Source organism: Microcaecilia unicolor, chromosome 8 (assembly GCF_901765095.1).
Source record: "Microcaecilia unicolor chromosome 8, aMicUni1.1, whole genome shotgun sequence".
NCBI classification, from domain to species: domain Eukaryota; kingdom Metazoa; phylum Chordata; class Amphibia; order Gymnophiona; family Siphonopidae; genus Microcaecilia; species Microcaecilia unicolor.
The window spans coordinates 179,315,928-179,460,106 of NC_044038.1; the positions used below are offsets into that span (position 1 = coordinate 179,315,928).

The window sequence follows — 144,179 nt, forward strand, 5'->3', positions numbered from 1 at the left end:
GAGGGGAAAAGACCTTTCTTCCACCGACTGCATTTTTGAACTGAAAAATGCCAAAACACAAACTGCAGGCTTTAACCACTAGAACAGGTCTCTGTTTGTTACATCTCTGTTAAGACACAAGGCTACCACATTCTCCTTTCAGGGAGGGGGCCGTCACCCCACTAAAACCTCTCACACCCAAAAAAGGGCAGAATGTGAAGAATGCCTCGCTGGCCCGAGATAATGGGCACACTTTAGCTTGGGTCAGTACCAGCATGAAGTCATTTCCTGAAAGAGGATTGTCTTAATACATATCTCACTAAATTGAAACAATCTTAGTCCCTTCCCTCTCCCAGCTCAGAGCCTGCATAACTCCCATTCTTGGCCAATACACACACTGCAAAAATTGGCACTGTAGATGGAATTTCTCTTCAATACATACCTTAGTTACTTTCAAAATATATTAAAAAATGGATTGTTTAAGCATGCCATTCCTTTTCTATGAATGATCCAACAAAGAATGCATCAGACTGGATGCTGCTGTGACTCAATTTAAGACCCCAGTATCTCCTTTTTAGAACACTGTAGGACTCCCACTTATTAAAAAGTTAAAGAACAGAGTTAGTGATTATAAAATAAACAATCTAGGATCTACTCCTAAAATGATTTCAGCCACTTATTGAAAAAATAGCAAGGATCACATTTGGAAGAAACCTAAAAATACCCTGAAAAGTCCTTTGTCAAAAAAATGGATCCAGCAACGATGAGGGGGTCTTTTCCATATAAAGATGTAGTCCAACAGAGCTGTATATAAAACCAGCATGTTCACTACATCCGTAATCTCAACAAAGGGCTTTTAGGAATGAAACATCTGTGGTTCAAATATAAGGAGCACAAGATGTTCATCTAATCAGCTTTTCTAAGGAATGGAAAACAAAAATGAGGTCATTATAATGCCTTTGTATCGCTCCATGCTGTGACCGCACCTTGAATACGGTGTGCAATTCTGGTCACCGCATCTCAAAAAAGATATAGTAGAATTAGAAAAGGTACAGAGAAGGGCGACGAAAATTATAAAGGAGATGGGACGACTTCCCTATGAGGAAAGGCTAAAGCGGCTGGGGCTCTTCAGCTTGGAGAAGAGATGGCTGAGGGGTGATACAATAGAGGTCTATAACATACTGAGTGGAGTGGGTTGACATGAATTGCTTGTTTACTCTTTCCAAAAATACTAGGACTGGGGGCATGCGATGAAGCTACAAAGTAGTAAATTTTGAAAACAAGTCGGAGAAAATATTTCTTCACTCAATGTGTATTTAAACTCTGGAATTTGTTGCCAGAGAATGTGGTAAAAGCAATTCGCTTACCAGGTTTTAAAAAATGGTTTTGGATAACTTCCTAAAATAAGAGTCCATAAGCTAAGATGGACTTGGGGGAAATCCACTGCTTATTTAAGCAGCATAAAATGTACTGTTTTGCAGTCTTTACAGGTACTTGTAACTTGGATTGGCCACTGTTGGAAACAGGATGATGGGCTGGACCCTCGGTCTGTCCCAGTTTGACAACGCTTATGTGCTTACACTCCATTTTCAGGTGTACACAATTTATTAGTGACCAAAAGGAATTCTGTTCACAAGCATGTGTAGGCTAACCAATCAAGAAACCATCTTTAAGTAGTATTGAACAAATACATCTACTGACAGACAGCAGCAGTCATGAGTGATTTCTGTGCACTCCTCCTCCCCTGCCCCACCCCTAAACCAAGTGTTCTTCTAAAACATCTAGGGGATAGGAAAAGTGATACATCTGTGTGAACACAGGGATTTATTTTTGCTGTTAAGCTTCCCACAATACAAAAACAGCTCAGCAGAAAACCAAGACCAAACAGGAGGTAGGACTAATGCAAGAAAGACACCCTAGGCAAATCTTTAATCAGGCTCCCTGTCACACCCCAAACTTTCACCCCTGCAATCCAGCATCTCACTGCGCCCTCTCTTCCCCCCAATAATCTAGCATCTTCCTAGCCCCAGCCCCCTCCAATAGATCAACTCTCTCTCTCTCCTTTTCCCTCCCCCTACCATGTTCCCCTCCCCAGTGGTTCAGTATCTCCCCTTTCCCCTGTTCCTTGTTGCTGTGCCAGCGCTGCTGAAAGGGGAACAAGCAAGCAAGCTGGCAGTTAAACAAGCAGGGGGCTTCAGCACATGCGCTGTGGTGCCCCTGCCTGCTCGCAGGAAGTCTTCTTCAGAGTGGGTGGGAATACAGCTGGCTTTCCTTGCACATGTGCCGAGGACCCATACTTCCTTCTTTGGCTGTGACCTTGACTGCTCATTCTCGCTGTTCTTCCAGTTGCTAATTAGGAGGTGGAATACTTGGCCAGGCTGCATGTTTTCTTCCTACCCCCCCTCCCCCCCCCTACACACACACAATTTCAGTGCTCTAGTTGACCAGCTCGTTTGCCTAATGGGAAAGGGAAATGGGACTTGATATACCGCCTTTCTGTGGTATTTTGCAACTACATTCAAAGCGGTTTACATGTATACATGTACTTATTTTGTACCTGGGGCAATGGGGGGTTAAGGAGCTGCAGTGGGAATTGATCCCAGTTCCCCAGGATCAAAGTCCACTGCATTAACCACTAGGCTACTCCTCCACTGGCCCTAGTAGGAGGCAGATCATGTTAACGTGACAAAACGGCTTTACCCCCACAACCCACCCATCTATACCTCCAAGTAGACATAGGCCGAGGAAGGCTATCAGAACATAAGGGCCATAGAAGATACACATACTTAGGTTCTTATATTTCAAGAGGAGAAAAGAGGGGATGGGGAGATATGCAAAAGACATTAAATACGTGAAAAGGTACAAATAATGCACACACACACACAAAAAAAAAAAAAAAAAAACTTCCAATGAATAGTTAAAAATAAGGCACAAAAATCAAACCTTCCGTTGAAAAGGAAATTCTAGGACAAGAAGTCACAATATGAGACCCCAAAAGGGCCAGACTCAAGGATAAGATCAGAAAATATTTATTCACAAAGTTTGAGGGAGACAAAAGACAGTAACAAAATTCAAGAAATCACAAAGAATTTATAATTGTAAAGAATGAAGGAGAAAAGTAAAAATTAACTCGAGTCTATGGCGTTGCACCAGTAAGTACGGAAATAAATCATGGACCATTTTTAACCAGGTAGACTTGGGGAAAGCCAGTGCTTATCCCTGGAATAAGCAGCGTGAAATCTTTCTGCTCAGTGGGATTCTGCCACATACCTGTGATTTGGCCACTGTCAGAAACAGGATACTGGCCTTGGTAGCCTTTTGAAATACTGGGTCAGAGCAGTTCTTGTGACCTTTTTCTGCCAACACAACCTATGTTCTCTACTTCGTTTCATGAAGAACAGCACCTCCACTAGTGCACAGATGTGATAGGGCACAAGGAGAACAGCTCAACTTGTAACATTTTACATATCCAGAAACACAATTAGGTACTGGCCGATTTCTCAAAATGCCATTTTACCTGCTTTGCCCCCACCCCGCATAATTAAAAATGTTAAAACGCAGGTAGAATTTTAAAAGTGCACTGCCAAACCCCAATCTCCCATGCAAGGGACATGTGGTATGCTGTGACATTATCTGTGTCTGAAAACCCAGGCAAGATTCTGTCAGTGTGGCACACCAGCTTAAATCAGAAGACACAGAGCACCCAAACTGCTGGAAAGGTGTGAACAGCTGCCCTTTATTAGGGTGTTTTTCAGCAGGCATGGGGAATGGCCAAAGAGCCTATCCTTGGAAGTGCAAGATGAATTCTGCCTTTCATCATGGAGCCAGAGAGTCTCAGAAAAGCTTCAGCCTGCTCACTACAGCTGGCACATCCTGTTCCCATGGTTTCTTCCTAAACTCAGTGCTACCATCTCAGGCTGCATTACAACATACATGCAGTTAACTCTCTGTTGGGGGTAGACAGCTGAGGGAATCTATGCCATACTCTACAGGGAACATTTCAGTAACATCTTAAAACCACACCCATCTTTGCCTAATAAAATGTAGATACAATGTACACGCTCACCTGCAGAAATAATTTGGCTGAAAAATCCCAAGTTACTTCAGTCAGCTGCCCTAAGAATAAAACTCTTTGAAGGAGTCTGGCATTCGAGGGTTATTCAGACACAAGAATACCTACTTTATGTTTTTTGTTTTTGTATTTGTTAAACAAACATTTATTCCCTATATAAAATCAAAGACAAAATGGGTCTGCATTTGTTTCCAGTTCTTTTGGGAGTTACACTGTATCTCCCGCTACTGCATTTTGCCCAGCTGGATCTTCTTCCAGGCTTCTGATGCTGTGAAGATACAGGAGTCTAGAATCCCGGCCACAGTGAACGTCCCACCAATGATGGCACAGATCTGGAATCACAAAAGCAAGACACATCAGTGCATGAAGAGGGGCTCGGCTGGAAACATTATGAGAAAGTGAACTGCTGCACAATGTTGTGAAATTAAGATGATCGCATACTTTGGGCTCTCTAACCCATGACAACATTGACTTTTGAACTTCAGATTAAATGAGCTTGTAAAGTTCTTTTTTCCCCATTTACATTGCTTAAGAAATGTAAGACTATCTTTAAGTCCTGCAAATTTTAGAACTATAGCTCAAGCCATCTGACCCTTCACTTGAACTACTGCAATTCTTTGTACTGTTTTATCACATCAAAATTAAGTAGGAAACTGCAATTGCTGTGAAACACTTCTGCAAGGTTGATTTTCATGATAGGAAAGTTTCATAAAGCAACTCCACTTCTGAACAAATTACACTGGCTCAAAGAGGAATCATGACTTCATTTTAAAATAGCCTAATTTATAAAATATAGTGCAACTTTTTGAATTTCCTATTAATAGGTTGAACCTGAGAAGCATTCAGAGATTGAACTTGAAAAAGATAAATAAAAAGTCAATTTGGAAAGGATCTTTTGTATATCAAAGTGCCAAAATTTGAAATAATATTCCTTACCAGGTTTATCAAATTTCATCTTATTTATTTCAAAAGGCACGTAAACGTCTGTATTTCTAAATCAGCAATTGTAAGTTTTATGTTTTTGATAAGGAAGACTAGTTCCTTCATAGGTGAAGCTTTTTTGTCTTGTAATCCATCTTGCATCCTTAAAGTTAAAGGCGAAATATAAACCGCACAATACAATGAACAGACATAGGTTCTTTCAAACTGCCTCTGTCACCCACCCCCCTGACATACACACTTTCCTCTACTGAGCTGTAAGACACAGGTAGCCGCAGACCCAGCTCACTGTGTAATGTGCTCTTTCCTCACTGGCCTATAACTTCGTTGTTGACTTATTTCTCTTTTTATTGTATGTGAACTACTGTAATGTCTTTTTATTCTCAGTAACCTATTTGGGTTTAGAACCCTTCTAATTTTTTTTTTTACTAAGACGCTGTGAGTCTCGGAACTTCCGATCTTACAATGCCTAAGTGCCGAGGAAAGCTAGTGACCAGAGCCTCGCCACTAACTCCCTCATTACCTGGATCCATTGAGAGATTTCTGAGACCACAGAGAGACATGCAGGATAGCAGAATGCTGCCAGTAGGGAGAGTCGGCGTTCTGGGAGAATCGACCTCCCCTGGCCTTGAGACCACGCTGAGCCCCGCTATGCGCACCCCGCCTCCCCAGCCGGTTGGAGCGAGTTCCTTTCTTGATGACTTGACAGGGTCTCCCCGCGAGGGTAACGTAGACCCCGAAGAGCGTCGAGTTGAAGGTTCGATTGCATCAGAGAGAGGAATGGAGGGCTTTGAGCCTGTGAAACCGCCACAGATTGAGGGGAGAGGGACGTCAGGACGAGGTACCGGTGAAGATTTCTGAAAAGTTTGAAATTCCAACGGGGTTAGTAGTCAGACCAAAGGAGGTAACACTTGAAGCTTTATGGGACTTGGTATCTAACCTGGGACAGACTTTTTTGAAACAAGTTCATGAGACTATAACTAAAGTAAATGCCTTAGAAAATACCTTACAAGGGACAGAGGAAAAGATTAAAACTATCGAAGATAAATGGGAAAAAATGGATCAAAGAGTTATGAAATTGGACTCGCAACAAATTTTGATGACAAATGATTTGACAAATCTTAGGAGAAAAATGGAAATGTTTGACAATCATACCAAAAACCACAATCTAAGATTTGTCAATTTTCCTAGGATTAGGACCGTTGCTCCTCTGGATATGTTAAAACGATACATGCAGGAAATTTTGAATGTACCAGAGAACAACTTGCCTCCGTTTACCTTAGCATATTATACCCCAGGAAAGGAACCAAATCAAATGTTGGAAAGTTCATTAGATGTGTCTCGTTTGCTTGAGACCTCTGACACCGAATTAGCAACAGCCGCGACTCTGGTTGCGACTGTTGCACTATTACCCGATAAAAATTGGATCTTTCGTCTCTTTTTCCGTAATAAAGATAAACCCTTTTTGGGTCTTAAAGTATTATTATTTCCTGATGTCTCTAAGGAGAAACAGAGACGAAGGAAACAATTCTTGCTCCTTAAGTCTGAAGTGTTACACTTGGGGGGTACCTTTTTCTTAAGATACCCCTGCAAGTGCATAATAAGACTTGCGGAGAGGAAATATGTCTTTACAGAACCAACACATGTATCCACTCTGATAGCATCGGTGAATAGGGATAAGTGTCGAAGTACAATTGACTCAGCTTAGTAAGAATGCGATATCCTTGTGTTACTATTTTTGGTAATTTACCTTATTTACTCCCGTAATGCTTAAATTTTGGATCCCAATTTATGAACTTGAGTATCAATAATTACCTGAATGAAAGTTTTTTTTTAATGATTTTGTAATAATCTTATTTTGGTGTACTATTCTAATCAAGATGTTTCTTGTAAAATTGATTAAACTGAATAAAGAATTTAAAAAAAAAAAAAAGAACCCTTCTAGTTTTTCTTTATTAGAAGATCACCGTTCACTACTTCAACAATGAAATGCTGCTGCCGTCTCTCATGCTCTCCTGCATGTGGGCAACGAGAAGCAAAGCTGGGTTTTTAATTCATATAGTACACAGGACCTCAGTCAGCCACTACACACAGCTCATTACCATCCCACTACACTGCTCTTCAGACTGCTTCGAAGTGATGTGAGCTTAGGCTTACCTTATCAAAGGGTCTAAAAGAAAGCAAGCCAAGCACAATGGAAATAAATGCTCTTTCACCTCTACGCTGCTCCCTCTTCCCACATAGCAAATATAGAGTGATTAAGAAGACTAGCTTGAAAGGCCATCTGCTGTTAACTTGGGCAGTGCAGTCAATAGGATGAGGCTAGAAAGGAGCAAAAAAAGCAAAGGAAAGCAGGCAAGTGAACAGGGTGAGGAATCCAGCCAGCAGCTGCTCTCAAAGAGGACAACACATCTTGGGGGATTGTTTGAGTTGCGACTAACACAGAGGGAGTCTCAGAGTAACACGGATTTATTAAAAGAGTTTCAAGTTTATTTCTCGATATACTGCCTAAGAGCGCACTATCTAGGCGGTCGACAATAATAATAAAATGTAGAAGGAACTACAAATTTAGGGGCCCTTTTACTAAGCCGCGTAAGCGTCTACGCATGCCCAATGCATGCCAAAATGGAGTTATCGTGTGGCTCTTGTGGTAATTTCATTTTTGGCGCGCATCCGATACGCATGTCCGAAAAATAATTTTTATTTTCCGACACGTGCCTTGGGCGTGCACCAAGTGGCATTTCACAAACGTAGGTCATTACGTGCTTGTAAGGGGGGGGGGGGGGGGGGTAAACAATGCACCTTTCATGGAAGAATGCGTTTATGAACTAGAAAAAACGAAAGTTGACAAAATCATGGGATACATCCAAGAATATCAAGGTAACTTGGAGAAATCCTGGTAGTATCTTTTAAGGATTTATTTAATAGATCCTTGCAGATGGGAAAAGTTCTGCAAGACTGAAGACAGGAGATATGGTCCCTCATAACAAAACTGGAGACCAGGAACAAGTGGGAAACGTTGCTAAATGAAAGGATAATGAACTTCCAAGAATCCAACAGGTTGCAAGATCTGAGGCAACATGGTTTTACCAAAGGAAAATCCTGCCAAATAAAACTAAATAAGCTGAGCAAGCTAAAATTAGGACCCAAAGTGGTAAACTGGATTGGAAACTGATTGGCTGACGAACAACAAAGGGTGGTGCTGAATGGAATTGATCTGGAGGAAAGATAAGCGAGTAGTGCAGTGCCTCAGGAATCAGTACTGGGACTGATTCTATTTAATATATTTGTGAGTAACATTGCTGAAGGTTTAGATGGAATAGTTTGCCTTTTTGCAGATGACAAATATTTCCAAAAGGGCAGACACCACAGAGGAAGTGCAAAATATGAGAAGAGATCTACAAAACTTAGAAGAATGGTCTAAGGTCTGGAAGTTAAAATTTAATGCAAAGACATACAGAGTGATGCGCTTGGGGTGTAGAAATCCAAAGGAGATGATGAGATAGGGAGCAAGAGGCTGATAAGCATAGTTCAGAAGACAGACAATGTGACAGGGCAGTGGCAAATGCCAGAAGGATGCTGGGCTGAAGAAAGAAGTATTAATGCCCCTGTACAACTCATTGGGGAGGTCCCACTTGAAGTATTGTGTTCAATTTTGGAGGCCGTATCTTGCTAAGCATAAAAAAAAAGACAAAGGTTTATTTGACATTTGTATCCCACGTTTTCCCAACGTGACTGGTTTCAGTGTGGCTTAGAAGAGAAAATTCTGGCAATTAAAGTTGAAAGCTTAGGACATAAAGGCTACACCTATTGATCGAGGCAGTAATTAGAAAAGTGCAAGGTGAGAGTTGCAGTGAAGATAATGGAATGCATAGTAACTAACAGATGTGATTCATTGGTTTGAGTCTAGTTAGAATGAATGAAGGTGGGTTTTATTTGCTATCAATGTGAAAGGATTTCCTGAAAAAGAAGGCTTTCAGATGTTTGCAGAATAGACTATAATTACTCATAGATCTTAATTCAGAAAAAAAGCAACAAAAATGGCATATGGTTTGCAGCACAAGATGTATGAAAAAAGACGACTCTGAATATGTATACCCTAGACGAAAGGATGGATCTTTAAATATTTCAAAGGTACAAATCTTTTCCACGGACAGGGAAGCAGTAAAACTAGAGGACATGAGTTGAGGTTACAGGATTCCTCTATGGAAAAAAAAAAAAAAAGACAGAATACGAGGGAGGGGGGGGGGGGGGGGGGGGGGGTGGCAAAGGCAAGCTTCTTCCTGCCTGTTTCCGGGTTATCACATTACTGCAATCGTCCAGGTCCCAGCACACAGGAGCAGGAGATGACAGACCAAGGGAGGAGCAGTCAGACACAGGAAGGTAAAGGGGCAGGTGGGAGTGACAGGCTGAATGTGGGGGGTGGCCCGGCGCAGCAGCCCAGGTGGGGGGGAAGGGCGGTCATTCGGCAGTCCTGTCCTAGGCCCAGCTGTGTCTCTCGGTGGCCCTGAAGGACAGTGTGAGGCAGACTTCTAGTGTCTCAAAAATGGCAAAGGCAGATCAAGTATGCAAATTTTAAACTCATAGCGTGATATACCTCACGTTAATAGTGCGTAAAATGTCAGTTTGCAACATTGTTGAGCTGTTGTTTTAATTACTGACAATGAACATGACTACCCTGAAACCCAAAATTATAAAATCAGTCTTCTAAGATTGTATGAAATGTGTGGTTGGCTCAGTGGCAAATGACTATTCTATTTGTGATGCCAATGTTTGGCTGTGAAGGAGTGTGGCCTGAATGGAGTGGTGAGTGCAGTTCTGGCCAACTGGCTGGGCAGACTGGATGGACCATGTGGGTTTTTATCTGCTGTCATTTGTAAATGTATGTAATATTGTCTGGTTAACTTTGGCAATTAACCAGACAAATCAAACTTTTGAAACTTTGGAGCCTCTGACTAGTTAAAATTTTATTCAGTCAACTTATTTATGTTGGGGGTATGGGGTGCTGGATGCCCAGACAGATGTGTCTCGGTTAGTTTTCAGTTCTTTACAGTGCTTTTTTTTGTAGGGAAAAAGGTACTGGTACTCATTATGGGCGGGGTCACCATCTATGGCTCTGCCCTTATGGTAGACACACCCACAGTAGCTACACCCCTTATACCAGCCGTGGCGCATATAAGCAGTATCATTGAAAATACTATACCAGTGTAGGAGAAAAAAATAACGTGATTTTTTTCATGATAAATAATTTCTGTAAGCTGTTACAGCTCCAGTATACCCAGTGCAAAATAGCAGATATAAATTCTCAATTTGGACATCTTCCAAACACTAAAATGAAAATAAAATGATTTTTTTCTACCTTTGTTGTCTAGCAACTTTGTTTTTCTGATCATGTTGGTCCCAGTCTCTGATTCTGCTGCTCTCTATCTGTTCCCTTAACTCCGTTTCCAGGGATTCCTTTCCATTTATTTCTTTACTTTCCTCCTTTCTTCTTCATCTTCATTTCTTGCCCTACATCCATAGGTAAAAGCTGGGTCCTCCGTGGACTTGACTGGAGGAGGTACAGAGTGGATCCAGTTTTTTTCCTATTTTACCCATCCATGTACAGTTTTTCTCCTCTTTTCCTTTCCCTCATCTCGTCAGTATGCATCTCCTTCCTCTTTCCATCCACGTCCAGCATTTCTCCTCTCTCCTCCCCTCCATCCTTGTTCATCTCACTTCCTCTCTTCCCTCCCCTCCATCCATGTCCAGCATTTCAACTCTCTCCCCCTCAACCCCATCTATGTGCATCTACTTCCTCTGTTTTTCCCTCACCTCCATCTTTGTCCAGTATTTCTCCTCTCTCCCTTCCTCTCCTACCATGTGCATCTTCTTCCTCTGTCTTTCCTTCCCTCCAACATTTCTCCTCTCTTCCCTGCCCTCTTCTCCATCAATGTCCAGCATTTCTCCTGCCCTTCCCTCCATCCATCCATCCATGTCCAGCAATTCTGCTCTCTCCCCGGCCCTCCCCTCCCATCCATGTCCAGCGATTCTCCTCTGCCCCATCCTCCCCTCCCAACCATGTCCAGCGATTCTCCCCTGTCCTCCTCTCCATGTCCAGCGAGTCTCCTCTGCCCTCCCCTCCCATCTATGTCTAGCAATTTCTCCTCTTTCCCTGCCTTCACCTCCATGTCCAGCGATTCTCCTTTGCCCCCTATCCTCCCCTCCCATCCATGTCCAGAAACTCGCCCCAGCCTCCACCTGCCCCCTTTACAGCTCCCATCGAGTTCCAGTCCCACCTGTCCGCCCTTAGCTCCCTGACAGCCCTGCTTTCTGTTCCGGCCGCCCCGCGTTTAAAATCTTATTTTTTTTACCTGAAGTCGCAGCACCGGCGCTAGTGAAAGCAGCAGGCTTGCCTCCTCCAGCCTTCCCTTCCCTCTCAGTGTCCCGCCCTCGTGGAAACAGGAAGCTATGTCAGAGGAAGGCAGGACACTGAGAGGGAAGGCTGGAGGAGGCGAGCCTGCTGCTTTCACTAACGCCACCGCCAGCGCTGCGACTTCAGGTACAAAAAAATAAAAGATTTAAACGTGGGGCGGCCGGAACAGAAAGCAAGGCTGTCAGGGAGCTAAGGGCAGGCAGGTGAGCTGGCCCTGGGAAAAAAAGTGCCGGTACACCGTACCAGCGTGTACCGGCCAGGGGCGTATCTGCGTGGGGCCACGGGGGCCTGGGCCCCCGCCGATTTCGCCCTGGACCCCCCTGCCACCGTCACCTACCTTTGCTGGCAGGGGACCCCAACCCCCGCCAGCCGAGGTCCGCTTCCACCTGCCGCTGCCTTTAAAAATATTCCTTCTGCTGGCGGGGGATCCCAACCCCCCAACCCCCACCAGCCGAGGTCTTTTAAAGTTCTTTTTGGAGTCCGTGCTGTTCAAAGCTGCTCCTTTCAGAGTCTGACGTCGTTGCACGTTGTACGTGCAGGAGACGTCCTGCACGTACAACGTGCAGCGATGTCAGACTCCGAAAGGATCAGCTTTGAACAGCATGGACTCCAGAGGACGAAAAAGAACTTTAAAAGACCTCGGCTTGGCTGGCGGGGGTTGGGGTCCCCCGCCAGCCGAAGGAATATTTTTAAAGGCAGCGGCAGGAGGAAGCGGACCTCGGCTGGCGGGGGTTGGGGTCCTCCGCCAGCAAAGGTAGGTGACGGCGGCGATGACGGTAGTGTTGGCCGGGGGGTGGGGACGGCGGCCGGGGGGAGGGGCTATAATGTGCCCCCTCACTATGGCCTTGGCCCCCCCTACCGCCGCATTTCAGATACGCCTCTGGTACCGGCACAAAAAAAGCACTGGTTCTCTATCTCCACCTGCTGGTTGATGGACAGCCAACTCACTGGTTCTGGAATAGTGGGAAGATAAGAACTGTTTACCAGGGACGATTTCTATTTAAAGCATGAAGCCAGCAGGCTACAGATTTCCGTTAACGCGATTAAACAGTGTGCATGCTCTACAATGCAGATGGAAGGAAGCTTTCTGGAACTCAAGTGCAGGGTGATAAGGATTAAGTTCTGTATAAGGCACAGGAAAAGAGATGATTAAAGGGTGTGCAAGAAAAGACCCTGCTTACAGGATTGCTAAACTGCAGAAATCAAAGGGAGAAAACAGTGCTCCAATACTGGTCACAGCTAGGGCCTTTCTAGGTGCTTCTCTTGTGTATTACGACACAGAATAAGAGTGACTTCCTGGGTGCAAGTTCAGATAGGTCAGAAGGGCGAGTACCACCGTGTTTGCCAAGAAGACAGAGCTACTGTCTATACCACCAAGGCCTCACATGTCACTGATTGCTACCTCTTTGTATCACCCAGTAAAGAGTTGGCATGCATAACTACCAGCTCTGGACAAGTGAATATCCATCACCTGCCTGCTCCTGACTCATCGCCATGATGATAAACAAACTGCCGGCTTCATTGTTGAACTATTACTATAATTTGGGTAGAAAAGTGAATTGTACCAGCAGCAGCAAGTCTAAGGTCAAGATGCACTAAAACAATCGTTAATGCCCGTTGCTTACCCATTCCTTAGCGAATTGGTAAGCAATGGGAATGCATCAAGGAAAGGGAATGCAAATGAGCTGCTCGTTGTAGCTCACATGCATTCTCTATTCCATCACTAAACAGTCGGCCAGTCGAGCATGCGCAGAGCAGCCAAGCGTTATGCTGGCTGCTCTGCACATGCCAAGGACGTCCTTTATGGACGTCCTTCACCATATATAAAAAAAAGATGAGCTGTGCCTATGGACGTCCGTGGCCCCCCCCCCCCCCCACACACATTGAAATGACACTTCCCGCAACCCCGCCATCCTCCGCCCCCCCCCCCCCCCGATGTCGTCGTCGCCGCTCCCCCTCCACTCGCCCCCTCCGTCTGCCACCGGGCCGGGCCCTCACAGCACCTCTCACCTCCGTGTGAAGGCACTGCAGCAAGCAACAGCTGATCGCTTCCCTTCGGACTTCCCTCCTTTCCTCCCTGGCCCGCCCTCGTCTGACGTAAGTAACTTACGTCAGACGAGGGCGGGCCAGGGAGGAAACGAGGGAAGTCCGAAGGGACAGCGCCTTCACACGGAGGTGAAAGGCGCTGTGAGGGCCCAGCTTGGTGGCAGACGGAGGGGGGACGGGTGGAGGGGGGAGCGGTGGCGGCGACAACGACCTCAGGGGGGGCGGCGGGGGTGGGGCCACGGGGGTGTGGAGGATAGCGGGAAGGCTGGGGCTGCGGGAAGCTGCCATTTCAATGCAGGGGGAGGGGGGAGCAACAGCAGCAACCTCGGGGGGTGGGGGGTGGCGGGGTTAAACGCGCTGTTAGAGACTTCCAGGTCTCTCAGCTGAGTGAAGCACGTCCATAAAGGACGTCCCTGACGAGCACTTTTTTCCCCAATTTTTTTTTGTAACATTTATAGACGTTTTTCAATCCCGCGCAGCCCCAATGACAGGTACAGACCCCTCGTTAGATTTTCCAGCGTTATGGCAATCGGAAAAGGTTAGTGCATCTCATTACAATAGGGTTTCTACACAATTTGCTCATCTGCATTCCATTTTCATTAGCTGCTACCGTCGTCGGAAAATGGCTCGGAGAAGTCTTTAGTGCATACCAGGGTTTACTACTTGCATCTGGCCCTAAGAAAGGATGGGATGGAAAAGAGAAACAGGAAAGAGGATGCATTTATTTCGAGCAGAACATTAACAGAACGAGGTAGCTGAAAAAAAAATAGCTGTACCATTCTCTCTGTCCCTTCTAGAATCGAACCCAATCTCAATCACATACCCAGAAAGCTAACAGGCCCCAGAGAAAGGTTTTATATTTTTGGTGCTTACAGCAAACTCTTCATCACATGCCCTGTTGCTGCTTTTCCAGGGAAATGACAGGAGACTAATAGTCATTCAATGTATAAAAAACACAGTGCTCTGAGTATCCATTGGAGCCGGGGGGGGGGGGTGGGGGGGGGGGTGGGGGGTGGGAATGCAACTTTTAGAGAGGAAAAAGCTGGAAGTCGGTATCCACACACAACTGGCATCATGAAAGGCAGGATGAGTCAGAGGTACCTGATGATCTCTGCCACAGGCATGACTCCTCCAAGTAAACATAATCCATTATGGATGCACACAAACACTAGAAAGGACACGTGTGGAGATCAGTGGAGGAGTACAGGGAATACAGACCCTTTGGGAACAGACAGCTCGGGGGGGGGGGGGGGGGGGGGGGGGGAGACAGGAATAATAGTATCATTTGCAAGAGAACAGCATGAACATAACTTTCAGCCTCAATGATTTCTTCCCTGTTTCAGGTCATAAATGTATTCTTTGGTAGTAGAGATGGAGGGCAAAAAATGAGTTAATGAACTGTAGAAAACAGTCTTCTCATGACTGAGTAGCTTTCTGCCCTCTGGCAAGGGTTTTTAGTTGTATAAAGCTTGCACTTCACACTACCCAATGTGCCTTTCCTGGGTAGAAAGCAGTTAATCCCTGCTGATTAAATATTTGCTAATGTGCTACCAGTGGGAGGATACAAGTTACATGCCTGCCACCTTCTCCCTGTCCTCTTCCCACACTGCTGCTCAGCTCCCAGATTTTCCACTCCAAACCAGTAACTCACCGTGGTAATAAATCGGTACAAGGGCTGCCGCCTCTCTGTGTACTTGACTGTGATGGGACTCAGGTCATAGCGAAACCAGATGGCGGGAATAATACGTCCCGTGTGGCTGTAGGCTACATATTCCTTCAGCGGGAAGAAAGGAACAAAGGCAGAAAGTTTAGAAATCGAGAAACATCAGCTTCTGTAAACCACAGTGCTCAGCACTTTTTCTACTGAGGGTAGGCAGTTACCAATGAATCACAAATGACAAAAGGAGACTAAGAAAGAGGCTTATGGAAGAAGAGATTTTAAAGACAGAGCTCTGAATATGGCTGTGCCCCAGCCTCCTACCTGCTCTGATTGTAGCTCTTTTCTTAGAGGTATATTCTAAATAGGCACAAACACATGTACAGACTTCATTTAACTGGGATGGATACAGTAAATCAAGGGACAGAAGTGAAAACCAGACAGCTGGAGAGAGGGCAGCATGGTCCCCCAATGTCCCCTGTAGCTCTGTTCTCACATATTAGGTGGCACATGTCATACAAGAAAGATCCCACCACTGATGTGGGCCACGGCAGGTGATGAAAAAAATATAAGTATATATTTTATAAACCACCTTCCCGAAACAGATGATGATCACCCAACACAGAGAACAATAAAACTACAAATTCAAAATACAATACGTAAGGGGAAAGTTCTGAAAATGACACTCAAGAAATGGGCAGCGAAAAAGACTGGCACTAAGCATGGTGCTATAAAGGGCTCACACCCAAGAACACTGCTCAGCTTCGCTTACCACAACTATCTGCAGGCGCCAGACTTGTAATTGCTGAAACCTGATGCAAATGCTGGTGCCCAAGTTAAGCACACTGAGGCTGTATTATATAACTATGTGCAAAATTTTTCGGAACAACCCTCCACCCACACGCCCCCTTTTGAGTTGTACACTGGCATAGTACCGTGCCTTATAGAATAGTGCTCAGCCAGATATACACACAAATCCTCAGTGGTGCCAATCAACACAACTATTGGTCGTTGAAGGCTTGTTATTTGATTTGCGCACGCACCCAAAATTTGGGCAATGCAAACCTGGTGAATAAATACCCAATGCATTCAATACAATTGTATCACTGGTCTGGTGGCAACAAAGCAGGTGAATCTTGAAACAAGGAGAAGTATTGAGAGGAATAAAGAAACTGTGATTTCCCTCCTCCCCCACCATCTCCCACACACAGAATGAAGGTACAGCAAAATCCATCATTTCAGATACAAAGACTACACAGCCAGCACTGGGTTACTTGTGAACAGAAGCTCAGATTAACAGGCAACTGAGAAGGTAATCTTGGAAAAAAATTTAGGAAAAAAAAAAAAGGTCTGAGGCATAGTCATCACCCATATAAGAAAGCCTCCCTACTCCACCCCCCCCCCCCCCCCCCCCCCCCCCCCCCCCCAGTTTTCTACAGAGCATGGAAACAGCAGCCAGAATGTTAAATTATGTAAGGCTTATCTGTATGCAAAACAGGCTTAGACACTGCCACTTAGAGAAGTCGGCCCACACACAAGGAAAATCTATTTTTCACAAACTGGGATTTCAAAAATTCTTGCAGCTGAACTATTTCTAAGTAGCAATGTCAAATGTTCCTGAATCTCCTTTCAATAATATACAGGTACAGTCAATAAGGTCCTGGGGAAGGACAGCTTTAAAGTAGCACAGGTCTTAATCTAACCACATACATTTACTGCTAATCCATACTATAGAACACTAAAATCCTATTACTTGCTTCCTTTAAGGTACTGATATCCACTGATATCAAATCCTAATTTCAAAGGATATTTGCACCTCACAATGACCAGAGTCCGTGGACTGCCTGTCTAGAGTTTCACAGCTAAATCTGCTGAAGGAAGTGGCAGTACATGTTTCTCTAGACCAGTGGTTCTCAAACTTTCTTCTGTTGTGACACACCTGACAATGCTCATGTATGTGAGCACTAAAATTCACAGCTAAAGAAAGCATGCTAAATATTTCATTGTTTAATTTTAAGTTTAGAATTAAATTTGCCTATCCCATATGAGAAAGCTGTATGCAACACATCAATCCCAGATTTCTCACTGGTCATACAACAAAACAAATATATTCAAATTCTGGTGTCACCTCAGTAACAGCAACACAAAATCCCTCCACTGCCAGATACTGTGAAACAGCACAAAGGAGAAATTAGACCTTACCTGCTAATTTGCTTTCCTTTAATCCCTCCGGACCAGCCCAGAATCTTAAGTCTCCACCTGCTGGAAGCGTGAACAATCTGGGCTGGTCCAGAGGGACGCTAAGGAAAACTTCTGAATATGCTACTCAGAAATTATATAGTAAACAGCAGATCCATAACATGTTCAGTTGGGGCTGGAGGCAGCAGTTATTATTGGGGGTAGTGGGGAAGCAGAAACAGGTACCTGTTACAGGTATGTCAAGAACCTGACTCTCAAGACTGCAGGTAGAGATGGTTGTAAAGGAAACGTAAGCTTGTTGTCTACACCAAATTTTTCGTGACACACCTCCCATCTCTTGAGGACACACTGGTTGAGAACCACTGATCTAGAACCAGCTTATTCATTTTGAACAACATTTTTCAGTTAATTTCGCTTGATTAACTATTAGCAGCAATTTTTAATGTGGACATTGTTAAAATGTAAGAAATTGCACTGTGAAGTACATTCTGTGGCAAATTTCAAAACCACAAAGCTACAGAAAACTAGTAGCTTCTGTTATAAATTAGATATATGTTTTATATCCTATTGACAGCTACAGTTATAGACTTCACTCTTCTCAAAGCTCATAAGTGTTGGACTTTGTTATGGATGGTTTCCCTGAGGCAGTTTTCTGAAACACAGTCCACATTAGGGACTTGACACTTCATTTTTGAATATTTAAGATTTTGCATTCAGACCACTGGTCCAGATAAATGTTGCTTTGTGAAACATCTTCTCGTGTTTTGCAATGTTTTATTACCGTATGTTTGGTTTCATTGAAAAATGTAGTGCACGTCAGATGTCTTCAATCTAACTTTTCTTTTTTGAAGTTTTGCAATTTAAAAATCATTTTGATCGATCTGTAATGGTTCAGAGCAATGACTAAAATCTATGAGAGGTGGAGAGTGGAGGAGTGGCCTAGTGTTTAGGGTGGTGGACTTTGGTCCTGGGAAGCTGAGGAACTGAGTTCGATTCCCACTTCAGACACAGGCAGCTGCCGGTGGTGGGAGGAGGGGCTGGTGGTTGGGAGGCGGGGATAGTGCTGGGCAGACTTACACGGTCTGTGCCCTGAAAAGGACAGGTACAAATCAAGGTAAGGTATACACAAAAAGTAGCACATATGAGTTTTATCTTGTTGGGCAGACTGGATGGACCATGCAGGTCTTTTTCTGCCGTCATCTACTATGTTACCTTGAGGCTCATTTTCAAAGCACTTAGCCTCCCAAAGTTCCATAGAAACCTATGGAACTTAGCCTCCCAAACTGCTTTGAAAATATGCCTCTATGTTTCTTCTGATACCTTTGGTGCTGTTTTTCCTCTCATTAATGTTAAGCACTTAAAAACCTTTTTTCATATTATATTTACTTTAATATCTGTGTGTGGGATTTTCTTTGATAACAGTTTTGCGATTTTTCCCTTTAATTATAATTTCTTATCCACAATTTTTTTTGTGGTTTCACATAAATCAGTTAACAGCAACTCAGCTGGTGAACAAAATGCATGAAATCTGCGGATACTGGGCCTCTAAAATTTATTAGACAGTCCACTGCTCCTAACCAAAAAAAGCCACCTAGTTGAGTGTCTCTCTTCTGTCTGCTGTGCTCCTGAAGCCCTACAGCCTTCTGTATGTCCTTTCCATAGGGGCAGGGGAATATAATTGTGGCTTAGAAGTAAAGATAATATTAGGAAACATATTGCATATCTCGCAGTTTGTTTGGGTTGAAATGCTGCTCCAAACAGATTTTTGTCCTCTGTATTTTTTTTTTATAATTATATATATTATAATTAATTGTCACTGAACAGTTTTAGCAGGCACTGTAACTTGAAAGAGAATACCTTCACTCATTCCTTTCCTCTCCCACAGGATCTGGACAGAATGGTGGAGTGCTGAGTGGCTTCATCGAGCTCCCGGTGCAACCCAGAGATTTAACTTGGCAAAATGCCCCCCACCCTATCCCCAACTGCTGATGTCTGACCCACAGCAGCCCAGAGGTTTTAGAAGACAAAAATGAAGGAATGAAAATACATGTAAAAAAAATGTTACTTTTGGTGATGAAAGATGGTAAGGCAAATAGTCACAGCTTTCGGGAAAAGACCAAGCACTAAAAAAATGTTTCACCAAGATACAAAGTACCTATACTGTCTTGGGCCTCATAAGGGTAAAATGACTGCGTGCATACCCAATGTGAGTCTGGATTGGAAGGACTTTCAAAATTGTATCTTTATTACATTCTTTTTCTGTCTCCCACATTGAGGTCTGTTTTGGTCCCTTCCCACCTCACTCACCTTATTAGCTACTGTGTACTGGTATGAATACTGGTGCTTTCCCTTCATGTTTTCAAATACTGTTGGTACAATCTTTAATATATAGTCATGGGAAGCCAAGGCTGTGGAAACAGAAAGAACATAAAGGGTTTTACTAGTGATGCTAACTAGCTTCCTCTGTCTCCCCTACCACAAAATCCACACAGATAATCCAGTGTTTAGTTTAAACCAGTGGTTCCCAAACCAATCCTACACGATCCATAGCCAGTCCAGTTTTCTGGATATCCACAATGAATATGTATGATAGAGATTGGCCTCCACTGCCTCCACTGCATGCAAATTTCTCTCATGAGCTTTTCAGGGGCTTCAACGTTAACTTAAGAAATTTTTGTGTTTTTTTTTTAAATTACAGTGCTGGCCGGACTTCTACTGTCTATGCCCTGAAAATGGCAAGGATAAATCAGGAGCAGATATACATACGAAGTATCACATACCATATGCAATGAGTCTATCTTGTTGGGCAGACTGGATGGACCGTGCAGGTCTTTATCTGCCGTCATCTACTACGTTACTATGCATATTCAGTGTGGATATCCTGAAAAACTGACTGCCTGGAAGCCCTCCAGGATGAGGTTGGAAGCCACTGCTTTAAACTAAGTGCCACCCACTTGATCACAGGTACTCTAGAATATGGGTTTTAAACTGGTCCATGCTATTTGTTTAAAAAGAGTATTCTGTACCTACAGAGATAGAGAAACTATGGGTCTCATTCACCAAGGCTATTCTCCCATTCTGTCTATACTGGAGGCTAATACACCCCATAATGAACAAGATCCTAATTCCCAGAATGCCTTGGGGTTAGGCATGAAACAGACAGGCTTAGGCAGCTACCTCAGACTGCAAACCATCACTTCTCTCATTCTGGTCTGCATTTTACAAGTGGCATGTATACTTTGAATGCAGCTGATGCAATAACCAATTCCAATATTCCTGGAAACTTATATCATCTTATCTTGCCTGTAAAGTTTGTGAACACTTATTCTCATTAATTCACTATAAATTCTGCAACAGGCTTATAGCGTGACAGAAAACCATTATATTCTTCCCTGCAGATAACCTAGTTTTGCTCTCGACTCATTTGAACATGGTAATAGACACGGTATGCTTAGTCCAAAGGAAAAACAGCATGCCAGATACAACTCACTGCACCACCACCTGGAACTGGTCAAGCTCCAGCAAAGGTCATTCAACAGTCAATCCACTTGAGTTACTGAGGAACACGGAGATCTTACATACCATGCTCTGTGCTCCTACATTCTCTCTTGACTAGTTAGGTCACCCTCTGCAGGGCTACCTAAAGGACAGTTAAGAAAAGATGCATACGGTTTGACGCTAGTCGCTCTGCTCCTCCCAAGGCGTTGAATGCTCCATGAACGTTGTGTGCCTAGAACCAAAAGAGAGGTCAGGAAGAAGACATGGAACTTGCAGGATATTTTTTTTGTCTGCCAGAGCAATTAAGAATGTGCAATCAGCAGGGAATGCTCTATTTACTTTAATTTGTGTCCTACACATGAGGGGAAAGAGTCCACACATATTACAGGAGGCCCATGCCTTTTTTCAGTTTACATGAATTATGACTCCTCTGTCTGCATTTATAATTTACACCTGAAGGCTCCCTCAGCAACATGTACAGAAGCAGCTTAATGGTTACAGCAGCCGGCCGAGAATCAGGAAAACCCAGGGCTCAAGAATCAGGAAAGACCAGAAAGACACTGCTTGTGACCTTGGGGAAATCACATAACCCTCCACTACCTCAAGTATGAACTTAGTTTGTGAGCCCTCCAGGAACAGGGAATATATGTCTGCATAACTTGTGTTGAGCGTCTACTGAAATAGTGTAACCTAAATCAAAAATCTCTTCTTAGCTCCACTATTCATCAATACAACCAATCCCTCTACTGTGCCCAGAACTCTGCTCAACTGAAACACACTGGAAAGAAATCAGACTTAGCAACTTGCATCAGGAATTTCACAGTAATAGTTTACTAGATGGAGGCTCCTACAGCATTAAATATCTCTCTGGTGGTTAGAGGCTACATTCTGATGGGTTATATGGGAACTATAACTGGTTCTATAGTTGAAAACCCAGCTTACAGACAAGCCATAGTTTTAGATGGGAGGATAGATATTACCTGGGCCCTGAATTCAGCTAACCTGTGCCTTCTTCATTGCAAGTAAATGCTGCTTGCAGTTCTGAAGCCTAACACCAATGACTCACAAGACTCACTAGCCGCACCTCAGACATTACTCAGTGTATAATTAAGCTCTGGAATTCATCGCCAAAGGATGTGGTAAATGCATTAGCACAGATGGGTTTAAAATGAAGGGTTGGACAAGATCCTGGAGGAAAAGTCCATAAGCTTAAGGTAGTAGTTTATGGAATCTTAATACTTTTGGCGATCCTCTCAGGAACTTGTGACCTGGATTGGCCACTACTGGAAAACAGGAAACTGAGCCAGATGGACCTCTGGTCTCACCCAGCATGGCAAGTCTTATCTTCACAAGGGGAACTAAAAAATAATAGCTGAGAGGACCTCAATGACTCCATCTCTACTACAATAATTCAGGTTCTACAAATCCAAATGAGAACATGCAACAGAAATCAGTTTGCCGCTTGCTCTGTGAACATAAGGATACTGGGCAGATCAATGGTCCATCTAGTCCAGTACCCTGCTTCCAACAGTGACCCAATCCAGGTCACACATACCTGGCAGAAACCCAGATTAGTAGCAACACTCCATGCTACCAATCTTGGGGCAAGCAGTGACTTCCACCATGTCCATCTCAATAACAGACTATGGACTTTTCCTCCAGGAACCTGTCCAAACCTTTCTTAAACTCTTCACACATGGAATTTCTATCTACATCCACGCTGCTATTTCATATAGAATATTTGTTTTGTTTGACTCAATTCCCTCTTTAACATATAGTGTAACCACCCTCCAATTTGATCTATCATTGCAATATAATTTGTACCCTGATAACACAGAGGCATATTTTCAAAGCACTTAGCCTTCCAAAGTTCCATAGGTTTCTATGGAACTTTGGAAGGCTAAGTGCTTTGAAAATATGCCAAACAGTGTCCCATTGACCGTCTTCCTTCCACCAGGTCTCGGAGATGCCTATTATATCTACCTCTGTTTAGTGCTATAAACTCCAATTCTCCCATCTTATTTTTCAGGCTTCTAGCATTTATATATAGACACTTCAAAGCAGCTTGTAGATGCAAGGAAAAAAAAACACAATCCTTTACTCTGTTGTCCCTTTAAAAACACCTGGCTTTCTTTCATTGTTATTGAAATGTCTCTACTGGGATTCCCTAAAGATCCTGTTTCAATACTATCCTTCAAGGATACTCCATGGTGAACTATGTGCTCCTGGGCGACTGCTTGCTCCCCCCTCCCCCCATTTTAGTTTAAAAGCTGCTCTTTCTTCTTTTTAAATGTTAGCGCCAGCAACCTGGTTCCAATCCCAGTTAAGGCAGAGCCCATCCTTTCGGAACAAGCTCCCCCTTTCCTAGTCACAGGTTCAAAGAACTCCTGGCAGGATTGATTTAATCCTGAAATTCCAATAAAGAGCCCCTCTAAAGACAAAAAAAACATCTAGCAAACTGTTACACATCTGCATCTGCTCTCTCACAGCTACAGTCTATGTTTACTCATCCTGGTATATAAAAATCACATCCTAAGAACGTAAGAAAAGCAATGGTGAATCAGACCAAGGGCCATCGAGTCCAGCATCCTGTCTCTGACAGCGGTCAGTTTGGGTCACAAATACCCAGCAGATCCCAAAAAGTTAATCTATGTCTCATGGCTTATTTACAGGGATGAACAATGGCTCTTCCAAGAGTACCTGGCTTATAAAACTTTTTAAGGACTTTTCTTCCAGGAACTTGCCAAGCCTGTTTAAAAAGGTATTGCCTTCGAAAGCTAATCAAAAATGTATTAAGTTAGTCCAATATATCATTTTATTTTCTTGGTTTTATTTCTATTTATTAGCTTTAACAGTTGGCTAACACGGCCACCACACCACTGGATCCCACTATGAAGCTTCAGTGTATTTATATTTGATGTACTGCCAATGGTTGTGCTTTCATGGCGGTTTACAATGACATTACAAATCAGGAAACAAAAAGAAAGAGTGTTTTCTTACTCCAGACTGAAACTGTCACACTGGTCCCCCTGTTTCTGTAGTTAATTAATTTTCAAATGTATTCTTGCATAAAAATGTTTTGAGGCCTTTCTAAAATGCTTAAAAAAAAAGAAAAAAAAAAGAGGTCTTTAATTGCAGATGAGGTGGTAGTGAATTCCAAGGCACAAGTCCAGTTATGCCGAAACCTGAATTGTGAATGGTGTCTAAGCAAATATGACAGAATGAGGGTGTAATCGGTGGATTTTACTAGAAGGAACTCACTTCAGGGGCGGAGTGAGGTATGAGAAAATCTGATAAGAATGCTGGCAGACCTGAACAATTAGTCATATGGACCAGCGTCAGGATCTTGAAAGTGATTCTGTGGGTAACGGGGAGCCAATTCTGTTTTAATCCCATTTTCCCCCCAAACAGTAGCATTTTGAATGAGTTGTATTCTCCATCAATGGTTTACTATTTAGTTCTTATTTGTGCTGCTCTACTCTTATTTGCCATGTTTAACTAAGCTGCACTAGCAGCTACCATGCGCTAATGCAGACACAGCCTATTCACTCTGGCTTAGTAAACAGGGAGGTTGATATTTTGTTTATGGTACTGTAAACCTTGCCTATGATTTTTATTTATTGTAAGCCACATTGAACGCAAGTATATTTGGGATAATGTGGGGTATAAATAAATGTCAAAATAACTAAAATAAAAATCCTTCTTGTGCTGTATAGGAGAAAGATACTTAACTTTCTAAATTACCCTGGTCCCATCATTAACCGTGGGACAACAGACCAGTGATGATGGTCTGTGTGAGAATCTGACTGGTGGGTAAACTGGTTCCCATATTATTCTGTGGGACAGTCACTGTTTTGCCCTCATGGTCAGGGAAAGGTCACAGCAATACAACCTGATCGGAGGTTTAAATAAATAAATAAGTGGAGTACCTATAAGGAGAGCTAGATGACAAGACAAAGGGGGGGGGGGGGGGGTGGAGAAACTCATTCACTACTTTTTCTTCCCAGCATTTCCAGAGATCAGTAAAAGTTGGGGTTAGACTTTATACTTCATCAAAGTCCTAATTTCACATCCCATGCATTACTCACAATGAGAAAGATACTGGCATTATTCCCAAATGTGGGTCATTTCTATATCTGTGTCTAACTTCCCTGGGAACATCCCACACTCATTCCAACAACCCCGGAAATGGCTTATTCCACTGATTTACAGCTCTTGTTTTTCTAGATGTGAATATTTCCGCTACCCCCAGAAAAAAAAACACAGTACCAGCTACCTTGCCAAGCAGAGGTCTCAGCTAATGCCACCTCTGGATTACAGACTCTTGGTTTTGTCTTCCCAATCAACAGTCCATCCAGCCCAGTATCCTACTTCCAATGATGGCCAATCCAGGTCATAAGTACCTGGCAGAATCCCAAACAGTAGCAACATTCCATGCTACAAATCTCAGAGCAAGTAGTGGATTCCCCCATGTCCATCTCAAAAACAGACTATGGACTTTTCCTCCAGGAACTTGTCCAAGCCTTTTTTAAACCCAGATAAGCTAACTGCTGTTACCACATCCTCCGGCAGCAAGTTTCAGAGCTTAACTATTCTTTTAGTGAAAAAATATGTCCCCCCCCTATTTGTTTTAAAAGTATTTCCATGTAAATTCGAGTGTCCCCTAGTCTTTGTACTTAACCAGTTAGAACAGAATATCGACTTAACCGGTTAAGCTCCGGCGGCCAAAAACAAAACTGGATATTCAATGTTGGTCACTGGATACAGCCCGGCACTGAATACCAGGGTCAGCGTTAACCGCGACACTTATGCGGGCTGCCTCCCACTGGCTGAATATCGGTCCCAATATGTTTATGTTTATTCTCAAATTTGATTTATCGCACAATTTGGAAATACCAAGTCTAGGCAACTTACAATAAAACAGAAGAAAAGAATAACACAAATGCAATCAGAAAAAAATGACCTGCATAATCGAACAGGATAAAGGGACTCGCACAAAATTTAAAATAAATAAATAACAAATAATTAATAAAGGTATTCTCTTGTCTCCAGAAGTCTTACAATCTCTAGAGCTACAAAAGAGCTTTCTAAAAATCTTTTCTTATCTTGAAGAACCTCTTAATGTGCACAGCAGACCTGCAGAGTAAAAGCTTAAATCCAGATCCTGCAGCCCCTCTAGCTGCCAGCAGCCTGTCATTAATGCTAAGGTGCTGCAGCCCTTCTAGTCATCGGCAGCCTGTCATTAAGTCCACCGAATGGTGTAGAACAGGTAAATGGAAACTGATATTTTACTCTTTCTAAAGGAGTACAAAGACTAAGGGACACTCAAGGAAGTTACAAGGAAACATTTCAAAACAAATAGGAGGAAACATTTTTTCACTCAATGATGTTTATTTTTAGAAGTTCCCATTACTGCATTCCTCTTCCATCTCTGGCCCCACAAAGCAAACCTGTGCCATGTGTTTACGGAGGCAAGTAATGGTTTCCGATCCAGGAACCCACCTGTAGTGTATCACCGAATGTCAATTTGTGGATTACGTGCGTCATATCGGGGTTCTCAGGCTGCGCAGTCGCACTGTGTGTAGACACGTGGAAGTTACCAGGCACCTAATGAGCAACAAAGTAATAAACAAAAACAGCAAAAGATGAGATGAGCGGAAAATACTGTTCACGAATGTTGAAAGCCTACAGCAAATGACTAAAAGAAATTCACCACCCTGGCCTCAGACGTCCATCAACTTAAAACAGTGAGTCAGACTTCCTTGTGAGGGCCTGCACAGAATTTTTGTTCCTTGTGCCACCTTCATTGTGGATTTTGCCTGGTTCTACCTTCTCAGCTGCTTTCAGACCTTTTTCGACTTGGGGTTTCTCAATAGAACAGAACAGCCGACTAGTGCACATCCTCAAGGAGAACGGCCTTGCTCTGTGCCACCCTGAAAATTAGGCCGCAATTGGTCGGCTTTTAAAATTGGTGCTCACCAATCTTTCTGTGGCTACAACCCAAAATTGCATAACTAAGGAAAACACATGATCCTTGGATGGTGCAGGGCAATTGTGTCCTATGAGGCGTCTGTTCAGGTTGTGACCCTATATGCATTTGGGGTCCTGACTCATAGTTTAGACATTCTTTTTTGTTTGGAGACACATATGGCCCAATTCTATAAACTCGAGGGGGAAGGATTTCCACAGAGTTGCTTTTGGGTGCTTTAAAGCAGCCCCTAATGATACAGATCTATATATTTTTTTTCTAAATTAAGAACACAAAAAAAAGTTAAAGGATAAGCAATAAAGAAATTTAAAAAGTATGGATTCACATTTCTGAGGCTCCTGTCATTTCTCTAGAAATTCAGATTGGATTCTTCTCTCCTGTATGCAGCTACTAGGTCAGGGTTTCATAGTTGTTTGGGGGGGGGGGGGGGGGTTGTTGTTTGTTTGTTGTTGTTTTTTTAAAGGAAGTCCCAACTATTATTTTTTTTTACACACAAACTGGGTAAGAAAGCTTGGAAGGTGACATCACCAACTAATAAAAGAGACCTTGTGAAATGAGAGCCATCACTGCAGGAAACCACCTCGGCTTCACATTCTTCTGCTGTTACGACATATCACTTTGAGACTATGGAAAGCAGCTCTACCTCCCACTCGTGAGAAAACAAGTCCATGGTACCAGAAGGACAAGGCAGCAGAACTATTAAAAGCCATCTTTGAAAAACCTAAGAATGAAATAACTTGGAGCTCAGAAAAATGCTCAAGCCACCTGTCCCTCCTCCTCCCATGCCCCTGATGAATAGAAGCATCTGAAGAGTGGCCCAGCTGGAGAAAATGAGACGAAAAAAGTGGGTTGTACAGCAGATGAGTAGCACTGTGGTTCTGTTCTTAGGTTAGTCTTTTTGAAAGCAGCTTCCTTCCCCCCATAACTCGTAAAGCTGAGCATGTAATTAAACTCTGGAATTCGTTGCCAGAGAATGTAGTAAAAGCAGTTAGCTTAGTGGGGTTTAAAAAAGGTTTGGCTTACTTCCTAAGAAAAAGTTCATAGACCATTATTAAAATGGACTTGGGGAAAATCCACTGCTTATTTCTAGAATAAGCAGCATAAAATGTATTGTACTTTTTTAGGATCTTGCCAGGTACTTGTGACCTGGATTGGCCACTGTTGGAAACAGGATTCTGGGCTTGACGGACCTTCAGTCTGTCCCAGTATGGCAATACTTATGTACTCATGTACTTATGACTTGCCCAGTTTCAATCTCACAGGGTTCTACTGCATCTAAAGGAAGGAAAAATTTAATATGGTCAGGTGCAAAGTGATTGACATGAGACAAAAGCATCTCAATTCTAGCTGCTCAATACTGTGTTGCACATTGAAAGTCACAAAAAAAAAAAAAAAAAGCAGCAGGAGAAGAACCCCTACGGGAAATCCAATAAGCAAAAGGGAAAGTAGGGGCTGAAAAGTAGGCAGATAGATGAAGATGAAAATGCAAACTTTACTGGACAAAAACCGTAAGAGGACCTGACACAGATGGGGCCTCCTGCTTCACTGAAAGTCACCACTCAAAAGGAACTTGGAGGTTTTTTTTGCACACTTAGGGGCATTTTCGAAAAAAACGTCTATGTTTGGATTTGGACGTCTTTGTAAAACGTCCAAATCCGGGGGCGGGGAAAACAGTATTTTTGAAAAAAAGATGGTCGTCCATCTTTCGTTTCGAAAATACCAAGGACATCCTTGAATTTGGACGTCTGACTTTCGGCGATTTTCTAAACCAAAGATGTCCAAGTCAAAAATGTCCAAATGCAAGTCATTTGGACTTGGGAGGAGCCAGCATTTCTAGTGCACTGGTCCTCTTGAAATGCCAGGACACCAACTGGGCACCCTAGGAGGCACTGCAGTGGACTTCATAAAATGCTCCCAGGTACATAGCTCCCTTACCTTCTGTGCTGAGCCCCCCCAAAACCCACTACCCACAACTGTACACCACTACTATAGCCCTTATGGGTGAAGTGGGGCACCTAGATGTCGGTACAGTGGGTTTGTGGTGGGTTTTGGAGGGCTCGCTGTTTCCTCCACAAATTAACAGGTAGGGGGGGTATGGGCCTGGGTCCGCCTGTCTGAAGTGCACTGCAGTACCCACTAAAACTGCTCCAGGGACCTGCATACTGCTGTCATGGACCTGAGTATGACATCTGAGGCTGGCACAAAATATTTTTAAAGATGTTTTTTGAGGGTAGGAGGGGGTTAGTGACCACTGGGGGAGTAAGGGGAGGTCGTCCCCGATTCCCTCTGGTGGTCATCTGGTCATTTTGGGCACCTTTTTGTGCCTTACTCGTAAATAAAATCAGGTCCGGGCGAAAACGTCCAAGTTTTACTTTAGGACGGCCTTGCTTTTTTCGATTATGGCTCAAAGACATCCAAGTCTTAGGCACACCCAAGTCCCACCTTCACCATGCCGCCTTGAAATTTGGACGTCCTTACGACAGACTGCAGTTGGAGACGCCCAAAATCGAGTTTCCCTGGGAGATGGACGTCCATGTTCCGATTTATGTCGAAAGATGGACGTCCATCTCTTTCGAAAATGAGCCTGTTAGTCAAACAAAAGCAAAAGAATGCTAGGAATTATCCAAAAAGGAAGAAAATAAACCGAGATCATTATAATGCCTCTGTACAAACATAGGATGCCCTCACATCTCAAAAACTATGCACAGTTCTGGTCACCCCATCTCAAAAAGGATATAGAACCAGAAAAGGTTCAAAGACTGGCCAACAAAATAATACAGGGGTGGAACAGGTTTTACTATGAAGAAAAGGCTGAACAGATTAGGGCTCTTCAGCTTGGAGAAGAAACATTGGTGAAATAACCAGAAGTTTATAAAACCACAAGTTAGAGCAGAGGTTCTCTACCCAATCCTCAGGACACATACGATAGTGTGGTTTATGGTCTTAATGAGGTCACTGAGAAAAAAACAACAGACTTTACTCTATATCCTTCATCAAAATACCATAAAGGGTTTTTAGAGGTGCTCTACTGCCTGGGTGTATGGTATTAAGATCCACACAATAATAGGTTTTCAGGATACCCACTATGAATATGCACGAGATAAATCTGCATGTACTACTCTATTGTAGCAAATCTCATATACATTCACTGTGGGTATCCTGAACCAGAGTTAGATAATAATTTGTCTCTGAAAGACACACCCCTGAAACTAAGCGGTAGCAGATTTAAACCAAAAGTTTAAGGATGTATTCTTTCAGTCAATGTACAAGTGAGTTCCTGATTTTGTTGTCGGATAAGTAGCTTTTTTTTTTCCTTTGAATGATGATTGTCTATCCTATGGAATACTGTAATTCTTTTTCTTCTTTTAAACTTGTTATTGTAAGCTGCTTTGGTCTGCGAGTCAGTGAAGGGTGGTATATTAAATCAAGATAACCTGACCTAAAGGTATAGCAGCATTTATAAAAAGGAGGAGATTTGAACAGACCCATTACCTATTATTGAAGATCAGATCCAATACCAATTAACATTACCCAGGCAGACGTGCAGACCGCCATTTTTACTTCTAGGACTAAATGGGAAATGGACAGTAACATAGTAGGTGACAGCACATAAAGACATGAACAGTCCACTCACTCTACCCAATAGTCAAGCTCATTATCAATTCATAATTAAACCAACAATGAATGTGGTAGAAAAATACTTGATCCTGATCTTTCTGTGCCATTTCGGTACACATTTTGGGATGTGACCCATTAGGACCTCCTTGGTTCTTCCAAGTGACCTGGACTAGCCACTGGACTAAATGGACCAAGACTATAGTTCCGCTCTCTCTCTCTCTGAGCGGAGGTTTTACTGTTGCCGATTAAGTGAAGCAAACCTCGTTTGTTTAATATTTAACTGAAGCATGGATTACTATTAGAAGTCATACACTGGTTGTAAAATGACAATCAAAGAGCCGTGGACTTTGCTTTGACAATGTTCCTCTGAATGGGCACGTTTTTCCAAAGTCCATGGGTAAGAGGATGTGCTTCACAGGAAGGACAGTTGTCACCATTTGGAGGGGGAGGAGGGGGCAGGTTTTCAGTAGGGGAGAAAAAAAACAAACAGATTGCATTTTCAAGTCTATGCACATTTTCCATTAACATCTACCTGCAAAATAGACAGGTATACATTTTCTGGATACCAAAGTCTGCACCTAAGCAGGATGTTAGAAAAGTTGAACCCTACCTCCTATTAATGCCAACCCTCAGGAGGTACTGTGTGAATAAATTGGGGGTATAAAAGTATGTAAAATGTCCTTCACTGACAAGCTTTGGTATAAAAATCAGAAAACCCTACATTAATCAAAATAATATGTCAATCTGCTGAAATGTATGGGCAAAGTAACACTGGCCTAGTGAAAGCCTGTGCCAGCCCTAAGAAAGCTGCAGTGTGTATACATGCAGAGCAGCACATTGAGGTAGCACTCCAATGCCCGATTTACTGCAAGAATAAACATAATGGGGCCGATATTCAGACCACGGCAGACAGCACGGCTAACTCCCACGGTCGTCGTGAGCCAGGATGTTCAATGCCGGGCCATTCCCAGTAACTGGCATTGATATTCCGGTTTATTTTTGGCTGGTTTAAACTTAACCGGCCAAACCAACGTTCAGTTTATAGTGGCAAAAGATAATCCTGCAATTTGGCCGCCAAACGTAGCCTGCAATATACTGAACATTCATGGATAGCCAGTTACATTGTGCGATACAACCAGGTAGCTGATGACCGAGAATACTGAGCAGGAGATACTTCTAGGATAAGCAGCATAAAATGTATTCTACTGTTTTGGGATCTTGCCAGGTACTTGTGACCTGGGTTGGCCACTGTTGGAAACAGGATACTGGATTTGATGGACCTTCGGTCTGTTCCAGTATGGCAAACGCTTATGTTCTTACATTGTCAATGAGGAAAGGGATAGTGATAATGCATGAGTAGTCTTCTTTCCTTTCTGATAATTTGTCAACTGATTTCAGTACCGGCTTTGTTTTATTTGTACGGGGTTTCTGCCCATTTTGTGTGTACCGTCACTTTGTGCATGGGATTGACCTAGGCATTATTCCTACCTGTATTAGTAGAGACAGATACTGTTCATATTGCTTATATCCCTTTAATCCATTAAACCCAGACAAAGGCTTCTATTATGGGAATAATGGCTCCTATCAGGTCATGTGACCCTAACCTTCTGTCTCACCGTGACCTTTCACCTCATGCATCAGATTTCATTTTATGTTATGGAATCTGCACTCTGTATTTCCTACATGATCTCTTACTAGACCCAAAAGCAGACACTTCATGGCAAACTTGGCTCTGAAAAAAACAGACTTACTTGTTTCAGCTTACGTGGCACTACTCCACCAACCCCCAGCTGGTCAGCAAAGTGATGGGAGATGAGTCGCTGCTTTAAGGATATCTTAATTGCTTCTCAAATCCCCTTACACAGACTGTGGACCAACTGCTTTTTGCTTAAAATTGATAGCTATGAGACCTCCAGGTATCCTACTAGCTACAGGTGCAACCCTAATCTTTTTTTCCATGCCGGATATCCAACATGTCTTAAACGTTTAGGAAATTATTGATTATGGGTGATTTTAGCATCTGTTTACTCTTCATTATTCAAATTAGCCTTCAGTTTCCTTGAATCTATGTGGCATCTGGGGATTGCTCAGCTAATTAACGTCCCTACACATTCTGGAGGTCATACTCTCAATGTTTTCTGTTCCGAAGCTGCAGTGAAAGTTGGATTTGCTTTTAATTGATGCCCTGCAAGAACCATTACATCATCATATCTGGACAGAACATCTTACTTCTACCGAGGCTACCATGATTAAACCATGTACTTCTGTCTCTTTAATCAAGACCTTCTTCAGGCTACAGAAAATTTAGATGATAGCAAATAGAAGTGTAGATATGAAAGGGAAAGGGTATGGGATTTGATATACCGCCTTTCTATGGTAAGAGGGGAAGGGAGAGAAGAAATGGAAGACATGATGGTGCAGAAAAGATCTAATAGGAACTGCAAAAACAAAATGCTCAACTCAATAACATGGTGCCACTTCATACGATTCTTTTTGCAATAAAAATATTTTGCTGGCACAGGAAGCCAGTGAGTTTTAATGTAAAACAACTTTTTCAATGAATAAATCCAAACATAAAGCTGTATTCTGAATTGTTTGAAGTTGTTTTCATCAAATGAAGTGGGCAACTCAAATATTTAATATTACAATAGTCCAAGAGACATAGCAGCCAAGTAGTCTGCACATTTCCTCAAAATATTTAGGTTACACAAATGCTGTTCGAAGTACCATAGTGACTTGTGGTTATAATGAAAGAATAAAGTTATAAAGTAGAAGAAAACTAGTACTCTTTTTGATTTATTATAATACTAGACTCATTGATAGCAGGGGAGTTGTTAAATAAAAATTTTGTCTTTTCCATGTTTAATTTGAATTTATGCATTCTGTAGTACTAATAACTTTATGAATTGTACCACTTTCTAAAAAGACAAGAGGATGGAACAAGGATAAAGACTATTATATCATCAGAATAGCTATAAAGCAAACCCCTTGCTTCTTCAGTTCACAGCCTAAGGAGTACATTTATACATTAAATAAGAGCAGGGATAAGGGGAACCCTGTAGAACCCCACAGGGATTGCTCCATCTGTCCAACAGACAGGTTTTCTTTTTAAACCTGTATGAACGCAGTTTCGAAAAAAAAAAAAAAAACCACAAACCAATTGTATAAATGACCTGATAGCCCAATATTGTCCAAAATTTGCAAAAGAATGTTATGGTCCACTAAGTGAAAGGCACAAGATAGATCAAATTGTAAAATCAGCGCTTTTTTTACTCTCACTAAGCAATAAGTGAATATTATCCATCTAAGAGCCCACTTCAGTTTCTATGCTGAAATATGATTTAAAACCTGACTGAGAAATGCACAACACATTATGAACACACTATGACAATCCAGGTATTCTCATAATTGATGAGCCACTATACCCTCCATTAGCTTAGCAAAAAGGGGGATAGACACAACAGGTCTATAATTTGACAGAAGGTCACTCAGTTCTTTTTATTGTTCTTCACAATGGAAATGATAATTCTCTCTCCTAGATCTGGTGGAAATATACCCAAGGACAGCATTGCTCCTCCTAGCCAACCATAAAGTTGGCATCTGAAATCCACAGAAGCAGCCTTCAGAGTAGTGAGGGGGAGTTGACCAGTAAACAATAAGATTTAACATATTTTCTATAAAGCACATTTACTTGAGCCATTCAGGAGAACTGAAAGTGGACCAAGTTTTCTAACTGCTGGAACTGACAGCAGAGAACATAGTAAACATAGTAAATGACGGTAGATAAAGACTTGTATGGTCCATTCAGTCTGCTCAACAAGACAGACTCATTTTACGTGGTATGCAATACTTTGTATGTATACCCGAGTTTAATTTGTCCTTGCCATTCTCAGGGCACAGACGACAGAAGTCTGCCCAGCACTGTTCCTGTACTAAAAGTTCTGAAGCTAACGTCGAAGCCCCTTAAAATTTACACTTTGTATCTATTCAGTCACGATCAGGGCTTAGACCGTAGAAGTCTGGCCAGCACTGGTTTTGCTTCCCAATTACCAGCATCGCCACCCAATTTCCGCTAAGATTCCATGGATCCATTCCTTCTAAATAGGATTCCTTTGTGTTTATCCCACGCATGTTTGAATTCCATTGCCGTTTTCATCTCCACCACCTCCCGTGGGAGGGAAATTCCAAGTATCCACCACCCTCTCCACAAAAAAAAATACTTCCTGACATTACTCCTGAGTCTGCTCCCTTTCAATCTCAATTCATGCCCTCTAGTTCTACCACCTTGCCGTCTCCGGAAAAGGTTTGTTTGCAGATTAATACCTGCAAACAAACCTTTTCCGGAGACGGGAAGGCGGTAGAACTACAGGACATGAGTTGAGTTTGAAGAGGGGGCAGATTCAGGAGTAATGTCAGGAAGAGACACCATCCACCTGCTGAAAACAGCTGGCACTATTGCCAAACTGTATTCCGATGGAAAGTACTTTGGAGCGAAAATAATCAGCTGACTGCATAGCGGAAAGTACTTTTTTCTTGAGAAGAGAAGAAGTTACGCAAGTCCTGGTAACAGTGAGGTTGAAAACAATTTTAAACAAGAGTTTGGCATCGGAGACCTCTTCACTTATTAATTTAGGATAATAAATCTTCCTGGCAGTCCTTAGGGCTATTATGTTTCCTTAATTGCACATCTAGATTTATTTTTAATAGCTTCAGATGCAAAAGTTCTCCATCAAACCATTTATCAGACTTCTGCATCTGTTTGGATCCGAGGCGATAAGGGGCTACATCATCCAAGATCTCCATTTACAAAATCCAGGGGAACTGCACATATGCGAGAAGAATCAAATTTTGACCAAAAAGTCACTGGATCTATTGGCCCTATAGAGAAATAAGAGTGCATAACGCATTTGTTTTGTTTTTTCCTGTAACTTGAAACTTGTTGCACTGCATGCAAAGTGAAACCTGTTGTTTCTTTATCTACAACATTAGCAAAATCCGCCCCTTCCTTTCTGAATAAGCTACCAGAATCCTTATCCAAACCCTTGTCACCTCTTGCTTGGATTATTGCAATTTGCTTCTCACTGGTCTTCCACTCAGCCACCTCTCTCCTCTCGAGTCTGTCCAAACTTCTGTAGCATGACTTATTTTCTACCAAAATCATTATACCCACACTAGCCCACTCCTCAAGTCACTTCATTGGCTCCCTGTCCGCTTCCGCATATAGTTCAAACTTCTCTTACTGACCTTTAAATGCATCCATTCTGCAGCCCCCCATTACCTCTCCACTCTCATCTCTCTCTACATTCCTCCCCGTGAACTCCGCTCACCGGACAAATCTCTCTTGTTGTCCCCCTTCTCCTCCACTGCTAACTCCAGACTTCGTTCCTTTTCCCTCGCGGCACCTTATGCCTGGAATAAGTACATAAGTAGTGCCATACTGGGACAGACCAAAGGTCCATCAAGCCCAGCATCCTGTTTCCAACAATGGTCAATCCAGGTCACAAATACCTGGCAAGATCCCAAAAAAGTACAAAACATGTTATGCTGCTTATTCCAGAAATAAGCAGTGGATTTTCCCCAAGTCCATTTTAATAATAGTCTATGGACTTTTCCTTTAGGAAGCCGGGCAAACTTTTTTTAAACCCCGCTAAGCTAACCGCCTTTACCACATTCTCTGGCAACAAATTCCAGAGTTTAATTACACGTAGAGTGAAGAAACATTTTCTCAGATTAATTTTAAATTTACTACTTTACTTGAACACTGCTTTGTAAGGTTATACTTCTAGAAAAAAAAAAAAAAGTGTTCTACAAAATTTTGAAATTCAATTTAAATATTACCAAAACAATTAGCATCATTGTCCTCCTCCCTGCGGTGGGTGCTGTCTCCAACGTGAGGCTCTTCCCATGCATAGTTTTTATGAAACAAGGTTAGACATCACAACTCATGTTATTGAGGTATCATTAAATTAATAAAACATCTCAGAATGCAGAAGTTAATTTTATTTTAAGGGTTTCTGGTTGACAGTAGTTCTTTACAGCTTTCATGTAGGTTGTAGGTTATTTATTTATTTTTTTACACGTCTTCAATTGTAATGACTCAGAAAATGAAAAATTTAGACTTCCTGAGCCTGTACATCTAGCTCCATCTCTACCTGTTTTCAAATCTATGCTGAAAACCCACCTTTTCACCACTGCTTTTGGCTCCTAGCCACTACTCAATTGCCCTCCCCTTGTTCCTTCTCACCCAGTATTTCCCTCGCCCTTAATTGTCTTGTCTGACTGTATTTTTAGATTGTGAGCTCTATTGAGCAGGGACTGTCTCTCTGTGTCAGGTGTTCGTATAGCGTCTGGTAGCGCTATACAAATGCTAATAATAATAATAATATTGAGGGTTTTCAATGACATTATCTGCATATATTTCTATTTCTAAATTGTTGTCCCTTGCCCTGTGTTCGGTGGGGGTCTGTTTTGCATGTGTGATCAAGGTGAAGGATTCTGCTACTAATGTGTTGTTTCTTAGCAGAGATCTGTAGCAGATCTTGTTCTATTTTTTTTTTTCAGAAGGTGGTTTGGTGTTCTAGGGTCTGGTATAATATTTGTAGTGTTGCCCTTTAATAGGTAGGGTTGGTGCTGTTTTAAGTCCTGACAGTGCTGTTATGCTATTGCCTAATCTAATGGGAAGCCAGGTTTCAATTACCATTTCTGCCTCTGGTGGCAGGAAGAGCACACGCTTATTAAAAAAAGTGATCACTATTCAATTGCTTGAAATTTTGGAAGATTTAGTGGATCCTTTCCAATCTTCTTATGCTGTTGGATAACTTCCTTTATAAGCTGGATCATGGCAAAGATGTGCCCTTGGTCTTATCAGACCCCACTTTGGCTTTTAACACTCTTCAATTTATAATCCTTAAATATTATCTTTTGAGTATAGAATCCGAGGGGCAGCTCTGGACTGCTTTACCCCCTTTCTGGCAGAGAGATCACTCTGCGCTTCATCTGTACATGTCTGAGCAGCAAGGTTCCTCCGGAGTCCATTATCTCAGCCAGGGCTCGGCTCATCTGCCTGGTTTTCAAACCTATCCATAGCTGGACACTGGAAGGGTGCTTTGACCCCATAACTTTTCATAGTCAACCCCTTCATTTAGACTAGTATATATTACAACTCTTCCTTCCATTGTATAGCTCCATTTGTGGCACTCGCTTCCTATTTTGGAAACAGGTTCTTTGATTTTCACAATGTTTTCTGTTCCTTCATTTGTTTTATTTATAGTGATTTACAACGTTCTAGGTCATTTATCATATTTACAGAAGCTGTACCTCGCCTAGTGGACCCCGTTTCATCTGGTGAGCAACTAAGCATTAAGTAAATAACAAGCGGATAGGAGGTCGAAGGAATACATAGCCTGTGGTCTACTTTTAGAAGGCGAATGCCGATTCCACCCTTATTATACCATTAACCAAGCACATTTCACACCCTCACCAGGGCCATTGCACAGCACATTGTCATACACCTGACAGATAATATGCACCCCACAAAACAAACACCCCACCTCTAACCTACTTCTAACCTTAAGACGGGTAGGGTTGGAATTCTAGTTATGCTAAATATTTACAGAACCTTCCTGCTCACCAATGAGATCTCTACGAATTAGGAAACCAGAAAGAGAGACCAATTAAAAGAGAACAGAAAAAAAATTCCAACTCGTAGAGCAGCATTTCAACACAGCAGTCTTAAAAAGGTGGTTATGTTGAAGTTTCTCAATCACAGTATAATTATATAATCTCTACAAATACATGATTATGATATGGGACTCCACATAACTTGCTGCATTTTATTGCTGGTATGCATCAGTTCTTAATTCTTTTCCCAGCTGTTCTCTTTCTATATACAGGCAAAAGGGATACATGCTACGTGGAGGGGCATAATCGAACGTCGCCAGCCAAATAGATCGCCGGCGATCTATGTTGGAGGTGGCGGCGCTACAGCTGGCCGGAACCGTATTATCGAAAAAGATGGCCAGCCATCTTTTTTTTTCGATAATACGGTTTAGCCCGGCCAAATGCCTTGGAGTTTGCTGGGTTTGAGATGGCCGGGTTTGTTTTTCAGCGATAATGGAAAAAAATGCCGGCCATTTCCAACCCGGCGAAATCCAAGGCATTTGGTCGTGGGAGGAGCCAGCATTTGTAGCGCACTGGTCCCCCTGACATGCCAGGACACCAGCTGGGCACCCTAGGGGTCAGTGCGGTGGACTTCAGAAAAACCTCCCACATGTATAGCTCCCTTACTTTGGGTGCTGAGCCCCCCAACCCCCCCCCCAACCCACTACCCACAAATGTACACTACCAAAGCTCTTAGGGGTGAAGGGGGAAACTACATGTGGGTACAGTGGGTTTTGGAGGGCTCCCATTTACCAGCACAAGTGTTACAGGTGGGGGAGGGATGGGCCTGGGTCCGCCTGCCTTAAGTGCACTGCGGTACCCACTAAAAGTGCTCCAGGGACCTGCATACACGCAGGCCTCTAGGACTTGTTGCTGCTGTATAACCTTGGCACACCAGTTGACACCTGAAGACTAATCTCTTTGAAAAAGTCCTTTATTTGAATAAGCACGTTTACTCACATTTAACTGCAGATCAGAGGTTGTGCCTCACTGGCAAACAGTCTCCCTGGTACTGAGATTAGCAGTAAATCAGAGCTGGAAGAATGGTGTACAATGCCCTCTTTCAGCCACATTCAAGGTAATAACGTTCTCTAACGTGGGTGACACATGAAAGGGATCTAAAACCGGCTTACAAAAATGGCCACTACCTCATGGACTACCGGAAACAAAACAGGGCACACTCTGAACCCAGTTAGCAGGAGGGAAAAGCACCATGGGAGTAGAGCCCAGTACCCTACACCCACCACAATGCATTACTGATGTGACTCTGCAGGGCACCTAATAGAAAAGGTGTCACACTCACGCGAGAGCCACATCGCAACCAGGGAAGGGCTGTCGGAGGATACAACACATTCTGCTGTCATGGAGGTGGGTACGGCATTTGAGGCTGGCATACAGGCTGGCAAAAAAGGTTTTTAGTTTTATTTGTTTAGTATGGGAGGGGGTTGGTGCCCACTGGGGTAGTATGGGGAGGTCATCCCCCATTCCCTCCAGTGGTCATCTGGTCATTTGGGGCACCTTCTTGAGGCTTGGTCATGAACATAAAAGGACCAAGTAAACCCGGCGATATACTGCTTATCGCCGGGGTTTTTTTTCCATTATTGCCGAAAGCCGGCCATCTGGTAGCCACGCCCATGCCCGCCCATGTCCCACCTTCACACCCCTTTGAACTTTGGCCGGTGACACGACGGCGATGTTGCCAAAAAAGTGGCTTTCGATTATATCGATTTGGCCGCTTTTCCAAGATCTCCGGCCATCTCCCGATTTATGTCGGAAAATGGCCGGCGATCACTTTCGAAAATGAGATGGATAGTAGCATAGTGGGTGACGGCAGAAAAAGACCTGTATGGTCCATCCAGTCTGCCTAACAAGATAAACTCATATGCGCTACTTTATATGTATACCTGACCTTGATTTGTATCTACCATTTTCAGGGGACAGACCGTAGAAGTCTGCCCAGTACTAGCCCCGCCTCCCAACCACCGGTGCTGCCACCCAATTTCCGCTAAGCTTCCGAGGATCCATTCCTTCTGAACAGGATTCCTTTATGTTTATCCCACCCATTTTTGAATTCCGTTACCGTTTTCATCTCCACCACCTCCCTCGGGAGGGCATTCCAAGCATCCACCACTCTCTCCGTGAAAAAATACTTCCTGACATTTTTCTTGAGTCTGGTCCCCTTCAACCTCATTTCATGTCCTCTAGTTCTACCACCTTCCCATCTCTAGAAAAGGTTCATTTGCGGATTAATACCTTTCAAATATTTGAACGTCTGTATCATATCACCCCTGTTTCTCCTTTCCTCCAGGGTATATATGTTCAGGTCAGCAAGTCTCTCCTCATACGTCTTGTAATGCAAATCCCATACCATTTTTGTAGCTTTTCTTTGCATCGCTTCAATTCTTTTTACATCCTTAGCAAGATACGGCCTCCAAAACTGAACACAATATTCCAGGTGGGGCCTCACCAACGACTTGTACAGGGGCATCAACACCTCCTTTCTTCTGCTAATGAAAAGGCAGCACAGACATGTGAGGCCTGGTGATCCAAGTTCCAGATGCAGGCACAGCAAACAGGTAGAACCACTACGAAAAGCAGCACAGGCAGGAGACTTTAAAAAACAAGTTTGAAGCTTTCCTGTGTTTCACAAACGTTTGTTGTACCACAGTTTCATAGACAATTCAACTGTGACCCCTGAGGCAGATGGGTTATGCCACTGAAACACGGAGCGTGTCTGGTCCCTCTACTGATGCTGCAAATAAAGTGTATTTAAGCAACATTTTCAGCGTTGATCGTCCTTTGGCCCAGCCTCTATTTTCTCCTGCCTGTGAACCCAGGTCATATGTCCACAAAAACACAATACAACCTTGGGCAAGTCACTTAATCTCACTGTATGCTTTGGGATAAGATGCAATAATTATGCACACTGTACCACCAGGTAAAGAACCATTCAAGGATTCTATCACTAGAGTAGAGGAATAGCCTAATGGTTTGAGCAGCAGGCTGAGACCCAGGGAAGCCCAGTTCAAATCCCACTGTGGCTCCTTGTTACCTTGGTCAAGTCGCAACCCTCCACTGCCTCAGGTACAACATTTAGGATTCTAATCCCTCTGGGAATAGGGAAATAATCCATTGTATCTGAATGTAAATTCACCTTGAGCTACCATTGAGCTAAATAGTTTCCCTGCACAGAGATAAAGAACCTCCTCGATAGTCCCAAGCCTTCTTGAATTCCGATCCATCCACCACCACTGGGAGGCTGTTCCACACCTCCTCCACCCTTTCTGTAAAGAAGTTTCCTTAGATTATTCCTGAGAGTTTATTCCCCCTTGTTCTAGAGCTCCCATTCAATTCAAACAGACTTGCTTCCTGTGCATTTATGCCATGGAGGTATTTAAACGTCTCTGTATCTCCTCTCTCCGCCTTTCTTCCAAAGTATACATATTGAGATCTTTAATTCTGTAATCTACTAGTGGTTAGAAGAGATAGCAGGGGCGCTGAGAACCAGAGAAGCCAAGGTTCAAATCTTGTTTTGGATTTTAAATTCATTACTTGCCTTTTGAAAATTAGAGCTCAGATTTACATATAAAAATTGTGGTATTTCCCTGCTTCACATGGCAAACAATGGAGGATGAAGTGACTTGCCCAAAGTCACAGGCTGAATCAGTGGGAGAAGCGGATTTTGAACCCTGTATTCTCTGGTTTGAAACCAGCTTCTCTCACCTCTAAGCTACTCTTCCCATTATTGCTGTAGGAACAAATTAAACTAGAAGGGCCTCTGGGGAGGGAAAAAACTACAGTGCCTAACTACTGTACCTGAATTATAACTGACCTTGAGCTCTGACTGGAAAAGTGAGTGATTAAGCGTCGGAGCAGCCTAGTGGTTAGTGCAGTGGACTTTGATCCCGGGGAACTGGGTTCAATTCCCCCTGCATCACCTTGTGACTCTGGGCAAGTCATTTAACCCTCCATTGCCCCAGGTACAAATAAGTACCTGTATATAATATGTAAATTTGCTTTGAATGTAGTTGCAAAAACCACAGAAAGGCCCATTCCCTTTCCCTTACATCTAAATCTAATTACAAGGCTCCTCCCCCCTTATTAAATCATTGCAAGATCATTTTTAAGCATCAGTAAGTTTACAGGACAAAGGTTTACAGAACTGAATTCACACTGTAATGCATCTTTTATAACAACCCGAAATCTTATTTCTCAGAATAAATCATCAACAGCACAAGGACAGTTTTGAAAAACATTTATGCAAGTAATGTTTTGCTACTTCAGTAAAATTAACTTGTAGGCTACTTTTCAAAGGGTTCAGCAGTCTAACTTTGGGAGTTAGGATCCTAAATTGATCTCTCTGGAAAATGACATGTATTGAGTTTCTAGATTTAGGTGTCTAGTCTTATCAAGTCCCTCCCCTACATTTAGGGTCCTAAAAAGTGGGCACTAAGCATCTAACTTAGGATTTAAACCTAGGCAAACATAATTGCAGGCCAAAATCTAGGCACCTAAGTGAAGTTTCAGCTGAAAACTGTGCATACATTTTTTAAAATTACATCTAGGACAATCAGCTACTGACTGGATGTATGATGGCCCAAATTTCAGGAATCGTTCATGGTCAAATACTGCATACAACCTTGGATCAATTCCACAATATAAGAGTAAGAAGACACGCGGGGTTTTGTGTGCCGAGGGCTGCATTCACCTTGTTGATGCTGAAGCGTCCTTCAAACCTGCAGCCATCCCCATTACGAAGAGGGATTTTCATGGAGTTATCAATGTGCCCAACTTCGTGTCTTCCCATTTCATCTTGGATGTCTAGCCCTACCACTAAGAGAGACAGAGAGAATTACTGACCACAAACTGCCTTGTCCTATAACCACATGAGAGAGAGAGAAAAAAAAATGTTTAAAAAAAAGAGCTTACTCATCCTGAAATGTCCACTCTTAGCACAGTGGTCACTAACAGAGTTACAGTCCAAGTACTCTGAACGGAGAGAACTTTGGCTTATTTCCCCAAACACAGCAACTGGAGCTGAAGTAGGTAGGTAAGGAAATACCTGCCACACTAGGGTCTTTACACAATAGAAGTACTGAGAAATGAAAGAGAACGCTGCCACTGTTGCAAGGACAAAAGGTTTCTCAACACAATCTCTCAAACAAACCCAACAAAGAGCTCTCTGTTTCCAGTTACAGGGCAACAGTGGCATCCTGAGATTAATTATTCTGTGTACCTGTCGTTATGCCTTACTCTAGAAAAGATATTTTAATGTAACACACCAGATATAATGAAAGAGAGGGGAGGAAACCCTGTCTTACCAAGGCTGCTAGGTACAAAACGTATTTATTTTAGAATTTATAACCCATGTACTGACTAGAGCAACACCCCCCTGGGTCAATGCTACACTATTTAGACCTGCAGAGTTAATATCACCCATTTCTCTCTCTCCTGGCAGACCTCAAAATTCCAGTCTCCCCACACCCTCCCCCCCCCCCCCCCCACCACCACGCAAGATCTCTCTGAATCCCCTAGTTTCCCCTAGCATACCTCCAGTTTCCTTCCCTTATTTGAATTTTTACTACTTCTAGCCCTCCCTTGCTCAGGGTGGGGTACAAGCGTATTTGCAGTGTAGCTCACTGTTCCTTCCCTCCACTTCCCCTCCTCACCCCGGGGTACTGCTGATGTCTGATCCCCACTCCTGAAAACAGGTCTCCATTCATTCTGGGAACAGAAAGCAAATGAGCAAGAGAGCAGGGTAAGTCCACAGAGAAGGGGCAGACAGGGCAACTGTGGTGCCCCTGAGAGAGGAAACGGGCTAAGCCACTCCCTGAACTTACTGCCTTTTCTTTTGCAGAAGAGTGAAGCCCTGATATTTGCAAGGGTGGGGACTGAACATTGTTGGGTGGGGGAGGAATAGAATCTGATATATAGATGAGCAGAGAGATAAAATGCAATGCAGATATGTGGGAAGAAAACTAGAACTGGAGGTATGATGTGGGAAAAACGATATTGAGGTATGCAAGGTGGAGGATGAGACACTGGAGGGGAAGAGAGGTAAAGAAATAAAGTCAGCTGGTGGGGGGGGGGGGGTGGAAACAAAGAAATCTGAGGTGTAGTAGGGAAAATGGGAAAAGGGATTGCAGATGCATGTGGAGGCAGGATTAGGAGTTGCTGTCCTCAGGATTCTGCCATTATGAGGGCTGTTCTATAAAAAAGTGAACACCGCCATTTAGGTACCTGACATTCCATTACAGAATACTGGTGAAAAAGGACTGGAACACCTAACATTTAGGTGTTCACACCCACACCAGCCACAGAGCCAGTCTATGTCAGGACACCAAAATGCAGCAGAGATGCACATAGCACACAGTATTCTGTAAGTTACACACTACAGCCCCGCACATAACACGCAGTATTTAGTACGTTACACATGGGAGCCCCGCACATGTTTTCGGTATGTTACACATGAGAGCCCCGCGTGTAACACACAGTATTCGGTACGTTACACACGAGAGCCCTGCATGTAGCACGCGGTATTCGGCAAGTTACACACATGAGAGCCCGGCAAATAACAAATGGTATTCTGTACATTGCACACAAGAGCCCCGCACATAACATGAGGTACTCAGTACGTTACACATGAGAGCCCCACACATAACATGTGGTATTCAGCATATTACACACATGCCCCGCAAGTAACACGCCGTATTTGGTACATTACACGAGACCCCACACGTAACATGCAGTATTTGGTACGTTACACACACGAGAGCCCCGCACATAACATGCGGTATGCGGTATGTTACACACACAAGAGCCCCACAAATAACACACAGTATTCTGTACATTGAACACGAGAGCCCCGCATGCAACACACGGTATTCAGTACGTTACACATGACAGCCCCACATGTAACATGCGGTATTCGGTATATTACACACAAGCCCCGCACATAACACGCGGTATTTGGTACGTTACACACGAGAGCCCCACTCGTAACATGCATTATTCTGTACGTTACACACAAGAGCCCCACATGTAACATGCAGTACTTAAAGTTGCATACGAGAGCCCTACCTATGTAACGCTCATGCTCCACCCTATGCATGCCCCCTTACAAATATGAGCTCTGCAAGTTAAGCAGCTTTTCACACAATAGGGCTTAGGTGCCCTGTTAAGCAGTTACACAGGTATGTGCATGTAAGTGTTAGTGTTCTAAATGTTTAATCGTGTAACATGGGAGTAAATGTGGTGCTCAGTTTAAAGAGCTGCCCTTCGCTGGCAAAGGCCTAGTAGACCTGTGGATAAATGCAGGCCTGGTGACTATTCTAACAAAGCTGTGCATGGCGAGGAGCGATAGTGGCCGTACTGCAATGCCCAGATATTGTAGGAATAGGTGGTACAAGCAGCCGACTAATGTCAGAAAAAAAAAGACAATGAGATTAAAAGGAAGAGGACAGAGTCAGTCTGAAAGACAAAACCCAGCAGAGGTCATAATTTCATAAAGCAAGATCAGTTTTGGTTAAACATGTTATGCTGCAATGCAGGAACTGTGGGTCCATAGCATATGTATAACACCATAAAAGTACAGTAGCATCAGTGGCCCTTGCATGGGATGAAGTGTTTTGCACGTTCGCTTGCAGGAAGCTCAGAGGTGCTGTCAACCTGCTGGAATGATCTCTGAACAACCTGGGAGATTAAAAAGGATTCCCATGTCCTGAAATTGAAGGCCACCCCTCAAAGGGTGGCAATTCATTAAAGTGAAAGAAACGTAGATGTACTGCTGGAGTCACAGTTGTAGCCGCTGAAAGCCAGGTGCCCCCTCCTACACGATACATAATGGATGAATGACAGCAGGAGGACCGTTCCAGGTACAGCTACATTTCTCATCCTCGGACCATCAGTACAGGACAAGCCCTATGTATGGCTGGGTAAAATACTAAAAAATTAAAAAATAAAGCAGCAGGGCAGATCAAACACCTTCCACATTGAAGAAAACCCAGAGGGTCTGAGATTGCATCAAACAAACCTGTTTAATGGACTCAACTAGCCACCAAAAGGAAAACAAACCAAAGGAACAACAATTGACTCGACACAGACCTGTATTTCAGTCAGAAACGCCCGCTTTAGGAGTCACAGAATCTACATGGAATCTACTTTTAAACTTACATGCAGATGAAGGACTCAACTGTGATATTTCCCGTAGATGTACCAGTGGTGGATACTGGTTCCTCTTAAGTATCATTACTGGACATTTGAAAGATTGTGAAGAGAACTGAAGCACTGTTTCAAGAACCTGTACAGCAATTCTGATTTTTCTCAGACTATGGTGTCTAAAGTAGATGAATCGGAACATAAAATAGCTTCCTTTGATGTTTCCTTTAAGTGGAATCTCAGCTTAGTAGCCTTCAACAGGTTGGGGCTTCCCCTATTAAGGACAGCCCACACCTGCATAGACAACTGGAAGTTGCGGAAAATCAACTGAGATCTCCTAACCTGAGGTCCTTAAATTTTCCTGTTTGTCCCTTGTTATCTAAGATCCTATTGAGAAAATATTTCAAGGAAGCGTTGGTTTTGCCTAATGCTGATTCTATTTTCATTTTTAAGTGTTTTTATTTGCCAAATAAAGCACTGACGGTCTCAGCAGGATGGAGAGCGTAATGTTTTATCATTTCAATCTAATTTGATAGAAAATTTGACTGCCTTTTTAGAAACTTCACATGATATTACTCGACGCTCCGCCCTGCTGGTTTCTTTTGCTTTGGATATAGATAAACTTATATGGTTTTGAAAACTTATTTTAGGAAGAAGGATTTCCTTTTCTGTGGTGGTAAGCTTCAGATATTTCCTGATGTTTCTAGAGCCACTCAGATTAGGCGTTTCTTCAGTTTAAGTCTAGAGTTTTGGCTCTGGGAGCGAGGTTTTCCTTAAAGTTTCCATCTAAATGTTTAATTTCTTTTTCTGAAGCCCAATAGGTCTTCTTCGAACCAGATCAGCTAGAGAGCTTCTTGTTAGAGGGGGAAGCTAAGTAGTCAACTAAAGTGGTTAATTGTATTTAATATCGCCTAATAGTATAATCAGGTAAATTGATATTTAGAATTTCTTTTGAGATTTTCTGAGTTATTTTTGTTAACATCAGCACTATTCTCCTTCCATGATGTGGTCTATTATATTTCTAGTACTTTGTACTGTCACTGAAATCTCAATTAAAAAAAAAAAAAAAAAAGTACTCATCTGTGAAACTGTTTGAAACTAAAGCAGGCGTTTCTTGCTTAAACACTGATCTGCGTCGAGTCCAATCGTTTGTTCCTCTGATCGTTTTCCTTTTGGTGGATATTTGAGTGCATTATTGGTTTTTGTGTGGATTTCTAATAAACAGATTTGTTTGACACAATCTTGGACCCTGTGAGTTTTCTTCATAGTGGAAGGTACCTGGTCTGCCCCCGTTCCTAGTTTTTTTTTTTAGTTTCATCCCTTCACTGGGTGCGTAAAAGACTCAAGGGCTGGGTACAAACAGCTCCCACAGGCACCCAAAAATTTAAAAAAAACCCACAAAAGTCTTGTGACACTGCACAATACAAACCATGCATGACTGCAGACAGGATACTCACGGTCACAGTGTAAGTTCGGTAAGCTGACATTTAGATTCACGTCTATTTTACCTCCGCTGTCCTTGTCTGGGTCATCTACATACAGCTCATTAACTCTGGAATACAAGCATTATTGGTTATTAAGAAGCTATTAATCACTAATTAACAGACTAAACTCCCATCTTCCCCACACAAACCAAGAAGGTTTCGATCCTGGGGAAAACGACTGGGTGCAGAACTATTGCATAATCCTGCCAAGAATGTCACGCAGCAGGATCAACAATCACCCAAGTGTGTGAACGACAAACAAAGGTACCACCACCACTGCTGTTACAAAATACTTGTTAACAATACAGGGCTCTGGCTGCCTAGATTTCAACTTAAGACAAGACTAAGTAAAAATTCATGTATCCGACTCCATTTCTGTTCGGTCCCATGCATTTAGTCTTTCCCAAGTTATGGAGCCCAAACTGTGAACCACCACACACACAAGGACACACAACCTGTTCTTGTTGAAGCTAAAACAGGCAGCTACCCCCCATCCCACAATCCTTTTCCCCAAAACAACAAACAGATAGAGAACATTGTGTGCCTATGTTTAGATCTGAAGTTACTGCCAAAGAAACCGGATACTCAGGTTGCACTGGACGGTTTTATGAACCTGACTTCACATTCGCCTGCCCTGGCTGGGCAATAAGAAATGACATTTAGAAGGAGTACCAGGCCCTCCCTTTCTCACACAACAGCTTATGAAACTGCTCAGCAGCAATCACTACTAGGGAAGAAGGGAAGAAGTATAAAATGGGAATACACTTGTCAGTTTTTTTGTTCTTCGTGAACCAGGGTCAGCAACACTTTTTTTTAATTTAAAAATGTTTTTATGCCATTTTCCTTTTCAGGAAAGCATCCAAAATAAGTTGCAAACATATATAAAAAAACAAAACATAAAATTCCATAGGAACTCAAAATGACCAAGTTCATAGGGAAAACTTAAGAGGACATTAAGGAAAAAAATATTTTAAGATTCAGTCTTAAGCTACATCACTGCAGGTAAAAAAACAAAACACTAAAACATAACCTGGGTCTTTAGCAAACTAATTAGAAGCTGAAATGCTTAAGCTGTTACATCATGGGAGCTGTACAGCATTCCCTGGACAGTACTTAGACCCAAATTAGAGCAGTAACTAGCGAGATCTCTATTAAGGATACAAATAACTGCAGGCAGGGAAGAGATTGCATTGCTTTGTCTAATGTTAATAGGATGGTGAAAACGGAAGCTGTAAAATGAGTGAGCGTCTCTGAACTCGGCATAGCATTTAAGTACTACTAAAAGTTATATGACTCCCCCACCCCCTCCAAATATTAACACAGCACAGTCAGAATTGGCTTCAAACACTGACCATGGGCATTAAAATTTACAACCAGAAATTCAGTGCCAGATTGTACCCAGATACTGGTGCTGAGTTTTGGGTATAAGGCAGCCACTGGAACTGATGTGGGTACCCCCCCCTCCCCCCCCAGAGAGAGTTATCCAGGACCCAGTACCTGCATAACTTCTGGCTCTGTCCCCGGTCAAACTCTAACCTGATTTTCAAAAACATTATCAGGATGACGACGCTGAAAATCACTGACTGGGCCAATGAGTGCCAGTTCTCCAGCTGTTGCCCAGATAACTACCTTTGAAGAAATCAAAGTCCTTCACCAAGCCCTCACCTTCTGTGGTAAGAAAAGAAGTGGCTGTCTTATTCAAGAGCATACGTTATTCACCTCTGGTTGACCCAACAAGGTAGCTCTTCACATACTGGATTTAATGACCAGTGTTTGATCACCTTAAAAAGAGAGGATAGAACCTTGGTCCACGTGGGTGTTGTCTACAGACCCCCGACCCAATTGGAGGAACTGGATAAAGATCTGATCGCTGATATTCAAAAGTTGGGGAAGAAAAGAGAGGTGCTGTTGTTGGGAGATTTTAATCTGCCGGATGTAGATTGGAAGGTTCCTTCTGCGAAATCGGAAAGAAGTAGAGAGATTGTGGATGCTTTCCAAAGTGCTCTGCTCAGACAAATGGTGACAGAACCCACAAGGGAGGCAGCGACGCTGGATCTGGTGCTCACGAATGGAGATAGTGTGTCAAATGTCCGAGTGGCTGCACACCTGGGAAGCAGTGACCATCAAACGGTTTGTTTCGATATAACGGCTCATGTGGTTAGCGGCCACTCTAAACTCAAAGTCCTGGACTTCAAGCGAACTAACTTTAACAAAATGGGGGAATACCTGAGGAAGGAGCTGATGGGCTGCGAGAACGCACAACATGTGGAAGGACAGTGGTCCAAGCTGAAAGAAGTAATAAACAGGGCCACAGACCTTTATGTAAGGAGAGTAAATAAAAGCAAGAGAAAAAGGAAACCGATATGGTTTTCAAAGCAAGTGGCTGAGAAAATAAAGGCTAAAGAGTTAGCATTCCAGAAATACAAAAACTCTCAAGTAGAGGAACACGGGGAGGAATACCGGATGAAACTGAAAGAAGCCAAGAGAGAGGTACGTCTGGCGAAGGCGCAAGCGGAAGAACAAATGGCTAGAAATGCATGGAGGGGAGACAAAAACTTCTTCAGGTATATTAGTGAAAGGAGAAAGACCAAAAAGGGGATTGTGAGACTAAAAGATACAGCAAAACGCTATGTAGAAAATGATGAAGAAAAAGCCAATTTGCTAAATAGATACTTTTGTTCTGTTTTCACTGAAGAAAATCCTGGGGAAGGACCGAGAGGGACTGGCAAAAGTACACCTGAGAATGAAGTGGATAGAGCACCGTTCACGGAAGAGAGTGTGTATGAACACCTTGGAAAGCTAAAGGTGGACAAAGCCATGGGGCCTGACGGGATCCACCCCAGAATACTGAGAGAGCTCAGAGAGGTTCTGGCGGGTCCTCTTAAAGATTTGTTTAATAAATCCTTGGAGACGGGAGAGGTTCCGAGGGATTGGAGAACGGTGGAGGTGGTCCCTCTTCACAAAAGTGGTGATAGGGAAGAAGCTGGAAACTACAGGCCGGTAAGCCTCACTTCGGTTATTGGAAAAGTAATGGAAGCCATGCTGAAGGAAAGGATAGTGAATTTCCTGGAAGCCAATAAGTTGCAAGATCCGAGACAACGTGGTTTCACCAAAGGGAAATCGTGCCAAACGAATCTCATTGAATTCTTTGACTGGGTGACAGGAGAATTAAATCAAGGACGTGCTATGGACGTCATCTACTTAGATTTCAGCAAGGCTTTTGACACGGTTCCCCACAGGAGGCTCTTGAATAAACTAGAAGGGCTGAAGATAGGACCCGAAGTGGTGAACTGGATTAGGAACTGGTTGACGGGCAAACGCCAGAGGGTGGTGGTAAATGGAGTTCGCTCAGAGGAGGGAAAGGTGAGTAGTGGAGTGCCTCAGGGATCGGTGCTGGGGCCCATTCTGCTCAATATATTTGTGAGTGACATTGCCGAAGGGTTACAAGGTAAAGTTTGCCTTTTTGCGGATGACACCAAGATTTGCAACAGAGTGGACACCCCGGAGGGAGTGGAAAACATGAAAAAAGATCTGAAGAAGCTGGAAGAATGGTCTAACATTTGGCAATTACAATTCAATGTAAAGAAATGCAAAGTGATGCACTTAGGGAGTAGAAATCCAAGGGAGGCGTATGTGTTAGGTGGGGAGAGCCTGATAGACATGGACGGGGAGAGGGATCTTGGGGTGATAGTATCTGAGGACCTGAAGGCGATGAAACAGTGCGAGAAGACGGTGGCCGTAGCGAGAAGGTTGCTAGGCTGTATAGAGAGAGGTGTGACCAGCAGAAGAAAGGAGGTTTTAATGCCCCTGTATAAGACATTGGTGAGGCCCCACCTGGAGTATTGTGTTCAGTTTTGGAGGCCGTACCTTGCGAAGGATGTTAAAAAAATGGAAGCGGTACAAAGAAAAGCTACGAGGATGGTATGGGAGTTGCGTTCCAAGACGTATGAAGAGAGACTTGCTGACCTCAACATGTATACTCTGGAGGAAAGGAGGAACAGGGGTGATATGACACAGACGTTCAAATATTTGAAAGGTATTAATCCGCAAACGAATCTTTTCCGGAGATGGGAAGGCGGTAGAACGAGAGGACATGAAATGAAGGGGGGCAGACTCAGGAAAGATGTCAGGAAGTATTTCTTCACAGAGAGGGTGGTGAACGCTTGGAATGCCCTCCCGCGGGAGGTGGTGGAGATGAAAACGGTAACGGAATTCAAACATGCGTGGGATAGGCATAAAGGAATCCTGTGCAGAAGGAATGGATCCACAGAAGCTTAGCTGAAATTGGGTGGCGGGGGGAAGAGGGGTTGGTGGTTGAGAGGCTAGGATAGGGGAGGGCAGACTTATACGGGGTCTGTGCCAGAGCCGGTGATGGAAGGTGGGACTGGTGGTTGGGAGGCGGGAAATACTGCTGGACAGACTTATACGGTCTGTGCCCTGAAAAAGACAGGTACAAATCAAGGTAAGGTATACACATATGAGTTTATCGTGGGCAGACTAGATGGACCGTGCAGGTCTTTTTCTGCCGTCATCTACTATGTTACTATGAGAAACATATCAATTCAGGACAGAAGAGATTACTTCTATTTCCATATATCTGCACCTGTTAAAATATTTAGTAGACAAAGTACGGTGTATGCCCCTTGCGCATGCAAACCATTTTGTGTAAAGTGAATGATACATACCTGTAGCAGGTGTTCTCCGAGGACAGCAGGCTGATTGTTCTCACGACTGGGGTGACGTCCGCGGCAGCCCCCACCAACCGGAAAGAAGCTTCGCGGGACGGTCGGCACGCAGGGCACGCCCACCGCGCATGCGCGGCCATCTTCCCGCCCGTGCGCAACCGCTCCCGCCAGTTGAATGACTAGCAAAAGATGAAACACACAACTCCAAAGGGGAGGAGGGAGGGTAGGTGAGAACAATCAGCCTGCTGTCCTCGGAGAACACCTGCTACAGGTATGTATCATTCACTTTCTCCGAGGACAAGCAGGCTGCTTGTTCTCACGACTGGGGTATCCCTAGCTCTCAGGCTCACTCAAAACAAGAACCCAGGTCAATTGAACCTCGCAACGGCGAGGGTATAACAGAAATTGACCTACGAAGAACAACTAACTGAGAGTGCAGCCTGACCAGAATAAATTCGGGTCCTGGAGGGTGGAGTTGGATTTACACCCCAAACAGATTCTGCAGCACCGACTGCCCGAACCGACTGTCGCGTCGGGTATCCTGCTGGAGGCAGTAATGAGATGTGAATGTGTGGACAGATGACCACGTCGCAGCTTTGCAAATTTCTTCAATAGTGGCTGACTTCAGGTGGGCCACTGACGCTGCCATGGCTCTAACACTATGAGCCGTGACATGACCCTCAAGAGCCAGCCCAGCCTGGGCGTAAGTGAAGGAAATGCAATCTGCTAGCCAATTGGAGATGGTGCGTTTCCCGACAGCGACCCCTAGCCTGTTAGGGTCGAAAGAAACAAACAATTGGGCGGACTGTCTGTGGGGCTGTGTCCGCTCCAAGTAGAAGGCCAATGCTCTCTTGCAGTCCAATGTGTGCAACTGACGTTCAGCAGGGCGGGTATGCGGCCTGGGGAAGAATGTTGGCAAGACAATTGACTGGTTAAGATGGAACTCCGACACCACCTTCGGCAGGAACTTTGGGTGGGTGCGGAGCACTACTCTGTTGTGATGAAATTTGGTATATGGAGCATGAGCTACTAGGGCTTGAAGCTCACTGACCCTACGAGCTGAAGTAACTGCCACCAAGAAAATGACCTTCCAGGTCAAGTACTTCAGATGGCAGGTATTCAGTGGCTCAAAAGGAGGTTTCATCAGCTGTGTGAGGACGACGTTGAGATCCCATGACACTGTAGGAGGCTTGATAGGGGGCTTTGACAAAAGCAAGCCTCTCATGAATCGAACGACTAAAGGCTCTCCAGAGATGGCTTTACCTTCCACACGATAATGGTAAGCACTAATCGCACTAAGGTGATTCCTTACTGAGTTGGTCTTGAGGCCAGACTCTGATAAGTGTAGAAGGTATTCAAGCAGGTTCTGTGCAGGGCAAGAACGAGGTTCTAGGGCCTTGCTCTCACACCAAACGACAAACCTCCTCCACTTGAAAAAGTAACTCTTTTTAGTGGAATCCTTCCTAGAGGCAAGCAGGACCCGGGAGACACCCTCCGACAGACCCAACGCAGCGAAGTCTACACCCTCAACATCCAGGCCGTGAGAGCCAGAGACTGAAGGTTGGGGTGCAGTAACGCTCTGTCGTTCTGCGAAATGAGAGTCGGAAAACACTCCAATCTCCACGGTTCTTCTGAGGACAACTCCAGAAGAAGAGGGAACCAGATCTGACGGGGCCAAAAGGGCGCTATCAGAATCATGGTGCCGCGGTCGTGCTTGAGCTTCAGTAAGGTCTTCCCCACCAAAGGTATGGGAGGATAAGCATACAGGAGGCCGGTCCCCCAATGGAGGAGAAAGGCGTCCGACGCTAGCCTGCCGTGTGTCTGAAGTCTGGAACAGAAAGAGGCAGCTTGTGGTTGGTCTGAGAGGCGAAAAGGTCCACCGAGGGGGTGCCCCACTCTCGGAAGATCTTGCGTACCACTCTGGAATGGAGCGACCACTCGTGCGGTTGCATGACTCTGCTCAGTCTGTCGGCCAGACTGTTGTTTACGCCTGCCAGGTATGTGGCTTGGAGGAGCATGCCAAACTGGCACGCCCAGCGCCACAGCCCGACGGCTTCCTGACACAGGGGGCGAGATCCGGCGCCCCCCTGCTTGTTGACGTAATACATTGCAACCTGATTGTCTGTCCGAATTTGGATAATTTGGCAGGACAGCCGATCTCTGAAAGCCTTCAGCGCGTTCCAGATCGCTCGGAGCTCCAGGAGGTTGATCTGCAGATCCTTTTCCTGGAGGGACCACCGACCCTGGGTGTGAAGCCCATCGACATGAGCTCCCCAACCCAGGCGAGATGCATCCGTCGTCAGCACCTTCGTGGGCTGCGGAGTTTGGAATGGACGTCCCAGAGTCAAATTGGTCCGGATGGTCCACCAGAGCAGTGAAGTGCGGCAACTGGTGGAGAGGCGGATGACATCTTCTAGATTCCCGGTGGCTTGGAACCACTGGGAAGCTAGGGTCCATTGAGCAGATCTCATGTGAAGACGAGCCATGGGAGTCACATGAACTGTGGAGGCCATATGACCCAGAAGTCTCAACATCTGCCGAGCTGTGACCTGCTGAGACGCTCTGGCCTGCGAAGCGAGAGACAGGAGGTTGTTGGCCCTCGCTTCGGGAAGGAAGGCCTGAGCCGTCTGGGTATTCAGCAGAGCTCCTATGAATTCCAGAGACTGGGTTGGCTGGAAATGGGACTTTGGGTAATTTATCACAAACCCCAGCAGCTCCAGGAGTTGAATAGTGCACTGCATGGACCGGAGGGCTCCTGCCTCCGAGGTGTTCTTGACCAGCCAATCGTCGAGATATGGGAACACGTGCACTCCCAGCCTGCGTAGGTACGCCGCCACCACCACGAGGCACTTTGTAAACACTCGTGGGGCGGAGGCGAGCCCAAAGGGCAGCACACAATACTGAAAGTGCCGTGCGCCCAGGCGGAATCTGAGATACTGTCTGTGAGCTGGCAGTATCGGGATGTGAGTATATGCATCCTTTAAATCCAGGGAACATAGCCAATCGTTTTTCTGAATCATTGGCAGAAGGGTGCCCAAGGAAAGCATCCTGAACTTTTCTTTGACCAGGAATTTGTTCAGGCCTCTCAGGTCTAGGATGGGACGCATCCCCCCTGTTTTCTTTTCCACAAGGAAGTACCTGGAATAGAATCCCTGCCCTTCCTGCCCGGGTGGTACGGGCTCGACCGCATTGGCGCTGAGAAGGGCGGAGAGTTCCTCTGCAAGTACCTGCTTGTGATGGGAGCTGAAGGATTGAGCTCCCGGAGGACAATTTGGAGGCAGGGAGGCCAAATTCAGGGCGTATCCGCACCGCACTATTTGGAGAACCCACTGGTCGGAGGTTATGAGAGGCCACCTTTGGTGAAAAAATTTTAACCTCCCCCGACCGGCAGATCGTCCGGTACGGACACTTTGAGGGCGGCTATGTTCCCGTGGATCCAGTCAAAAGCCCGTCCCTGGCTTTTGCTGTGGAGGCGCAGGGGGCTGCTTAGGCGCATGCTGTTGACGGGAACGAGCGCGCTGGGGCTGTCCCTGTGCCTGACGAGGCCTTCGGGCCGGCTGGTTGTACCTACGCTTTGCAAAAGAATAGGGTGCAGCCTGCCGGGCCCGGGAAAAACGTCCACCTGTGGAGGTGGATGCTGAAGGCGCCCGGTGGGAGAGTTTGTCGAGGGCGGTTTCCCGCTGATGCAGTTGGTCCACCATCTGCTCGACCTTCTCACCGAAAATGTTATCCCCCCGGCAAGGGACGTCGGCCAGTCTCTGCTGGGTGCGGTTGTCCAGGTCAGAGGCACGCAGCCATGAGAGCCTGCGCATCACTATACCTTGGGCCGCAGCACGAGATGCCACGTCACAGGTGTCATAGATACCCCCGGACAGGAACTTTCTGCACGCCTTCAGCTGCCTGACCACCTCCTGATAAGGCCTGGACTGCTCCGGCGGGAGCTTCTCGACCAGGTCCGCCAGTTGTTGCACATAGGTCCGCATGTGAATGCTCATATAGAGCAGGTATGACTGGATGCGGGTCACGAGCATGGAGGATTGGTAGGCCTTCCTCCCAAACGAGTCCAGAGTGCGAGACTCCCGCCCCGGGGGCGCCGAGGCGGTATCCCTCGAACTCCGTGCCCTCTTGAGAGCAGAATCCACGACTGCCGAGTCATGGGGCAATTGGGGCCGCATTAACTCTGGGTCGGAGTGGATCCTGTATTGGGACTCTGCTTTCTTGGGAATGGTGGGGTTAGTTAACGGTCGCACCCAGTTCCGAAGCAGTGTCTCTTTGAGGACATTGTGCAGTGGCACCGTGGAGGACTCTCTAGGTGGTGATGGATAGTCGAGGACCTCGAGCATCTCGGCCCTCGGCTCTTCCACAGAGACCACGGGGAAGGGAATGCTAATAGACATATCCCGCACAAAGGAGGCAAAGGAGAGACTCTCGGGAGGTGAGAGCTTCCTCTCCGGTGAAGGCGTGGGGTCCGAGGGAAGGCCCGTAGACTCCTCTGAGGAGAAATATCTAGGGTCCTCCTCTTCCCCCCATGAGTCCTCATCCTCGGTATCGGACATAAGCTCATGTAGCTGAGTCCTGAACCGGGCCCGGCTCGACGTCGAGGCACCAGGGTCTCGGTGTCGTCGAGCGGTGGACTCCCGCGCCGGCGGGGACGGAGCTCCCTCCATCGACGGGGACTCCACCTGCGTGGCGGTCGAGACCGGCGCCGGGCTAGAGCTCGCCGGCGCCACAGACATCGGCGCCGAGGGCGCAAGCACCCCCGGCGCCGGCACAGCCTGGCGCATCAGCCCTTCCAGGATCCCCGGAAGGATGGCTCTGAGGCACTCGTCCAGGCCCGCTGCCGGGAAAGGCGGTGGGGCCGGTAGGGGTGTCGGCGTCAGAAGCTGATGGGGGCCAGGAGACGGCAACGAGGTGCCGGAACCCCGACGCGTCGGTACCTCCACAACCGACGGGGACCTCTCCTCTCGACGAGTACGCTTCGGCGTCGCCTCCTCTCCGATATCCGGATGCACCGAGGGCGACCGGTGACGACGCTTCTTATCCTTCTTGCGATGCCCGTCACCGGCGCCGGAAGGCATGGAGGAGGAGAAGGTCGATCCCCCTCGGTCTCGAGGTACTGGGTCAGACAGGGTTCGGTCCCGTGGCCCACGAGCTGAGGGAGTGACCGGGGCCGACTGCCCACGCGGCCTCTCACCTCCACTCTCACCGGAGGACCGGCGGGCCGACGGGACCTGTTCTCCTGGGGTCGATGCCATCGGTGCCGATGTCTCGGGCATCGATACCGGTACTGAAGGACCGGGCGTCGATACCGATGCCGTCGAGGTCGACGTCGAGGGGCCGGCGCAAGTTCCAAAAAGACGGTCCCGCAGAACTTGCCTCGCAACCTGAGTCCGTTTCCGGAGACCGAGACACAGGGAACACGACTTGATATTGTGCTCCGGCCCGAGGCACCAAGCGTGGGTGTCGGTCTGCGAGATCGGCCGGCCGCAGCGACCACACTTTTTAAATCCACTCGGGACCTTCGAGGACATCGACGGAAAAATCGCGTCGGCGAAGTCAAAGTCGTCAATGGTGGCTGGAATCACACCTCGAAAAAAGAAACGACCGAGCGGCCACTAGGCCGCAACGCGGCGTCCCCGCTGGAAGCGAGGGAAAAGGGGAGCGCGTGCTCCACACGCTCAGGTTTTTTTTTTTTTGAAAGGGAAACCGGCGATAACCCAAAAACAAGAGAGAAAAGCGACGATCCGCGTAAACGCGATCGAAATTCCAGCGGCTGAAACAGAGAGAGCGGCAAAGCACAACTCTCTCCAGACGCGGAAAAAAAGGAACTGGCGGGAGCGGTCGCGCACGGGCGGGAAGACGGCCGCGCATGCGCGGTGGGCGTGCCCTGCGTGCCAACCGTCCCGCGAAGCTTCTTTCCGGTTGGTGGGGGCTGCCGCGGACGTCACCCCAGTCGTGAGAACAAGCAGCCTGCTTGTCCTCGGAGAAGACCCCAGTACACAATGTCACGCAGACATGTGTTTTCTACTTTGACACTTGCTGACTGCAAAGTTAAACTTCTGGCTCTCTGCAGTCCCCTTATCTTTCACTCAAGATCTACAGCTCCCTTCCCATTCTTGTCAGCTACATAGTTAGCGAAGCGTATACATCCGCCGTATCTTCACATTAACGCAAGACCTTAAGATGACAACATCTTGACTTGGGCACCCTCTTTTCACCTAGTAATCACACTATGCCTACACTATTACATTATACATCATATAATTACTCATGTCTTAAGTGGGCCAAGAGAGGTAAGTAGCTCATCATTCCTAGGGAACGGTATGAACTCACCACTGCACTTCTTACAAAATCTGTAAGCGTCCTTCCCATCCTGCCAAATCATCTGTTAGCCAGCTGCAGGCTCTCCTTGGTGACTGGAGATTTTGATACCACTCCCAGTCACAGCTTGGAGCAGGAAGCATTGGGGGGGGGGGGGGGGGGGAAGCAGCTTTCAACTTATTTTGGTTTAATTCAATCCGCAAAGAAAAGAAAGGAGTTCAATTCATTGTAACTTCTATCTCTGGACAAATACCTGCTACTTGATGTCATCAGAATGCTTGAAGTCCATTATCATTTTTAAGCCAATGATATAAACTACAGTGTGTTGCAAGGAAATCTTTAGCCCCTCCTGATTTGCCCTATTATTGCATGTCTCACACTGAATGGTTTTTGATCTTTAAACAAAGCGTAATATTAGACAAAGGGAACCAAGTAAACATTTTTTAAATTATTATTAATTCCTTTAAGGAACAAAAGTTATCCACACTCATATCACCTGTGTGAAAAAGTAACTGCCCTCTTAATCAACCAATTGACCAAATTTAATTGGTAATTAGATTCAGCCAACTGAACACAGCTAAGCATGACTACAGCCAGCCCTGCTGAATCTAAGCCTCACTAGATATTGAACCTTACCATGAGAGTGAAGAAGTCACTACAAAGTTTCTACATGAACACTATGCCGCAATCAAAGGAAATTCCAGAAGCGATTAACTGTTGAAATAGTATGGAAAGGGTTCCAAAGCAATTTCTCAAGCTCCGACTCCATCAGACCACAGTGAGAACCGTTATCTCCAAATGAATAAGACTTGAACAGTGGTGAACCTTCCCAGGAGTGGCCGGGCCTGCCAAAATTACTCCAAGGGCACAGTGAAAACTCATCCAGGAAGTCAAATATTCCAGACCACCAACCAAAGAACTGCAGGCCTCTCTAGCCTCAGCTAAGGTCAGCGTTCATAACTCCAAAATGAGAGAGAGAGACTGTGCAAAAATGGTATTCATGGGAGAGTAGCAAGGCACAAAACTGTTGCCATTCCAACTACCTCCTCTTTTTTGCATTAAACTTGCTTGAATGTGCTGTTTACCACAACAGTCTTGACTTTACTTCATCTTAAGCCATTCCTGATCCATCCAATCTGGCTTTCGCCCTCTATCGCCCTCTACATTCTACAGAAACAGCCTTTGCCAAAGTCTCTCCAGTCACTTGGTCCTGACCCCATCCAAGGGCCTTTACTCAACCCTCACCTTTCTTAACCTATCCACTGCTTTTGATATTGTTGATCAACACCTACTTTTTGATATGTTGTCCTCACTTGGATTTTGTGACTATTCTAGCTTGGTTTTCTTCTCATCTCTCCCACTACACTTTTATAACGTATAAACAGTGGAGGAGCATCCATTAGCGGTCTATCAGTCGATGTGCCTTAGGGCTCTGTCTTGGGATCTCTTCTCTCTATACTTGTTCCTTTGGTGTTCTGATCTCCTCTCATGGTTTTCAATACTATCTTTACATTGATGACTTCCAGATCTACCTCTTTACACCAGAAATTTTACCAGGCCCAAGTCTCAGCCAGCTTGACTGATATTGCTGCCTAGATATCTCACTGGCATCTGAAACTGAACTTGGCTAAGACAGAGCTCATCACCACAGAAAGAGAGGGGGTGGATTTAAAGAGAAAGAGAAACATTATCCTTCCTAGCTCCTCAGCTTGTAGCCTCTCTTTCCCTATAACATCAACAAAATTCATCCCTGCCTTTCTGAACATACTACCAAAACCTTTATCCACACTCTCATCACCTCCTGTATAGACTACTGTAACCTACTCCTCACAAATCTCACACTGAACCATCTCTCTCCCCTTCAATCTATTCAAAATTCTGCTGCATGATTTACCTTTCACCAGCATTGCTACTTTACCATAACCCTTCTTCTCAAGTAGCTTCATTGGCTTACTATCAGTTTCCACATACAAGTTTCTCTTACTGATTTGCAAGTGCATTCATTCTGAAGCTCCTCAGTATCTCTCCCCTTCTCTCCCCAAGAAGTTCATTCATCAGGTAAGTCACTTATCTGTCTACGTCTCCTCCACTAACAGCAGGATCCATTCCTTCCACCTTACTGCACCATATGCCTGGAAAAGACTTCCTGAGTCCATACAGCATGCTCAGTCTCTGGCTCTATTCAACTTCAGGAATGAAACCCAGCTTTTCTGAGGTAGATTTTAACTCTTAACCCCTTATTCATCTGTTTAATACTCCTGTTTTTAACCATTTCCTACATGAAATTCCATGATCGCTTATTTTGTCATGAACAAACTAAGTTCTGTAGAGAAGGGATTTTCTTTTACTTCCTTGTGTGATGTATATTTAGCTGATACAGTAGTAGTAGTAGTGGAGTAATATAGTGGTTGGTATAGTGGACCGAGACTAGGGTAGCCTTGAGTGCTTGAGAAGTCTCCTAACCCTTCACTGCCGAGATTGTGAGGTCTCCAAGGAAAATACCATCCACTCAGATTTGCAAAACCAAGTAAATTAACCTATAATCCAAATCCTAATAAGTCACCTTGAAACCGAAGGATGGGAGGCTCCTCCCCCTTTCAACCTCTTTTCACATTCTCTTGATGTAAAAGCTAACACCTGGTAATAACAAAATGACAGATTACTAAACTTAACTTACATAACTCCAAGTGGCTGGTTACCTGCTACACTTGCTATGTGGGTAAGCATCAATCTGGGTGGGGTCCACTTAACTAGGCCAAGAATGATAATGAACCCTTTAAACGTGGATCATCACACAGCATTTCAAAGTGATACTGCTGGCTTTTTTAGCCAACGACAGTGGCTAAAAAGGCAACTAATACATACATTTATTGGTGTCACTGGGAAACAGCAGAAAGAAATCAGAAGTACTTCCTTCACCTCACCTCATCTCATCTAAACCAAATTTATCCACAGACGCATGGAGGCAGAGCTAGAAGAAACAATACAAACTGAACAGAAAAAGACCAAACACAAAAACAGAGCACAGCATGGGTCAACTATACCCCTTCATTCCCTTAACATCTAAAGTTTTCTAAATGCCATAACCCTACCAATTTTTCAGTTGCAATCAGTTTATATTTATGGGTAATACAAAGTGAATTACTTATTTATTTTCCAGTAGAAGATTAAGTTTCAGGCCAATGCCAGCACTAGGTCCAAAAGTGGATGGTGTTTAGCCCAATTTCAATTAGGATATCCAAGAGGATCCTGATTCCTTGCCAAGCTAGTGCCCAAAAAATGCTGCAAAATACGAGCATTTATAACTCATATGAACTAAAGAAATTACACCCTGGTGACAAATGCTACAAAAATCTGGTTCCTATCAGGCCTACTGAACCCCAACTAAGCCGTGTTAAGAATAAGAACTACAAATAGATGCTTAAAAAGGAACTTGGGACTAGAATTATTAATGTGCAGTATGCATTAAACAAGCATTATTAGTAAATACATCAGACATAGAAATGATGACAGATACAGACCACATGGCCTATCCAGTCTATCCATCCATACCAATCCTGTCCTCTCCCTTAGAGATCCTCAGTGCTTGTCCCATGCGTTCATGAATTCTGATATAGTCCTCAGCTTGGAGAAAAGAGAGCTGAGGGGAGATATGATAGAGGTCTATAAAATAATGAGTGGAGTGGAACGGGTAGACGTGAATCGCTTATTTACCCTTTCCAAAAATACTAGGACTAGGGGGCACGCAATGAAGCTACAAACTAGTAAATTTAAAACAAATCAGATAAAATATTTCTTCATTCAACATGTAATTAAATGCTGGAATTTGTTGACAGAGAATGTGGTAAAAGCAGTTAGCTTAGCGGGATTTTAGAAAAAGGCTTGGAGAGCAGCGGGGTTTTAAAAAAAGGCTTGGATAGCTTCCTAAATGAAAAGTTCATAAGCCATTATTAAAATGGACGTGGGGAAAATCTACTGCTTATTTCTAGGATAAGCAGCATAAAACATATTGTACTGTTTTGGGACCTTGCCAGGTACTTGTGACCTGGATTTACCACTGTTGGAAATAGGATGCTGGGCTTGATGGACCTGTAGTCTGTCCCAGTGTGGCAATACTTATGTACTTAGATATCCCGGTTTTGTTCACTTTGAGAGATGGAGAGGGATTATGTGGCACCTTATTAAAAAATCATTCCATTTGCCCAGCTAGCTCACCAATAGTTTAAGCATCAAAGGAATGCAAGTCTAGATGGTACTCGTTCCCAAAATATACCGAAAATCCATTTCAAGCTCTAGCCATCAGGGGATGTCTATCATGCAATTTGCCATAATTCTTAATTACACCTTGATAACTAACATTGTTATTCTCATGTAATTTATGCAATTTTAGCAAATTGTGTTTTCATGTCAATTTTTCTATTGTATCCCACCTTGATCACCTGGGAATCAGGCAGGCTATAAATACTAATTAAAAAATACTGCTGTGCAAAAGCACAAAGTGAGACCCAAGAGTAGTGAGTACATCTGGACACATCTAGGGAGTGTGCAGCCTAATTAGCTTCTGTTACCTATAATAGGTGGGCAATTCTCTACCCGATTTCTTCATGCCAAGATCACATACTGTGAAACGTGCGTCTCCAAAGCATCTTTCTCCTGCTCTTCCGGGTTTTCATTTCAACCAAAACTCAACTAGGACAAGGATGTCCTAAGAACTGCCATACTGGGTCAGACAAAAATGTCCATCAATCCCAGCATCCTGTTTCCAGCAGTGGCCAATACAGGTCATAAGTATCGCCAGGATCCCAAAGAATAGCTAGATGCCATGAGGGGGTTTTCCACAAGTCTGTTTTAACAGAGTATGGACTTCTCTTCCAGTAGATTGCCCAAACCTTTAAGCCCAGCTATGCTGCTTTTACCATGTCCTCTGGAAACATGTCACAGTTTAATTATGCACCCAATAAAAAATATTTTCTCCGATCTAAATGTACTATTCAGAAGCTTCATGCAGCGTCACCTAGTCTCTGTATTTTTTTAAAACATTAAACAAAACACATTAGAGTGCATTAATGCTAACACACAGTGAATCTAACCACTGGACAGTAAACCCTCCCCCTGGGGTACCTGAAGTGTGAGCCCCCGAGTACAGGTTTGGAAAGACGAGTAATTAAACCCAAATAAAACTGCTATTGCAGGGCCATGCTTTCCACTGTTTGATGCAAAACATCACTTAGGTCCTTAGGTGACATGTTACCAAACGGGATGTTTTTCCCACATTCACAGTGTCTCAGCATTTTATCCTAAATTAATTCCTTGACTGGAAAAGCCTAAACAAAACAACCTGAAGGCTATATAGAGCAGTCTAAATTAAGAAAACTGAGAATCTGAAGCACTCAGTCAAAAGCTGCCCTGATAGGGTAATGCCTTTCCTTCACATTTAATTAGGTACTGCTTTGAAGAAGTACAAACCGAAACACAAAAAACCATCAGCCTATACTCTGATGCAGGTAATTAAGGCTCTAGAGAGTTGATAATAAACCATAAAAGCTACAGTTACCCACACCCAACACATATACAAAGTCAGGCCAAAAAGGCAAGTTATATAATTTCTCTTTCATTGTTACATAGCTGAATCACAACATCTCCCGTTTATGATGCTTTCATTTGGGTGGGAATACTATGATCTCAGTGGAAATATAATTCATTTTGGAAACTGGGTCACAGCATGAGTAATTGCCATAATTAAGAGTCAGAGAAGTCTCGAAAGAAAAGAATACGTCAGTGCTGTAACCATCCACTAGTGAGGTCACAGAACCTTATATTATCCACGCTAATCACTAGTTCCTGCACTATTAGCTAGACTGGTTATGTTCACATGCCTTTCTGTGTAGCCAGGAAAGAGAAACACTTAAATACAAGAAGGCCACAGCCAAGGAAATGAAGACAAGGCATTAATGCAAGCTAATTATATATCTACTGGGAAGGTTGAAGTTGAAAAGTCCAATTTACTTATAGCTCAGAATGGAAAGAGGTTTAAAGTAACATCTTCACTGTAAAGCGGTCACAACTTTTAGTTTAATTTCTTCTTGTTTTTTTGTTTTTAGTTGCAATGTCTTTATTGAAGCAGCAGACTAGAACTTAGAAAAGGACAGTCTAGAGTACTGGACCCACAAAACAATTCAGTTTATCCCATTTAATAAGTAGTTTCTCCCAGAACTGTGGCGTTGGTAAAAACTTACATTATGATATATGGTAAGTTTATCATATAAAATCCTTGTCCTGGGTCTAGGTTTTATTTGGAGCAAAAAAAAGGAGTGGGAACGGAACCAGGCTGTTCAATGAACAAACTGGCGACGTTTGAAGTTAGAGGTATATTTTAATGAATACAGACTATACATGGCAATATTTAATTAAACACTGTAACATGACTTGCAGTGATACACCATAAGTCAAGTTATGGGCAGAAAAGGATGGTAAAACCACCCCAAGCAAATAGCTGGCATTATTTTATCCCATCAGGAGCATCAAGACTCAAAGTCATGGCCCAATACTCCCACAGCAGGAGCTTAAAGGGGCTGTGGTAGAGATTCCCAAACTCCCGATGCAGGGCCGTGCCTAGGGTCTCTGGCGCCCCCCTGCAGACCATCAGTTGGTGCCCCCCCCCCCCCGCCCTGAGCCTCCTCCGCTTCATCCCCGATTCCCCGGCGCTTTAAATATACCTTTCTCTGCCTCCGAGTCACGTCTGCGCAGCGTCAGTGAAAGCGCTGCCTGTCTGATGTCTCTCCACCAGCCTTCCCTTCGCTCATTCGTTCCCTCTGTGTCCAGCCTTCTTCTGACGTCATTTCCTTGAGGGCGGGACACAGAGGGAACGAACGAGCGAAGGGAAGGCTGGTAGAGAGACGTCAGACAAGCAGCGCTTTCACTGGCACTGCGCAGACGTCGGAGGCGGAGCGAAGTAAATTTCAAGCACCGTGGAATCGGGGTTGGAGCGGAGGAGTAAGGTTTTTTTTTTAAATACAACTACAGCACCCTTGAAGGCAGGCGTCCCCCCTGCGGTGCTTACCGCGCTTACCATATTGGCACGGCCCTGCCCCGATGCAAGTTCCCAGCCTCCATAATCTCTCCCACCCCACCCCTTTGCCTCTGTGACATGGTGGTCCAGTGGTCCTAGGGCAGTGCGATCTGCAGTTTTTGCCCTCTCGGCACTGCCTGTTTAAAATGGCACCCCCCTAGTGGTAGTCTTGCGCTACTATCAGGGTCCAATATAAGGAAACATGACCTCCCTAGCAGTAGTAGAATGAGATACTGCTACAGGTGCCATTTTAAACAGGCAGTGCCAATCGCTCCTGCCCTGGGACAACTAGACCACCAGGCCAGAAAGGTACAGATATAGGGGTGGGGTAGGAGGGATTATGGAGGCTGGGGACTTGCATCGGAGGGTAGGGGAGAAGGACCTGATCAATGGTGGGGGGAGAATATTGGACAGCTCTCAGTCTCCGGCCTCAGGTTTGCTTCTGGGCCGCTGGAATAACGCTGCTTGCAAGGTGCAATTTGACAAGTCAGTGACACAGCCACAGGTGGGCCGGGGCCCACCTACTTTGGACTCAGGCCCACTCAAAATTGTGACACTCTTGCTGTGGCTGGTGGGGATCCCCAAACCTTGACAGCTGAAGATGTTCCCTCCTTGGGCAGCCAGTGCTCTTCCAAAAGTCAGCCAGCAGCACTTGCCTTGAGCTGACGCTGAGATTGGCCCTTCTGCACATGCTCAGTTTTCGCACATGCAAAAGCACTGAGCATGCATGGCCTACCAGCAACAGCATCAGTTTGAGGCAAGTGCTGCCAGCTGCCGTTTGGAAGAGTGCTGGCTGCTCGAGGAGAAGGAGGAAATCTTCAGCTGGCAGAGTTCAGGGATCCCCGCTAGCTCAAGTATTTAATATTTGGGGTTTGTGGGCAGGGAGGTGTGGAGAGAAGAGGAAACCGGAAGGGGGGAGGAATTCCATGCCCACCCACCTTGGGCTCAGGCCCACCCAAAATTGGCCATCTGGCTACGCCTCTGCAACGAGTTGCTGAATCCAGCAATAAGTCAAGGTGCAGTGAAAGGTGATCTTTTACTGCACTTTGCTGAATTCTCCCTAAAATCTTTAAATGTATAGGCATCAAGTAATTGATGACACGATCACGTTTGCTTTGTCATAACATCCTATTTACCGCAGCTTTAAGATATGGAGTTATTCCATATTGACATTTTTAATGAGTAATGTCGTTCATCATAAATCACTACTGTATTTGTAGCAACTGAAAGGCTGATAGACTGGCAGCAATAATTGACAGACAATATTTAAAAGATGATTTTCCAGGGAACAGGTGCACTGAAGGGAAGAAAGCATTTTTCAAACCACAACCAGGATGGTTTATCTGACTTTAGTTTAAATTTCTGGTTTTTTCTCCACTGCACAAGGTCTTTTCCCTCTGGCAGACACTCACCTTCCAACATTTTACAAATTGGACCCCTCCACAAAAGCAGATCCAAATCCAATGGGGGTGGGGTGGGGTGGGGTGGGGTGGGGGGATAGCAGCCAACAAGAAGGCTTATGTCTTTCAATGCCAAGATATCATAGTAAAAGCTACATAACAGTTCAATTAGTCAGAGTTAAAATCTGATACTCCTATATGTTCATGGGAACAGAATGGGGATACCTTTAAAGAAAAAAATGTGGAGAGCCGCAAATGCCAAATAAGACACCATTTGGAAGTGTAATAACATTTGTTTTAATCCATCAGAAAATTTATTTCCTTAAAATATGAATTATTGCCCAGCAAGAGACCCACATGCGCTAATTACGGATTAATTTGAGAAACATATTTAAATACAAGCACAGATATGGATCAATGACTCCAAATATATACAAGAGAAAGTCTGAAACCTTCCAATGTTTTGTTTTATGTATATACAAATCTATGGCTTGCCAATCCTCAAAGTTCTGGGTGGCTTACAAAAAACATCACTATTTATAAACAAACAATACAAAAACACAAAAATCAATTAAATAAACTAACTAGAAAATCCTAATACAGCATAGCCAGCTACATAGCTAAGAGCCAATAAAACCTTTTACAAATAAAAATGCCTTTTAAGCATTTTACAAAAAAGTTACAAAATCAGAAATCCTTCATCAGGAGGCAGCCCATTCCATAAAGTAGGCCCTGCCACAGAGAAAGTCTCGCTATGTGAGTGGGATTTCACCTTATGAACAACTTTAACTACAGGAAGGGTTAAAAAAAAAAAAAGTCACATGCACAAGCTGGAGATGGATGAAAAGAAGGCAGAATAGAAGACAGAGTCAACAGTGATGAGTTAATGGGGCATCTGATCTCCTAAAAGGGGTAGTGCAAAAGGTTACACTGCAGTAGGAAGAAAAAAAAAAAAAAAGAAGAAGAGAACAAAGGACTGGATCAAGTTGACAATCAGACTAAAAAGTCTTTAGAACACAAACAATTTTGACAATTCATCAAAGGATTGAGTGTGTGGAAGATATGGTGCGGCAAATTTCCTAAAATTAGCACTTGTTGCACTTTTGTTGATTTTATAGCAACACCTTTTAGAGAGATATTGAGTAGAGAGGTGTGGTAGCCGTGTTAGTCCACTCTTAAAGGTTATCAATAGAAATCTATTAGATTGTAAGCTCTTTGAGCAGGGACTGTCTTTCTTCTATGTTTGTGCAGCGCTGCATACGCCTTGTAGCGCTATAGAAATGCTAAATAGTAGTAGTAGTAGTAGTAGAAATCAAACAAAATAAAACATGGAAAAGAAAATAAGATGATACCTTTTTTATTGGACACAACTTAATACATTTCTTGATTAGCTTTCGAAGGTTGCCCTTCTTCGTCAGAGATATGAAAATTCTTGAGCAGTCAACGCTCACCAGTCTTAACAGCATTGATGAAAAAGGGCACCTGGTTCTGAAATGTCTTTTGATACTTTGCATTCGACTCGAGCTTTAGTCAGGGGCATTCCCAGAAATTAGGCACAATGTTCTGGAATAGGCTCATTTACACACCTAACTGCATTAGTTGTGCACCAGCATTTACACCAGGATTCAGCAAGTGTAAGCGATGCCCCAAGTTAGGTGCGAGATTCATGCTGAACATTACACACAGCACCCTTTGCAAAATACTAGTTTAGTGCAGATCTTCCCGGCAATTAGCTTTGGGCACTATTGGGAAATTAGACCTTACCTGCTAATTTATTTTCCTTTAGTCCCTCCGGACCGGCCCATAATATGACTGAGTTGTGCACGAACCCATCAGTCACACTCTGGGCCGGTCCGGATGGACACTAAGGAAGGAGAAATTAGACCTTACCTGCTAATTTACTTTCCTTAGCGTCCCTCTAGACTGGCCTAGAATGTGACTGATGGGAACCCATCAGTCACATTCTGGGCCGGTCCAGAGGGACTAAAGGAATTATAGAATTTGCCCAGACTTACAAATAAAAGTCCAATTGTAAACATTTTTATTCCAAATTCACAGAGCGGCATAGTTCCCTGAGCACTGATCTATACAATCAACTTAGCATATTCACCAGAAAGCCAAATCAGCCAGTCACACTGTGCAGACCAGGCTTCTCCAATAGAGCTGACGTCAGACAGATACTAGGCCATAATACCTATTCCACCCCCCCCCCCCCCCCCAAGGAGTACAGAAAAACAATAATTTGTTTTCTTTTTACTGTGCCTTGCTAAGGGGGTCTTTTACTGAGCCGCTGTACTGTTTTTAGCTTGCAGTAGAAATCAGCTGGCTGTAAACGCCGAGACGCCCATTATATTCCTACGGTGAGATAAAAATGCTACCGCAACTTAGTAAAAGACCCCCTAAGTCTCTCCTCTTCTCCAATACAGGAAATTACTGTAGCCATTCAGAGACTTTTTGTTTCAAAGACCACAAAACAGTCACCACACAACACCTAGGATGGTCAGCGATCCTCTCCATACGTGTTGTCAAGTTTAACACTGCCATATGCTGGAGCAGAGACAACGACTCCCTGATCCGTAACAGCATAGCATCACCACAGACCTTTAAGAGTAACATTTCCCAAAATTAGCGTTACAAACATCCAATTACACTTTTTAATCAAATTTAACAGAGAATACGATGGCAGATAAAGTCCTATCTAGCCTGCCCATCCACAGCAAATGCTCAGTTCTATAACCCCCTTTCTCCCCCTCAGAGATCCTCTGTGCCTGCTCACTGGGAAGCGTCTAACCTAAAAAAGTAAAAAAAACTTTAGTCTTATTTTATTTCATCTGTAGTCCACTAGGTTGGGATGGGAGAAGGCACGGGAAGAGAGGGAATACAGACTAAAAGGGAGAGACTGGAAAATAAAAATGAAATGGCACAGGTTGCATTGATACACATCAGAATGGGCGGTAGCAATCCCTTTCTCTCCCCCTCCCCCCAATTCTAGCTCTGGAAACCCTATCACAAAAACAGATATTTTCATAATTTTTACTCTCCATCAACAGGGTCTCGAGTTCTCATTAATACCAAACTAGAAACTAGGTTAAAATATACAACAGGATTTCCTAAATTAATGAGTCAAAGACTGTGAAGTCAATTCATGAGCTATTAAGTGACTTCAGTGGGTCTGCAGGATGGCTTGAGACACTCCCAGGAAATGACACAAAATCTTCGTTCTCTACAATCAAAAGTTTACTTCCTGCACGGTCAGTAGAGTAACTAAATAGCTGTGGAATAACTGTGAGCTTACTAAAGGCTACATGGAAAGTGATGAGCTTCATGACAACACATTGGTCACACAAACACTCCAGTCGATTCGGACGGAAGCTCAGACTGACATGGGGATACGTCAGAACATCCCCAGCTTCATTCCTTAATAGTATAACAACAAGCCTATGGAAGTGACGAAGACAGGAAACAGAATCACTTGCCTTGAATAAGGAGGCAAGATGGAATTAGGGCTGTAGCATTTTGTGCCAATAGGAGGACACAGCTTTTAGCGATACATATAAAAAGGCAGTGTTCCTCTTAAGACATGGAACCCCAGATTCCAGAGTTATTTTGTGTTAATTACATCCATAATTGCTAAATTAATCTGCTGATTTCTGTTTTAGCTTTGTGACTCTGAAGTTCAGAAGCCATATGTGTGTGTGGTGGTGTGGGGGGGGGGGGGGGGGGGAGGGAGACAGAGAAACACCAGAACAACTTAAATCTTCTCTGCCCAGTGTCATGAATTCACGCACCTTCCCCTCCCCCCCCCCCCCCCCCCCCCACCAGGGTAATGATACAAAAGGCACTTTGTAAAACAGAATTGTGCATTTCTTGTATGAAGTCCTTTTAAAGACTGATACGTTCTATCTGCTCAACTGCCTAAATTAAAAGTCCCTATTCTTACCTGCTAAAATTACTGTCAAAATAGAATTAACACTTTCTGGCTGGATCTTGCTGTGCAATGAGATATTCAGGGTCTGATGAGTCACTTCAAACCTTGCGCAGAAACTGACTTATCAGCTGGAGGACCACAAAGATATTGTGCAATATTTGTTCCCAAACAGCAGGTGTTGACACTAAAAGCACTGTGATGACTTTTCAGGATCCCATGACCTTTCTGTTCACTATGATGGATTAGTCATTCGATCCCAAAATGTGAAAGTGGGAGAACCAGCAGGGGGTACATTGCTCCACGGCTGAGAGATCCACTGGGTTCTCAAACCCAGACCAACTGGCACTGCTCTGACATTAGCAACTGAACAATGTACCTGCAAGAAAACCAAATCTATACTGAAATCATTACTATCAATTCATAAAGAACTAAGTGGCCCCGATTACTAAGCCATGCTGTAAGCATGCTAACTTTTTAGCAAGCGCTAACGATAGAGACACCCATTATATTCCTATGTGTGTCTCTAGGGGACCTCATCCAAGTCAGAGGTTGGAAACGCCAGTCCTTAAGGGCCAACAGTGGTGGGGGTCAGAACGAAAAGGTGTGGCACTAAAAATTCAGTGGGATGACCAAGTCTGAGCAGAAAAATAGGGCTCAGCTATTACAGCCCAATACCAGCAAAACTCAAAATACCACAGGACACAAGTCCTAAACCATAACCAAGTTATAATGCCCTTATTCCAAACTGCGCATGTGGTCTTATTGCTTCATTCCTACACTTTTCACTTCCCTCTTTGCCACCTGGTGTGTCTCGTGTTATCACTGATGCCCCGGTGAGCAGCTCCCTGGACGATGGCCACACTATTAGAGACCAAAACCAGCTGGTAATGGGTGTTAACTAGCAATAACTAGCACCAAGTAGTATTAATTGGGCACTGGTATTCTATAAAATGTGCGTGCAAAATCCATAGTGCATAGCTGCAAGGGGGTGTGAGCAGGACTTGCACGCACGTGAAAATACACGCAGTTACGCACAAGCTCTTATACCATCCTTTCAGCTAGTGTAAATGTTCGTAAATGCGGACTGATTTTAAAACTTTCTTATTCCATGATGCTTTTGACTAGAACAGATCATTCCTACTCCATGCACTGTAGACTGGGTTGCACGCTGGAAACCACCAACTCCCCTTCCTCTCGTATCTTCCCCCCCCCCTAGCTTTTCTATTATTAATGTATTTCCTCCCCCCTATCCTCACAGTATTGTTGTCAATGCAACTCCCTTCCTCTCCTTAATATTTTATTGCAAGCCGTTCAGATAATATTTGATGGGCGGGGTATAAGCCCCTAATAAACTTGAAACTTGAGCATAGGCTAGTATTACACAAGCTCCACACAGAACAGCCATTGTAGAATTGACATTTAGCGCTCAACGTTTGTTAGGAGACACTTCTTGAATTTACCCCTAAGAATTTATAGGAAGCTTATCTGCTTTCAGGCAACCCAACTGTCCCTTGAGAATACTGCACAGGGCACAAAGATGTGCAATTTTTGATAGTGGAAAATTGGCAGTGGACCAGGAGAAGTTGGGTTTGACAAACCCTAGTTAGAGAAATATAATAATATATACTGTATTTTTCGGACTATAAGACGCACTTTTTTCCCCCCAAATTTGGGAGGAAAATGGGGGGTGCATCTTATAGTCCGAAGGTAGATTTGGCTGGCTGGCAGGCCGCCCGCCCTCCGAGTTCGGGATCACCGTCAGAGTTACCTCCTCCCCCCCCCCCCCCCCCGGCCCTGTCACCACTTCTCCCCTTACTCACGCGATCTTCCCTGGTGGTCTAGTGACGTCGGGGCAGGAAAGAGCCCCCTCTTTCCTGCCCAGCGCGCTGCTCTCCATCCTCCTGTATGCAGCCTGATGGTCTCGGCGAGATTCAAAATGGCCGCCGAGACTTCAATTCTCGGCGGCCATTTTGAATCTCGCCGAGACCGTCAGGTAGCAATGCATACAGGAGGATGGAGAGCAGCGTGCTGGGCAGGAAAGAGGGGGCTCTTTCCTGCCCCGACGTCACTAGGCCACCAGGGAAGATCGCGTGAGTAAGGGGAGAGGTGGTGACAGGGCCGGGGGGGGGGGGGGAGGAGGTAACCCTGACGGCGATCCCGAACTTGGAGGGAGGGATTCAGACAAGACGCACCGGAGCACCTAGGTTTTAGAGGAGGGAAAAAGGAAAAAAAAAATTTTCCTATTTCCCTCCTCTAAAACCTAGGTGCGTCTTATGGTCCGGTGTGTCTTATAGTCCGAAAAATACAGTATATATAAAAAAAAAAGGTTACAATGACGGGGGGGGGGGGGGGACGGGGGGGGGGGGGGGGGACAGAGAAGAAGGAGGTCATTCCAAGAGAGGCACCTTCTAAGACAACCATGTTGAAATCTCCTGAAAAGCTGAATCACACTGGGAGTTCTGTGGGTTTGCTCACTGCATACACAAGAGATGAATCTGCAGAGAACAGTAACATTACAAAAATTCCTCAGCATTTCCTAATGGTGATTTTGCCACTGACAAGGTATGACAAGAGCTAAACCAGGAGGAAGTTGTGTTCTGAAAAATGAACATTCACAAGTCCTGCACTTTCTAAAAACAATCTTCTCGAAAAAGATTAAGACCATTGGCACCAGTTCAGGTCTCATAAAAGCCAAATATGCTGCTTTTTATAAAAAAAGACTTTAGTTAGATTTTTCTGTCCTTCCTGGACTGATTTATTTCAAGTTGCTGTTTTTACTAAAATTATGAGGAAGTTAGCAGGATACGTAATGGAAAGTGGATTTTTAGGGCAATTTTTTCTTAATATAAAAATGTGAGTCATCTACCATATGCTCTAATATTTCAAAACTATACTCGAAGTGGAGTAGCCTAATGGTCAGTGCAGTGCCCTGAGATCCAGGGGAATCGGGTTCAACTCCCACTGCAACTCCTTGTGACTATGAGCAAGTTACTTAACTCTCTATTGCCCCAGGTATAAAATAAGTAATATGTAAACCACAAAAAGGAAGTATAATCAAAACCCATCCCCCTTTATCTCAACCCCTAATATGCATCCTGCAATCTTTAAAAGGGTTACAATTCCCCTCTGAAGTGACATCACCTTCTTGTGGTGGAGGGGCTTATATGTTTTGATGATTCAAAGAGCCATGCTGTAGGGCCACTCATTTCAGACAGGCCCCTGCGGAGAAACCTGATGAACAGTGTCTCACCAGGGCAAAACGGCTTAGCAGATGTTTGGCAGGGAGCTTCACGGTGATCTGCTGGGTTAAAGTCTGCACTGCAGGAATAACATGCTGAAATGCAAGGGAAATATGCTCCTTTCCACCTGCAGAAGCATTACCTTGACATTTGGTCCAGCAGATCCTGGAATAACCTTGTTGCACTGGTAAGCAAGGAAGGAGCGAAAGGTCTGGAGCTGGGTGAGGAAGGATCCTTTCTGGCAGTGTTGGAAATCTCACTGAGCCCTGGCCCATAACAGACTTCTCCCCAGACCCAGAAGTGAGGGCGAGGGCGGGCTACAGTGGCGGAGAACTGTAATGGATATCAAAGAGTTTGCCACAAGGTTTCTCAAAGGCAGTTCTGGTCAACCTGGTGTTTTGCTCCCTGCGAACTCAGATTTCCCTTCGACGAAAGATTTGGATCAACCACGTGCTGTTTGGGCTGAGCCTATTCTTGATGCGAGTGGAGCTGGACATACAACGCTTCAGTGGATATTACTCTGAAGGAGATATGGTTGGCATTTTGAGCCTTTAGGTAGGCTGTGGTGGAAAAACCTGATAACTTACTGGAAGGTCTGCAATCTCTTCAAGCCCAGGCACGCTCTCATACTGAAGTTCTATCAGGGCAAGATGCTAGATTGAAGGATGTAGGGGGGGAGGGGGGAAAGAGTCTCCGATTTGCAAATGGTGCAGAATGCTGTGCTTAAAAGGAAATATTGTAACTCAGAGGAAGTTGGAAAGGTTGGAAAATTATGAGAAGTATTTAATGGTTTGAAATGAGCACATTTTTTCATTTTCACATATTTATTTATATAGGTTTTCCCATACTATATTGATTTATTGCGGTAATACACAGGAACCGGCACACCGACATCAGATAAAACCAAAACTCATTATTTTAGGAACATTTACAGGCAAAAACAGACCATGCAGAGCTTCACTACACTGTCCTCAGATATGCTTCAGTCCTGACCCTTGAAGTGCCTAAACATTACAGCTCTGAAAGGTTTGGATTTCAGCATATCCCAAAGTGGAATATTCCTGAAACAGATATCTAGAGCAGAACTGGCAAAAATACTCCTGCAGGTCAGAAGATTAGCATGGCAAGCCATGAAATTCAGGCTGTTTGAAAGCCTCAAGGATCAAAATTGTTCACCGTGCATCTAGTACGGTTTCCAACATGCCTGTCAGCTTACTTCATGATATAAGGTAGGTATCACTTCTGACCACCAATTTGTCACAGAAATCACCTACAGTTGAGTATTTAATTATGAATTGTAGAAGGGAAGAGAGGACGTCCTCCCCTCCCCTCTTCATGACAGTTATACAGGAGCAGACATTCAATCATGTGCCAACAGATCAACAGCATACAGGAGTAACTCTGCTTTCCAAAATAAAATCCATACCAAAAACAGAGCATTGTACTTACATTTCGGTTGTAATGAATCCTGTAAGTTCAGACAGGAACAGGAATATTATAAAGAGGCAGCAGCACACAGAAACTGTAAGACAGATAAGCAAGCAGGGGTAAGTACGCCGGGTGTTAGACTCATTTGAGTGGAAGTTCTTTGCTGGCCCACATCAACTCTCTCACCCCTTTTCTAAAAGGCGGCTCCATCCCATAGGACATATCGAACTAAACGAGACTTCTTAACCTCTATCGTACTCACAGTACATCAGATTTGTACTTTTTTCACTTGGAGCTTTGGTTAGAGCTATGCTTTCAGAAAACAAGCCAGTAACCACCTCCCACCCCCCCCCCCCCCGGCATTCCAATAAACAAACAAAATTAAATTTACCACAGGTACAACAACTTAAAATGGGAGCCCAGTCCTCAGGGCACACTAAGGCCCATCAGGTTTTCAGGATATCCACCACCTCTCATAGGCATATTCATTGTGGATATCCTGAAAACCCGATGGAACTTGGTGGGCCCCGAGGACAGCAATATGTAAACCACTTTTGATTGTACCACAGAAAGGCGGTATAGAAATAATCCAAATATACTAATATAATAATAAAACCCCACAGCAGGCAGGAAAAGAAAAAGTGAGCTATTTGATACTGTGGTCAGCCGGAAAGGCTTTATGCCCAGTTTTAAAAATAAACCACAGCTTTTTTTATTTCACTGTAAAAGACAATTATCCAGGTGACGTCACTGCAGATGGATTTTTATGGATTAAAAGTCAAAAGTGACATCTGATAAATTTTGTTTAAATAATTCACGAGTCATTACATTCATTTTTGAACATCTTAGACTCATGCTATGGCCTGTACAGATTGCAAAATGTGTTCCCAGTTCCTGCAGTTTGTGCCCCCCCCCCTTCCTTCCTTTCACTGTAGGACACAGCCACAGGGGTGCAGCTGGCTGACTGATCACTGCAGACAGTAAGCCACAGATTTAGACACAATGCACAGAGCTCAGTGAAACATAGGACAGTGGAGTTTTATGTGGGATCCCTTAGGAAAAGGAGGCGTTAGTGGTTACTGAGGAAGGGCAGACTGGATGGGCCATTTGGCCCTTATCTGCCATCATGATTCTAGTTCCTATGAGTTCCTACCAGGAGCAGTAAAGTTTTCCACTCTATCTGGTTCTGTTTTCTTAAATAAAAGACAGACAAAAGGTCATAATCCTTAAACAGAAAAAAAAAAAAAGACAACACGCGCAATTAGATATTTTTTGTGTTCTAGGGACTATCCTGAACAATCCAGTTGTCCCCCCCCAGGAGCCCAGTGTAGACTCTCCGCTATCTTGAGAGCTAGGTATGGCATGGATCAGAATCCAGGCCTGCACTAGTGACACATTCACCAAACATTGCTCACACACCAGCTCTCTTGGACTCACCAAAAAACAAACAATGCTATCAGATGTGCAATTACAAACCAGCCAAGGCGGCAGGCTCTGGAGGAGAGAAGAGTCCCATCTTCCCATACTACCTTTCACTCTGGTTTTAGCTCCTCACATGTGCTCAACTACCCCCCCCCCCCCTCATTCTATTCACACATGGGACCCAGAGAATATAACACTGATACTAACAAATTTGGTTGCTCCCAAGATGGAAATGCAGCCAATACCCCAATAAAATATATTTGCTTATGGGAATATTTGAGGGGGGGGGGGGGAAAGAAACGAGAATCGCCCAAGAAAAAAAGGAACTGCCTTCCTAAATCTGTAAGGACAACAGCTGTGATACGTACACATGACCCACAGTCTTTTGCCACTGCTGTACAACAGACTAATGGAGGGATTGGCTCTATCATTTTTTAAATTTTTTCATGAGTACGGTGGTGTGTTATACTGCTATATATAATTATTACTATATATAATAAATCACAGCAGAAAGCCAGTTTCTAAGCCAATGACTCTTGTGACTGAGTGTACTCAGCTCATTCCAAAGGAAGTTAACCGACTCAGACATACTGAGTTACTTGGGCCTCACAACCATGCAAAGAAATGCTTATTGTGACCTTACCAGAAAGAAGACTACTTAATAAAAATGCAAGCCAAGAATTTCCCAATAATTTTGCCGGCCAAAGAATATGGCCTTAGTCTACTGCTTAGACCGTAAGCCTCATGCAGAGGCTCAGATGAGGGCAACATCTGACATGTCTGCAAACGCAGAGCTTCTAATCATGGTGAGCATGGACTCCGATCATGCTTCGGTGGGTTAAAGCCACTTGTGTACATATCAAGCAGCCTAGTTATAATGGATGAGCTCCCAAGAGAGGACCACAATGGACATGTGGCATCAGAGGGTCCAAAAATCAAAGAATGAATGTTGTCTGGATGTAAGGAAGAAACATGGACAAGGCAAGGACTTGAGCCTCTCCGGATTAGCACATTTTACGGAATCTTTCCCACAGCTCCGGGGTCTCACATTGCCTGGCACATCTTACCCTCTTTCCTCCCGCTAAAGGGTAGACTCAGTAATGTTAGGTGCCATTTTGACAGTTGACAGTATTTTGTCAACAGCACTCTTCGCCAAGCGCCGTTTACAGAACAGAAGCTTGGTGTGCTTTCCACACCTAACTTTGGGCGCAAGCATTTACGCCAGCCACAAGCAGAAGTAAATGCTCGAGTGCAACTATAGACAACCTGCATTTGCGCCCAACCACCATTGCACTGTTTTTGTCTCTACCACCTCCCTCATGAGGGTAGACAAAAACAGTGATGGAATTCAAAAAGACGTGGGATGAACACAGAGGAAATCTATTTAGAAAATAGATGCTAGAAAACAAAAATAAATCAATAAAAAAAAAACTCAAAAGGCTGCAGGGGGGGTGGATGAACAAATGACATTTGGATGGCTACTCGTCTGTAAAGATCTAAGCCTGTGCCAGGCAGCCTGTGCCAGGCGTTCCTAGAGTGGATGGTACCCGGGGCAGATCACAGATGCCCCCCCCCCCTGCGAAATGAGACCTTCCCCCCTCCCCGGTGAAATGACACCCCCCCCGGGTGCATGCCGCCGGGGGGGGGGGGGGAATGCCGCGGCACGAGCCTGTGGGCTCCAACTTCGCGAACTTCGCTGGTTCGCTGCAGCTCCCTCTGCCCCGGAACAGGAAGTAACCTGTTCCGGGGCAGAGGGAGCTGCAGCGAACGAGCAAAGTTCGCGAAGTCGGAGCTCACAGGCACGCGCCACGGCACCCCCCAGCGGCATGCACCCGGGGCGGACCGCCCCCACCCCTTTGTATTCCACTAGGTCTGTGTCTTTATATGGCAATCCGGCTTAGGATAAGCTGGAAAGGGCTTCAATGGCAAGTTTAGTAGGTGGAACCGAGGACAACGATGGGCAGACGTTTATGGTCTAGGTCCCGCAAATGACAAGACGGATTTGGATAGGCTGGAGTGGGCTTTGATAGCAACTCTAGTAGGTGGAACATACGGACAGAGCCAGGCGGACTTCTATGGTCTATGTCCCAGAAACGCCAAAGAACGACTCGTGATAAAGTATATAAAATCACATTCATTGTTGATGTAATCATGAATTGATAATGAGTGTGACTGTTGGGCCGACTGGATGGACTGTTCAGGTCTTTATCTGCCGTCACTTACTATGTTACCTAATTTCTGATCCGCCCATGCCGCTCCCATTACCATGTCCTCTCTGCAGCTGCCATTGAGAGACGTTTACAGAGTTGGGGCATAAATCACTTATGTACACAACTGCTAACTAGTGCCAATTAGTGCATGCTAATGCCAATTAAGTGGTAATTTAGCATCAATTAGATCATTATGTTGCATGCATATAACACAGTAGATGACGGCAGTTGAAGATGTGTATGGTCCATCCAGTCTGCCCAACAAGAAACTCATAACCAGCCCTATCCTATAATATGTGCCCAACTTTAGGCAGCATTTATAGAATTTGGGGTAAAGAGACATCTCCTTGTTGACTGGGAACTAGGAGGAAATACCATCTAAAAGCCACAGGTCTTCTTCTACACCTATAAAGCAACATGAAAAATCAGCAAAACGACATGTATCCATTTACCCTGCTTCCTCCAGGAACACACCCACCCCATCAAGCCTACTGGAGAAGAGAGACACCCCCGAATCTGCCACTTCACAACCCCACACATTACCAGCAAGATACATTAGGCAATGCAGTCCAAGTCCACTTTCTTCCGAGCTCAATGCTGGTAAAGGCATCACGGGGTACTTAGCAGCTGTCAGAAAATGTTATTCTTTTTCCTCTAGTCTGCTTCATTCCAGTACACAGGAGGTTCACAAAGCCCAGCCACAACTCTTCAGATATAGTTAAGCCCTGGGAACTCTTGTACCATCTCTGTCTTTCTACTTCTTTTCTTCATGTTTACGTTTATTTCAGGCTTGATAAAATCACTACTTCATGGCAGAGCAATGTACAATCAAAATAAAATTATAACATTAAGAAAAGAACTCCATAAAAGATAAGAAGCAGGACATCATTGATGCAAAGCAAACAAAGAGAAGTATAACAAAGAATAAAATCCTACTTCCGACTTGCTAACTAGGCTGCATTACCACAGAAACTCTCCAGCAGCTTACAAGCACAAAAGAAAAGCTGGATCTGACCTGCCTCGACCAGTACTCTCATGGTGGTTCCCCTTCCCCAAAGCGCTTTCCTCCTAATACTTCATCTTTGCTAACAGCTGAAGATCGCGGGTTCTGCTGGACCCTTTCCTACAGGACTCAGGGATACGAGTGAGATTACAATGTGCAATTACACGATTAAGGTTTTCATGGGAGGAATCCTATTATCTAAATCTGAGCAAAGGAGGAAGAAGTGACTTGCTGAATGTCGCAGTAAGTGATCGATTAGAAGGTGGGCTTCCATTTTTGGGGGGGGGGGGGGGGGCAGAATCTACAAATCCTTGCTCTTGAATTGAACCAGCAACCCTACAACAGTGGTTCCCAAACCTGGTCCTGGAGACACCCCAGCCAGTTAGGTTTTCAGAATACCCACAATGAATATTCATGAGAGAGATCTGCATGCACTGCCTCCACTACATGCAAATCTCATGAATATTCATTGTGGATTTCCTAAACAACTGAATGGCTGGGGTGCCTCCAGGACCAGGTTTCGGAACACTGACCTACAACATAAAGGCTGTACAACTCAATGCCACTCTGACAGACAGGGCTCTAATGGTTAATAAGGGGTTAAATTCATGCACAAATGGGAGACAAACAGCTGAAGATAAGTAAAGCACCCATTGCAAGTTCAAGTAAGAGCTACTGGGAACAACCCTAGAAACAGTTCTAGATCTGGAAAGCTCGCCAAGTGCTCTTGGCCTGGATTGGCCGCTGTCGTGGACAGAATGCTGGGCTCGATGGACCCTTGGTCTTTTCCCAGTGTGGCATTACTTATGTACTTATGAGTATTGAACATAAGAATAGCCACACTGGGTCAGATCGATGGTTCATCTAGTCCAGTATCCTGCTTCCAGCAGTGACCAGTCCAGGTTACAAGTACTAAGATTCCAGCCACATTAAAAATGCTAAGAAAAATATATTTAAAAACAACAAACCCTCTTTAGACAAGACCTACAGCTATCAATGATCTGGGTAAAAATCACCCCCAGCAAGGCAGTAAACAAACACACCCTGTCCACAGGGCTTCATTAACTACAGAACCTGTGTAACTGCCAACCCTCATGTTAAACTCAGCGACTTACAACTAGAACAGGGCAGGCTTTGGGCTACAGATAATCCTCATAATGGCATTGAAATGTTAGCATCTGTTATCAGAAATCTTGCCAGCTTGTTGCTTGGTCTGAGACTTTACATTGTTGGTTTCTAAGGAGCTGAATCACTGCAGCTGACTCACCAGTAATTCAATGGCATGACCACAGGGTGGGATGTGACGTCACGAGGACAGCTGATGACACGCTAAGCAAACTGGTAGAGTCAGAGTGACCCGGCAGTGGAGTTACAGGATGGAGAAGGAAGAGCATTAGCGCTGCATTAGCCCTCTGACTACAGGCCTTGTGCAATAAGCCCAAAATTTACACCATTGCTATGGGGATGTTTATCACGTCTTTTTCAAAGGAGACAGCTAGCCCTTGGTCAAAAAAAACTGTGTTAAGTTTGAGGTGGGGGAGGGGGAGGAGAAGGGGTCTGGATTAGCAATTCCTGAATCATGAGCCAAATGTGACTCACTGCATTTCAAATCCATTAGATATGTGAAAAACACACATACATTGTATTTTACACCTGCCTGAATCTATAGCTAATGCCTCTTCATGCCAAAAAGCACATTTTCCTTCTCTCTTCTCCTACCCCAACACATGGAGATAGGAGAAAGGAGTTTGAACAAATGTGAATTTTGACCAGCAGTCAATAAATATCCAAGAGGCTATAAGAGCTGGAACAGACATAATGAAGCACCTGAGAAAGCAGCCTTGAGACAGTTACAGTAGTTAAGGGAAGTCATAAGCAAAAGGTATTTAGTCTCACTTAAAGATCTTGGAGTCAGAGTGGGGGAAAAGAGATGTGAAAGGGTCCCATTGCTGACAAACAGGTCAGTTGATCAGAAGCAACTCGCTGCTTATTACCTACAATTTCTATTTCAATGAAGTTAAGGGAGGCCACCTCCAACCGTTTAGAATCCCCTCAACTTGGCAGTCCGCTGCTTTCGGAGCAGTATACAGGACTACACTTTTGAGGAATTCTGCAGTTGTAACCCGCAGGTTTCACAGGGCAGATGGGGTAACAGGCACACAAACGACAAACAAGTCAAAAGTGAATGCAGAGCACCCCAACACTGGGAGCCAAGATACTTACTGATGGCTCCGGTATAGGTTGGCTGTGTGAGGTCTTTCGGCACCTTGCGGTAGATGTCAAACCTGAAAAAGGCAAAAGCAGGCAGCATGAGACAGATGGGACAATGCTAGCACTCTGCATCCCTCCCAGCTGCATTCAGCAATGCATCTTACATTTGCAATCTAGAAAGCTCAGAACTGCAAACAACTATCTTCCAACACTTACAAAGGCCACAGACAGTTTGCTGAAGACATGCAACACAAGATGGCAAGTCAAGCACGCAAGATGATCACATGTAACAAAAAGTGCTTATAATACCGAGGAGCAGCAAGAGACTTGTATTGATTACTCACATTTTCCCAAAGCAGAGCTCAAGGTGCATTACGTTCAGGTACAGGAGTTATTTTCCTGCCAAAATTATCTAATTGCACTTAAAGAATGGAGGGCAACATGATTTGCCAAAGCTCACATAAACAATCAGCGGGAAAAGTGGAATTTATATTGTAATCGCTTTGATGACATTGCCCTAGGTGATTAATCAAAGAAAAAGCAACCTTGAATTTGAATATATAGCGTAGGAGAACAGTAACACAAGTCAAATAAACCATACTTTGCTTAGTAACACCTATAATTCTATAACTATGTCCCATGCCACAAAGATAAGTGATTTCAAACTGAGTGGCCCACTGGGCTTCATAAATTGCCATTTTTGCCTTGCAGTCCATATGTTATTTTCTTTTACTTCCTCCAAGATCTTGTCGGAACTAGAGAGTGCTTCCATGTTCGGGCAACAACCCTAACTTTTGTCAGCTAAAATGGCTAACAAATCTACCTCTCTTGTCAGAAGGTACCACCAGTGGGAGGAACCTCCAAGAGGCAGCACTCTGGCCAACTTCTATCTAGTGATATCCTGCCAAACCAAGCCCCAGTTTAGCTAGCAAGGAATACAGCAAAACATGCACAAAAGGGTTCTCTTACATCTTTTCCAGCTAACCAAAATTGTATGCAAAGTTATTAGAAATGAGCTAATTATTATATGGCCAATTTCCTAGCTGGTTTCCAATCGATGCACAGAAGCAGTCCCTATCTTTATCATGGAAAATTTTACGGGAGGTCTGGAGCAGTCAGTCCTGACAGTTCTTCAAGGTTACAAGGGTCCTCTGCCACTCCTGCAGGAGGAGAAGGACCCGTATGCTAGAGCAGGAAGATCGCTGATCATGGCCGGGGAAGGGGGGGCAGGGAAGACACGAGTGCCACAGGAAAGCAATTTAAAAAAGGGCTGTGTGAGTCAAAGAGCACCAAAGAAAAGAAAACCTCTCCAAAAGGAAAGGACAGGTCAAGTCACAGCTCCTGTTGTGAAGTTATTTCCTCTGGCAGTGTCAAAAGAAAGTTGAATGAAGCCATACACTGGCTTTCATACTCGCAGCTTCTTTGCATGCATGAAAGCCATATACAAGCGCTGCTCTGAGCATGTGCAGAGCAGCCACGCTTAGCAATTGGCTATTCGCTTCCCCCTCCCCCCAATTGAGCTGCTCGATGATTTTGCGAGCAGTTCATTTGCATGCTATTCGCTTTGCGAACATTTCCAAATCGGTAATTTTTACCGACGTGGAAATACAGAGCAATTCTTTATGGGGACCTTTGTGCATCTGGATCCAAGTCCCAAAAAAATTTCACTTTGGTGCAGTCCTGCCACGTGTGTTCATAGGCCCCTTTCCTTCCACAATCCATCTGTATGTCCATTAACATCTGAAGTTACTTGGGTCATCTTGATGTCATTCCCTGGCCAGGCATCTGTATCACTGTATGCCTCAATGGAATCAAGATTCCTGCACTGGTGCCACTCTACCTTTGTAAAGTACAGAGTCCCTTGGCATTACCTGGTCTCCTTTAGTTCAGAATCATTCGTTTGTGTCTTTATTAATAGCTGCATATGTTACTGTCTTGTTTGAGCGCTAGAGAGGTGTTTATTAACAACAAAAATTCAGAAGAACCCCTGGAAGAACACTGCATCAGACAGTGACCATGAGATCTTTAAAATACTTCAGCCCTTTGCTGGAACATCTGGAAAAAGTGTGTTTACATTCTTTCTAAAATAGTCCAAAATCAGCAAAGAAGTGACCCAGAGCTGCTGATGACATCATGGTGCCAAGCAGAGGAAATAGCTGAGCTTCCTCTTCACAGCTCATGACTGCCCAAGGTTCTCTCCAAGCACAACAAAACAGAGGGGGAGGGGGGGAAGGAGAGCGCCTGTGACGTCCAAGCATTCCCAAGTAATTGGAAACAGGAAGGGGCTCAAAGCTAACAGCAGTAAATGGGAATCGTGTTGATACTATAAAAAGGGCATCTGCTCGTGAAAAAGAAAAAGTTGCAGCAACACCCAGAATACAAGTTTCAAAAGGTGACTCCTTTTTGGCATCTACATAAGTTCTAAAAGTGTCCTTTGTGAACGCAACGGAGACACAAGCTCTTCTGCTCTGCTTCAGTCTATCCTATTCCTTGACTGCTGGCAGATTAACGTGTACATCAGACAGACACTGGCTCCACTTAAGCACCAAATGCCCCCACTGCCCCCAAAAAGGAGAGATCTGTTATGTTTCACTTGCACTAAACAAGTTTGTGAAAAGGTGTAGCAAAGTAAAACAGACAGGGATCAGCATTCAGCACTTGTTAACCAGGTAGAAGAGTCTCCTACTGGTTAACTAGTGCTGACCTGGTCCCCACAGGATATTCAGTGGCACATACTAAATGAATATCCTGTTTAACCTTCATGGAATTAGCCAGTTAGTGCTGAGGAGGTCTTGCGACAAAGTCACAGTTGAGCCAGGAGTTACCTGGGCAATGCTGATAGTCAGCGATGGTACCTGGATAACTATCCAAGCACTGTAATATAAATTATAGCAATAATGCCCTTCCCTGCAATAATGCCCTTCCCTGCCACAGCTCTAACATAGTACGTGATAGCAGATAAAGACCTGAATGGTCCGTCCAGTCTGCCCAACAGTCACACTCATTATCAATTCATGATTAAATCAACAACGAAAGTGATATTATACACTTTATCACGAGTCTTTCTTTGGTGTTTCTGGGACATAGACCGTAGAAGTCCACCCAGCTCCTTATGTTCCACTGTCAAAGCCCACTTCAGCCTATCCAAATCCGTCTTGTCATTTGTGGGACCCAGACCATAAAAAGTCTACCCAGCACTGTCCTCGGTTCCAGCTACTGAATGGAGAAAACCTGAAACAGTTTGGTACAGAGAACCAAAAGGGCTTGTTTAGCTTCCCTCCAGTTCCAACAACTAAAGGGTAGAGGGGTAAAACCTACACCCTGTGGAAGAGCTTTGAGGCACAAATGGTAGATCCAGCAGTCAAAACTAGGGCATATGGTACCTCATTAGGTTAATATTGTATGGCTTCCTCCTACAATACTCTTGAAAAACAGAATTTTGTAAATTCGTATTAGCTAGATGTATAGTTATATTTATTTATTACATTTGTACCCCGCGCTTTCCCACACATGGCAGGCTCAATGCGGCTTACATAGTAACAATATAAAGAATTACAAAGTCATAAAAAGACTATACAGTTTATAGTAAACGCAATATTAATGGGATTAACGGATAAGTAAATTGAACATAGGAGGAATTGGGTGCAGAAGGAAATGAGCGTTGGGAGGTAGGCGTAGGAAGATGAAGAGGAATGGATATGGGGTAGCAAAAAGGAAAATGGGAAGCATGGTCAATGTATAACTATATCTAGGTAAAGGGTCATGGGTTTAATATAGTAGTACAACCAAAACAGTTTACATTATATACAGGTACTTTCTCTGTCCCTTGTGGACTCACAGCCTAGGTTTTGTACCTGGGGCAATGGAGGATTAAGTGACTTGCCCAGGGTCACAAGGAACTGCAGTGGAAATTGAACCCAGTTCCCCAGGTTGTCAGCCCACCACATTAACCAATAGGCTCCCCTTCCACTATCTACATTCTGTATATATGCATTCTTTTGAGGTTCAGGCTCAGTGCATCAGAGCTTCCCTTTCCCTTCCACCTGCTGTTCTGCTTATTTTGGTTGCCCTGAGCTACACTTTCATTTGGCATCAACAAAATCCACCACAGGAAATAAGCGTTCGCAGTTCCTCTTCCATCTCTTGCCTTTGTCGAATTGTGCACTCGGTGGCACAGCTCTGCTGTAGAAGTGACGTAAGTTGAAGCTCTATGCGCAGATGTCTAACTGCTTTATTCTGCAACTAGATGATGCCCAATTGTTAGATCACCTATATCAGAATAATAGAAGTTTTCTTTAATTTTATTGCAGCTCAATGTAGATGAACAGTACCCACTAGGACTCATCCCTACAATTAGGATCCAGCACTGTGCCCAAACTCACATCCCATACTCACATCCCATACATGAGAACATAAGTATTGCCATACTGGTACAGAACGAGCCTAACATCCTGTTTCCAACAGTGGCCAATCCAGGTTACAAGTACCTGGCAAGATCCAAAAACAGTACATTTTATGCTGCTTATCCTAGAAATAAGCAGTGGATGTTCCCCAAGTTCATCTTAATAATGGCTTATGGACTTCTCTTTTAGGAAGATATCTAAACCTTTTTTAACCCTCGCTAAGCTAACTGCTTTACCGCATTCTCTGGCAATTAATTCCAGAGTTTAATTACACATTGAGTGAAAAAATATTTTCTCCGATTTGTTTTAAATTTACTACTTTGTAGCTTCATTGCATGCCCCCTAGTCCTAGTATTTTTGGAAAGAGTAAACAAGTGATTCACGTCTAACTGTTCCACTCCACTCATTATTTTAAAGACCTCTATCATATCTCCCCTCAGCTGTCTTTTCTGCAAGCTGAAAAGTCCTTGCGCTTTAGCCTTTCCTCATAGGGAAGGTGTCCCATCCCCTTTATTATTTTCGTTGCCCTTTTCTGTACCTTTTCCAATTCCACTATATATATTTTTTGAGAAACACTGACCAGAATTGCACACAGTATTCAAGGTGCGGTCACACCATGGAGTGATACAAAGGCATTATAAGGTCCTCATTTTTGTTTTCCACTCATAATGAAATCTAACATTTTATTTGCTTTCTTGGTCGCCGCCACACACTGAGCAGAGGGTTTCAACGTACCATAAACGATGGCACCTAGATCCCTTTCCTGGTCGGTGACTCCTAACACGGAACCTTGCATCACGAAACTATAGTTCGGGTTTCTCTTTCCCACACACATCACTTTGCACATGCTAACATTAAAAATCAGTCTCGTAAAGTCCTCTTGTAATTTTTCACAACCCTTTTGCAATTTAACAACTTTGTTGTCAGCTAATTACCTCACTACACTTCTCCTTTCTTCCTCAAAATGTACCACCTGTTCGTCTGATCCCATTCCCACCCACCTTCTTAATGCCATCTCTCCTGCTCTTATTCCTTTTATCTGTCACATTCTCAACCTCTCACTTTCCACTGCGACTGTCCCTGCTGCCTTTAAACATGCTGTGGTCACACCTCTCCTTAAGAAGCCTTCACTCGACCCTACTTGTCCCTCTAATTACCGACCCATCTCCCTCCTTCCTTTTCTCTCCAAATTACTTGAGCGTGCTGTTCACCGCCGCTGCCTTGATTTTCTCTCCTCACATGCTATTCTTGACCCACTACAATCTGGTTTTCGCCCTCTCCACTCAACTGAAACTGTGCTTACTAAAGTCTCCAATGACCTATTACTGGCTAAATCCAGAGGTCAATATTCCATCCTCATTCTTCTTGATCTTTCCGCTGCTTTTGACACTGTCGATCAAAGCATACTTCTCGATACCCTATCCTCACTTGGATTCCAGGGCTCTGTCCTTTCCTGGTTCTCTTCCTACCTCTCCCTCCGCACCTTTAGTGTTCATTCTGGTGGATCCTCTTCTACTTCTATCCCTCTGCATGTCGGTGTACCTCAGGGTTCTGTTCTTGGTCCCCTCCTCTTTTCTATCTACACTTCTTCCCTTGGTTCATTAATCTCATCCCATGGCTTTTCCTACCATCTCTATGCTGATGACTCCCAAATCTACCTTTCTACCCCTGATATCTCACCTTGCATCCAAACCAAAGTTTCAGCGTGCTTGTCTGACATTGCTGTCTGGATGTCTCAACGCCACCTGAAATTAAATATGACCAAAACCGAGCTTCTCATTTTCCCCCCCAAACCCACCTCCCTGCTCCCCCCATTTTCTATTTCTGTTGATGGCTCTCTCATTCTCCCTGTCTCCTCAGCTCGAAACCTTGGGGTCATCTTTGACTCTTCTCTCTCCTTCTCTGCCCACATCCAGCAGATTGCCAAGACCTGTCGTTTCTTTCTTTACAACATCCGTAAAATCCGCCCCTTTCTTTCCGAGCACTCTACCAAAACCCTCATCCACACCCTTGTCACCTCTCGTTTAGACTACTGCAATCTGCTTCTTGCTGGCCTCCCACTTAGTCACCTCTCCCCTCTCCAGTCAGTTCAAAACTCTGCTGTCCATCTCATCTTCCGCCAGGGTCACTTTACTCATACTACCCCTCTCCTCAAGACCCTTCACTGGCTCCCTATCCGTTTTCGCATCCTGTTCAAACTTCTTCTACTAACCTATAAATGTACTCACTCTGCTGCTCCCCAGTATCTCTCCACACTCGTCCTTCCCTACACCCCTTCCCGTGCACTCCGCTCCATGGATAAATCCTTCTTATCTGTTCCCTTCTCCACTACTGCCAACTCCAGACTTCGCGCCTTCTGTCTCGCTGCACCCTACGCCTGGAATAAACTTCCTGAGCCCCTACGTCTTGCCCCATCCTTGGCCACCTTTAAATCTAGACTGAAAGCCCACCTCTTTAACATTGCTTTTGACTCGTAACCACTTGTAACCACTCGCCTCCACCTACCCTCTTCTCTTCCTTCCCGTCCACATTAATTAATTTGATTTGCTTACTTTATTTATTTTTTGTCTATTAGATTGTAAGCTCTTTGAGCAGGGACTGTCTTTCTTCTATGTTTGTGCAGCGCTGCGTACGCCTTGTAGCGCTATAGAAATGCTAAATAGTAGTAGTAGTAGTAGTAGTTACTCCCATCTCTATGTCATTTATAAATATGTTAAAAAGCAGCGTTGCCTGCACAGACCCCTGGGGAACCCGACTATCTACACTTCTCCATTGAGAATACTGGCCATTTAACCCTACTCTCTGTTTTCTATCTTTTAACCAGTTTTTAATCCACAATAGGACACTACCTCCTATTCCATGACTCTCCAAATTCCTCTGGAGTCTTTCATGAGGTACTTTGTCAAAAGCCTTTTGAAAATCCAGATACATAATATTGACCGGCTCACCTTTATCCACGTGTTTGGTGAGGCAAGATTTCCCTTCACTAAATTCATGTTGACTTTGTCTTATTAATCCATGCTTTTGAATATGCTTTGTAATTTTGTTCTTTATAATAGTCTCTACCATTTTGTCCGGAACAGACATCAGGCTCACTGGTCTATAATTTCCCAGATCACCTCTGGAACCTTTTTTAAAAATTGGCGTTACTTTGGCCACCCTCCAATCTTCCATGCTTGATTTTAAAGATAAATTACATATTACTAACAATAGCTCTGCAAGTTCATTTTTCAATTCTATTAGTAGTCTAGGATGAATACCATCCGGTCCAGGCAATTTGCTACTCTTCAATTTGTCAAATTGTGCCATTACATCTTCCAGGTTTACAGAGATTTCATTCAGTTTCTTTGACTTGTCAGCTTTGAATGCCATTTCTGGCACCGGTATCTCTCCCAAATCTTCCTCAGTAAAGACTGAAGCAAAGAATTAATCTAATCTCTCCGCTATGGCTTTGTCTTCCCTGAGTGCCCCCTTTACCCTTCGGTCATCTAGTGGTTCAACTAATTCTTTTGCTGGTTTCTTGCTTTTAATATACCTAAAAAAATATTTACTATGCGTTTTGCCTCCAGCTAGTAGCATCACAGCAGCCATGACTGTTTGAGACCATTCCTGGTCAAAATTCTCACCCAACACACTGGTGGTTATACTCCTGCTACCTGTAGGGAAAAAAAATGTTGTGAATGCCATTCAACAAGGAATTTCCAGAGTGCAAGTAGTCAAGATGGTGATTAACTGCCCAATGCTACCAAATAATTTGGGCTTATATCCTGTAAACAACTTGTGTGTGAAACTAAGAGCTTTAAATCTAATTCTTGATTCAATTCATACTCACAACTCAGCCAAAACTGAAGAGAATAAAACCATAATCAATTAACATTCTGGTTGCCAACTTTTGCTGGTCTCTTCCCATCTGTATTACTGTAACACAGTTTATTCTGATCTCCCTCAAGTGGCTCTAAATGGTGCAAAACACTGCTTTTCGATTGCACTCTCATGCTCACATGTCTGATCACATCTTCCCATTGCTTGCTCAGTTTCATTGGCTTCCTATACCATTTCACATACAGCTTAAGATTCTCACTCTTCCACACAAAGTTGTATACTCTGGTATTCTCCTTTACCTCTCCCCCCTATTTCTTCAGTCTCCTTCTCGGGTTCTGCATTCCGGCTTAACTCACCGCTTGCCTCTACCTTCTTTTCATTGTCCTCATCCACCTGCCACTCTGCTTTCTCTGTGCAGTTCCTTCCCTCTGGAACGCTCTCCCTGTTCAGCTCCTCAGTGAACAATCCCTTTCATGCTTCTGGGTCCTTGTGAAGACCCATCTGTTCTTTCCGGCTTTTCCTTTGCTAACCCTTGTGTGATGTGGCCTGACTGCCTGTTCTGGAATAATCTCTCATCCCCCTCCCCCCCCCCCCCCCCCCCCCACACACACACTTTGTGATTTCTTGCTGTGCTATCCCTTTCCTTTTCATTTTGTAGTTCCTTTCTGTCTCTAGTTTGTGTGTAAAATGCTCCAATTTCCCCTGAAGGGCAGTATATCAAGCCTTTAATAAACTAACTTGTACAACCTGCAACTTCTTCAGAGTTCTTTTAGACCCTCCCAAATACAAAAACATTACAATAATCAGGCACAATTGTCAGAGCTGCATGAATAACTGCAAAACTCTCAATCCTAAATAATGTTCACAGTCCAAATTGCCAAATAGTTACTACTGCAACCACTGGTGGCTCCATAACACAGCCACTATATTTCCACTCCTATGCCAGGGACCTGATCTTTTAAACACTTAAAATCTTACATACATGGATGTTTTTAGAAACCACACTGCCATCTTTATGAATACAGATTACTTCTACCCTCTCCCCGGTTCAATTTAAGCTTGTTTTCAAATAGCTAAAATGACTCCGAGTTAAGGCAAGAGTTCAGTCTTTCAAGACACTCCACTCATCTTTTACCCAGAAGCATTTACAACTGAATATCATCCACATAAAAGAAAACACTAACTCCAAATCATCTGCAACTATGGTTATTAATAAGCACTGAAATGATGGGGGAGAGCAAAAGCCCCTGCAGAATCCCACGTGGCACTCTTTTCCTCCATGAAGACATCCTTTAGATTGTAAGCTCCTTCGAGCAGGGACTGTCGTTCTTTGTTAAACTGTACAGCGCTGCGTAACCCTAGTAGCGCTCTAGAAATGTTAAGTAGTAGTAGTAGTAGTATCCTGAGCTCTCTCTCCAATAAAAAATAAAAAGAAGAGGACCACCTCTAACACCTGCTTTTGCCATGAGGCCTAACAAAAGTCCATGGCTGATAGCATTTACAGTAGCACTAAGACCTAAAAGAATATAATGTAAATACTGTTGTTTCACATGCATATCAAATTATTGTAGAAAGTGCGATTTTAAAAAGCTGGAATCAACATATGCGAATGGCACAGAGGTGTCTTTGGCTGTGAGTTAGGGGTCAAATTTAGACCCAAAGATTAAATTGATGCAAAATAGCAAATTTATTATTTGATAGACCCAGAGTTGATTGTTTCAAACTTTGATGATATTCTCAGCCAAAAGAGTTAAAGGACACCACTGGAAGGAAGAATGTTATAGTATAGCACTGATCAAATGGACAGCAATTCCTCAGTCATGGCAAGAGAGTAACTTTACAGTGGCAGATTAGAAAGCAAACACTCTTGGACTGCCACGCTATCCTGTCGAGCCCCTGAAGCAGTGGCAGAATGAACCTCATACAGTCAGGACTACAGGGACAGAGAGCACAACTCACTGTACCAGCTGTTTCAAGATAAGTGCACAGTTTGTGTTTGTTTTCTAAGTCTACTGGAATTAATTGACTATGTGTAGACTCTCCGTGCTACTTAAGCATTGCTGGCAAATTGAATAAATGCAGCAAAGAGAGGGAGCAAAGTACAAACAAAAGTCCAAAGAGCAAAACAAAAAGTACCAGGAGTCTTCAAAAAAGGGGGAATAAAACCTTTAATCATGTGTTTTGAGGAACAAATCTTTGAATGCACCCGACATGGTCTGTGTTTCGGCGCACAGCGCCTGCGTCAGGGGTCAACTAATTCTTTTGCTGGCTTCTTGCTTTTAATATACCTAAAACTGAACTTTACAATACAGCCGTACGTACTCTGCTACACTTCTTGACCCTTGGTGCATGCGCTGTGCGCCAAAACACAGACCGTGTCGGGTCCATTCAAAGATTTGTTCCTCAAAACACAAAATTGAATAAATGTACATATGAATGGTACAGGAAGCGTACAGTATTAAGCTGGGTCTGATTATTGAAATTAGTAACCTGAGAAAGTCCATTTTCAAAAGTGGTTGCAAAGGCTGAGTTTTCCCGATGGTCCCTCCTTCATATAATTTATTAGAAGTGTTTTGTTTTAAGTTGAATTAGCTGTCATCAAAACAAAAAGATAGGATTTTAAAAAACCACCTTAACTGCTTGCAAAATCTCAAAATAAAAAGTCCAGAACATGCAGATTTTTGCAATAGTATCCCACAGATCTGAGTCAATATACAAAAGTTGTTCTTCCTGGCACCAACCAATGTTACTGCTTTAACTGAAGGGGTACTGAAAAGAATATGGTCCACAGAATGGAGAGATCTAACACACACATAGAGGGGCATAATTGAACGAAAACGCCTATCTCCATGGGCGTTTATCTCCGAGAACGGGTCCGTGAAGGGGCGGACCGAACCGTATTTTGGGAAAAAATAGACGCCCATGTTTTATTCAACAATGTGTGAGCTGGGCGTTTTTGTTTTTCAGCGATAATGGAAAATGAAAGCGCCCAGCTCAAAAACGAATAAATCCAAGACATTTATTCGTGGGAGGGGCCAGGATTCGTAGTGCACTGGTCCCCCTCACATGCCAGGACATCAACCGGGCACCCTAGGGGGCACTTTTACAAAACCAAAAAAACAGGTAAAAGAGCTCCCAGGTGCATAGCACCCTTCCCTTGTGTGTTGAGCCCCCCCAAATCCCCCTCAAAACCCACTGCCCACAAGTCTACACCATTACTATAGCCCTAAGGGGTGAAGGGGGGCACCTACATGTGGGTACAGTGGGTTTGGGGGGGGTTGGACGACTAATAAGCATTAAGCACAATTGTAACAGGTAGGGGGGATGGGCCTGGGTCCACCTGCCTGAAGTCCACTGCACCCCCTAACAACTCCTCCAGTGACCTGCATACTGCTGCCAGGGAGCTGGGTATGACATTTGAGGGTGAAAATAAAAAGTTGTGAAACATCATTTTTTTGTGGTGGGAGGGGGTTAGTGACCACTGGGGGAGTCAGGGGAGGTCATCCCCGATTCCCTCCAGTGGTCATCTGGTCATTTAGGGCACTTTTTGGGGCTTTATTCGTGAAAAAACAGGGTCCAGGAAAAGTGTCCTAAATTCTAGCTAAAAACGCATACTTTTTTCCCATTATCGGTGAAATGCGCCCATCTTTGTTCGGCAGATAACCACGCCCCAGTTCCGCCTTCGCCACACCTCTGACACGCCCCCATCAACTTTGTCCGCATCCGCGACGGAGTGCAGTTGAAAACGTCCAAAAATCGGCTTTCGATTATACCGCTTTATTCGTTTTTGTGAGATAAACGTCCATCTCCCGATTTAGGTCGGAACTTGGGCGTTTTTCTCATTCGATTATAAGCAGGATAATGTTCCAAATGGTTCTTTTGAGACACTTGGTCTTGGATAATAAAGTTGACTGTCTCTCAAGTGTTATGTTAAGGACCTCAGGGCACCTTTGCTTGTTGTTCTTGGATCTTATGATCGACCAGGGTTAGAGGTGGAGGACTCAGCTATGATCTCATGGATTTTCCAATGAGAATAAAAGCTCACAGAAAGATCTCAAAATGATGCTTTTTTTTAAAACGTTTTGTGGGCCCTGCTTTCTCTCTTTCTAACTTCACTGTTGCTTTCTTTTGTTTATTGCAGAACTTGATATACTGCCTGTACTAGAAAAAGGTCCAAGGCGGTTTATAAAACACAAATCAAATAGGACAGAACACAAACTAAATGATCAGGTAAATTATGGAAGGATGCCAGAGAGGAGAGGAAAAGGAGATGGCAAGGGAGGGGTGGCATGAGCAGAAGTAACTGAGCTCATAACTTCTTGTTTACTAGAATTTTAATTTCACTGGGTATTTTCCCTGCCAATCATTGACTCCGATCCATATTGACATGGGCTACACCGATGAAACATTGTGAGGTTGGAAAGCAAAATGCATTTTCGGTTATTTTTCCACCCCCTTTCCTTCTCTAATTTTCCCTCAGAGAAGTCTGATGCTTAGGGACCAAAATAAAAGATGAGTTTGACTCAGTGTCCTCCCCCACCCCTCTTGCAAATTCTCACACACACACACACTCTCTCTTCACAAATTCAAACATGCCAAGAATGAATAGATTTTTTTAAATACAGTATAAAATCCCACACATTTAGTCAGCAGTTGTATGAATGTATGAATTATTAATACTGTCGTGAAATGACAGATTTAAACACAGGACTGCAAGGTGCTTAAAGTTTTCCTCCTTTTTCTTCTTTTACCTGCAAAACAGTGATGATTCAGTTTAAAGCATGCCGGTGGACCACACTGACTCATGCATCCAAACTTGGCAAGCTTTGATTAGTAGGAGGTGCTGGGAATGTACCCGAAAACTGCAACAGATGGAGTGAAGAAACCCTGAATATAAGGCACACTTGTGGAGCATCCTTCGATGCTGGTAGAGAATCCTGGAGAAATACTTAGGCTCCTTTTCAACATTTGATTTGGTTAATCTACTATAATAAAAAGCACCTCCAACGTTCTGAAGCTGACTCCATGGCTACAGTGAAGGGTTCGTAAGGTTCGTAAGTGTGTCACCTCTCTCTCTGCCCTGCCCTCACGTCAAAACGCGATGACGTCGAGGGCGGGTAATCAGAAGGCAGGACTGAGGGAACAAACTCACCTCCAAAGTTCTGAAGCTGACTCCGTGGCTTCAGTGAAGGGTTCGTAACATTCGTAAGTCTGTCACAGCTCTCTCTGCCCCACCCTCGCGTCAAAACGGGATGACATAGAGGGCGGGTAATCAGAAGGCAGGACAGAGGGAACGAACTCGAAGGCTGGAGACGAGCAGGCTAGAGACGGCCAGGGCTTTCAATAATGCCGCCGCTTCGATGGAGCTAATCAGGAGACAGAGGACAATCGGAGGATGGCTGGAGGGGGGGGGGGGGCAGGGGAGAGAGGAGAATCGCTGGATGGCTCGAGGGGGGGCCGGGGATAGAGGAGAATAGCTGGGTGGCTCGAGGGGGGGGCAGGGGAGACAGGAATCACTGGGTGGCTGGAGGGGGGGCCAGGGGAGAGAGGACAATCACACACACTCTCTCACAGACACACTCGCACCCAGTCTCACTCGCTCTCTGTCACACACACACACTCGCATGGTGCTGCCAACCACGCAGAGGGGGGGGGGGGGGGGAAAGGCAAGGGATCCTGAGACCACAGGGGAGGGGATCCTGAGACCTGAGAGGGGGGGGAGGGGATCCTGAGACCAGAGGGGAGGGGGGTCCTCATACCAGAGGAGGAGGGGTCCTGAGACTACAGAGGGGAGAAGGGGGTCTTCATACCAGAGGGGGAGGGATCCTGAGACCACAGAGGGAGGGGGAGGTATCTCTGTCACACACACACTCTCTCACAGTCAGTGTCTTTCTCTCACACTATGTCTCACACTGTATCACATTCACTCTCTATGTGTCACACAGTCAGTCTCACACACACTCTGTGTATCGCACACATACTCTCTCACACTCTGTCTCACACACACTCTCTCACACACAGTGTATCTGTGTGAAACACACTCTCTCTCACACTCACTGTGTCTCACATACACACTCTCATTGAAACACACACACTCTCATTCTCACATACACACTCCCTCTCTCTCACAGATACACTCGCACCCAGACTCACTCTCTCTGTCACACACACACACTCGCACATTCACTCTCTCAAACATACACACTCCAAGGAAAACCTTGCTAGCGCCCGTTTCATTTGTGTCAGAAACGGGCCTTATTACTAGTTTGTGATAAAAAGGAAGTCTGAGGTAAAGAGCCTTTGGGAGAATGCTTTGAAAATGAGCCCGTAGGAGTTGCAAGTGCCCATGCAGGTTACTCCTCTACTCCACCTCTCCCCATGCATTTTTCTTTTTTAGATGTTAAAAAGCCATTTACATTGTACGTTTAGTGGAATTCTCTAATGGTTAGAACAATGGACTGAGAACATGAGAAGCCTGTTTGCAATCCCACTGTGGTTCTCTCTGTAACCTTCCATTGCCTCAGGCACAAAGTTAGACAGCAAGCCCTCAGGGAACAGGAAGGAATGTAGTGTACCTAAAGATGTAGCATCACCTTGATATAAAACTGAAAAGAAGCAGGAGCTAAACCCAAAATCCCATCCCAATACAATTACCGGATCCCATCTTCTGTTTATCCTATGCCTTTTTTGAATTCCATTACCATTTTGATCCTTACCTCCTTCACCAGGACTGCATTCCAGGCATCCATCATCCATTCAAGGAAAAGAAATATTTCCTGAAATTGTTCTTAAAGTTTACCTCCTTGCAGCTCTATTTTCCCTTGGATTCTATATAGTGCGCTTAGATTTAGATGCTGAAATCGGCTCAGATTCTGTAACACTGCGTGTAACGCTTAACAAGCTAATGAGCGCTGATAACAGCACTTAACAAGCAATAATGAGCACTAATTGGCACTGATTAGAATTTAGGCACACAACTCACTAAGCATATTTTGTAATGATGTGTGCCAAAGTTCTAATGCGCTGAGGCAAAAAGGGGCGTGGTTATGGGCAGGGAAATAGGCATTTCAAAATTTAGGCACCTAGTTATAGAATATGGCCCAGTGCATCTAAATCTACACACTGAGATTTACACCAGGTTTTCATGGCGTAAATGGATACATGCCAACATTGGTGCTGAAATATCAACTAAGCATATTCTATAATCGTGCCGATTATAGAATACACTTAGTCGGCGCTGATTTCAGCATCAATTTTTTAGGCCCCATATATAGAATCTCTTCCTTTATGTTCTCTAGTTCTACAGCCTACTACTACTACTATTTAGCATTTCTATAGTGCTACAAGGCGTATGCAGCGCTGCACAAACATAGAAGAAAGACAGTCCCTGCTCAAAGAGCTTACAATCTAATAGACAAAAATAAAGTAAGCAAAATCAAATCAATTAATGTGTACAGGACGGAGGAGAGGAGGGTAGGTGGAGGCGAGTGGTTACAAGTGGTTACGAGTCAAAAGCAATGTTAAAGAGGTGGGTTTTCAGTCTAGATTTAAAGGTGGCCAAGGATGGGGCAAGATGTAGGGGCTCAGGAAGTTTATTCCAGGCGTAGGGTGCAGTGAGACAGAAGGCGCGAAGTCTGGAGTTGGCAGTAGTGGAGAAGGGAACAGATAAGAAGGATTTATCCATGGAGCGGAGTGCACGGGAAGGGGTGTAGGGAAGGACGAGTGTGGAGAGATACTGGGGAGCAGCAGAGTAAGTACATTTATAGGTTAGTAGAAGAAGTTTGAACAGGATGCGAAAACAGATAGGGAGCCAGTGAAGCGACTTGAAGAGAGGGGTAGTATGAGTAGGGTATTATTATGGATTAAGAACTGGTTGAAAGATAGGAAGCAGAGAGTAGGATTGCGTGGCCAGTATTCTCAGTGGAGGAGGGTAGTTAGTGGGGTCCCGCAGGGGTCTGTGCTGGGTCCGTTGCTTTTTAATGTATTTATAAATGACCTAGAGATGGGAATAACTAGTGAGGTAATTAAATTCGCCGATGACACAAAATTATTCAGGGTCGTCAAGTCGCAGGAGGAATGTGAACGATTACAGGAGGATCTTGCGAGACTGGGAGAATGGGCGTGCAAGTGGCAGATGAAGTTCAATGTTGACAAGTGCAAAGTGATGCATGTGGGTAAGAGGAACCCGAATTATAGCTACGTCTTGCAAGGTTCCGCGTTAGGAGTTACGGATCAAGAAAGGGATCTGGGTGTCGTCGTCGATGATACGCTGAAACCTTCTGCTCAGTGTGCTGCTGCGGCTAGGAAAGCGAATAGAATGTTGGGTGTTATTAAGAAGGGTATGGAGTCCAGGTGTGCGGATGTTATAATGCCGTTGTATCGCTCCATGGTGCGACCGCACCTGGAGTATTGTGTTCAGTACTGGTCTCCGTATCTCAAAAAAGATATAGTAGAATTGGAAAAGGTACAGCGAAGGGCGACGAAAATGATAGTGGGGATGGGACGACTTTCCTATGAAGAGAGGCTGAGAAGGCTAGGGCTTTTCAGCTTGGAGAAGAGACGGCTGAGGGGAGATATGATAGAAGTGTATAAAATAATGAGTGGAATGGATCGGGTGGATGTGAAGCGACTGTTCACGCTATCCAAAAATACTAGGACTAGAGGGCATGAGTTGAAGCTACAGTGTGGTAAATTTAAAACGAATCGGAGAAAATTTTTCTTCACCCAACGTGTAATTAGACTCTGGAATTCATTGCCGGAGAACGTGGTACGGGCGGTTAGCTTGACGGAGTTTAAAAAGGGGTTAGATAGATTCCTAAAGGACAAGTCCATAGACCGCTATTAAATGGACTAGAAAAATTCCTCATTTTTAGGTATAACTTGTCTGGAATGTTTTTACGTTTGGGGAGCGTGCCAGGTGCCCTTGACCTGGATTGGCCACTGTCGGTGACAGGATGCTGGGCTAGATGGACCTTTGGTCTTTCCCAGTATGGCACTACTTATGTACTTATGTACTTATGAGTAAAGCGACCCTGGCGGAAGATGAGACGGGCAGCAGAGTTTTGAACTGATTGGAGAGGGGAGAGGTGACTAAGTGGGAGGCCAGCAAGAAGCAGATTGCAGTAGTCTAAACGAGAGGTGACAAGGGTGTGGATGAGGGTTTTGGTAGAGTGCTCGGAAAGAAAGGGGCAGATTTTACGGATGTTGTAAAGAAAGAAACGACAGGTCTTGGCGATCTGCTGGATATGAGCAGAGAAGGAGAGAGAAGAGTCAAAGATGACCCCAAGGTTTCGAGCTGAGGAGAAAGGGAGAATGAGAGAGGTTCATAGTATCTTTCACGTATTTAAACATCATCGTATCTGCCCTGTCCTTCCTCTCCTCCAGGATGCAGATTCACCTTCCCTACCAGTGCAACAAGCTACAGAATTTGGCTCCTTCTTGCTACTGAGTCTGTACTCTACACTGTCTACTTTTGAAAGCGTGAATTTAAGTGTGATTAATCCAATCAAAATATGCTGTGAAGCATTTAACCAGCCAAAATCAAGCTGCTCTTGTTCCTTGCTCAGGTCTTCCACTCATGTTCATTGTCCTAGTTATGAAACTTAGCAACAAAATTCAGGGTCCATGTTTGTAGTAGGTCTGGTGAATCACCCCTGGTTGAGTTTCACAGATTTATATATATAAAAAAAAACCATGAGAACATCCTGAGTGGCTGAGAATAAAAGTCCATCACACTCCTGTCCTAGAGGTGGAAACCCAAAGGAACAGGAGAAAAACTGCCAAGACAAAAAAAACAAAAAAGCTACTGCAGTATCTGCTGGTATAATGGCTTTTATCATCCGCCTCCAGAAACTGAGGCTATGACTGGGTGGATGTTCATAAGCCCCATACAAAAATTAAACAACATACAAGTCCCCCCGTCCCCCCCAAAAAAAAGACCAACTTGCAAATCTGGACAACCAGGTTTTTAGTTTTTTTGTTTGCTTAACCTCTTCCGTTTTCAAACAATGAAACGTATATGTAAGAAGTGAAGCAAGGGATAGGAACTGTGAGAGCTGAACCCCCGTCTGCCCAACACAGGGGCCCTTTCACTAAGCCGCGTGTCTACACATGCCCAACCCACGCCAAAATGGAGTTATCGCACGGCTACCACGTGGTCCTTGTGGTAATTTTTGGCACGCGTCCGGTAGGTAAATGGCTGGTGGTAAGGTCTCAGACCCAAAACAGACACGTGGCAATTTTCATTTTGCCACATGCTATGGCGAGAGGAGACGCTGCTCTAGTTCACTTTAATCACAGGGTTACTTTCCACTAAGGATGGCTTCGGTCAGTGTAATAAGTCAGTTCCCATTTGTTTTAGTAGCCGACAGTCCCTTCTCAAAATGCCATGGTTTCTCAATGTCATGTTTCACTATTGGTTGGGTCTAGTTATTTCATTGAGTATTACTGAGGAAAACCAGTCAACTCTAGTTATTTGGGGGAGGGAGTGGTATGGGGCCCAAGAAAGACTGAATCACAAGTATGAGAATTAGTTCTCACCAGGGTACCCTTGTTTAATTGAAGTCAGTAGTTTCTTTAGTAACAAAAAATTAAGCAACTCTGTGTTTGCTCAAAGGCCAAACCATAAGACTATTTTAGAACAAGTATGTGAAACCATTTCCTTAGCACAATGAATTGGTTAATTAGAATCAGATAAATAATTGAGTAACAAGTAAACCACTCTACAGTGTAAATCTGCATGACCAAGTTTGGGCATCTTGTCCTGTCCAAAAGCTTTTCTGCCTGGTCTTCACCATAAACAGTTAAGCGTCTTTTACTAAGGCACGCTCACGTTTTTAGCACATGCTAAAATTGTGGGCGTCTCTAACGTTTAGCGCGCACTAAAAACGTGAGCGCGCCTTAGTAAAAGACACCCTTAGTGATTTCACAGCACCTTCAGGAAAAAAAATATTTCGCAATATTTCACAGTCCGCACGTATTTTAACAACCTTGAATTGTTTTGTGTCATCTGTAAATTTAAATCACCTCACTCCTTGTTCTGATTTCCATATAATTTATAAATATATTAAATAGTACCAGTCCCAGTACAGATCCCTGTGGCACTCCACGGTTCTCCCTCCTCCATTGAGAGAAATGACCATTTAACCCTACCCTCTGCTTTCTGTCCAATAACTAATTTCTAATCCACAGAAGCACACTGCCTCCTATGCCATGACTCTAATTTTCTCAGGAGTCTTTCATGAGGAACTTTATCAAAAACCTAGATAAACTACATCAACCAGCTCACCTTTATCCACATGTTTATTTACGCCTTCAATGAAATTAAGCAAATTTAGGCAAGACTTCACTCGGCTGAACCCATGCTGACTCTGTCCCATTAAACTATGTTTGTCTATGTGTTCCATAATTTTATTCTTTATAATAGTTTTCACTATTTTGCCCACAACTGATGTCGGGGTTACTAGTCTGTAATTTCACAGATCACCCCGGAACCCTATTTAAAAATTGGCGACATATTGGCCACCCTCAAGTCTTCATGTACAACGCATAGCTCCTAATCACTGCCTTGTTAACACCAATAACTATCACTTAATTAGCTAATTAGTTTGCACGTGGAACGAATGCAGCAGTTTCTGTTAACACTGTAAGTAATATACTGTACCATACCTTGTATTGATATTTGAATATTTTTACTGCTGTAACTATTACTGTATACCACCTTGGGGGAATTTCTTTAAAAAGCTGGTAAATAAATCTTAATAAAAAGATTATTCCAGTAATGGTATGTGCAAAACAACTTATCTACATGTACAATGCTGGGAGGGTAAAGAGGCATAGAAAGAAAAGAACTGAACATACTCTGAGCAGTATGGATGTGAAAAACAAGATATTCTCGAAAACAAACACGACAGGTAGGACTGGCTGACAGCTAAAAATTATAGGGCTTCGTAAGAAAAAAAATAAATAATAAAAGTACGCTTAGCAGACTAGCATGCTGAAAAAAAAAAAGAGAAAACAAGGTTTACCATCTTATCTGATCAAAGCGTTAAGGCAAGCAATAGTAGTGAATCCGATCTCTTAACATACTGCAGCAGAGTGAGGTTTATTTCTGTCATGCTATGTGCAAAACTGGAGACATTCAGCACTTTTCAGATTCCATCTGACCCTTTACACAGAGTAAATTAAGTGCTGCCTCTGCATCCACACAGTGGCCTAACATTAACCCTTTCTCCTCAGTGTATATGCCTTACTGAAACTCCAAGAAGTCTGGACAGTGCTCACACACAAGTTGTTTTTTTTTTTTTTTTTAATGAGAATAGCAGCGGACATAATCCAATATTGAACAAACTCATTGACTGGGTCCAGAGGAGGGGTCATTTTCATTGGGTTTAGCACCCCTAATTGTTTTGAAAAGTCAGCTATGGCAGCGGGGATGCTAATTTCGAGTCCAAAGCCGAGGAGGAGCAGACAACTGAAATAAAATTAAAATGAAAGGCTCAACACTGGTCAGGAGCACAAGGAAATAAAGAAAACAAGGAAACAGAATGAAGCAGCCAAGGGGGGAAAAAATCACTTTAATAGCACACCTACTAGCTTATTTTCGAAAGAGATCGCCGGCCACCTTCCGACACAAATCGGGAGATGGCCGGCGATCTCCTGAAGTCGGCCAAATCGGTATAATCAAAAGCCGGTTTTGGCCGGCTTCAACTGCTTTCCGTCGCAGAGCCGGCCAAACTTCAAGGGGGCGTGTCAGCAGCGTACAGAAGGCAGGACAGGGGAGTGGTACGAGATGACCGGCTTCGCCCGATAATGGAAAAAAGAAAGCCGGCCCCGACGAGCATTTGGCCGACTTTACTTGGTCCCTTTTTTTCAGTTCCCAAAAAAGTGACCAAACTGACCAGATGACCACCGGAGGGAATCGGGGATGATCTCCCCTGACTCCCCCGGTGGTCACTAACCCCTTCCCACCCTCAAAAAAGCAACTTTAAAAACTTTTTTTGCCAGCCTCAAATGTCATTCCCAGCTCCCTGACAGCAGTATGCAGGTCCCTGGAGCAGTTTTTAGTGGGTGCAGTGCACTTAAGGCAGGTGGACCCAGGCCCATCCCCCCCCCCCCACCTGTTACACTTGTGGTGGTAAATGGGAGCCCTCCAACCCCCCCCCCAAAACCCACTGTACCCACATGTAGGTGCCCCCCTTCACCCATAAGGGCTATGGTAATGGTGTAGAGTTGTGGGGAGTGGGTGTTGGGGGGGATTTGGGGGGCTCAGCACCCAAGGTAAGGGAGCTATGCGCACCTGGGAGCTATTTTAATGTGTTTTTTTATTTTTAGAAGTGTCCCCTAGGGTGCCCGGTTGGTGTCCTGGCATGTCAGGGGGACCAGTGCACTACAAACGCTGGCTCCTCCCACGACCAAATGCCTTGGATTTGGCTGGGTTTGAGATGGCCAGCCTCGGTTTCCATTATCTGCAAAATCCGAGGCCGGCCATCTCTGACATTTGGCCGGCCCCAACCGTATTATCACAACGAAAGATGGCCGGCCATCTCGTTCGAAGATAAGGTTGGCCCCGCCCCTTCGCAGCACCGTCCTCAGAGATGGGCGCCCTTAGAGATGGCCAGCCCGTTCAAAAATGCCACTCCTAGATAGCCAATCCTTATGATGACACTAGAAGGCAAACCAGCATCGGAAGTATTATTATTATTATTATTATGACAATTCTATCCCACATTATCCCAAACAAGCTCAACTTCAATATGGCTTACATTCAAGAAATAACATCAAAAATATGATACAGTCAAAATTAATAACATTTTAACATCAATATATATAAAAGGCGAGTGTCGTACTCACTCGCAAATGCGCAGTAGAGACCTTCTCTGCCCCGCCCCCGCGTCAATACGTGATGACGGGGGCGGAACAGAGAGGGTCTGCACTGCGCATTTGCGAGGGAGGGACACCGCCATCGCTAATGCTCCCCCCACCCGGAGTTGCCGCTGCCACCCACCCTCCACCTGGTCGGGCCCTCGCTCCGCTACTGAAACAGCGAGGGCCCGGGAACGCAGCACTGAGCTCTGCTGAGCTGCCGTCGGCCTTCCTTCTTCTTCTCTGCCTGTGTCCCGCCCTCGACGATGTTACGTCACACGAGGGCGGGACAGGCAGAGAAGAAGAAGGAACTTGGAAGGCCGACGTCGGCTGCTCAGCAGAGCTCAGTGCTGCGTTCCCGGACCCTCGCTGTTTCAGTAGCGGAGCGAGGGCACGACCGGGTGGAGGGTGGGTGGTGACGGCGACGGCTCCGGGGGGGGGGAGGCGAATTCGGAGGGGGAGGGGCAGCGGCGAACTCGGTGGCGCGGGGGGGGGGGCTTTCAACCCCCCCCCTTCCTATAATAGCCCGTTTTTACGGGCTCAAAGGCTAGTATTAGGAATAATTGTGCATTTGTATTGTAGGCTTGAACCATATAAGGGAGACAGCAACATTAGTTGATTGTCTTTTGATAATATATGTACTTAATAGAAAAGCTTTTAGTAATTTACAGAATCTCAGATAATCTTCTCAGTACCTTAATTGCTTGGGTAAATAATTCCAACGTTTGGTACTCTGATATGTGAAGCCTGCGACAGGATGGATTTGGAAGAAAGACCTTTGCAGTTTGGATAATCATGAAAAGAACAGACTTGAACTACTTAGTGTGGACAGAGAAAGCAGGGGCCCGTGGAGATGAGAATGCATGGAGGGCAACTTCTATAGAGGACACAGAATGGGCAGTACTGGGAGGCAGACTAGCAGAAAGGCCTGGAAGAATAAAATTCTTTCTGATTTTAAAATACATTTCAGGCTCAGCAGTGGGAGAAAGCAGATCTTTATTGGGCTTTCATTGTTTTTCCATTTTCAAGAGTCTCAAAAGAACACTGGCTGCCATGACTCACCTCAATGGTACGTTTGCTCTCTAAGGGGACCCTTCAGAAATTGTTAGTCATAGTAAACAATCTTCCAAAGAAATAAGTACAAAAAGGTCTAGCAATTGCATGTCGGGTACTAGAGTTAACTAACTTCTACATCGTCATCGTGTCCCTGATTGCAAAGTGTTGGCGAATACGCAGCAATTTAACCGACAGCGATACCTACTGGAGTCCTACTAGAAGCATATTTTACCCTTATCTTTCGCACTAATAGGACTAGCAGACAAACTTTCCAACATGCCTCTCTCTTATAAATCAAAAGAAGCCAATGAATCTCCTACTTCAAACCAACCCATCAGAACCAGCAGGTCAGACTCACCATCTCTGAAAATGCAGACTTCTAAAATTAATACATATTGTTTACCATCAACATTATGCAAGGCTGAACTGTTTTCTTTTCAAATTCCCAACATTTTATTGTGTTTCAGAGTAGTGGGCCCTTGGACCATGGTTGCAGGGCCAACTGTGGCACACAGATCACACCCAAGGCATATACAACAGGAAGCTGGTAAGACGAACTCTGGGAGCCATGCTCTGGTAGGAGCCGGGAACAAGGCTTTCTTGGACAAGGCTAGCTTGTTGTGAAGGCACTGAGAGCGGGGTTGACTTTCCTTAGAAGCGCTCAGCCCCGATGACGCCCAGGCGCACCCCTGCTCCGATTTTCTGACATCAGCTTCATTGTAGGGAATTACAGCCCCCACATGCTCCCAAGGGGAACAGCAAGCGAGGATGTGGAAGGACACTGCCCCGAGAGTCAGAGGGTTAGGGTCAGTGCCCCAACAAGACCGTGACCAGCAGCCTCGGAGGATGGAAATGCGCCGGACCAGGAGAAGTCACGGTAGGGCTGCGACACATTTTCACGAACAGTATTCACGGAGACTTTTGCTAGGGTCAGAAATACATAGTTTCATATTCTGCAACCATAGGAAAATACTTAGCATACCCAGACTATGCAGGCAGGGCCTTTGGTGAGTAATTCACTCCTAAGTTACCCTGAAGCCCTAATAAGAACGCTGGAGTGAGGCAATTGGAGGGACCAAGGTGAAGCCTCAAGGGTCAGCATGAACATAAGGATAGAGTTTACTGACAGTGAAATGCATCGACCACTAGCTCTGGATAAGGCGACCAGTTGTAGGCCATATTCAATTCTTTTCTCTACAGAAATGTTTTAGCATATTTTCATAGATTGACAAAGTACTCTGTTAATTACCATATTAATTCTTTTTTACTATATTTATTTATATTTTTTTATTTGTGTTTACATGTTTTTCTGGGGCCCTTTTACAGAGCGGCAGTAAGGCCATCGCTCTTTCGAGACTACCAACGCAGATGCCAGCAGTAGTTCCGCCCTGAGCACGCACCATTTCTGGAGGAAAAAGAAAACCCCTGGAAATGGCCTGCGTGGCAATAACCTGGCGGTAATCAGGCAATGTGTACTGCCAGGTTAGCGTGGGAGCCCTTATTGCCACCTCAATGGGTAGTGGTAAGGGTTCCCCATCGCATGGCAATGTGGTAAGAGTTCTCTTAAGGGCCCTGGCGCATGGGAAAACGGTCCCCACCACCAGAGCAGGGCCCTTTTTCCACAGCTTGGTAAAAGGATCCCTCTATTTGCTTCATTTATACTTATACAAGCAAAAAAAACCGTTCCTCCAAATATGAAACGGGCCCTAGGAAGACTGTCTCTAAGCAATTTCTCCTCTCTCCCCTGTCCTCCCCTCCATATCCAGCGATTCTCCCCTGCCCTCCCCTCTCATCCAATCCATGTCCAGCAACTCACCCCAGCCCCCACCTGCCCCCCTTTTAAGCATTTGAGTTCCAGTTCAACCCCAGCCCTCACCTGCCCGCCCTCTTCTTCCACAACAGCCCTCCTTTCCTTGCTGCCACCCTTCCTTTAAAACTGTTATTTTACTTCAAGTCAAAGCGGCAGGCTGGGCTCGACTCGCCTCCAGCCTTCCCTTTCCTTCACTCTCAGTGTCCCGCCCTCCTCTGATGTAATTTCCTCTTTCCACGAGGGCGGGACACAGAGGGAAGGAAGGCTGGAGGCGAGCCAATTACGTAGTAGCTCATCTGCATACAGTTACAAACCCAGCCAGCCAGCCATCCAGGAACGCAGAATGACAAATTATTATATAGGAGATAGTTATTTTGTTACTTATGATCCTTGCAATATTTTATGTTGATTGTTATCATTATTGCTTTTATCATTTTAGACATCTGTATAGTTGTGTTCATACATTTTTACATTCTCTCTTTTATGCCTACATATATTTTATATATCATATATTGCTGCATTGTTTACAAACCCCGGAGGCAGGCTTTTTAAAGCCAAAATACAGACCCGTGTTGGGTCTTAGTTATTCTTCAATAAACATTCTTGAGAACATAGCGGGTTGACGAGCATTTAATTTTGGAAGACTCATCCTTTAATCTTACTGCTTCACTGTCCAGAGTAGAGATACAACTTCCACCCAAGGATGCATGCTTTGTACACCTGTTCTGTTGATGAGACGGTCAAATTTTACTCCTATCAGCACAACACCTACACGGGTCTTACATGAAGGTCTGGTGCTCAACCATCTGTTATATGTTATATTAGGTAGGTACATAGACTACTTTCCTTTATAATAAATTTTACTCAAAAATGTTTTTTTAGTTTTCTGGTCTGAAGAAAGTGTTGCCTTTGAAAGCTAGTCAAAAACGTATTGTTAGTCCAATAAAAAAGGTATCATTCTATTTTCTTTTTATGGTTTGTTTCTATTTATTACCTTAAAAGCAGACTAACTCAGCTATCGCACCAATTTATCCCATAAAATGCTGTATTCATAATTTGTGACACCTGTGTGATATTCTCAAAACACTGATTTAATTAGGTGGAAAACTGCAAATGTTCAAAAGTAATCTCTCCTTGGGAGGCAACACAAACATCTGACAGACTGTAAAGATTCTGTTAAATAAATCATTTCTCAACAGTCTTCCTGCTATACAAGTTTTTCTGGTTCTAAGATGGAAAATAGTTTTTTTTTTTTTTTTGGGGGGGGGGAAGGAATGTGAATAGACTGCATGGGTTACTGCTGTTACCCACACCCAGTTTCTAGTTCAGGTTGTTTTTAATTATGAACATTTTTTGATTTCATGATCAGCTGCTGAAAGCACAGGCCAGATCATCAGAAAATAAAACTGTCAGACCTTGTGAAGATTCACACTGGTCCTGCAGCATCCCCTGCTTTCCATTACTAGGACCCCACCTCCACACACACACAGCTCTGCAGCATGTCTGCTATTCTATTACAGTTTTGCAGCACAAGACTCCCACATTTTGCCTCAATTCAGCCGGAGATAGTACTGAAATCCTATCAGAGCCATTTGCTTTATCAGTATCCCACTAATGTAAATCACAAGGCAACCCAGATACCAACACAGGACTTTCAACAGGAACCCTCTGCTTACAGTTGCCAGCCTATAAAATAAATTTTTAAAAAAATAAGCCATTTCCAATGCAGGATGTGCCACGTAGGAAAACTACTAATTAAACAAGCCAAGTGGAATGCAAACCCAACTCAAGTTCACTGCGAAACAATGAAAGTTACACAGTAGAGAGAAACTTAACTCATGCATGGCCAGATTAATACATTTAAGCAAGAACATCCGTTACTACCTTAATCACTTTCCACTTAAAATACTGTACTGGATTTCATAGCCTCCCCCCCCCCCCCCCCCCCCCCCCCATCTACACAAAACAAACCAGTAAATTGATAGGAAATTCTGTAATCCTAAACGATGTTATTAGACAAAGCCAGATATTGACAAAGCCTCCACTGTGTGAACGTGCATCTTCATTCAATTCAGCAGAACACCAGACTACAGTCTGTAAGGTTAATCATCCTCTAGCGACCTTCCACCCTCTGCATGCCGTTTTGGTTTTTATTCTTGTTTTTCTTGCAATTTTGATCAGTATCATATGCAGTATCTTATTTTGAGAAACTCTATTTTTCAAAGCCAGTCTATGGACATATTAAAACAGTCACTGCGGTTTCCAGGTTACAGCAGAAGACTATTTTTAGCCAAGTTCCAATCCCACCTCTGCTAATAAATTTATATGCAAGCACGAGGAAGTCCCTTTACCTTCCTATGCTCAAAATAACACTAAGCTGAGGACACTAACAGGGGCATTTTCGAAAGAGAAGGGCACCCATCTTCCGACACAAATCGGGAGATAGGAGTCCTTCTTTCAGGGTCGCCCAAATCGGCATAATTGAAAGCCAATTTTGGGCGCCCTCAACTGCAGTCCGTTGCGAGGACGACCAAGGTTCACGGGGGCGTGTTGGAGGTGTAGGGAAGGCGGGACTGGGGAGTGCTTAAGAGATGGGAGTCCTCGGCCAATAATGGAAAAAAGAAGGGCATCCCTGACGAGCATTTGGTCGACGTTACTTGGTCCATTTTTTTTCACGACCAAGCCTCAAAAATGTGCCCAAACTGACCAGATGACCACCGGAGGAAATCGGGGATGACCTCCCCTTAATCCCCCAGTGGTCACCAACCCCCTCCCACCATTTAAAAAAAAACTTTAAAAAATGTGTTTTTGCCAGCCTCAAATGTCATACTCAGCTCCATGACAGCAGTATGCAGGTCCCTGGAGCAGTTTTAGTGCGTACTGCAGTGCATTTCAGGCAGGTGGACTCAGGCCCATCCCCCCCCCCCCCCCCCCCCCCCCCACCACCTGTTACACTTGTGCTGGTAAATGTGAGCCCTTCAAAACCCACCTGAAACCCACTGTACCCACATCTAGGTGCCACCCTTCATCCCTTAGGGCTATGGTAGTGGTGTACAGTTGTGGGGAGTGGGTTTTGGGGGGGCTCAGCACACAAGGTAAGGGAGCTATGCACCTGGGAGCAATTTCTGAAGTCCACTGCATTGCCCCCTAGGTGTCCTGGCATGTCAGGGGGACCAGTGCACTACGAATTCTGGCTCCTCCCACGACCAAAGGGCTTGGATTTGGTCGTTTTTGAGATGGGCATCCTCGATTTCCATTATGGCCGAAAAACGGGGACGACCATCTCTAAGGTCGACCTAAATGTTGAGATTTGGGCATCCCTGACCATATTATCGAAACGAAAGATGGACGCCCATCTTGTTTCGATAATACAGGTTTCCCCGCCCCTTTGCCGGGGTCGTCCCCGTTCGATTATGCCCCTCCACCTATGCAGCACACTGTACTAAGGCCAAGCTACTCTATCGTGCACATCATACGGAATGAGCTTAATTAGACTTCTATGGCTATCTACTCGTGCCCAATTTTTCTTTGTTTGCTTTAATCTGTACTACTGTTTTTAGAATTTTATATGGTTTGACGCCTGGCTACATGCATTTAGTGTTTTTCTTCAAACCCTTTCAGAATTTTATATGGAAATAATTCTCTATTATTACATTTCCCTACAGTCAAAAATATTAGATACACCAGAGTCTTTGACAGCCTGATATAAGAAGGAAACAGTAAACTTTGAAACTTCCTAACACTTGAGATCAGACAGAAGCATTTTTACCTTAAATTTAGGAAAAATCTGAAAGCCTTCTTATTTAAGAGACAGATTTTTGTTGTAATGATTAGTGATTTCTGTTGCAAACAGACTTGTATTTTGGAGAATATTTTCAGTAATTTTATTATAATTTGCGCTAAACCTATTTTAAGAAGCAAAAAAGTGTTATCATTAGTATTATTAACAGAATTAAATAATTTTGGTTATATTGGAGAGGTTTTACTTTAACAATAAACAGTATAAAACATTTCCTGAACTACTTAAACATGTCTCCACTTTAAATACTAGTTGGAAAACTTGAGACAATATTAACACAGAACTAGTCTTGCCCACCCCTCTAATAAAAGAGCCAGACAGTCAAAAGCTTTAAAGACAGACAGTTAACCTTTCAAGCATACCCCTCATTAAATTTACACAATCTGTAATTGTGTAAATTTAATGAGGGGCAAGTTAACACTTACAGTTTCCGGCACAGTGAATAAATGTACCTTGTCTCTCCTTTGCCCTCAAAAGGTTGTTCTCCCACCCCATAAAGAAAAATTTGCATTCCAGTCTGTTTTTTTTAGATTTGTTCCCACCTCCGGTTGCCAGTGGGTTACACGTTAGCACACATGTGTCACAATTTCCTCCAAATGGCAAGCTGGGAGACATCAAACAATCATTCAGTAGGCTCCATCTTCCAGGGCACTGCTACAGCATAGCTGTGTACTAGAACGCTCTTTGTAAACAATAAGGCAGGCAGAATGCAAGTATGAAATGTGAGTTCTATGGCTCTCCATACGACAGTGTAATCACACCAGCAGTAAAGGCACATTCAAGTTAGGAAACACAAAGTCCATACATGTACAATGTAAAAAAGTAGGGGTGGACCAAACAGACCTCCAATAGTCGAAAAAGAGTATGAACTTATTTACTGACAACGCACCTCAAATGGAAAGGTAAGTTTACACCCTTCATCGGTTGCTGGAGGGTCTGTTTGGTCCAACCCTACTTTTTTACATTGAGTTCTTCTGTGCGTAGAGGTGGGTTTTCCCCCCTGATTTCTTCTTTAAGATGCATACATGTATAATACATGTTTTATTTTAGAAAGCAACATACTGTAACTGAATGAGTATCTGTGTATTCCACCCAGTACTCCAGCCGGACATCTTTGAAAACCATTAACCTGAGGATCTCCATAACATTGTCTCTACTGGCCTGCCACTGAACAAGAGACAAGAATCTGGTAAATATTGCTAGATATCAGAATAGGATGCAGAAAGGAAGTCACTGAAGAGCTCCCAGAGGTACAGCACATGGGTGCAGACAGAACAAAAGCTATAGCTGGCAAAATTGTAAAGGTAATGAGAGGAGGGGGAGCTCTGGTCATTGCTTAAGATGACACATAGATCAAATTCTAGAAATAGCACTGAAAAAATAATGCACTAAGCATTTTTCTATAAATGGCGCTCAAAGTTAGGCGCTGTTTATAGAATACGCTTAGTGCCAGGATCGGTGCCTAACTTTAGGCATGGATTTACACCAAGTAAACTCTGGTGTAAATCCTTCTATCTAAATTCGGCACGGGCCCCTCTTATTCTATAACAGTGCACATAAATTGTAAGAATGCCCCTGATCCACCCATAACCCTCCCATGGCAGCGTCCCCTTTTTGGAGCTGTATGGAAATGTGCATGTAAATTTCAATTAATAATTATCAGTGCTAATTGGCTCATTATTCAATTAAATTATGTGCACAAATTGGGAACGCATGCAATTTTAAGCACCATTTATAGAATTTTGGGGATAACGACAAGACTCAGCCTGCGATAGCCAAATTCCAGAAGGGCCCTCACCACACAGCCTCTGGACTACTGCAACAAGGAAAATATAATACAGGAGGGGAAAAAAATCTTGGTAGTTGCAAATGAAGGCTTCTGGCATTAGATCCCAGCCCCAAATTCAAGTAAGCTAGAAGTACAAAGCAACAAGAGAAAACTACTGGGTTAAAAATTAAATTGTAGTCTTTACTAAAATAGGAACAGTTTAGGTGCCAAAACATATTAATCACTAAATAATTAAAATCATACTATGTATTTTCATCCCAGGATCCCAGCAAACACCACATCTCATGTATGAGGTCTTCTGCTTCCATCATTTTCATCTCTCTAGTGTATGTATTTAAGAATAGATATAAAAGATGCAGAGATGAGGAGACTGCTTGTCATTAAACAGCTTAGGAAAAATATGCAACTAATTTAAGCCACGTTTACTACATTAAGGACATCTTCAAACTAATAAAATACCCGTCTCAAAAGCAGAGGCTTAGTCTGCGACAGGCTGAGGACTTAGGAGGTTGATGAAGAAATTAGTGTAAAAATTAACTGTGGCCATACAGTAAGCTAATGAAATGTAAATTCAAAGTGCACATGTCTGAAGAAAATGAATGTGCCAGAACACATCTTGCATAAGCCAGAATGTTGTTCTGTGCATAAATATCCTCACAAAACGTTCTTCCACATAAAATGTGTGTGAAGCTAATAGGCACAGAAGAACATAGTAACATAGTAGATGACGGCAGAAAAAGACCTGCACAGTCCATCCAGTCTGCCCAACAAGACAACTCATGTGTGCTACCTTTTGTGTATACCCTACTTTGATTTGTACCTGTGCTCTTCAGGGCACAGACCGTATAAGTCTGCCCAGCACTATCCCCGCCTCCCACCACTGCCTCTGGCACAGACCGTATAAGTCTGCCCAGCACTATCCCTGTCTCCCACCACCGGCTCTGGCACAGACCGTATAAGTCTGCCCAGCACTATCCCCGCCTCCCACCACCGGCTCTGGCACAGACCGTATAAGTCTGCCCAGCACTATCCCTGCCTCCCAACCTCCAGTCCCGCCTCCCACCACCGGCTCTGGCACAGACCATATAAGTCTGCCTCGCACTATCCCCGCCTCCCAACCTCCAGCCCTGCCTCCCACTACCGGCTCTGCTATCCAATCTCGGTTAAGCTCCTGAGGATCCAAGTTTGGATAGCAGTTCACTCGCAGATGTGTGCCAATACTTGTTTTCTTCAGACACACTTCACAGAGCTGTTACCTCCTGTTCTGTATTTTAAAACTGTAGGCACCTCTTATAGTTGCATTAAATCCTCTCATCTAACTCTTCAACACTGCCTTGGATCTGGTGCTAAATTTCTTGTGTGATGTAATGCTTTAAAATCTCCTGTTTACTTTTGTGCATTGCGATGGAATACCTAAAGGGCTCAATTTCATCCATTTAAATAGGACGTGTGCTCATATGTGCTATGTATGTTAACTTCTGCGCTGAACCCCTTTGTGCATCGTGCACCCAGTAAAATGCGCTTCTGCATCAGCCCCTTAGAAAGAACACAGGAAAGTAAATAAATGCAAGCCTTCTCCCTGACAGGTATGGAATAGTATAATTGTTCTCACTCTGACCCTCAGGACAGCATTAACATGCACGAAATGCATAGATTCCCTCAACAGATATATTTGACATGACATTTGTATACATTACTGATATCCAGCAGACCAGACAGTCCAGATACTTCTCAGAGACCAGTTTGAAAACTACCAGTTATCAAGAACAGCAATTCATATCTTTCCTTGCTACTAACTCCTTGGAACCCTAGGTATATCCCTTTACCTTCATGTACCTATTCAATTCCGCTCCTTCCTACATATAATTTGCAATATTAAATTCAATTACATATTACATCCCCTCTTAGAGGGTGCCATGCAGTAAATTTATCCTACTGCTGCAGCACCCCTGCAGTGTTAAAGCACACCATGCACACTTACATTTCTAGTTAATAAGGCCTTGTTTGAGCCACTTAAAACAGAGCTCTAGCTGGCAGGATGCATACCCTGGGGTAATTCTCAAATGGTTGCCTAAAGTTAGGCACCAAAAGTGGGTATTGCTAAGAGCAAAATGATGGCAATTATGTGTATAATTGCCATTACAGAATACTAGCATAATTCCAAGCTACCAGCCTAGCTGCAAGAACTTATGCTCGCTCAAAATACTGGTGAAAATACTCATGTGTAACTGCTGTCACGCACATTAGAGCATGCATGCTTAAGTACAAGGCACACCACCATCCATACCCCTTCCACATCCACACCCCCTAGAAGTTTGCACACTGAAGAAATTACCAGTACGGTTATATACAATTAAAGTGCAATGCCCTGCAAAAACTACAAATTAGAGCCAATCAACTCCCATTATTAACGCCAATTAGCACGTCATTAACAATTGCTAGACCATAACTGGAAGCACTCTATAATCTGTGTGTACAATTTTGCACACTAATGGTAAAAATGGGCACACACGTTTATAGAATTAAGAGCTTGTGATGTTACCCAAGCTCCGGTCTGTGAAAGACACACGAGTTTCTTAAGGACCTACAGTGCCGACAGTCGCACTGCACGAGCGCAGGAGTAACGAGACAAATAATTTCGGGAACAGCATTTTGCAGGTGGTGCAGGACCAACGTGTGCACCTGGGGGAAGGGGGGAGACAGGGGAGCGCGCACTCACCTCCTCAGGTCGAAGGGCATGATGACCACGCGAGGTTAGCCGGACAAGCCTAAGGCCACAACCCACCCACCCCACTCACTATCCCGGCCGCCTCTCTTCAAGCCTGCCGGCTAGACACACACGCCGGAACTCACGTTACCTTAGGACGCCTTGCAAGAGCTGATTGGCCGCCGCGCCGGAAGTCCGGCTCGCATTTCCGGGACTGATTTAAAGGGCCCGCGGGAAAGCCACGTGGGGTGTACAGGACAGTTGGCGCGTGGGGAACGCGTTGGCTGAGTTCCTGAAAGGGGCTGACGTTGTTTTGAGAAGTGTGTGTATTGTTAGACAGGGAATCTTCATCTGTAAAGTGTGAAACCGTACAGTGCTGCTAAATAAAGCAAGAGCTCCGGACCCGCCCCCCAAGGAGAAGAGACTGCAGGGTTCGTCCAGATCTGGCTATTGGACATTTTAGGTTTAGCTTTACGTGTCTCTTCTGTACTGCAAATAGCAGGAATCTTGCACAATAGAGGAATTTTTCTGGCCGATAAAATTATATTGTTTTCTTAACATGAATTTATCTCTAACGGGAGATAAAGTAATTCCAGCGATCCCTGAAAGGTATGGCACATAAACAGACTAAGCGCCACTGTTCCAAATTATTGTTTTTTCTATAATTTGTCACAATCTATATTTTACTACTGCTTCTATGGCATGATCTGCACGTCATATTGAGAGTGGTGATTTTTTTAAAAGACAAAAGTACCAGATTGGAGCCAGGGGTAGTCTTCGCTTACCATGCAAGCTGCGCTGGTGAAAAAGATGAGCGAAACGTTAAAAAAAAGCTCTATCAAATCGAGACATGTCTATTGTTTTTTGTGTCTTGTATGTGGAAGAGATTTACAATATTTGAAAAAAAAAAAAAAAAGCAATATTGTTAACTGTTTTAGCAAAATAAACTGGGGAAAATGCAATCTAAAATATAAAATACTATTATTGTTAATTAGCCACAATTCAAAAAGGTCCCGCATCAGAAGCCTGGTAGAAAATAAGCACTGTTTGTTTAATAGTCTCTTTATCCACAAGAGAAAGTGTACAAACAACATATATCACTAAATAGCACCAAAGAAAATGGATGTATACAATCCCCAAATTTGGAGGCATGGCCTAGTGGTTAGAGCACTGGTCGTGATATCCAGAGGTGTCCAGTTCAAATCCCATAGCTGCTCCTTGTGACCTTGGGCAAGTCACTTAACTCTCCATTGCCTTAGGTACAAACTTAGATTGTGAGCCTTCCAGGTACAGAGAAATACCCAGTGCACTTGAATGTAACTCACCTTGAACTACTACTGAAAAGGTATGAGCAAAATCCAAATAAATAAAAATCCTGGGCTTTTATTAGGCATCTTTTACCTCATGCTAGCGATTCCTGCATGGCAATGCCGACAAAACCCACTCAAAGTGAATGGTCTTGTCAGCATTACCACATCGGGGACTGCTAGTGTGGCATGATAAGAGGCCCTATATTTGCTGTGTCATACTTTTAGTTTTACAGTGGTGCTTTACTACTGTTTTCTTTGTCACTGAGTGTGGAGAGTTCTCTGGAATAGTCAAAAATTGCTAAGACCCAAAGGGTCTTTCAGACAAAATCATAAGTGGGTTTTAATATTTCAGAAAAATATGCATGACCTGGCAGCATATTTCTGGCACAACCTGCATGGTATTAATTGTTTCAAAAGAGAGAAGGGAATCTGTTACAATTGTATTTATCAGTTTTAAATGTGTTGCCTAGGAAAACCTGGGGGAAGAAAGAGGCAGCAGAATACAAGGAATATATTAAAAGTAAAAAAAAAAAACGTCATATCAATCTCACTAATCAATACTCTGAGCATAAACGCCAACTTCAAAATGATTGGAGATGTCAAACACAATATATATTATCATTCACTGGACATAAAGATGCTTGCTCAGTATTGCTCAGCACCCACAGAGCTGGCTCCTGACTCTGACAGCAATATATGGTTTATTTTTTAATTCACTGTGGCCTGTTACGAGGTCACACTAGTGGCTGCTGTGTGGTAATGCCAACACAGCCCATTTGTCATGAACACAGGACAGTGAACCCTTGAGCTGCAGCCAGCACCTGACTGTGGTAGACAAGTCCCTTGGGCTGGTAAAGCAAAGTGATCCCAGGCAAGAACCAAGGCAGGACTAGACAAGTCTGGGCAAGGCAAGGCTAGGCAAGATACAGCTGGACAAGGCAAGACAGACAAGACAGGAACCAAATCCAGATGACGGAAGGGAAAGCAAGGCAGCAGGGCTAGAACTGGAACCCAGACAGGACAAGGCAAGAAGGAATTAGGCTAAAACTGGGTTCAGACAGTTAATACGAGGTCAAGACAAGAGCCAGATCTGGACAGGACTGGACAAGACAAAAACCAAGACAGACAAGACTAGGGCTAGATGCTAAAGGCGAAAAACGACCAAAAATCCAGTAGCCAACATGGCCATTTTTAAACTAGAAAAATATTCATCTTTTTTTTTTTAATGGCCATTTCCTAGACATTTTTGTGCTCAGTGCATCTGTCTTTTAGGAACATTTTTAGGGAAAAATAATACAAGGGAAAAATGCACAAAAGCCACTGGGATGTATGGGGGGGGGGGGGTCATCAGTCTTAGTAGACTGACCACACAGACATCCCAGCAGAGAAGTTGGACACTCTAGGGGACAGTGCAGTGGACCACATAAAAGGTCCCAGGTACACATCTCACCGTTCCCCCCTTATTGTAATTTTAGAAAAAAGGCCAAAGTTGGACTTAGGTGTCATATTGAAAGTGTCCCTACACGTAGCACCAACTGTTCTGCCCTAAGTCATAGAAATCGCTCATCAAATTGGTACCTAATGTTGCATTTTCACATTGTAATACATAGCAGCAGTATTTCACCCACTTTTTAAGCTGGAAACTTTCTTCCTCTAGTGAGGTATGTGCCACCCTTTCAGGTCACTTGGCATACAGTATGGCCAGTGTATGATGTCACCAAGCATTGTTAAATCTTGTTTCTCCTTGGCTAGTGTCAAATTATGTTGCCTAGGTTGCAGCCATTTATTGATGTGGGGATTTTTGTTTAGCACTCTTGTTGAAAGGAGGTGTAAATGAAGTTTCCTTGAGCATGACTTCTCTTCAATGCCTGTTTGCTTGTGCAGGGCTGATCTTATCTAAAGGTGTGCCTGTGGCAGGGAATGCCAAAGTCTTTCATAGTAACATAGTAGATGATGGCAGAAAAAGACCTGCACGGTCCAGCCAGTCTGCCCAACAAGATAAACTCATATGTGCTACTTTTTGTGTATACCTTACCTTGATTTGTATCTGTCATTTTCAGGGCACAGACCGTATAAGTCTGCCCAGCACTATCCCCGCCTCCCAACACCGGCTCTGCCACCTAATCTCAGCTAAGCTTCTGAGGATCCATTCCCTTGGAACAGGATTCCTTTATGTTTATTCCATGCATGTTTGAATTCCGTTACCGTTTTCCTCCCCACCACTTCCTGTGGGAGAGCATTCCAAGCATCCACCACTCTCTCCGTGAAAAAATACTTCCTGACATTTTTCTTGAGTCTGCCCCCCTTCAATCTCATTTCATGTCCTCTCGTTCTACCATCTTCCCATCTCCGGAAAGGGTTTGTTTGCGGATTAATACCTTGCAGATATTTGAACGTCTGTATCATATCACCCCTGTTTCTCCTTTCCTCCAGGGTATACATGTTCAGGTCAGCAAGCCTCATACGTCTTATAACGCAAATCCCATACCATTCTTGTAGCTTTTCTTTGCACCGCTTCAATTCTTTTTACATCCTTAGCAAGATATGGCCTCCAGAACTGAACACAATACTTCAGGTGGGGCCTGACTAACGACTTATACAGGGGCATTAAAACCTCTTTTCTTCTGCTGGTCACTCCCCTCTCTATACAGCCTAGCAACCTTGAACTTACCGCCACCGCCTTGTCACACTGTTTTGTCGCCGTCAGATCCTCAGATACTATCACCCCCAAGATCCCTCTCCCCGTCGGTACCTATCAGACTCTCACCGCCTAACACGTACTTCTCCTGTGGATTTCTACTCCCTAAGTGCATCACTTTGCATTTCTTCGCATTGAATTTTAATTGCCAAACCTTAGACCATTCTTCTTGCTTCCGCAGATCTTTTTTCATGTTTTCCACTCCCTCCCGGGTGTCTACTCTGTTACAAATCTTAGTATCATCCGCAAAAAGGCAAACTTTACCTTCTAACCCTTCAGCAATGTCACTCACAAATATTTGTATTTATTCACAAGATTTTTATTGTTTGGGTAGTGTATGCCAGCAGCAATAACCTGAGTATTGTTCATTATTTGGGTGTAGTAGTCAAGATATGCATGCATTGTGTGCTATAATGGGGAATGGTACAAAAATAAGCCAGTACCCGTCCTTCCACTCCCCAAAAATGCAATCTTTTACAGGACATGAGTTTCAAAGGATATTATGAACTCCCGAGAGTACCTCAGCACAGTGTTAGGTGGTTACCCTGCTCATCCATAACCAACATCTCTAGTCTTCAAGAGGTGCTTAGTTGTATAACAGCAGCCACACCACCTGCTTGCACAAGGTCTTAAAATGGGTGGGTGATGAAATTAGTGGCTACTGGAGTTAGAAATCTGCGCAGAATATATGACTGCACTCAGAACCGATGCTTCTGAAAACTTTCTTCTTGAGACTGCGTTTCAGATAGGAGATGGGAAGGCGGCAGAACTAGAGGGCATGAAATGAGATTGAAGGGGGGGCAGACTCAAAACAAATTTCAGGAAGTATTTTTTCACGGAGAGAGTGGTGGATGCTTGGAATGCCCTCCCGCGGGAGGTGGTGGAGAGGAAAACGGTAACGGAATTCAAACATGCGTGGGATAAACATAAAGGAATCCTGTTCAGAAGAAATGGATCCTCAGGAGCTTAGCCGAGATTGGGTGACAAAGCTAGTGGTGGAAGGCGGGGCTGATGGTTGGGAGGCGGGGATAGTGCTGGGCAGACTTGTATGGTCTGTGCCCTGAAAATGACAGTTACAAATCAAGGTAAGATATACACAAAAACTAGCACATATGAGTTTGTCTTGTTGGGCAGACTGGATGGACTGTGGAGGTCTTTTTCTGCCGTCATATACTATGTTACCATGTCTATTTTACGAGAGTTTTTTTTTCTTAGTTTGTCAGAATTTCAACAGTTTTGTGTCCTCCAATATTTTATAGGTTCTCAATTTCTGGAAAAAGCCAAGAAGAGCTCATTCTCCCATTTTATAGCAGAGACCCTTCTCTTTAATAAAAACATAAGAATAGCTATACTGGGTCAAACCAATGGTCCATTTAGCCCAGTATCCTGTTTCCAACAGCAGCAATCCAGGTTGCAAGTACCTGGCAGAAACCTAAATAGTAGCAACATTCCAGAACCACAATTAGTAGCAAGATTCCGAAATCCCAAAGAGTAGCAACATTCCATGCTACCAGTCCCAGGGCAAGCAGTTGCTTCCCCATGTCTGACTCAATAGCAGACTATGGACTTTTCCTCCAGGAACTTGTCCAAACCTTGTTTAAACCCAGATATACTAACCACTGTTACTACATACTCTGGCAAAGAGTTCCAGAACTTAACTATTCATTGAGTGGAAAAAATATTTTCTCCTCTTTGTTTTAAAAGTATTTCCATGTAACTTCCTTGAGTGTCCCCTAGTCTTTGTACTTTTTAAAAGAGTAAAAAAAATTTGATTTACTTCTACTCGTTCTACACTACTCAGGATTTTGTAGACCTCAATCATATCTCCCCTCATCCGTCTCTTTTCGAAGCTGAAGAGACCTAAGCTCTTTAGCCTTTCCTCATATGAAAGGAGTTCCATCCCTTTTATCATTTTGGTCGCTCTTCTTTGAAACTTTTCTAATTCCTCTATATCTTTTTTGAGATACGGCGACCAGAATTGAATGCAATACTCAAGGCGAGGTTCACCGTCCCTTTCCTAATAATTCCTAGCATCCTGTTTCATTTTTTGGCCACTGCCACACACTAATCTTAGTCAAAATATTGTGCTTCACTCTAGAAATGTACAGTATACAAATCAGAGAACCTCATATCAGCAAGTGACATAAGACTCACTCACAAGCAGCCTCAAAGAGGTAAATAAACTGAACAGCAGCAGGAACCTCACCTAAACTGGAGATGACTTCATATTGTTTCCCATTCCATCACAAGTCTGAATTATGCTTGGGTAATGGTAAGGGGGGGGGGGGAGTACATCCATCTCACACTCCTCCTCCCCTTCTGTGCTCTGCATCAACTTCCCATGAGTCTCTCATAGCACTTGTAGCAGGAAGCCAAATATGCAAATCTAGTGGCTAGTACACAAGATATTTTCAGTACATTTACCATGGTTTGGTCTGCAGAATACAGAAGTTACTAAATCTCTACCCGTTAACCATAAGTCTCAGCTGGGACACAAAAAGGGGAAGGTAATGGGCATGGTGCTTACATCATATGTACTGGTCAGAACTGCTGACATTTCATTACTGTACTTAAACCTTTTTTTTCCTGTTTTCTGTGCCTGCTTTGTTTAGATTATGACAGAAACAGAAAGCCCCAAGTTCATGCATCTGAGAATCACTGCAGTGTCTTGAATATACTGTAATGGGGAATGCCAGATCTAGCTCACTGGTATCCAGACATTTCCATTTTCCATTGGCCACCTAGGTTTGTGATGTGATACAATCACAACACATACAGCACAACGATGTCTGTAACAGCCAACCAATGGAGGTAGTGGAGACCAGCACTGGAATAATTTCAACATGCTTGGGATGGATACACAGGGCAGTTGTAAGAACAAGGTTGAGAGGTTGGGTAGAGATGACACAAGGGCAAAAGGGAAGGCAGGCAGGACACATTCATAAACGTTTTCTGTTTTTCATGTTTTAATCCCTGTACTTCTTTCTCACTCCCTCTTCCATTCTTACTCCCAACCCCTGAGGTACTATTTTTTTCAGCAGGATGGAACCTGCAGAATGTACTCATCACCTCCCTTTCATTGCTAGTGACTACTTTTCTCACACACTAAAGACTGCTTACCCCCAGAGGTATGCCCTTTCCTTTGGACTGTCTCCTTCCAACGCTGTCAGTTGATGGTTTTCCACCTATTTTATTTATTTGGGGGAAATCCACTGCTTATTTTAAGCAGCATAAAATGTATTCTACTGTTTTGGGATCTTGCCAGGTACTTGTAACCTGGATTGGCCTCTGTTGGAAACAGGATGCTGGGTCTGTCCCAGTATGGCAACACTTATGTACTTGGGATTCTGAATGGAATCTTGCTACTCTTTGGGGTTCTACATAGAATATTGCTACACTTTGAAATTCTGCATGGAATCTTGTTGTTCTTTAGAATTCTAGAATCTTGCTGCTCTTTGGGGTTCTACATGGAATGTTGCTGCTCTGATATTCTACATGGAATGTTGCTACTCTTTGATGTTCTGGAATGTTGCTACTAACTGGGTCTCTGCCAGGTACTTGTAACCAGGATTGGCCACTGTTGGAAACAGGATGCTGGGCTCGATGGACCTTCGGTCTGTTCCAGTATGGCAACACTTATATTCTTATGAACATTTCTTGTACCTCCAAATGATCAGAGGAGATCAAATTAGTTTACAAAAAGAAAGTGTATAAAGGCTAAGTTGGCCGCAGCATAGCGCTGACTTGCTCAGTTAGACATCAAGCTTTTCTATTGTTGCTCCTTCCTTAGGGAATTCTTTGCCTTTCCAAATTCAAGCTGAACCCTCTTTTAAGAAATTTAAATCTGCCCTAAAGACCTGGCTTTTTCACCAAGGGTTTGATTCTATTTAGGTTTGTTTTCTGTTAATACCACCGTGTACCTTATGCTACTTTGTCCCTAATTACCATTTTCCCCGTCTCTTACTTTCAATTTTATGTTTGATTGAGTTCTGCCTGAGTGAGCTGTCTATTTCCTATTTGTTTTGTTTTTAGATTGTTAATCAGTGTGATCTGCTAGTTAGCTAATAGCGGTATAACAAATTTTAATAAACTGAAGAGATATAGCAAAGAAAAATGAGCCATGTGGGGGAGGGGGGTTGTACAACAATAAGTACCTAAAATACACCAACATTTAGAGGAATAAATTGAACATAATAGGATAGGAGAGAAAATGGTGGGGGGGGGGGGGGAGAGAAAACAGTCAAATCAATGCATCACGAGATAAAAGACTCAAAGGCGTGTCTGAAGACATTTTGGCCTACACACAGAAGAGTGGGCTTTGGCTCTCACAAGATCTGGAAGACTCGCTATCCATGTTTTTCTTGTTATAAAATTATTTTTCTGTATTTTTAGCATTAATTGCAAATTGCTGCCTTGATGTCCTTCTTTATATTAGAGATCTTGCTGGTTCAGAGACAAACTTTGAAGCTCTGAAAGAGACTTCCTATGGAACAGTTGGTCATGTCTTAACCAGTTGCACAGATATGAGACAGGATTGTAATTTTGACTGCTTGGAGAACAGTCAGCAATAAATTACACGTTGGCTGCTGATCTGACCCTCTTCAAGAGGACCAGTTAAAAGTTCTGCTATAATTTGGTCTCCTGACCCATCTGTAACTGTGAGAGTATTTAAAATGATATCTTTTCATTATAGAATCACTCCATAGGCTACATTAACGATTTTCAGAAAACTTTTGATAGAGTTCATCATGAGAGACTCCTGAGAAAAGCAATGTTCTGGTGTGGAAAGACATGAAGAAGCCACTGCTTTCCATGGGATTGGTAAATGGAATGTTGCTGCTAATTCGGTTTCTGCCAGGTACTTGTGACCTGGCTTGGCCACTGTTGGAAACATGATACTGGGCTAGATGGACCATTGGTCTGAACCAGTATTTATGTTCTTATGAATCCATGGGTTGTCTCCAAATTTTTTTTTAATAATTTATTTATAAAGTTCAGTTATACAAGCACAAGAATAACATCTTACATGGAATACACAGAACAGAAATATTTCCACGCAATCCTATATAATAATTCTCACCTCCAACGTTCTAATGTGCCTGGGACCGTGCCTCCCTCAGAGGTGGTCTGCTAGGCAGGCACACACTGACGTCAGTGACAGCTGATTCCAAAGCAAGGGGAGGAGTAGGTACTCCTCCACCTGCATGGGAATCAGCTGTCAGTGCGCCGCTCCCCGCCACTTCGGAGCAAGTGGCAGGGAGCGGGCCAACACGGAACCACCCCCCTCACCGCATCACCAACCCGCCCCCCCACGCAATGAACATCAACACCCCGTGTCCCCTCACGCACCTCCCACCGAGTTCCACACTCCGCCCTCCCTCCGATTTCAACACCCCCCCATGTTATGGCCCCCTGTACCCCCCTTCCACGACCCTGTTGACCCCCTTTCCCACCAAAAACCGTCCCCCGCCGCCGTGGAGTACCTGTGCTGACGGGGGACCCCCAACCCCCATCAGCCGAAGTCCTGTGCTGGCCTTCGCAGCGTTCCTTCTTCAATGATCTTCTGTTCAAGATCTTCTGCATGCGTCTGACATCAGATGCATGCAGTGGAACTTCAACAGAAGAGCATTGAGGAAGCAACGCCGCGAAGGCCAGCACAGGACTTCAGCTGACGGTGGTTGGGGTCCCCCGTCAGCACAGGTACTCCACGGCGGCGGAGGATGGTTTTCGCTGAGAAGGGGGTCAACAGGGTCATGGAAGGGGGTACAGGGGTCTGTGACGCGGTGCGGGGGGTGAAAACGGAGGAAGCGCGGAGTCTGGAACAGCGAGGGAGGGTGGGGCATGGCCTTGCTAGCGCCCGTTTCCTTCCCTTCAGAAACGGGCATTTTTTTCTAGTATAATATAAAAGGAACCAAATTAAATCTTCCTTAGACCATTACAAAAGGGGAGGAGAATCCTGAGCTAGGAGAAAGCAAAAAGAAGGATACAAAATATTCAATATAAAAGAAACGTAAGGCTTAGCAGATTTCCCTCCTGAAAACTACAATGAAATCCAAAAGCTAATGCTCAGATCATCTTCTTCATATCTACATAAGTACATAAGTAATGCCATACTGGGAAAAGACCAAGGGTCCATCGAGCCCAGCATCTTGTCCACGACAGCGGCCAATCCAGGCCAAGGGCACCTGGCAAGCTTCCCAAACGTACAAACATTCTATACATGTTATTCCTGGGATTTTGGATTTTTCCAAGTCCGTTTAGAAAACCCTTCAGTTGTTCTGGAGCAACATATTTAGTTTCTCCTAATTTAATCAGGAATTTACACGGATAAGCCAATAAAAAAGTATCTTCAAGATCTCTAGTCTCTTTCCTCATTGCCAAAAATTGTTTCCTCCTCTCTTGAGTAGATTTAGTCACATCAGGGTAGATCCAAATATGTTTGCCATGAAATAGTTATTTTGAACGTCAAAAAATGTAACCTCAAAATTGCATTTAAATTTTGCCTAGTGGTTAGGGTGGTGGACTTTGGTCCTGGGGAACTGAGGAACTGAGTTCGATTCCCACTTCAGGCACAGGCAGCTCCTTGTGACTCTGGGCAAGTCACTTAACCCTCCATTGCCCAATGTAAGCCGTATTGAGCCTGCCATGAGTGGGAAAGCGCGGGGTACAAATGTAACAAACCTGAGGAACCAACAGCGTAACTCTTTCTAATGATTGTGACAAAGATTCTTCCAAAATTACAGAAATAGGATGTCTCCAAATGGTTAATTATGCACATACTATAAAAGTTATGAACCTAGCTCCTAAGCCAGAGTATAAGGGGTAATATCTCAGTCTTTCAAATTTACTGCTAACATGCTTACATCATGTCAAGGAGCTTCCTTCTGGAGTTCATGGAATGTAATATGCACCGGCAACTTATCAAAGTGTGGAAATTAATTTTGACACCCAGCAGCACAAGAAGGAATATTTCTGTATCTTTCTGCGTGTTTTCTTGGTCTCTGGCTATATTTCTTAACACTTGGTACAAGACTTTGGGTTTCAAGAACAGAGAGGCTCAAGACCAGAGTCTCATCTCATTTTTTCAATTGGTCATGCCAGCGGACTCATGATGATGCTGATCCTGTAAGGAGAGGAATTCATTCTGCCTGTAAAAAAAAACTATATAGATACATTTTGGAAACATTATCCGGAGTCAAAGTATGAGAAGGAAAATCTTAAAAGTAGGTCAAAAGCTGTGAGGTGTCCTGTGATGAATGTACTCTCTTGCTTACGTCCCCTACAGAAACTCACTGATGCTGCCTATAGGTATTTCTATATTCTGTTTTTTCAGGCTCAAAAAGAGATGCAATGCCCAGCAGGGTCGGTGTTAGGGGGTGGCAAATAGGGCAATTGCCCTGCCCCCCCCCCCCCCATTGTAGGGGGCCTCCAAACCAGCCTCAAGCTAAAGAAGGCATAGGCTGAAGGCCAGCTTTTGGGCTCCCTCCCCGATTTCTGCCCTGAGCCCCTGAATGTCTAACACCAGCCCTGATGCCAGGGCTAAAACCATTAGAGCACTGGGCGGCAGACTAACGCCGGTGCTAATCGCCTTTAGCGTTGGCATTAGGTTTTGAGCATTGGGCCATCAGTGCTGCTATTGGCCATCACCACAGCCTCAGTCCTAGTCAGATCAGCTTACAGGCGCTTGTCCTGGTTGAGGTGGCAAAGCAATTTTCTTTGGGTGGCACTTGCCACTCCATAATGATGCCTATGGGTGGGAGCAATAAGAGAAAAGGGGCTGGATTAGGTACAGGGCTAGTATAAGGGAAGTGCAAACAGGGAAATTGACCTAGACCCTCATGTCAAAGGGGGCCCCAAACCTGCCTGAAACTGAAGAAGGAACAACCTGCCAGTGGGCTTTGGGAGCCCCCTTCCTAGTTTTGTCCAGAGCCCTAGCATTTCTAACACCAACCCTGTTTAGGCTGCAGAGCGGCTGTTCTCTGTTCTGCTCCAGGCTCACCTCTTACCTTCTCTTCCTTGCAGGCTGCCTAGAAGGGAGGGGTTGGCATGAACACCCTCTGCAGAACTCTGGTCTGAAAAGAAGTGGTGGAGCTGCATTCCAGGCCCTTCCCCCACTTTCAATACACTTACAACCTTCTCATTCTACCTGGCAACACTTAACCCTTTGATCTGCTCAAAAATTATATATTCCTTCTCTCTTTTTCTGCCCTTTCTAGTCTTTTCTGATTGCATGGGTTATATTTGTAACTTGTTTAGCTATATCCCATGTCTGACTGGTGGTATATTGTGTGGAAACCCTGCCTCTACCTGAGCAGTTACAGATTAATCCTAAGACTCTCAGGTCCAGAATGGAGTGACTCTATCTACAGAGATCTATAGTGCTGCCAAAAATCCTGACCTAAAATTACCCCATAACACATTTCAGTTACACAGTTACTGCTAACGTGAAACAAACATTAACCAAACACCGTAATGTGCTATGCTACACGGTTTTTCTATTCCGCAGTACCAGATATAGAGGTAGATGCACTAAACGTTTTTCATCGTTAAATGAGCCCTCAGGGAAGAATTTCCTATCCTTTCCATGCACTTAAGCCTATTTTCCGACGACAGTAGCAGCTAACGAAAACGGAATGGAGATGAGCAATTAGTGTGAAAACCCCATTGAAACGACATGTACTAACCTTTTCCGATTGCCTTTACGCAGGAAAAAGGCAGGAAAACTAACGAGAGGTCTGGACCTCTCGTTAGGACAGCTCCGTGGCAGGAAAAAGTGTTAAGTGAAAAAATAAACAAACTTTGAGCCAATCCCAGCGCATTAGCAGAGCTAAAAGCGCTGTGATTGGTCCAAAGGACCTCAGAAAACACATAAAAAAATAAAAATAAAAAAAGGATCGGGAGGGGGCAAGGGCGCTCATCAGGAGCGTCCTGTACGGACGGCCTTGCCCCCCCCCCCGCTGCTCCCCACTTTCCGCCGCTCCCCCCACCCCGAAAAAGCAAACTTCTAGAAGCCCCTGCCCCCCTCCCTTCCTCACTACTCTCTCACCTCAGCTCCGCCTCCCGACATCCTCCATCCGTGCCCCGCCCCCTTTTGGGGTCGTCGCCGCCATTCCCCTCCTCCATCGGGCCCCCCTTCCTCTTACCGGGCCCGTGCAGCGCCTCTCTCCTCTGTCCGAAGGCGCTGCACGGGCAAGAAGAAAGCTGAATCAGCTGATGCCTGCCTTCGCCTAGCTTCGATAGAGCGTCTTTCTCCTCCTGGGCCCGCCCCTGTCTGACGTCAGTAACCTACGTAGGTTACTGACGTCAGACAGGGGCGGGCGCAGCAGAAGAAAGACGCGCCATCGCGAAGGCAGGCATCAGCTGATTCAGCTTTCTTCTTGCCCGTGCAGCGCCTTCGGACAGAGGAGAGAGGCGCTGCACGGGCCCGGTAAGAGGAAGGGGGGCCCGATGGAGGAGGGGAATGGCGGCGACGACCCCAAAAGGGGGCGGGGCACGGATGGAGGATGTCGGGAGGCGGAGCTGAGGTGAGAGAGTAGTGAGGAAGGGAGGGGGGCAGGGGCTTCTAGAAGTTTGCTTTTTCGGGGTGGGGGGAGCGGCGGAAAGTGGGGAGCAGCGGGGGGGGGGGGCAAGGCTGTCTGTACAGGACGCTCCTGATGAGCGCCCTTGCCCCCTCCCGACGCTTTTTTTTTATTTTTGTTTTTATTTGGGAGCCATGTGCTTGCGATTTGACTGTGTTTTGACTGTTTGTGGCATGCGCAGAGCAGCTAACATAACGCTTGGCTGCTCTGCGCATGATTTGGGGGCCGATTAACGATGTGTATTGTGATTCTTTGATACATTGTACGTTTCACTACCGATCTCAGCATGTGTGACTTTTTTTTTTGGTGCATTTTTCGTTATTTTAAAATCGTTAGGGACTTTAACGATTTAGATTTTTTTACGTTTGGTTGCTGCATCTGCCTCATAGTTCGATGCGGATTACAGATACAAGACAACCAGAAGGAAAAAAAAATCAGGGAATTTACAAAGAAGGAAAACTAATTACTACAATAATTATAATTACATTAAAGAAAATATTTGTTGAAGAAGTATGTTTTAATTTTGAAAAAATAATTCTGTGAATTGTCTGATAATATATCGAAGAGTTTTTAAATTTGTTTGACTGAAGGAAAGCAGAGTAGCATTTCATTAGGAGTTCTATAGGAAACTGCCCACTGGCAGGTTGTTCCTTCTTCAGTTTCAGGCAGGTTTGGGGCCCCCTTTGACATGAGGGTCTAGGTCAATTTCCCTGTTTGCACTTCCCTTATACTAGCATTTGAAAGGAAAATCACCCAATTAATCAAGTATAATGGGCCATAGTATTTCCCAGTTCTTCAGGAGAACATGAAAAAGAGATGGGCACATAAGAAAACTATACGTTTATAAGCAAAAACCTAGTGCCTTTACCATACCATATACCATAAAAAGTAATGTAATTCAAAAATGCATGGGATAATCACAAAGAATTCCTATATGGAAAGAGAATGGAAGCAAAACAAATTTAATGGTACTTAGATGTAGAGGCTGCCCAAAATTTGGTTTCAGTTTCAACTCCGAAACTGGTCCGAAATCCAAGTTTAGGTTTCTGCCAAAAACACAAGTGCATTTTCAGCTGAAACTGAAACTTCCTCTCCTTCCCCATCAGAGGGAGTCTTCCGTCCCCCACTGCTGCCACTATCCATGCCCCCCTCCCCCGGCAGAGAGGGCCTAGACAGGCCGGGCTGGGCTAGTCACCTGCCCCCCCTCGATGGACAGCAGATGCTACTGAGCCAGCCCCTCCCGGGTCTACCTTTAATGTCCCTGGTGGCCTAGTGGCAATCGGGGCAGTAGCCCACCTTTTTGATGCTGCTTTTAACTCCTAACCCTTATTCACTTGTTCAGAACCCTTATTTTATCATCCTCGCTTTAATATTCCCTTATCTCTTGTTTGTCTGTCCTAATTAGATTGGAAGCTCTGTCGAGCAGGGACTGTCTCTTCATGTTCAAGTGTACAGCGCTGTGTACGTCTACTAGCGCTATAGAAATGTAGTAGGAGCTATCTCTCTCTCTATCTCTCTTCCTCCTTCTACTCCCCAGAGTCCAGCACCTCTTCCCCTCTCTTCTCCCTTCCTACCCTGGTCCAGTATCTCCACTCCTCCCCCCCAGTCTGGCATCTCTCTCCCCCTCCCCTCCTGTAGGACTGGCATTTCTTCTGCCCCCTCCCACCATGGGTCTAGGTTCTCCCCCTCTCTCCCCTTCCACATATCTGGTTTCTTCCCCTCTTTTCCCTTTCACATGTCTGGTTTCTTCCCCAACCCCCCCCCCCCCACCACCACCACATCTGTCATCTCTTTCTCCTCTCATGTCTGGCACCCCTCCCTCTCCTGGTACTGTTTACAGTCCTCCAAAAGCAGTGAGTCACCAGCATCCAGAAAGACACATGACTTCCTGCTGCCCAGGGCTTCGCTCTGCTGCTGTCCCACCTCTGATTCAACTTCCTGTGGGTCACGGCAACCCTAATCACAGATGCTATCATCACCACCTGATGTAAACATGGAGCTCCAAAACCAAGCCTGTGTATTAACAGAGCTGTTTATACTGCATGGATTCTAATCTAGAGAGCTGCACAGGAATAGGGATTGCAGGAATCCCTTGGAACCTGCAGGATTCCTGCGGGGATGGAAGAGGTTTCTGCGGCATTCTCACAGGGATGGAAGAAGTTGCTGTGGGATTCTCATGGGAGTGTAATCAAAATATCTGGTGATATGCCAGAATGAGGCTTGGAATTCACTGAGTGAGGCACCTGGTGTGTCAGAATGAGGCTTACAATGTACTGAGAGAGACAATTGGAGAACCAGAATGAGGCTTGGAAAGCCCAGTGGAGCATCTGGAACACTAGATTGAAGCTTGGAACACTCATTGGTTGAATACTGAATACAGGGCTGCCGGGTTACCCATTCCAGGAGGGAGACTTTTTGGCCAGTCCTGGTTTTAAAATTATATCCCAAAGCAGTGTAATATTTGTAGTCCATGAAATTGGTGATCCAGGTCCCATAATTCACCCTGATGATGATGGCAGACATCCAGGACTGGCCAAAAAGTCTCCCTCCTGGAATGGGTAACTTGGCAGCTCTGTGAATGCCATCCAAAAAACCATGGGAGGCTGTAAATGAAGGGGCTACAACAGTGGCGTAGCCAAGGGTGGGCCCGGGTGGGCCCAGGCCCGCCCACTTTGGGCTTAGGCCCACCCAATAACAGTACACCAGCCGAAATCCCCGAACAACTGTCCCTCCTGCACACCTGCAGTGACTGATACATACTGTTTGCACTGGCCCCGCAGCCTTCTCTCTGATGTATTCCTGCCTATGAGGAAACAGGAAATTGCATCAGAGGGAAGGCTGTGGAGTCAACATGAGCAGTGTGTATTAGTTTCTGCTTGCTGCCGGTGAAAATCTGCTATTTAAAAAGTATGCGGAGGAGGGGGGATGTTTGAGAGACTATGTGGCATGCAGGTGAGAGAGGGAGAGACTAAATTACTTGTGGGACAGGGCGGAGTTCTTCTGCCCACCCATCTTAGGCCCAGGCCCACCCAAAATTGGGTGTCTGGCTACACCCCTGGGCTACAAGCGAGTAAGTGATAGCTTTGACTCCTGTGGGTATGGAGTAGGGATGGAATGGATCTTAGTGGGTATGGGTGGGTACGGGTTAGATTTCATTTGGGACAGGGGGGGATGGGTGAAATTTCTGTTCCCGTGCAACTCTCTAATCTGATTTCCTGCCAAAGTTCAAGTTCCTGGCACATGCTTGTGGACACGTAGAGCACAGCAGGCATTACACACCCTGCCTACAGCTGTACTTTCATCCGGGGGTGTGGCCCTCCTCTGTCCCTCCCTGCCCCATAGCTAGTAATTACACATTAGCCTTTCCTTTCTAGTCCTAGGGGTATAGTTTTAATCAACTTCAGAATCTTAGATGAAGGATCCAGAGGAAATGTTTGTTTCTAAGTAATTTATCATGTTGGTGTCCCACCATTGCATTGCAAAGCCTCAGCTCGCAATACGTCCCTGGCAGTTCCACATTACGTACTTTGCTCAATAGCAGCTCTGCTGCAATACTGCATTACACTATGAGCCCCAGCACATTCTGTACCTCTGCAGAACGCTCTGACTCCCTGACTTTCCACTCCCCTCACTACCCAGTTTCTGATCTTTTCTAATCTTCTCAGGGCCTCTCATTCTGAAGTTCTGACTCATCCCCACCCCCCTCTTTTTTCCATGGTCCCTTTGTGGAGCTGCTTTCAAAAGCTCCTTAGTCACGTTCCATAAAAGCACCAGAACAAACACAGAACTGGTAACCTATATGCTAGGCTCTACTTTCAGTCACCATAATAAAAGGGCTTCATTATGTACCTGTTCTATTGTATCTTACTTAACAAAGACAAGTGGACGTACAGCTTGTGGGTTAGCCCCTACCATAAGCATTATGTCTCATGCTATATTCTAGTTTCTAAAAATAATTGTTTGGTTTGACTGACCAGGGCAGGACAGGGTCTCGTTCCCTGGACGTACCCTGCGTTACCAATTCTCAGTGCTCCAAAAGTTAAGGTTAGCTGCTTCTTTTTCCATTTCCATCAGAAATCTTATCTTATCTTATCTTCCGCATGGACCAATATACTCACATCACCCCTCTCCTCAAGTCACTTCACTGGCTCCCGATCAGGTACCGCATACAGTTCAAGCTTCTCCTACTAACCTACAAATGCACTCAATCTGCAGCCCCTCATTACCTCTCTACCCTCATCTTCCCTTACGTTCCTACCCGTAACCTCCGCTCACAGGACAAATCCCTCCTATAAGTACCCTTCTCCACCATCGCCAACTCCAGACTCCGCCCCTTCTGCCTCGCCTCACCCTATGCTTGGAATAAACTTCCTGAGCCCATACGCCATGCGCCCTCCCTGCCCATCTTCAAATCCTTACTCAAAGCCCACCTCTTCACTGTAGCTTTCGGCACATAACCTCTATTCAGGTAACCTACACTGCCCCATTTGATTGACTGCATACGTCCTTTAGATTGTAAGCTCTTCTGAGCAGGGACTGTCCTTCCTCGTTTAAAATTGTACAGCGCTGCGGCTGCGTAACCCTGGTAGCGCTTTAGAAATGTTAAGTAGTAGTAGTAGTAAACCAGCCCTCCCTTTCCAAATTCAAACTCTCGAGTAGAGTGATGTGGTAACCGTGTTAGTACACTTTTTAAGGTAATCAACAGAAAATAAAATAAAACAGAAAAGAAAATAAGATGATACCTTTTTTATTGGACTAACAATACATTTTTTATTAGCTTTCAAAGGTATTAAGTTAGTCCAAACAAACTCTCAAAACCCATCTTTTTTCTATTTTTTTTCCTGCCTCTACCTAATATTTTTCTCATTTTCTTTCTTTATTATTATTTTAGATTTTAATTGCTGTATTTTAATTATTTTAAAAGATTTTATTGTAAACCACTTTTTGCCTATATCCCATGCCTTAGCAGTATATCAAGCCTGTGTAAATAAATGAATATATATATATATATATATATATATGAAAAGTTTTAAACCGTAAGACAAATGCATTATAACTCAATTACCTCTACTTCAGGAATCAGGTAAAAGCCTGGTTCTTTTCACAAGCCGTTAATATGTAGGGTGACTCATTCTGAACCTGGACTAGTTTGCTACACACACTGAGGGGCATAATTGAAAGGGACGTCCTCGTTTCGATTTGGACGTCCTTGCAAAACGTCCCCATCCAAGGATGGGGAAACCCATATTTTTGAAACATAGTAACATAGTAGATGACGGCAGAAAAAGACCTGCATGGTCCATCCAGTCTGCCCAACAAGATAAACTCATGTGCTACTTTTTGTGTATACCTTACCTTGATTTGTACCTGTCCTTTTCATGGCACAGACCGTGTAAGTCTGCCCAGCACTAACCCCGCCTCCCAACCACCAGCCCTGCTTTCCACCACCGGTTCTAGCACAGACCGTATAAGTCTGCCCAGCACTATCCCCGCCTCCCACCACCAAAACAAGATGGATGTCCATCTTTCATTTTGATAATACCGCCAGGGACGCCCAAATCCTGAAATCTGGTCATCCTTAAAGATGGTTGTCCCTAGACTTGGTCGTTTCTGATTTTCGGCGTTAATGGAAACCAAGGACGTCCATCTCAGAAACAACCAAATGCAAGCCATTTAGTCATGGGAAGAGCCAGCTTTTGTAGTGCACTGGTCCCCCTGACATGCCAGGACACCAACCAGGCACCCTAGGGGGCACTGCAGTGGACTTCATAAATTGCTCCCAGGTACATAGCTCCCTTACCTTGTGTGCTGAGCCCCCCAACCCCCCCCCCCCCCCAAAAAAAAAAAACCCACAACTGTACACCACTACAATAGCCCTTACGGGTGAAGGGGGGCACCTAGATGTGGGTAGAGTGGGTTTGTGGTGAGTTTTGGAGGGCTCACTGTTTCCTCCACAAACGTAACAAATAGGGTGGGATGGGCCTGGATCCGCCTGCCTGAATGCACTGCACCCACTAAAACTGCTCCAGGTATCTGCATACTGCTGTGATGGACCTGAGTATGACATCTGAGGCTGGCATAGAGGCTGGCAATCAATATTTTTAAAGATGTTTTTTGAGGGTGGGAGGGGGTTAGTGACCACTGGGGGAGTAAGGGGAGGTCATCCCCGATTCTCTCCGGTGATCACCTGGTCATTTCGGGCACCTTTTTGTGCCTTGGTCGTAAGAAAAACACGACCAGATAAAGTCGTCCAAGTGTTCATCAGGAACGTCCTTGTTTCTTTCGATTATGGGTCGAGGACGTCCTAGTATTAGGCACGCCCAAGTCCTGCCTTCGCTATGCCTCCGATACGCCCCCTTGAACTTTGGCCGTCCCTGCGATGGAGTGCAGTTGGGGATGTCCAAAATCAGCTTTTGACTATACCGATTTGGATGTCCCTGGGAGAAGGACGTCCATCTTCCGATTTATGTAGAAAGATGGGCGTCCTTCTCTTTCGAAAATGAGCCCAATTGTAACTTAGATCAGTTCCTTATATCGTAATTAACTGTACAAAGAACTTGCCTTTAGTTTAGCCACCCATTTATTTATCCCAACTGATTCTGTACCACCCATCTTATTCCCATCAATATATTTGCATTTTGGGCCCTCAGCTATATGGTAAGCTGTTTTGTAGAAAAGCATTAGTATCATACCAATGTTATTTGAATGTTCTAATTGTGTGATTATTAGACACTCCATTGCTATTAAGCTGACATGATATTAGATTTCTGTTATTTGAAGTTCAGTGCTGTTAAATGTGTATTTTTTTTATCCTGTTTCATGGTAGTCCTATTATTAGGTTTCAATGTGCTGTTTTCAAGTTTTCCTCTTTCATTGTATTTTTACATTTTACTATTGTTATGCTGTTAACAAAATTGTAAATTTGATGTTAAACTATACCTTCTGTACACCGCTTTGGGTGAATCTCTTCATAAAGGCAGTTAATAAATCCCAATAAATAAATAAATATAGTAGGATGGTACCTTCTAGTCCAGTGATTCCCAAACCTCTCCTGGGGAAACCCCAGCCAGTAAGGTTTTCAGGATATCCACAATTTGCAAACCGCTTCCTTGGTATGCAAATCTATCTCATGCATATTCATTGTGGATATCTTGAAAAGCTGACTGGCTGTTCTAGACCCTGAGCCACTAACTTTCCATAGTTAAATGACTCGTTTCTGTAGGATAATTATAGGATAAATAGTCAATCGGCAGTGGTCAGTGTTTTTTTTGGCAGGCGGCATTATGCTTAGATAGTTAATGCTGGGCCATATCCACCTGGTGGAGGTCGTGGAGAAGAGAACTATGTCAGAATTTAAGAAAGCATGGGACAGGAACGTGGGATCGCTTAGGAAAAGGAAGAGTTAGTGGTTGCTGAGGATGGGCAATGCTGTCATGATTCTATGTTTCTATATCCGGGTTTGTATCTCCAGCTGTCCCATATCTGTTTATTCTTGCCCTACACTGCATTGAGTGAATTTCTTCAAAAAAGGTGGTAAACAAATCTTAATAAATAAACAAATAATGCATTAAAAATATTCTGCATCCGCAGCAGTTATTGTTATCTGGTTATAACTGGGATAGCTGAGGAATAAGGAAAATGCATAACTGACCCACTGTCATTTTATGTCTTTGTGGAAGAACAGGGACTAGACCTGATAAACATTTGCCGCCTGGACCCTGGCTACTACCTCCTTCCAAAACTGTTTTATCTCATCACGCACAGAGACTGAGTTCACTTTCCACTGGGATCTATCAGACTACTGTGCCGGGCAGACTTCTACAGTCTATGCCGTGATCCTGGCTGGACAGATTTGGAGTGGCTGGAGTGGAGCTTTGATGCAAATTAAGCTTCAGTAGTTGGAGAACAAGGCTAATGCCGGGCAGAGTTCTAGAGTCTGTGCCCTGATCATGGCTGGCCAGATTCAGCTTCAGTAGCTGGACAGATAGGCCAATGATGGGCAGACTTTTATGGTCTGTGCCCTGAAAATGGCAAGGACAAATCAAGATCAAGTGTGCATATGTAGTATCACATCATACCTTATGCTGTGAGTTTATCTCATTGGGCAGACTGGATGGACCATACAGGTCTTTATCTGTCATTGTTTACTATGTTACAGGTGAAACACCTGTTTTAGTCATCTGTACTCTTTCACTTTGGGCTACGGCCTATATTCCTTATCCTGCTACTTCTCTCTTGGCCCACCTGCTTTTAATAACCATTTATGCATTATAAAGCAACAAAACTAGTTCTCTAACAATAACTGAAAATAACCAGTTTGAATGAAATTAGCTCGCTCAGTTCATAGCAATCAGAATCACTGCCAACAAAAATGTCATCCATATAAAAAAAGAAAAAGAAAGAAAGAAACTCAGGACTACTTCAAGGCATAGCAGACAAATGTTTATACAGGCCTCAGAGAACTGATTAGCAGGAATGCTCTAAGAGAAAAGGAATTCTTAATGACAAGAAATCAGCAGCATAATCAGGAAGCTGCTGACTTCAAAACTTGATGAATTCCTGTATCAGGTGTAAAGAGGAAGGGACTTTTACTGCCTTTCTGTGGTTATAATCAAGTGGTTTACATACTATATACAGGTACTTATTTTGTACCTGGGACATTGGAGGGTTAAGTGACTTACCCAGAGTCACCCAGTTCCCCCAGGAGCAAAGTCTGTTGCACTAACCACTAGGCTACTCTTCCACTAGCAACATTCTGTGTAGAATCTCAAATAGCAGCAACATTCCATGTAGAATCTCAAATAGTAGCAACAGAATCTCAAATAGTAGCAACAGTCCATGTTCCACTGCACTAACCACTAGCCTACTCCTCCACTCCTTATTCTTTGGGATTCCGGAATCTTGCTATTCTTTGTGGTTCTACATGGAATGTTGTTACTCTTTCAGGTTGTGCCTGGAATCTTGTTAATGGGACTTGATATACCGCCTTTCTGTGATTTTTGCAACTACATTCAAAGCAGTTTATATAGTATATACAGGTACTTATTTGTACCTGGGGCAATGGAGGGTTAGGTGGTTTGCCCAGGGTCACAAGGAGCTGCAGTGGGAATTGATCCCTGTTCCCCTGGTTTTCAGGCTGCTGCACTAACCATTATGCTAACCATTAAAGCAGTGGAAATAGCATTTTGTTTTTTTTTTTAAAATTCAGCTATGGACTTGGGTATGATTGGTCATTGAACAGCAGCCCATTGATACTGGATGAACAGGATGTAAACATTCCTCCTGCTGTTCTCTATAGTGCCACTGGTCCAGAGTAATTCTGTTGGAAATCTTGAACCTGGAAGAGGTTCTACTATACTATAATCAAAGACAGCGGTTAGTATATCTGGGTTTTAAAAAGTTGCTGGAGGAACTGCTTGCCCTGGGATTGGTAGCATGGAATGTTGCTACTATTTGGGTTTTTGCCAGGTACTTCTGACCTGCATTGGGCACTGTTGGAAACAGGATGCTGGGCTTGATGGACCTTCAGTCTGTCCTAGTATGACAATACTTATGTACTTGGGATTCTGAATGGAATGTTGCTACTAACTGGGTTTTTGCCAGTTACCTGTGACCAGAATTGGGCACTGTTGGAAGCAGGATACTGGGGTAGATGGACCATTGGTCTGACCCAGTATGGCTATTCTTATGCTCTTATGAAGATTCCTCAGTGTTATGCCCTGTTGGATTCCCCAGTTCTCATGGGATTTGTACTAATTATCACCCGACTGAACATTCACTTCTACAACATCCTCATTAAGGTTCACACTCATTAGCACCAAGATGAATGATTTGCAGCAGTGTGTCCCAGCTAGTCCTAGACAATCTCCTACATGGTAGCACTAATTTCTGCATTTAGTAAGAACTACGTTAGTGCCTCAAGGCACTATTTGACGATTCAGCCTCCTTCACCTCTAGGCGTAATTTATAAGTCAGAACGTTCTTTGATATACCGGACAATATACAATCCTCATTACCTTCGACCCTCTATACCTACCTCATTCAAGCACTATATAACCATGTATTTGTTATCAACCGACCTGGCGAATGCCTTGAAGGTACTATGTAAGCCACATTGAGCCTGCAAATAGGTGAGAAAATGTGGGGTACAAATGTAACAAATAAAAATAAAGATATAATTTTCATATCAGTCAACAAAGTGGTGGAATTTGTTGCCACAGAATATATACATCATGAGCCTAATTATAAGATATTTTGAAAGTTGTTAAAAAACCTGGTTAAAATCCAGAAGTTTGTATTATCATGAGTGGGTTCTGTTTTATGTTTTTAACGTGTTGTATGTTCTAGGGCTGTGTCCTACCTAGTCTTTGAGTGTAAGCCACAACCTATAAGTGCTAATTGTGATGTAATGTATTATTGACCTGGAAATGTACCTGAGTGTTTTCTTGTTTTGAATTTTACTTTAGTTTTCAGGGTGTGACCTACAGAGATACCATAAAATAGAGAATGATTAAACAAGACTGCTTTATCTATAGAGATCAGAAGTAATTAATGGGGTTACTTTCTGTCAATAGAAATGATATCATATCTTACAAAGCTTAATGTTTTATCCTACATGACTAAATGTTGTTGCATATCAGTTGCAACCCATCGCTAAATGTAATTATCTTTAACTTGTTTTGTATAAATGAGTAATGTTTGCTGATAAGAATCTGTGCTGCTTTAAGGACCTTTTCATCTTTCTGTAGGAGGAGGAAAGAGCCATTTTGGAGAGGTGAGCAGTAAAATCAATACTGGTCAGGTGAGTGGCCTCCTAGTCACTCTGGGTTGAGTAGCCCTCGGGTTTTCATAACAATGACACCTATGGTGGGATTCAGCTAGATTTATACAAGGAGTTGTGGCCTGAAGCTCCTTCTGTGTCTGTTTAAGGGACGAATGCAGAAGAGCGAGAAAAGTGAGGTGAAAAAAATATAAGAAAGAATTCCTGGGTAGCTGTGAGTGAAGGCTGATAATACCATGACCCTATTTAGGACAAGTTCCACTTTAGTTGGAAGTGCAGAGAAGTGGGAGGAAAATGGGAGTTAGGTAGGGTAGGTAAAGGCTCTTTTACTAAGGTGCATTAAGCCCTAATGCACGATTATTGCAGGAAAAATGGCCCAACGCAGGATGTGTGAATGCATTCTGCATTATTTTTGCCATTTGCGAAGAATGGGCATAGAAGCGCTTTTCAGCTAGTGTGTGACGTCACCGGTTTGCTAACTGGTTAGCACATCCATAATGAGGGAGCCATTTTTTAGCACCGCCTAAATAGGAGGCGGTAAATGCTCCTAAATTAAATTTTTTTTAATTGCTGTGTGTTAATGCTAACATTAGTGCATAGCCAGAAAATCAACAAATAGAAAAATGCCTGTTTTACAGCCGTGCTGGAAATTGACTTAGCGTGCAGTAAAGTCTTGCATCGGGGTGTGCTAATGCATTTATTAATCCACAGCTTAGTAAAAGGCCCCCTAGCATAGACGTATTCAAATGTTTATGAGGTTTTGATACAAGTCTGCCTTTTTTTTTCCAGAATAAAAGAAGAAAACCAAAATAAATTCAAGGAGAAGAGGCCATGATATGAAGGTGGAGAGAGTAAGATTCAGAGACAAAACTTCTTCCTTGAGAGTATGGTCGATGCCTAAAAGAATCTATCGGCAAAGGTGATCTGAAGTAAATCCATGACAAAATGAAGCCATTCCTGGGCCAGATGTAACAGGAGGTTTCGCCTTTCCTCATAGGGAATCCCATTGTCACCCTTCTCTGTACCTTTTCTAATTCAGCTATATCTTTTTTTGAGATGTGGCGACTATCTTTTGGGATCTTGCCAGGCACACACTTGAGACAGAGGAGGCAAGTTGGGTTTGCAGGGTTGCAGTGCTCCTGGTTCTTGTTTACCCAGGACTGCCGGAGTTGGATATACTGTACACAGCGTGTCCAGTTCAAATCCTGTTGCTGATCCTTGTGATCGTGGGCAAAGTCACTTAACCCTCCATTGCCTCAGGTACAAACTTAGATTGTGAGCCCTCCTGGGACAGAGAAATACCCAATGTACCTGAAGATAACTCACCTTGAGCTACTACTGAAAAAGGTGTGAGCAAATTCTAAATAAATAAATAAATAAATAAATAAATAAGCGATGTAAGAAGGGGCAAGCTCACTGGTGGGCTAAACAGTGCTTATCTGACAACATTTACTATATTAGTAATCCATTGTTAGTTTTGAATTCCTTCTTTGGCTTCTAGTGTTACAGCTTTACTGGCAGGGGACCATTCAGTGGCCCTGATTCATGTGGGCTCAGGGCTAACAGTAGAAAGGGAAACTAGAAAAATAATGCACATTCAGAATATGAACAAGGGATGCATGCTCAGTTTAATTCACTTGTAGCATCCTCTGAGCTGTGCATTTCAGTTTCTTGAGCACAGCAGGCTTGGAGGTGAGTAAGACATTCTGAATAAAGAACCAGTTACAAATAGCCATCGTATTAATACTGAGTAAGGACCAAAGATAGCTATTGGATATTCTCCTGCTTGCCAGATGCTACAGGCCAGATGTGGAGCTACAACAAAACACACTAAGGGATAAGAAGTAGAAATCTTCTCATACTATCCATCCTCTCCCAAGTGGAGGTCTATGTGCTTCTCAAACCCATAGTACCTCAAGTATTAGAACATAATGATATGACCAGAGGGTCTCTGGATGTTCAAATGACTTTTCTTTCAGAGATATTGCTCATGGTCCCTTCTTTCTTCTTGGGGCTTGTTAAGGTGAGGGATTGTGGTGAAAATGTTCAGACCGAAATGCAATGAAGTTATTAGGAAAGACTTTTAATGGATGCCTCAAAGGGAAGTTAGAAACTGATCCCACATTTGCAATTAATCACAGCTCTCTGCACCTCAGTGCACCAGCCCTGCTGGATTCTAAGTAAACTGGTGTAAAATCCATGGAGAGAATAACAACAAAAAATCAGAAAGGTTTAACCTTCAGCTCTTACTGCACTATGAATCTGCAAAGCATACTTGTATACCTGTTAAAAATTAAACAGAATTATGATCAGTTGGATGGTTTTTATTTTTAATCCCACACTGTGTATTGAGTTCATGTGTTTAGGAGACATGGAAGGGCATTTTCGATATGACGTCTAAGTTCGGCTTTGGACATTTTGCAAAAAAACATCCAAAATCTGAATAGGAAAGAAGGTAATTTTCAAAAAAAGAAAAACCTCTATTTTTTTGTTTTTGAAAATACTGTTTTGAACAAGGTTTTGTGATTTGGACGTTTTCTTTTTTAGTCCATTTTCAAACAAAATACGTCCAAGGGCAAAACGTACAAAAGCAAGCCTTTGGGATGTAGGAGGAGCCAGCATATTTAGTAGGCTGGTCCCCCTGATAGCCCAGGAAAGCAATAGGGCACCCTAGGGGGCACTGCAGTGGACTTCATAAAATGCACCCAGGTACACATCTCACCATTGCTCCCTTATCTTGTCTGCTGAGCCCTCCCCCAAAACCCACTACTCCCAACTGTACACCACTACCATGGCCCTTACAGGTGAAGGGGCACCTATATGTGGGTACAGTGGGTTTTTGGTGAGTTTTGGAGGGCTTACAGTTTCCTCCACAAGTGTAACAGGTAGGGGGAGCTATGGGCCTGGGTCCACCTGTCTGCAGTGCACTGCACCCACCATTAGACTACTCCAGGGATCTGCATGCTGTTCTACTGGACCTGAGTATAACATCTGAGGTTGGCATAGAGGCTGGCATGTTTTTAATCACATTTGTTTGGGGTGGGAGGGAGTTAGTGACCACTGGGAAAGTAAGGGGAAGTCACCCCTGATTCCTTCCAGTGGTCATCTAGTCATTTAGGGCACCTTTTTGTGCCTTATTCCTTATAAAAACAGGTCTAGCTCAAAACATCTTAGTGTTAGTCTTGGATGGTGTTGTTCTTTTCCATTATGGCTGAAAAATGTCCAAGTGTTAGGAACGCCCAAATCCTACAATTAACACACCCTTGACATGCTCCCTTTGTGATTTTGAATGCACTTCTGACAGTCTTCATAGAGAAATGTCTAAAAATTGGTTTGAACATACCAATTTGGATGTTTTTTGTGAGCAAAACATCAATTGCAGACTTATGCCACTTTTTGGACGTTTTTCTCTTTTGAAAATGAGCCCAATGGCCCAATGGCAAGCATGATAAATCTAAAATCCAGATCCAAAGGAAGCTTCCTGCTCACTGACTCATCTGTCCCTCCCTGTTCTATAGAAATGGCAAACTAGTATTATTATAAGACGTTAAGACCCTCATTTACAAACCTCAGTGTTATCCAGGCTGACACTATGGCTGAGCTCTGATGTTCTGCAACTGAAACACAAACTTACCAGCGGAAGTGGTTACTGCAGAGGTAAGCTAATTATTCACAACGTCATTCCTGTAGAAATGTATCAGCTTGCCTCAGCCCTGCTGCTGGTTAGAGTTGATGAGGAAAAGCTGCTTACCTAGGAAGAGAACAGACTGCTAGAACACCTACAGAACTCTCTCGAACGGACGATCTTGAAACGCTTGAAAAATATTATTTTCAAACTAAGGAATGTTTTAAAAGTATGTGCAAATGTTGGACTCCTTGCACTCACGTACACATGAACACAGCTATCCATGTGAGTGCAGGCACGGAGCAGAAGAG

At 44.1% G+C, this 144,179-nt stretch overlaps 1 protein-coding gene across 2 annotated transcripts; it reads right to left on the bottom strand.

Annotated features, from left to right (window-relative positions):
• Positions 1 to 2,992: 2,992 nt before the first annotated feature.
• ERGIC1 (endoplasmic reticulum-golgi intermediate compartment 1) lies at positions 2,993 to 115,993 on the bottom strand. 2 transcript variants are annotated; one of them, XM_030211168.1, is made up of 11 exons: positions 89,172 to 89,188; positions 84,682 to 84,683; positions 82,641 to 82,702; positions 75,804 to 75,876; positions 47,686 to 47,780; positions 42,780 to 42,904; positions 26,308 to 26,412; positions 20,977 to 21,037; positions 19,615 to 19,715; positions 15,103 to 15,225; positions 2,993 to 4,383 (listed from the first exon to the last, which is right to left on the bottom strand). In XM_030211168.1, coding segments are annotated over exons 2-11 (855 nt in total). In that variant the 5' UTR covers positions 89,172 to 89,188; the 3' UTR covers positions 2,993 to 4,275. The 2 variants fall into 2 exon arrangements, with proteins under 2 accessions (XP_030067028.1, XP_030067027.1); XM_030211167.1 differs by lacking the exons at positions 84,682 to 84,683; positions 89,172 to 89,188 and adding an exon at positions 115,890 to 115,993.
• Positions 115,994 to 144,179: the final 28,186 nt, after the last annotated feature.

Bases quoted from the DNA above. Each gene is read 5' to 3' on its own strand.
- ERGIC1 (XM_030211167.1), bottom strand. From the start codon at position 115,909: ATGCCCTTCGACCTGAGGAG. The intron at 15,226-19,614 runs GTGAGTGAGGTG...TTCCCGCTGAAG, and splicing joins AGTACACAGTAGCTAATAAG to GAATATGTAGCCTACAGCCA. The intron at 4,384-15,102 runs GTGAGTTACTGG...TTGTGATTCCAG, and splicing joins TGTACCGATTTATTACCACG to ATCTGTGCCATCATTGGTGG.